At 40.6% G+C, this 121,896-nt stretch overlaps 1 protein-coding gene across 1 annotated transcript; it reads left to right on the forward strand.

The window, feature by feature from the left end:
* Positions 1–20,747: 20,747 nt before the first annotated feature.
* On the forward strand, positions 20,748–120,619 carry LOC126354622 (abasic site processing protein HMCES-like). The gene is made up of 9 exons (XM_050004386.1): positions 20,748–20,903; positions 21,065–21,299; positions 29,579–29,773; positions 40,221–40,334; positions 46,840–46,947; positions 53,497–53,642; positions 59,096–59,623; positions 106,797–106,853; positions 120,116–120,619. Exons 1-9 carry the CDS (start codon positions 20,884–20,886, stop codon positions 120,177–120,179), a joined length of 1,467 nt encoding a protein of 488 aa, XP_049860343.1. The 5' UTR covers positions 20,748–20,883; the 3' UTR covers positions 120,180–120,619.
* Positions 120,620–121,896: the final 1,277 nt, after the last annotated feature.

Here is a 121,896-nt window from a genome sequence, read left to right on the forward strand (position 1 = left end):
AGTGAGTGACATATTCATGTACCTGAAGCTATTTGTGATATTCAAGGGCATTATTTACTGATCCTTACAATCCCATTCTATCAGTAACGGATTTAAAGCACTTTTTAAATAGATTTGCCACACTATGCCGAACGGTTACTAATGTGTCATCTACCCATAGTGCTATTTGCTCCTGATCCTTTCTGGTTCCACCAGTCTCTTCTTTCACTACATCCCATATTGTTTTTATTTTGTTCCCTGACATTGCTGTCTTCTTCTCATAGTGTATTTGTTTAGATGTCTGAATTACTTTTTTAAATATTACTGCATTCCTTGTATTTAGCTAAATCACCCAGAATTGCTAGCTATTCTTGGTCGACAGATACATTTTCCTTTTTGTCTTACAGGAAATCTTTATTCCTTGTGTGATCCATGGTTTTATTATAGACTTCTGTTTAATTTGAGTAATGTTTAGAGGAAAACAGTTTTCAAACATTGTACTGACATTGCTCATGAATGTGTTATATTTTTCATTCGTGTCATGAGCACTATAAACATCTTTCCAGTTCATATCTTTGAGCCCGCATCTCGTGGTCGTGCGGTAGTGTTCTCGCTTCCCACGCCTGGGTTCCCGGGTTCGATTCCTGGTGGGGTCATGGATTTTCTCTGCCTCGTGATGGCTGGGTGTTGTGTGATGTCCTTAGGTTAGTTAGGTTTAAGTAGTTCTAAGTTCTAGAGGACTAATGACCTAAGATGTTAAGTCCCATAGTGCTCAGAGTCATTTGAACCAATCATATCTTTGAGCAGTTTTCTAAAACACTCAATTTTTGGTTGATTGAATACTCTCCTGTACTCAGATTTAGTAGTCTTGATAATCTGCTTAGAATTTACATCTAAAACAAGGAGCTGAATGTCATGATCTGACAGTCCATTTATTACAGGTTTTATGATATGATTTTGTTCCTTTGATTTGTCTATAAAAATTTTATCAGTGGCTGCCCTTGAGGATTTAGTGATCCTAGTTGGAAAGTTTACAGTGTGAGTCAGATTGAAAGACAACATTACTAACTGCAGTAAATGTTTACTGGAAGATTGAATTAGAAAATCTGTATTAAAGTCACCAGCAATCAAAATTTCTTTGTTTCTTACTGTTAAATAACCCAAAAGAGCTTCTAGATGATTTATGAATAGATTATAATTTCCTGCAGGTGCTCGGTAAATAGTTACTATTATACAGGATCTGTTATGGGACTCTACTTCTGTTGCACATGCTTCTAGATGCTGCTCTAAACAGAATTTATTAATGTCAGTGTTCTTGAATTTATGGCAGTTTTTAATAAATGTGGCAACTCCTCCTCCATTCATATATACTCTGCAGAAGTAGGAAGCTAGCTTAAATCCTGAAATGTCTAACATATCTATACCAGTGGTCACTTGATGTTCAGAGAGGCAGATTATGTCAATTTGCTTAGATGAATTCATTTCATCGATACAAATGAGTAGTTCATCAACTTTATTTCTGAGTCCCAGAATGTTCTGATGTAATAAAGATAACTGATACTGCATACTAATGGGATTATAGCTGCTTTGGTGAAGATGAACTGGCAGTTTCTGATTACTTTCTGTTAAACTTTGTTTAAATAGAGGCTGTATGCTAAAATCTGACTCCTGTTCATCTGTTTTCTCAAACTGAGTGTGTCTGCCAGTCTCTCTTAAAACGCGATTTCTATCCCCCTTCCCTGTCCTAAAAAAGGCATCCCTCTGACACCTATGACCACTGGTATTTTACCACTAGTGATAGTGTCCCCCCTTAAGTTTCCTGCAATCAAGCCAGACAGTTCACCCTTCCCTTTCCTATTGAGATGAAGGCCATGCCTAGTGTAGTCACACCTATCAATAGCATCCACAGGAATCAAACCAATATAGGACCCTATATCCGTCCTAAGCAGCCACTCCAACTCAAGTTCACCCTCCCTACAGAAGAATTCAAATGAGGCCGATCATGGCGTCTCAACACAGACACAAATCCCACACTTGTATGCTTCGTTGCTGATGCTATCTTCACCAGGTCACTCTCTATGGAATATTCAGAGTCTCTGTCAATGCTGTTTCCCGGACCACCCACTATAACCACGGCATCTTCCTTCGTGAAATCCTTGCATAAAGAACATATATCCTCTGTTACCTGACCCAGATCTGCACTTGGCTTGAAAAAGTTTGTGACCTGGTACTCTGGACCTAGATTTTCCTGCAGTAGTTGGCCAACGCCTCTACCATGGGAACTACCTAACAGAACTTTCTTTCTCTTTACAAATTTCCCTACCTTTTTCAAGTCCTTGAAAGCTTGTTGTGCCCTTTCTACAGCTTCAGCTACATGAGGCTCATCCGATTCTGACTGAGGCAACAGGTCAAATCTATTTTCAAGATTTATCACAAAGCTGTCTGATGCTCTCCTTTGTCTGTTCCCCCTATTATAGAAATCGTATAAACTGATTTAAGTACTGACTAATACGTAAACAAAGGACCCTAGAAACTATTTAGGCAGATATAAATAAGTTGAAAGAGTAATGAATAAAAAACACTGGTGATTACATGTAAGTTTAAGTCACTGTTTACTTACGATGCGCGTGCGTGAAATTAAGCCTAAAGTCTGTGCTATAGGCGCGAGAAGGAAAATAACTTCACTAACACTTCCACTAATGTAACAACATTTATAATATATTTATACCAACTGGAAACGTTTACCTATGAGTTTAATTCACTGCTTACTTACGATTCGCGCGCGTGAAATTAGGCCTAGAATTCGTGCTACAGGCGCGAGAAGAAAAATACGCTTCTTACACCGTTTAATCTTATTTTATACTTCACTCACACTTCCACTAATTTAACAACACTTATATTATATTTATAACACCTGTAGACGTTTAAAAATAGCTCAATAACAACGCTTTTTGTAATTATTTAGTGCAGCAAATACTCGAAGAATCCGCGTCGGCGCAGTGCTTGAAGTTCCGGTACTTTACCAATGCAGCTTCGACAGTTTACAAATACAATACCGATTGCTGCTTGGCCCCCGTATGTCCTGACTTTGTCCCGCACCCTTTGAGGCTGCTGCTCTTTCTGTACTTGCCCGCCACAACCCCTGCTGCCCGTGAAGCTGCTTGCTGCGTGTAGTGGACTTCTGACCTATCCAGCGGAACCCGAAACCCCACCACCCTATGGCGCAAGTCGAGGAATCTGCAGCCCACACGGTCGCAGAACCGTCTCAGTATCTGATTCAGACCCTCCACTCGGCTCTGTACCAAAGGTCCGCAGTCAGTTCTGTCGACGATCCTGCAGATGGTAAGCTCTGCTTTCAACCTTTAATTCTCAGCATCCTATTGGTTGGTGAAATCGATGGAATATCGCTTAGACAAAAGTTGCTAATAAAAAAACACATCCCGCCACTTGATTCCAGATGCTGCTGCTGGCGGGAGCCACTGCTGGACGCAAGCCTGCACAAGCCATCACTCTCACACCGCTGCAGGTGAATTTTGGGTCAACTTTCGTGCATACAGTTAGAATTCTTCGAGTGTTATACTGACATCACAGAACTCGAAGGCGCCCTCACGCTGGTCGCATATGCAATGACGCATAGTTGTGGTACAGTCCAGCACTGAGAGAGATGTTCCAATGCTTCGCAGAATAGCACAGGGTGCATTGTTCCTTGTGCAACATGAGAGATGCGTCTAACCATGCTTAAATGCTCCGCGTGACTGCACGATGCTGTGAAGTGTGTGTGTAGCTACAAATCCTCGCAAGCACATCTAACAAGGTTCTCAATCTTATGCTGATGTCACATGACTATGTAAAAATAAGAATCGAGTAGACCTTGCGGAAACTGTATAGTGTCCCAGAAATAGTTTACGCTCGCTTTCTTGATATCTCAGCTTGTACGCACGGAAATTCTTGCCCTGAACAGAACCTGTTTACGAAAAATAAGCAGAATAACGTCGAATGCAGTCATCCTTGCTAACCTAAGGTGGTACCCCGTCCATCATGTGTTACCCTTCCTGCTTTCAACACACACAAACTCTCCCTCCACTATGTAGAGGCTCCTACATCACAGCACAAAAGATGTGAATGAATCGAGCATTATAATTGGCTCTTATCGAATTTACCTGCAGAATTATTGATGCCGCTGGTATCTTTCTTTCGGCAGAAGAGACTTTCAACGGTTATTTTACACTGATCCCCATATTGCACTGGCAATTCAATCTTTCAAACTACCATACATATCGTCAAATACGGAAAGACTCCTACTCGATTACACTGCTCTTCCACCAAGGACAAGAGCGTGAATATTAGTGCGCGAAACCAATCTCCAACTCAGCAATATATCACTGTTTACCGTATCGATGTAGTAAACATACAATTTGTATCCTGCGCCAAATAGAATCATCCCTTCTACAGCATTCGTACATATACCACGAAGACGGCACTACTGTATATATACTTCTCTCAGCTCTAGATATTTTCCCGCGGCCGATGATCACAGGTCATCCACCCCCAATGTGCGATCAGAGCACCCTCAGCGGGCAGAAGTCACTCTCAGAACTGTTCTACAAATTCGGGATCGTTTCCCCTCGGCACAAACGCGTTAATGTTTCTGCTCCAAACCTGCTTCCTTGCTTGTTCTCTTTTCTTCACACATCTCCAGACTTGGGGGTTACAAGAACACACGCATTTTCGCATGGTTCGCCATAATATTATACCATTTTCGTGGTACTTCTCGATATTAAGCACTAGGCAGCATCCTGCCGATCGCTCACGCAACATAATTCCGAAGATATAGACTGGTAATCATTTCTATACAAACTCAAAACTTTAGCTAGGTGGAGCATGCTCTAGACCGCTGAGTAACTAGATACAAACAGATGAAAAATGATATTTCCACCTGTGAATACCGATCTCGGTAATGTGACAGATTTGAAACCATCCCTATAATTTACAATGTCAACTAAGGTGTTTTTCATGTCTAGAGACCCGGCAAACTTGTCTTCCACATGTTAGATGCACACCCCACAATAGATCTTCTGTCAACTAAATAAAGGCGCGAAATGTGCAGAAGCAGTCAACCGAACAATTTACATTGGATGGAACAACGGTCCAGTGCAAACGCACCTCCGTACACAATCTTCTCAAATTTCCACTTGATCACGAAAGCCGCCTGCCCAACACATACTAAGTATTAGTTAGCTATTCGATTGTCTAGAGGATGGCAAAGTTAACTCAGATACATTCCTACACTCCAACAGGTCTCTGCATTCGGACAGCTACTGCTATTAACGGGAAATGTGAATCATTCCCGCACAGATCACCACCACTGCAGGCCGAGCACACACAGGTAGAATCAATCATCCTAAGAAATTGGTGACATATATATTTTATCCCTGTACTTACAACTAAATGTTACAATTGCGGTCTCAATTGAACAGCATTCAACAATGAACGAAGTATTGGAAATATACCCTGCTAAAGGCTGTGGCTCTGGAAATGGAAATAACTGTACCTTTCTTATGACTGGACATAGTCATTTCCTTTACACATGTTGGAACACAAACATATACATTATAAGCTTGATGCTCAAATGTGAACATATCATGCTCCTCCCACTACTACTAAGTGTAATACTTGACCAATAAATGATTCCACACGATGCAAAATAATACTGACCGAAAATCAACGATAGGTGGACATGTCGCTTAGGTTTTTCTTGTGAGTGCTACTACTGTGTCTTAGAAAAAGAGATGTAATTGGCCAGATGTCACAAAAAACCAGATCGCAACAACTACTATATGTTACTGTCACAAGCGGTCGTGGTTCTAGAGGTGCACACAAGTATCCATGTTAACAGCTATATCCACTTTAAAAATCGAGGTATGGCATTACCTTTGAATGAGTGTATTATCAGACCATCACATAGTCCGTGATGCAACCACATGAGAAAATTATCTCATTTTGAAAGTGATTTGGCTAAGCAATGTGGTATGTAAGTGGTATTTACATAGGCTAAGGACCTGTCAATCAAATGAGAACAATAGGTTAAGCACCTGTCAATCAAAGGAGAACAATAGGTTTGCCCTTGAGTGCATATCTGCCCCTGATGTAGGCAGCCTACACTAACTGAATGCACCAGTATCCCTTTCCTGAGGGGGGAGGGGAATGGGAGTGGGTGGGGGTGGGGACAGTAGGTTCAGTGCAGTGACATGGAATACCACTTAACAGAACAATAGGCTAAGGACCTGTCAATCAAAGGAGATCAATAGGTTTGCCCTTGAGTTCATACCTGCCCCTGATGTAGGCAACCCACACAAACAAAATGCACCAGAATGAAGGTAGCCCCACTACCGTCAGTCTCTTTCTCTACAGTTTTTTCCCTCTACAGCTCTAGTAACATGGAAGTGTTTCCCTGATGTTTTAACATATGTCCTATCATCCAGTCCCTTCTCTCTGTCAGTATTTTCCACATACCTTTCTTCTCCAATTCAGTGCAGAACCTCGTCATTCCTTACCTTATCAGTCCACCTAATTTTCAACGTTCGCCTGTAGCACCACATCTCAAATGCTTCAATTCTCTTCTGTTCCTGTTTTCCCACAGTCCATGTTTCACTACCATACAACACTGTGCTCCAGACGTACATTCTCAGAAAATTCTTCCTTAAATTAAGGCCTATGTTTGAAACTAGTAGACTTCTCTTGGACAGAGAATGCCTTTTTCGTCAGTGCTAATCAGCTTTTGATTTATTCCTTGCTCCGTCTGTCTCTGCTTAAGTAGCAGAATTCCTTAACTTCATCTACTTTGTGATCATCAATCCTGATATCAAATTTCTCGCCGTTCTGATTTCTGCAACTTCTCATTACTTCTGCCTTTCTTCCATTTACTCTCAGTTCATATTCAATATTCATTAGATTGTTCATTCCATTCAGCAGGTCATGTACTTCTTCTTCACTTTGATTTACGACAGCAATGTCATCAATGAATCGTGTTATTGATATCCTTTCACCTCGACTTTTAATTCCCCTCCTGAGGCTTTCTTTTATTTCCATCATTGCTTCCTTGATGTACAGATTGAACAGTAGAGGCGAAAGGCTACATTCCTGTCTTACACCCTTTATAATACGAGCACTTCGTTCTTGGTCGCCCACTCTTATTATTCCCTCTTGGCTATTGTACATATTGTACGTATTATATATTACCCACCTCTCCCTACAGCTTACCTCTATTTTTCTCAGAATTTCGAACATCTTGCACCATTTTACACTCTTGAACACTTTTTTCCTGGTTGACAAATCCTATGAATGTGCCCTTTTTTTCTTTAGTCTTGCTTCAGAATTACCTCTCTCATATCTTTACCTTTTCTTCAGCCATACTGATCGTTAACTAACACATCCTCAATTTTCTTTTCCACTCTTCTGTATATTATTCTTGGCATAAACTTGGATGCATGAGCTGTTGAGTTATTGTGCAATAATTCTCAAACTTGTCAGCTGTTGCAGTCTTCGGAATTAAGTGGGTTATATTTTTCCGAAAGTCGCCAGACTCATACATTCTACACACCAACGTGAATAATCATTTTGTTGCCACTTCCCCAATGATTTTTGAAATCTGGTGGAATGATATCTATCCCTTAATTCCTACAAAGCTCTCTTAAATTTTGATTCTAATACTGGATCCCATGTCTCTTCTAAATCGACTCTTGTTTCTTCTTCTATCACATCAGACAAATCTTCCCCTCACAGAGGCTTTCAGTGTATTCTTTCCACCTATCCGCTCTATCCTCTGCATTTAACAGCAGAATTCCCATTGCACTCTTATTGTTACCACTCTTGCTTTTAATGTCAATGTAGCTTGTTTTGACTTTCCTGCATGCTGAGTCATTTCTTCTGACAATCATTTCTTTTTCCATTTCTTCACACTTTTCGTGCAGCCATTTCGTCTTACCTTCCCTGCATTTTCTATTTATTTCATTCCTCAGCTGCTTGTATTTCTATATTGCTGAATTTCCTTAAGCGTTTTTGTATATCCTTCTTTTATTGATCAGCTGAAGTATTTCTTCTGTTACTCACAGTTTCTTTACAACTACCTTCTTTGTACCTATGTTTTCCTTTTCAACTTCTGTGACTGCTCTTTTTAGAGATGTCCATTCCTCTTCAACTGTACTGCCTAATGAGCTATTCCTCTTCGCTGTATCTACATCCTTACAGAACTTCGAGCATGTCCCTTCATTCCTTAATACTTCCATATTCCAATTCTTTGAATATTGATTCTTCCTGACTAATCTCTTTAACTTCAACCCACTAAATTGTGATCTGAATCTATATCTGCTCCTGGATAAGCCTTACAATCAAGTATCTGATTTCGGAATCTCTCCCTGACCATGAAATAATCGAACTGATATCTTTCCATATCACCCGGATTTTTCCAAGTATACCTCCTCCTCTTGTGATTCCTGAACAGAGTATTCTATTACTAGTTGAAATTTACTGCAGAACTCAATTAGTCTTTCTCCTCTCTCATTCCTTGTCCCAAGCCCATATTCTCCGGTAACTTTTTCTTCTACTGCTACCCCTAAAACCGCATTCCAGTCCCCCATGAATGATTTCCCCCATGATTTTCATATTCCTTTATGTACTGAAACACCCTTTCAGTATCCTCATATACTTTCTCTCTTCGTATTCAGCCGGCGATGTCAGCATGTATATCTGAACTATTGTTGTTGGGGTTGGTTTGCTATCTATTCTGATAGGAAATGAACTGTTCACAGTAACACTCTCTCTCCCCCACCATCCTATTCATAACGAATCCTACTTCCCTTATCCCATTTTCTGCTGCTGTTAGTATTACCCTTACTCATCTGGCAAAGTAATTCTTGTCTTCTTTCTATTTCGCTTCACTGACCCCTACTACATCTAGATTGAGCCTTTGCATTCCCCTTTTCATGTTTTCTATCTTCCCTACCACATTCAGTCTCCTGATGACAGTCCAAACCCCAACTCGTAAAATGTTATCCTTTCGTTGGTTATTCCATCTTTTTCTTATCCCTCCCAGAGAACCAAATGGAGGACTATTCTTGGATCTTTTACCAATGGAGAGATCATCATGACACTTTTTTAATTACAGGCCACATGTGACACGCGTTTTGCGTCTTTTTAATACAATGGTTTCCATTGCCTTCTGCATCTTCATGCCGTTGATCATTGGTGGTTCTTCCACCTTTAGGGGCAGTTTCCCACACCAAGGACAAGAGAGTGCCCTGAACCTCTGTCCGCTCTTCTGCCGTCTTTGACAAGGCCATTGGCAGAACAAGGGTGACTTCTTATGCCAGAAGTCTTCAGCCGCCAATGCTGATTGTTAATCAAAATTTAAGCTGTGGTGTGTGTTGAACCCGATTACCAGTCAAAGACAGTACCCTAGACCAGGATGCTCTTTTCATCACTACTCATGATAAAAAATAAATCCCCCTTTTTTTTTAACATAAATGACATTTTTCTCAGAGAAGTCTCAGTTTGTTTACTTCAAGCAAGTATTTGGCAAAGCACATGTTGGGCTGCTATAGCCAGGAATCAGTATGTGTGGAAATCCTTACCAAGGCGAACAAGTTCTTGAACAAGTAACACTCACAACCAAGTGCACTGACCTTTTGCAGTATACATAGTTCCTGTGACCCATAGTGAAGGTGACACACATCCTCTCATAGTACCTTCCCAGAACGACTTGTACTGTATGTGGCAGTGTATCGAGTTGTAGCTCCTATAATTCCAGTCTCAATTATTTTGATTTATATATCGAGGAGAACCCTGCGAGAAGGTTGTTCTCAAAAACTGAACAACTTGTTAATTGTGGTGATGAAATTTATTGCATGAACATATTCTCCATGACCTAATTTAGGAGAATGATACATTATACGAGAAATCAGTAGAATGTAATATTTTTGGGCTGTCATTAGACAGAAAATTGGAACTTGTATGTAGCGTCCATTCTCATCTAACGGGGATGTTCCGCAGTGCAGCACACAACACATGCAACTTGAAATACCAGGTACCATGACACATACCCACTTTTTCCACAGTTTGAGTGGGTATGATGCTCACTTCCTTGTTGAGCACTTAGGTGGTTACCACTTGCGAAAAAATAAGGTCAGTGTACTGTCTCAGAGTATGAAAAAATAATCTTCATGATCCAAGGGAATCATGCTGAGAATTGTGCTCCACTTCCTAAAGTTGCTTTGTTTTATGCATGCTTCGCTTCAGAAACTTAGTGAATAAGTGCTTGCTGAAAGAGAACATGCACATCATACGACATGTATCTGTAAAGTTTCAGCTCGTAATGGGATCTTCCCATTACTTTATTGAGCATAAAACGTTCCATAATTCTACAACAGACTGATGTAAACGACGTAGGTCTATAATTGTGTACATCTGTCCTGCGGCCCTTCTTGGTAATGGGAATGCCTCCGCTTTTTATTCCAGATGCTAGGTACCCTTCCACCAACCTACAACAAATTGCTGCTAGAAGAGGATCAAGTTCTTCCGCATAATTTTTGTAGAATCTTACAGGTGACTGGCCAACGGCCGTGCCGCAATGGTAACACCGGTTCCCGTCAGATTACCGAAGTTAGGCGCTATCGTGCTGGGCTAGCACTTGGATGGGTGACCGGTCTGCCAAGTGCTGTTGGCAAGCTGGGTGCACTCAGCCCTTGTGAGGCAAACTGAGGGGCTACTTGATTGAGAAGTAGCGGCTCCAGTCTCAGAAACTGACATACGGGCAGGGGAGCGATGTGCTGACCACATGCCCCTCTATATCATCATCCGGTGACGCCTGTAGGATGAGGATGACAAAGTGGCCAGTCGGTACCATTGGGCCTCCATGGCCTGTTCGGGCTGAGTTTATAGTGACTCTGGTTCTGAACCCTTTCCACTACTAAGTAATGTATTTGTTTCTCTATTCCGTGATCGGTTATCTCAATATCTGCCATTTCGAGGTTTGTACTATGATTGACAGGAGAATCAGTGTTATGATCTTCCTTATCAAAACAACTTCAGAAGACTGAATTCAGTATTTCGGCCTTCTCTCATACCTTCCGTTTCGGCGCCAGTACGGTCTGTGAGTGCATGAATAGATGACTTCAAACCACTTACTGATTTTATGTGAGACCAGAACGTAATAGGGTTTTTACTCAGATGAAATAACAAAATTTTACTTTCAACGTCACTGGATGATTCTTTCATTGCTCTCCTTACGCTCACTTTCGCTTCGTTCAGCTTTTGTGTGTCAGCTAGGTATTGACTTCTCTTGAATCTTAGATGAAACTCTCTTTGTTTCTGGAGCAGTTTTCTAACACGGCTATGAAACCAGCGTGGGTCATTCACATCCTTTAAGGGGGTAGGATGGCAAAAATTTAAAAAAATTGATTTTCCAAAAATATGCTTATTTTGTGGCGCACATCTTCCTAAATAATTTAATGTATAAAACATATATATTTGAGGAGTTATAAGGTATGTAATTTGGTCTTAAACGTATGAAGGTGCAGTGCCATGCCCCTCTGCACAGCATTCTTCTGTCCTACCTAAGTGTATTTCGCTCTGTAGAATTCGAATGTAATGTTTGTGCCAAAGATAGTCATATGTGAAACAAAGGACTATCGATATCAATACTTTCTCTGCTGCTATCGACATACATTGTTTTGATCGCTGGTATTGTTTGTTCTATGTTTTGAAAGGCGTGCAGTGAGGTGCTGTGATCCTCGACACAATTTTCATTTTGCTGTGTTGTTTTGTTATGGTTTGTGGCATATTATGGCACAGGCTGCCCAGAATTCGTTACTTCAACCGTAAACAACGTCACCACGGCAATAGATACACAGTAAAGGATGTTACAGCAAATTTTACACCAGTGGCTCGAGACTGCAACCTCTCAGAGACAGTAAACAATTCACCACCGAGTGCTTCTAAAAGGAAACTTTGTTTTGGTGTTAATGAAAACTGAGGCTGTGAATCCGAAGGTTCATGCAATATTATCGTTGATGTTAACATATTGTCACAATTAATATTGGGCAATGTTATGTGCAAGCATTGCTTTGGTGTTCACTGTGTTTCTTTGGTGGAAGATAAAGAGTACCATGAAAGGCCTTTCTATGAACTTATCTGTGATATGCAGCAAATGCAACGTTGGTGCGTCTTGCATGACATCTAAAATCGTAAGCAAACCTAATGATTTGAATTTGAGGGTAGCATATGGCCTGCATTGTATTCGTAGAGGACAGCAGACAGCAAGAGCACTTTGTGCAGTGATGAATCTTCCTCCCCCTACAGCAAAGTTTGAGAGGTATTATGGCTTACTGATTGAGGCTGTAAAAGAAGTTGCAGAATCTTCAATGAAAAGTGCTGCAGAAGAATCTATTGTCGAAAAAGATGGTGACAGGGACGTAGTGGCTTCTTTTGATGGTACCTGGCAAAAAAGAGGGCACACTTCATTGAATGAAGTTGCAACAGCAACATCTGTTGACAGTGGTAAGGTACAAGATGTTGAAGTGCTGCGTAAATTTTGTCATAGTTCTGTGAAAGGGACTGCAGATCATGTATGTAATATGAACTATAATGGTCAAGTAGAGGTATGGAAGTGCAGGGAGTTGTAAGCTTGTTTACCAGATCTGTTGCCTCCTGTGGCTGCATTATGTGAAGTACCTTAGTGATGGTGACAGTAAACCTTTCCTTGAGATTCAAAAGTGTGCACCATATGGAGCTAAGACTATTGTCCAGAAGTTAGAATGTGTGGGACATGTACAGAAAAGACTTAGCGCTAGAATTAGAAAGCTGAGACAAGATTTGTCAGGAAAAAAATTATCTGGTGGGAAGGGAATAAAAGGGAGAGGGCGACTGACAGATGCAAAAATTGACAAACTACATACATTTTATGGTTTGGCAATAAGAAGGAACACAGGGGACTTGAAAAATATGAAGCAAGTAGTTTGGGTCCTATACTTCCATAAAATTTCCACAGACAATAACCCTATCCACAACTTATGCCCAAGAGGAAGTGAATCATGTGTGGCTACCAAAGGTCAATTGCTGGTGGTGAAGCATATCATCATAGGAATTCTCTTCCAACTGCTGTAATGGAAGCCACCAAACCTATACTCAGGGATCTTGCAAATGAAAACTTACTGATTAAGTGCCTTCATATCGGTACCCAAAATCCAAATGAAAGGTTTAACCAGTGTGTGTGGGAAAGATGGCCAAAAACCGTTTTTGTGGGAAGAAATGCACTTGCTATTGGTGTTTATGATGCAGTTTCATGTTTTAATGACAGTGTGCAAAGCAGGAAATATCTATTAGAGAAAATGGGAATTAAGCCCGGAGTGAACTGTATCAAAGCTTTGTATGCGATCTGCAAAGAGCGTGTAGTGAAAGCAGATAAACCATTTTTGGAGGTCATAAAATCAAGAAGAGTGCATCATAGGAATGTGAAGACGAAGGAAACTGATATTTAAAACGAAAAAGAACCTGCTTATGGTGCTGGACAGTTCTAAAACTATGCCAATTACAAGCAGAATCTTCAACAGCCATTTTCAGCAAAACACAATTTTCTGTACTTAGGTACATGTAGCATCCAAAATAAATATCCTGTTACTATCACACTTGGTATTCTTATTAAACACAAACTCCTTAATGCAAAACTCTAGAATTTTCCAAATATATTAAAAATTGTGGTAAAAATTGGGATAATTAACTATAAAATTTGAGTTTTTTCTTAACTTGAAGTTTAAAATGTAATAACTCAGTCATTTTTTCATAAATTAAATAAATTCTAGAGTTTCATACTCCTTTAAGTATGATTTGTATGCTGTGGAAAATTCATTGAAGAATCTCTCTTACTTGTGAAGAAAAGTGTACCTAAAGCAATTAATGCAGCCAATGGTAACAGAAGAAATGGTTGCATTTGACATACAATACAAATTGCTTTTGTTATGTTTTTCAACGTCCACTGCTATCAGTGTGAATCCTGAATACTTCATGGTCATGCTGACAAATTTTTATGAATTTATTTGTAAAAGTATAGACAGTGGAAATAAAAATGTCCTGTGGTGCCTCTCCTGCTATAAGTCGGCCCATTTGACGTCCTACCCCCCTTAAGACCTTGCCTGGAATATATTTGTGTAAGATTTATTGAACGATTCTTTTCAATTTTTTTCCATTTGTGCTCCGAATCTTCGTCCTCTTCACTGAACATTTGATGCTGACTACTTAGATACTCCACATTTTGTATCCCGTCACTTTAGAAAAACAAAAAATGTCTTCTTACTTTTCTTAAGCTTCTTGTAATACTTTTGTTGTAGATGCTATCACGACCTTTTGATCACTGATACCTTTCATTATGTTAACTGATTCGGTAAGTTCAGATCTAGGACGTTGCCTTGACCAGTTGGAGTTCTAAATTCCTGCTCAAAGTAATTTTCGGACAAGATATTCAGAAACCCTGTCTCTGGTACCATACCTGGAAAGTTGAAGTAAACCCCCCTCCAATTACAACAGCATGATCAGGAAAATTATTACCATACTCTGTAAGTTCTCTCTGAGGCGCTCTATCACTAAAGCTTTTGGTCTTGGTAGTCTATAAAAGCATCAGATTATCATTTTTGATCGACTTTTGATGCTTAACTTCAGAAAATTAATTCACATGTGGGATCCGTGATAACTTTGCTAGATATTATTGAGTTGTTTACTGTAATATTGGCGACTAACCTATCCTTACGATAAATATTCCAATCTAAACTTAGGATTTCTTTGCTATTCATTTGCACTATTTCAGCCAGAGCCTGAGACTGTCTGAGCACTACAACCTTCAATAGGAAATGTTAATTTTGCGACCTTACCTTGAATACTCCTGCAGTTTACTAATATCGCATTACTCTTTTCTATTTACAATGTGTGAGGACCAGCATTTTCTGAGAACATTGTGCCTGATGTAAATTCGATTTTGGCAGGCAATTCATCTCTGAGATGTGCAGTATGTGGGGAAGGAAAGGGTGTGTGCTTTTGAAGCTACTGAATGTTGGTTGGAATGCGAGGGAGGATCTGCCTCAGTCTCGACAACATTGGTGCTGGTGTTACATTCTGATCATTTGCTGTGATAGAAATGATGCCTTACAACGACATTCATTTTCGTCTGTCATATTTGTTTAAGTGAATATGAAATCTGAAATGTAGTTAAATTAAGGCCACAGGCAATTTCAAACAATAAGTAGGTAACTGTGTAATGGCTACTGCAGAATGACCAAGTATAGAATGGCAGTGGTATCACTGGTCACCCTCCGCCACACACCGTCAGGTGGCTTGCGGAGTATGGATGTAGATGTAGATGTAGAAACCTTCCGAATTCTATAAATGAGTTCTGAGCAGTATTATGGGGCTACATCACTATTTGCAGTCAGATGCACCTAGTGCACTCAGTAGCTGCCGTCAGAGCCACGGACGAGATCCCCCAACAAACATATTGAGTGCACACTGGCATTCTTTCTTGGCCTGCACGCTATTTTCCTGAGGGTCTCCATCACCCACCTTGCGTTGGACCTCCCAATGAACAACATACCCACCCTCTGCATTTGTCCGGACTGGGCAGGAAAATCAACTGCTGGCCCAACAGCTGCTTTTGTTGCATATTTCACAATATATTACTGCTTTGAAATTTAATTAACATACTGAATTTTTCTTTGGGTTTGCGAGGAAGTCTCCACCCAAGTAACAAATAAAGACAGAATTCTGGACATACAACAAAAAAACACTTAGGAGTCAGTTAATGAAAAAAATTTATTGCCATCTGATAGTCACTGTCGAAAATGGGCATCCTTGCTAAATGACTTGGTAAAACTCTTGTCTACATCTACATGACTACTCTGCAATTCACATTTAAGTGCTTGGCAGAGGGTTCATCGAACCACAATCATACTATCTCTCTACTATTCCACTCCCGAACAGCGAGCGGGAAAAACGAACACCTAAACCTTTCTGTTCGAGCTCTGATTTCTCTTATTTTATTTTGATGATCATTCCTACCTATGTAGGTTGGGCTCAACAAAATATTTTCGCATTCGGAAGAGAAAGTTGGTGACTGAAATTTCGTAAAAAGGTCTCGCCGCGACGAAAAACGTCTATGCTGTAATGACTTCCATCCCAACTCGTGTATCATATCTGCCACACTCTCGCCCCTATAACGCGATAATACAAAACGAGCTGCCCTTTTTTGCACCCTTTCGATGTCCTCCGTCAATCCCACCTGGTAAGGATCCCACACCGCGCAGCAATATTCTAACAGAGGACGAACGAGTGTAGTGTAAGCTGTCTCTTTAGTGGACTTGTTGCATCTTCTAAGTGTCCTGCCAATGAAACGCAACCTTTGGTTCGCCTTCCCGAGAATATTATCTATGTGGTCCTTCCAACTGAAGTTGTTCGTAATTTTAACACCCAGGTACTTAGTTGAATTGACAGCCTTGATAATTGTACTATTTATCGAGTAATCGAATTCCAACGGATTTCTTTTGGAACTCATGTGGATCATCTCACACTTTTCGTTATTTAGCGTCAACTGCCACCTGACACACCATACAGCAATCTTTTCTAAATCGCTTTACAACTGATACTGGTCTTCGAATGACCTTACTTGACGGTAAATTACAGCATCATCTGCGAACAGTCTAAGAGAACTGCTCAGATTGTCACCCAGGTCATTTATATAGATCAGCAACGGTAGAGGTCCCAGGACGCTCCCCTGGGGAACACCTGATATCACTTCAGTTTTACTCGATGATTTGCCGTCTATTACTACGAACTGCGACCTTCCTGACAGGAAATCACGAATCCAGTCGCACAACTGAGATGATACCCCATAGTTCCGCAGCTTGTTTAGAAGTCGCTTGTGAGGAACGGTGTCAAAAGCTTTCCGGAAATCTAGAAATACGGAGTCAACTTGAGATCCCCTGTCGATAGCGGCCATTACTTCGTACGAATAAAGAGCTAGCTGCGTGTATTGTGTAACATCTGTTATTAAACCCAATACATGCTTCAACAAAGTGACTGAGGTAGTATCCAAATTTACTAGTGATTTTAAATGTGAAGATGTAGTTAGAATCTTTGCCTGAATGGATGATAGACATAACTAAAACAACTCTTTCCATGATTTAAAAAAAGTGATCTCAAAACTTGATCACACAAACATATTGGTACGTATCATTCCTTACTGTTATGTCATACCATAAGTGAACGAAACAGTGTGTAAGTTTAATAGATATTTAATGAAAATATCATCAATGTTTACTAATGTTAATATAACTGATGTCAATGTATCCTTGGAAAGAACTGACTATATTAATCATTAGCGACACCTCAGCAAAATAAGGAAGTTTGGACTTTGCTAAAACATTGAAACAAAAATAGCAAACATATGGAAACAGAATCAAATAAGAAACACCTACAACTAGCTCTATCAGGAAAGTAGCTTTTTGAACTGCAGAAGCCATTCGATACCAAGGTAACAAATATGAATGGAAGAAATACATGTACACTAGTAAGTCTAGAGATAATTGCTTACTTCCTGGATGCATGGTAAAGCCTTCTTAAAAATCTGTAGGTGTTATTGGCATAATTTCAGTACAATCTGCAGAAACATCAGTGCTATACGATATTTCATCCAAAGGCCCTCAAGAGGTTGATAGTATTTCTGCTGCTGCATGCACAAGTGAAAAGCTGCACCATTGCTTTGAACGAGAGCAAGATGAGATCTAGAGACAAGCAGTGATTTTGGCTGGCATGTTCACGACCTCAGTGACATCATCTATTGGACAAATCTCAATTTACGACATAGGTCACGATATAAGCAACCTATCTCTAAGTGAAACAGTGAAATGTTGTGTGAATATGCAAAAGGACCAACATCATGATAATGAAGGTAGCTCGAACAATTTTATTACATTTCACCAAAATATCAAAGGTCTCAGACATAAAATAGTAAAAGAAATTTTTCTTTCTGTTAATGCAGGATCTTATTAATGATGTGGGTCTTATTAGTCATGCACATGTTTTATGTCTTACTGAGAACCGCTGACAGTTGGAATTGAGGAGCTGCAGCTTGATCAGTATGATTTAGCGACTCACTGTTGTAGAACAAGTAGAGAGAAAAGTGGTTCTATAATTTATATTGATAACACGTTTATTTATAAACCTTTAGATTTAAACAAATATTATGAGGCTCAACATTTTGGAACTACTGCAAACCACATGTCAGTTACAGTCTTTACAATTTGCAGAACTGGCATGGGAGTTTTGTATTTTTATGAAGAACTCAGAATCTCTTTCGGCTAAACTTTTCCAAAACCAGAAATCTTATAGTTATTGGGGACTTTAACCCTAAATTCTTTAATAATAGCAGCTGTAGGGCTGGCCTTGAACCTTTAAGGAATTCCTATAATTTGTTCACTATGGCAAACTTCCACACTAGAGTTACAGAAATCTGTAAAAGTCTTATATGCAATACTTCGTTGACAAATCAGGACCGAATCAAACATACACAATTGAAAGCAGAAGATGATACTTAACGATACTGACGCCCATCTTGTTTAATGTGACTGGGACACATTACACTGTGGAGTGCCACAAGGATCGATTTTGGTACCTGCTCTGTTGCTTTTATTCATCAGTGATCTCCCACTTTGTATGAACACTGAGAGCAAAGTTACTGTTGACGCTGATGACACTTCTATTTTGCTTGAAAATCTAACAATCAGTAAACTAGAATATAAATGTAATACTTTACTTATAGACATCTTGCGCTGGTTCAAGTCTAATGGATTGACTCTGAATACTGAAATAATTGAAGAATACAATTTAATGCATCTTGACAAGAAAATGAAGTAATTACTTGAACTGCAATGACCAGACATATAAAGTATTGTGAATATGCCTAGTTCCTGGGCATTCTAACTGATGGAAAGTTAAACTGATACGGGGATATCCTAGACCTTCGAAGAAGACTGTGTGTGTCAACTTATGCCCTATGTGTAATTATATGAATTTTATAAAATCTGCTTATTTTGGATATTTTCCCTGTATCATTCATGTGGTATAATTTTTTGGAGGTAATCAGTATTTAGCCAAAAACATCTTTATTGTACAAAAGACAGCACTTAGGTTCATGAGTGGCGTTGATCCACGATATTCTTGCAGAAACCTATTTCTTAAGCTCCAAATATCAATGACCATATCTCAGTAATTATTTTCTTTGATGTTTTTTCTCTAATAACAATTCTCTTTTTGCATCTAATAGTGCATGCCATGACCACAACACAAAGTTTAAAAATGTTTTAAATGGGGATCTAACATATGTAAGTCTTGCACAAAAGGGAGTTCATTATTCTGCCACAAAAGTTTACAATTCTCTTTCATCGGATATTAAAGTCTGCATTCATGTCCTCATTACATATAAATCTAAATTAAGAAAATCCTTTATGGATGAGGCATTTTGCTCTGTTGCTGAGTACTGGTACATGAAGATTAATCAATGGTTGTTTTAGTAAAATTATATTGCATTTGTTTTTATGTTTTGAGACTGTCAATTTCTAATTTGGTAGCCATTATTCGTCTTCCTGGTTTACGATGGCCAGTGTACAAATATTCTTCTTTGCTGTATGTTAAGTTATTAGCAATAATTTACATTTTTGTTATTTTACATTTATTTATTGTAACACTAAAATGATGTTAAACTGACTCATTTCGCATCCCTGTTATTCATCACAATACAGATCTATGCAAGTTGATACATATAAATAAATAAGCAAAAAATAAAGTTGTAACAAGTCTGCTGAACTTATCTCATTTTCTTTTACAGCAAACGGTCGTATTAAATTGATCTCTCTGTTCAGCATTTCTTCTGGTCAGCTACTCACTGTTTTCGCAAGTCATTCTGTACTTTATTTTAGCAACAGCACTTCGCCTTACGTTTTCACATAACACACACCCTTAAAATTATGCTCACACCAAAAACACGTGCGATATTATATTCTCCTCGCTGTAAAACTGATCACACACACTGAATCCTGCTCGCAGTGTTACGGTGCCTTGCGGCTTGATGTACTACATCAAGTGAACTGAGCCTCTGTGAGTTTATTAGGGCAGCTGCGGACTACACACGTCCAAACAACCCAACCCAACCCTATCGTCCTTACAGACGCACAATATAAGAAGTAAACAGGAGAGTAAAGGTTTCTGGAATTGGTTTGGTAAACTAAACAATACAGTACAAATTAAAATTGTTCATTCTGAAAACTTTTCATCCACAATAGACTACTTTTCGAAGAGAAGTTAATAGTGCCTGTAAATGGCAAAGATTTAGACATACGTAATTTTCATATTGAAGACACATATTTATTTTCATGTTATATTATTCCCATTCTGTCTTCCAGATTATATGGATCTTTGCAACGTGACTTACGTATATTATTGTTCAAAAGGATGATAATATTTTATGATGATAATATTTTAAATTTAATTAAATCTGGGTAACTGTCGCCCAGGTGACAGCTTGCTCCTTAAAAAGTTTATAGTGAACGTACTGTGTGAATCATATAAAAACCAGTCAGCTAACATATGTACACTACCTAGAATCTTACTGTAATATTTGTTTTACAGCTTACCGAGAAACGAAAAATTAAGTTCCTTAAAGGTCAATTCTAGTTTATGGCGTTGGCAGCGCTTCACTGTACGAGGCAAAGATAATATGAAGAAAGCGGTAATTTTCGCAGTTGAAAGTTGATTTGTTGACATCGAAAATATTGTGTTATGTGAAAATTTGTACACTGGTCATATACGTCAGAAATGTGTGGAAGAACGGCTTGGTATATGATGTTTTTAATTAATAATTTACTTAAATACCTGCGTTGTGAGTGTTTGTGCAGTGAACTGTGTCTTGTTTTTTTATTACTTACTGCAACGAATTGCTGTTAAACGTAACTAGTGATGTAATTGAATCTTATTCGTGAAAAACATTTGATTTCAGTACACTTGACCCAGAATGTATATGCAAGGCAACTACTTATCGCAGGAAGGACTCGAACACTTATTGTCTTCCAGAGTGGAAACACATGGATGACAAGTACCATGTCTACAGACCATCAACAAACATTGCACCAACGGAAGTGTTACCTGCTATTATATCAGGACATCAGCTGGGCAAAACATCCGATAGAATAATTGTCCCAATGATCTGGGGAATGATACCACCATGGCACAAGGTAAATTAGGTCGAAAGTAATGCGTAACTTAGGATTTATTATCGGTCGCGGTATTCTCTCTAAAGTAAACGTTGCAGAATGAAAGAAATCATTGGTGTTCGTAGGACACAATAATGAATGTATTATGTTTCCTACTATAGCGGCCATGGTAAGGACCAGATAGAGCTGTTTAACAATTTCCTTCTTACGTTATGTCAGTGTAAGAAAAAGTCCGAACAGGTCTTGAAGGCCCTAAAAGTCAGTTTAACTAAAGTGCTAATTTTATAATGAAAATTCTGTAAATACACTGGCAAATCAGATTTGTCATTAGAACATTTCTGATTGGAAATGTATGAAGAAGTAGTAGTTGTCATCAACTACACACTGATACACATATAAATATAATATTTTAACAAGAATTGTCTTGTCAGCATATCATTTCTTGCAAATTTTAAACACCTTTTGTTTACAAACCAGCAGCTGACATCAAAGTATCATTGGTCACAGGCAATCCTGCACTATATCGCAGGTTAGTTTATGGTTGGTATCAATAGGATCGGTTGACACAATTTTATCTGTTTATGTATTTCTTCAGGGATCATCGTACAATGATGTTTGATTTGCTTTCCTTTGCAGGGAATTTAGAAGTATATGGTACTAGTTAACAGAAAAAAAATCGAAATTTTATGGGTTGGCATTTTTGAAAAAACTTTTTTTCCATAAATTATAAAAAAATTTCAGAACATTATAGTGAAAGAACTTTGACAGATAAGGCCAAATGGAGGATTTCTTTGTAATCGTAAAGCAGTTACCTTTCAAATTAAAAAAAGAATGTAGAACTGTTCCCAATTTTGCATCTTCAGAATGGTATGTGCGGTGTCATCTTAGGAGGGCTGTATCTCGGAGCAGAATTTTTCCTTAGAGAAAGTGAAAAATGTGTTCCTTACTTAGTATTTCATTTTAGTATATGCTAAATTCAGTAACATCCGAGACAATGAAGGTAAAAAAATTTTCTAGTCTGCCTGAATTGATATGAACAATGCAAACTGACTTTTCCATTAGTTCTACTATACATGTTACCAAATGATTTTCCCTGTGCATTGAGAGGCCAAATGAAAAGAAGTAATTGGTGATGTCAATGATAAGAAAGGTCAACAATCCAACAAGGATCGTGTGTCCCTTTTTCCACTTACCTATAGGAATATTTCAGTCTCTTCTTGCAAATTTCAAAACCTCTTGAAGACTTTTTGATGATTCAGCTGCCTTACTTCAGAATAATAAGAAATATCAGAAAATTTAGCTTTAACTTCAGCCTAGGATTACTTAAATGTATGTTGTCTCAATGTGAGTGCTCGAATGTAGTTCATTGTACCGACGACAACCTCTGTGATGTCACTTACTGTAATCAACTTAGCTCATAATGCCTTTGATGTATCAGCCAATGAATGCAGCTGTCAGTGAGGCCAAGGCAGGTTCCAGTTTCTCTCTTATCAAGGTAATAATACCACTTTGCTCTCCTCAAACTGATAGTGTACCATCCATTGTGGTGCTTACCAGCCATTTCCCTTCCATCACAAAGAAACCAGTTACTATATCCACAGCACCAACAATATCCCCACCTGTAGTAGAGTCGATGTCTACTCCACGCGTGAAACTCACCAGGATGGGATAAAGTGCATGAGTGGAATCTAGTATAATGGGATATGCCGTGAACTTGGATGCCCCTTGTGTCAACTGATGCTATACATCTGCAGCCATATCAGCAATGTGGTGTTTCACTGTATGACAAAGATGTGTGACTTGCTCAATCTTAAACACTTACACTGCACAAAAATCTACACTGCCTCTACTATATGTTTTTTAATGTTCACTTTCAATACAACCAGCACTGCTTGCAGATTTGGAAGCTATTTTGTAGCTCACTTATCGCGATGGGATAATACACTCCTGGAAATTGAAATAAGAACACCGTGAATTCATTGTCCCAGGAAGGGGAAACTTTATTGACACATTCCCGGGGTCAGATACATCACATGATCACACTGACAGAACCACAGGCACATAGACACAGGCAACAGAGCATACACAATGTCGGCACTAGCACAGTGTGTATCCACCTTTCGCAGCAATGCAGGCTGCTATTCTCCCATGGAGACGATCGTAGAGATGCTGGATGTAGTCCTGTGGAACGGCTTGCCATGCCATTTCCACCTGGCACCTCAGTTGGACCAGCGTTCGTGCTGGACGTGCAGACCGCGTGAGACGACGCTTCATCCAGTCCCAAACATGCTCAATGGGGGACAGATCCGGAGATCTTGCTGGCCAGGGTAGTTGACTTACATCTTCTAGAGCATGTTGGGTGGCACGGGATACATGCGGACGTGCATTGTCCTATTGGAACAGCAAGTTCCCTTGCCGGTCTAGGAATGGTAGAACAATGGGTTCGATGACGGTTTGGATGTACCGTGCACTATTCAGTGTCGCCTCGACGATCACCAGAGGTGTACGGCCAGTGTAGGAGATCGCTCCCCACACCATGATACCGGGTGTTGGCCCTGTGTGCCTCGGTCGTATGCAGTCCTGATTGTGGCGCTAACCTGAATGGCGCCAAACACGCAAACGACCATCATTGGCACCAAGGCAGAAGCGACTCTCATCGCTGAAGACGACACGTCTCTATTCGTCCCTCCATTCACGCCCGTCGCGACACCACTGGAGGTGGGATGCACGATGTTGGGGCGTGAGCGGAAGACAGCCTAACGGTGTGCGGGACAGTAGCCCAGCTTCATGGAGATGGTTGCGAATGGTCCTCGCCGATACCCCAGGAGCAACAGTGTCCCTAATTTGCTGGGAAGTGGCGGTGCGGTCCCCTACGGCACTGCGTAGGATCCTACGGTCTTGGCGTGCATCCGTGCGTCACTGCGGTCCGGTCCCAGGTCGACGGGCACGTGCACATTCCGCTGACCACTGGCGACAACATTGATGTACTGTGGAGACCTCACGCCCCACGTGTTGAGCAATTCGGCGGTACGTCCACCCGGCCTCCCGCATGCCCACTATACGCCCTCGCTCAAAGTCCGTCAACTGCACATACGGTTCACGTCCACGCTGTCGAGGCATGCTACCAGTGTTAAAGACTGCGATGGAGCTCCGTATGCCACGGCAAACTGGCTGACACTGACGGCGGCGGTGCACAAATGCTGCGCAGCTAGCGCCATTCGACGGCCAACACCGCGGTTCCTGGTGTGTCCGCTGTGCCGTGCGTGTGATCATTGCTTGTACAGCCCTCTCGCAGTGTCCGGAGCAAGTATGGTTGGTCTGACACACCGGTGTCAATGTGTTCTTTTTTCCATTTCCAGGAGTGTAGCTTCAAATTGAAACACATCTGTGATTATCTTTCATTTGTATCAATAGGTTTTTTTCTGTCACTACATTTATTTGCTTATGTATTTACATACATTTTTCTTTAAAGATTCATAAACATTTTGATGATTCTGTGCTTACTCTAAAACTCTTTTTCCTTCCTAATGACCACCTTCAGCCAATCTCTTGTTCTTCAGGTGTCAAATGTATCCAGTCGCCTTAGTCGCTGGCATTGTAATCACATTCCTATGAGATAAGTGGGAATATTCAGCACTTTGCATCACCTTCAAACAGAGCTAAAAGTTATAGTAATTCCCAATTTGTTCCTCCCAGTGGGTCTGAGGGTTAGAATAGGCCCGAGGTATTCCAGCCTGTCGTAAGAGGCGACTAAAAGGAGTATCACACTTTGCAGCCCTATGAGTTCAGGTCCCATTCTGTGGTTTGACCTGCTACTTTCAAAATTCTACAGAAGTGTGAGATAGGGGGAAGTACATCTTACATGGTGCGCGAGTGCTTTTATATTCAATCTCTTGTCATGGCTTTGCATCTCCACCTGTAAATCAACTATTGGGCGAGGACACTTGCCGGGGTATGTCATCTTCCATTGTGATGTGACTGCGACAGGAACGGTCATGGGGTTGCCGCTAATGAAAATGCAGTGGGACCGAACGGGAGTGGCCCGCAAACAAACAAGACGGATGAACAGGAATGGAAGGACAAGCATGATGACAGACAACCGAACAATACATCAAGAACAAAGTATTAAGCAATGGGGTCTCAAGAGAACCTCACAAAATCAAAACGTCTACTCGTAAATGGGAAGTAAGCACACGCAACGTAAACACGATGTGTGTCAGCGAGATATTGACCGACTCAATGGGAATACCGGACTGCCTTGCTGAGTGAGAGGCAGCAGCCTGAATACGCGACAGGATGTGTTGCTATTGGCCGCTGGGACCACTTGTTTGTAGTAGTGATCACTTCCCCCATCTTCCTGTCACTGCCCCGGTTTCAGGCCCACACATGGTAACATCAGTGTTGTGGTTGAGCAGGTAACTACAACAATTGTTTCTGCAGCGGATAACGCAGTCCCTCATTCTTTAGTGTGGCCCCAGCGAAAGACAGTCCCTTGGTGGTCGCTGGAAGACACTGAGGCAATCAAGGAGTGTCAGCGAGCTCTACAGCGGCATAAGCGGCACCCTTGCCTGGAGCCTTTAAACGGCTGCTTGCCATCGGGAGAGGTATGTATCGACCATTGGATGTCATACGTCACCTTCCCAATTCTTGGCAAAAATCAAATGAGGTTTTGAGTACCAGACCCCTACAGGTGTTCCCGGTGTTAACATAAATGGCGTGTTATCTACTGACACAAACACGATTGCTGAGCACTATGCTCACGCCTCTGCATTGGAGAATTACTCCCCAGCCTTTCGCACTCTCAAATGGCAGATGGAAGCGAAAGTCCTCTTGTTCACTACATGCTACGGTGAACCCTATAACGCCCCATTAACAGAGTGGGAGCTCATCAGTGCCATTGCACATTGCCCCGACACAGCTCCTGGGCCCAATTGGATCCACAGTCAGATGATGAAACATCTCTCGTCTGACTACAAGCGACATCTCCTCGTGATCTTCAACCGGATCTGGTGCAATGACATCTTTCCTTCCCACTGGTGGGAGAGCATCATCATACCAGTTTTCAAACTCGGCAAAAACCTGCTTGCTGTGGATAGTGTCAGCCCATCAGCCTCACCAATGTTCTTTGTAAGCTGCTGGAATGTATGCTGTCTCGGCAGTTGGGTTGGGTCCTGGAGGGACGTGGCCTATTGGCTCTGTGCTGGCGTGGCTTCTGTCTGGGTTGCTTTACCACTGATAATCTTGCAGCCCTTGAGTCTGCCATCGTAACAGCCTTATCCAGATTCCAAAGCCTTGTTGCCATCTTTTTTGATGTACGAGAAGCGTATGACACCACCTGGCGACATCATAACCTTGCAGCATTATAGGAGTGGGGTATCTGAGGCCCGCTCCTGCTTTTTATCCAGAATTTCTGTCGCTTTGTACTTTCCATGCCAAAGTTGGTGCCTCCCAAAATGCCCCCCCCCCCCCCCCATATCCAGGAGAATGGTCTCGTGCAAGGCTCTGTATTGAGTGTGTAGCTCTATTTTTAGTGGCCATTAAAGGTCTAGCAGCAGCTCTAGGACCGTCCGTCTCACCCTCTCTGTATGCAGACGACTTCTGCATTTTGTACTGGCCCATCAGTACTGGTGTTGCTTAGCGACACCTACATTGAGCCATCCACAAGGCACAGTCATGGACTCTAGCACACGGCTTTCAGTTTTTGGCCACAAGGTTGTGTGTTGCACACTTCTGTTGGCATCGTACCATTCATCTGGAACCAGAACTTTACCTTACTGATGATCCCCTCATGGTGGTGGATACATATCGATTTTTAGGACTGCTTTTCGACGCCCAATTGACTTGGCTTCCTCACCTTCGTCAGCTTAAGCGGAAGTGCTGGCAGCACTTCAATGCCCTCCACTGCCTGAGCAACACTAACTGGGGTGCAGATAGCTCTATGCTGCTGCAGCAATACAGAGCACTTGTTCAATCTCACCTTGACTATGGGAGTCTGGTTTATGGTTCAGCGGCACCCTCAGCGGTGCACAACTACTCGCCAGGTATGTTGCACACGTTTGTAGTTCTCCTCCTCATCCAAATTACAGTCTCCTTTTCGCACCCAAGGCAGTTCATCACCCGCATCGGCGGTCCAGGTCAGGGCTTTCCAGTTGCAGTTCACATCTGATTCCTTATATCTGAACTGGAGTCATTGCCTTTACCACCTATACTCAAGGTCCAATCATGTACACCTAGGCCGCTGCTTCGCCTGGACCTTTCACATGGCCCAAAGGGCTCTGTTCACCCTGCGGCTCTCTGCAGTCACTTCATCTCGATTCTTGACATGTCCGTGGCCATGAAGTGATTTACATCAACAGCTCAATGGCTGAAGGTAGTGTCGGCTTCGTGTATGTCCATGGAGGACATATTCCTTGCCCGATGGTGGTAGTGTTTTTCTGGGCGCTGATGACCACACTGTTTAGCGCCCGTAAACCACACACACGCGCACACACACACACACACACACACACACACACACACACACACATGCGGTAGTGTTTTCACTACAGAGCTGGTGGCTATTTCTCGTGCTCTTGAGCACATCCATCCATTCATTCCCTGGGGAGTCGTTTCTTCGGTGTACTGACTCCTTGAGCAGCCTACAAGCTATCGACCAGTGCTACCCTCGTCATCCTTTGGCAGCGACCATCCAGGAGTCCATCTATGTCCTGGAATGGTCGGGTCATTCAGTGGTATTTATGTGGACCCCAGGACACGTCGGAATCCCAAGCAACGAACTTGCTGACAGGCTGGCCAAAGAGGGTACACAGAAACCGCTTGTGGAGATCGGCATTCCAATAACTGGCCTGTGTTCGTTTTTACGTCACCAGGTTTTTCATCTTTGGGAGACGGAATGTCATAGTCTCAGTATGCGCAACAAACTGCATGCCATTAAGGAGACTATGAATGTGTGGCAGTCCTCCATGTGGGCCTCTCACTGGGATTCTGTGGTCCACATTGGCCACACTTGGGCGACCCACGGCTACCTCCTGCACCGTGAAGACCTGCCTCAGTGTCGATGCAGTGCCCGGTTGACAGTGGCCCATGTTCTGGTGCACTGTCCCACTTTGACTACCCTGCAATGAAATCTTCGGTTACCGGACTCGTTGCTACTAATTTTAGCTGGCAACACCTCATCGGCTGATGGAGTTTTAAGTTCTATTTGTGAGGGTGGTTTTTATCATTTGATCTAAATTTTAGCGCGTGTCCTTTGTCCCTGTGTGTCCTCCACCCTAGTGCTTTTAGGGAAAAAAGATATTTTTAGAAATGCTACTTTTAAAATCTGACTTGCAAAAGCTTGCAAAATGAAATGGTTTTCTTTCTTCGTGTTTGAAGTAAAGCACTTGTAATTAAAAACTCAAACTCCTGTAACAGATTTGCATACTCTCATTTACTTAAAGAACTTTTTGACAAAATCAGGGAAGCTCATTTATGGCTATTGGATTTAGCTTGTAGCTGGATGTGTGAAAAGTAAACAGTAACATTGTCAAATGGAAATTGTAACATGCTTGTAATGCAGATGGTATCCCTTACCTTCCTCTGACTTTTGAACTGACCCACGTGGCTAGTTATATGGGGATCACAAGTTCTATGTGAAGTCCAAACCACAGTGCAACCTGTCATTTTTCTTGTAAATAAATCATTCCAACCATTACCAACTCCAGAACCTTCCCAGCTTCGATTCCTGGCAAGGCTTGGGATTTTTTATGCCTGGGGATTGGGTGTTTGTGTTGTCATCATCATTTGTGACAGTAGCTTGATTGGATTGTGTAAAAATTCCGCATTTGTACAGACGCTGATGGCTGTGCCATTGAGTGCCCCACAAACCAATCAGCAGCAGCAGCATCCAGAACCTTCATATGTATTATTTAACTGATCTAGTTGTATTATTGTTGCCTATGGAATAGTTTTGAGAATGTGGTACTGACAGGTTGAGGCTGTAAGGATGGTTCATGAGTCGTGGTTGGATAGCTCAGTGAAAATGGCATTTACCTGAGAAAGGCAAATGCTTTAGTCCCAGTCTGATCATTGTTTTAATCTACCAGGAAGAGTCTAATAGTGGGGTAGTTTGTGAGTTCTTCTGCCATCAGCATTTATGCAGGAATGATTTTACGGTACTTAAGTTAATAAAACTGTTAAGTAGTTTCAGTATTGCCTCTCTAGTTGTCCATGGAAATGTGTAGTCCATTCCTACAGAGACAAATGAATTTTTTTTTTCCTAATGAATTAATTCACTTTGGTCTGTCTGTTTTTTTTTTCAGGGTGACTACAGAACACATGGTCTGACAACTCATAACATCCGTGATGATAATCTCTTCCTCTCAAAATTGTACCTCCCAGTCTTTAAACAGAGTAATCGTTGTGTAGTTCTTTGTGATGGTTTTTATGAATGGAAGAAAGAAGAGGGAGGCCGTGGTAAACAGCCATATTTTATCTACATGCCACAGTCACTCGGGGTTTGTATCTCACTTATAGTAGTTGCTAATGAATGGTTGATGTGTGAATCAGAATATTTTAAAGTTTGTGAAAATGATTTCATGTAAATGTAATTTTGAAGCAACAAGAGCTGCATTGAAAAACAGGGGCTGAATAGAGATTTTTCCAGTTTTTTAAAATTTGCATATAATGCCTTAAATGAAGTGGAAATTAGAATTTTAGTATAATAATTTGAAAAGCAGGAATTTCGTCTGCAAACTTTTGCAGTGTTCCAAATGTAGATTTGTGCATCTATTGATATGAAGGTAAACATGATAAATGAAATATGAAAATATAAATTGCGAAAATCAGCTTCTTGTAAAGATATAAATGGATTTCTGTGCAGAACTGGAGTGACACAGGGGTTTCATAGGTGATTACTAAGTGGTTTTTCTGGTACTGCATCACACATTTCCAGGTGTAAAGCACAGTCATACTTATAAGGTGCGGCATCTTGAAGACTTCTGAACAAAATTAGTCAATTATTGACACCGAAATGTTTCCCGGCACCATTGAGAAGTATTACACAAGGTGGCTGATACTGAACATATGTGATGTTTCTTTGCCAGAGACATTCTGTTGTGTTCTGCCCACTTGTATAATATAGGGTGCTTAGGTAAACTGCTTTTTTGGATTGCTAGACAACAATTCAAGCAAATTGTATTAATGGTGTTTACTACAGTAAGATAAATTACAATACTTAACTTTGCATATTCACAGGTGTGTCGCAAGCAAATGGTAACATGCAAATAATCAGTGTCCTTCAGGATATACAATTCCAATGCAAGCAAAACAACACAGCTCATAAGTCACTGCTGTAGCATTTGGAGGATGGCTCGTCTTCAACTCAGGCAGCAGCTAGGCAACACAGTGCTTATATTCTCTTCGGGTAGAGAACGCTCCTGTCTTTGTGTCGTCCAGTAGAGGGATCCGTCAGCGTACTATTGGCTGACAGTCTCACAGTCCTCTCTGCTCTTGTGTTCTTGATCATTGTGCCAGCACTTGACGCTAAGCTGGAGTACACACAGTGGTAGATACCTTTGTAAAGCTATACAGGGTGTACAACAGTTCACCATACTGTGAATCGGGCTGCTCGGTGTGGCTAGTGGCAGTGCCTCCTATTGCTGAACAAGCACCGTATGGAGATAATCATTGTTCAGCTGTGGAAGTGTTAATGGTGCATTTCTTTGGTTTATAGTGTTCCATACTTCTACATTCAGATTCAGACTCTCTATGTCTTCATGTGAAGAAAGAAAAATGCTACAGGCCAGGCATGTGCCATAGAAAATTGTCTGCTGTTAACATGATGCCACTGCCGTTACCATGGCACTGTTGTATCAGTCCCTTGCATGGTTGTAACGTGTCTCAGTGACATAGTAGATCAACGTACTCTAAGACCTACTCTCAAGGGTAAGCTGTGATTCATCTGCGAACAGGACACTGCCCAACTTTTTGTAGATCTTGTCATGGTGATTTGAGCCATGCTGTGCCTGTTTGAGATAAATGCATCTGCTGGATGGCCGAGTGCACAGAGCAACCTCATGAAGACCACAAGATTTTTAACTAGGACAGATACTGTGCTGGTTATAGGGTTTCGGGCTGGCAAGGTTATGGTGCTGCCAATGCATTGTTGTACTTGCTTGATCTCCCAATTGAATGTTTAGCCCCTCTTAACTTCTGTGCATTTATGGAACAATACTCCAGTGGCATTCAACTTCCATATCAGCTCATGTTGCTTATATCCTTGCAGAACTTGCACTCCTGGAAGACAGGATATCGTGGTGACATGGCTGAGCCACAGCCTAGGGGATGTTTCCAGAATGAGTGCTAGTCCTGCAAAGTTCACAGAAAAGCTTCTGTGAAGTTTGGAAGGTAGAAGAAGAGATACTGGCAGAATTGAAGCTGTGTGGGTGGGTCGTGAACTGTGAGTGGGTAGCTCAGATGGTAGAGCACTTGCCAGCGAAAGGCAAAGGTTCAGAGTTCAAGTCTCGTCCCGGCACACAGTTTAAATCTTCCAGGAAGTTTCAGTTCTATTATTCATACATTTTCATTATATATTGTGTCACTGAGTGCTTTGAAACAGCTGTTTGAAATCTTGACAGACAACTAATTTACTCGTCTGCCACAAAAACTTAAATTTGCAAGATCATTTCACAGTGAATGGCTCCAGAAACCATTTAATCTACATGAGGCAAATACAATGTGTTGTTAAATATCTTGTGCATGCTGTAGGATATATTCATAAGAACATTTGCATTATATATATATTATAATAGCTATACCAGAACAAATTTATGTTCTCACTACCTCTGATGCAGAATATTTATAAGAAAGATGAATGGTTTGTAAATGGGGTTATTATCGAGTTGGATGTTGGAGCTTATAAATGGATGATTGTCAAGAAAAAATATGTGACAGAGTAAGTTTGTTGGAAGTATTGTTAGTGTATACATGAGGATGTATATTTTTAGTAACTTTTTTCTTCAAAATTATGTATGATCAGTGTATGGTTATGTAAAGGGTAAATTGTTTGTTAATTATACAAGCCATGCCCTCTGTATATATGTGGAAATAACTTTGTAAACATTGTCTGCACATATCTAAAAATGGGTTGACGTCAGTGCACCAGGTGCAGATTGGGAAAGTCATGCTGTGAAAACTGGTGCCAGAGACAAAGGTTTGACACATCATTCTGAATGTCTTGTCCAAAAATTAATTTTAGCAAACAACCAAGTCATGAAGGTAATGTCTTAGATCAAGCAACAAACAGATCTGAACTTGTCAAATCAATTAATACACAGGAAGATGTCAGCGATCCTAAGGCTGTGATAGCAGCTATGGCTATGAGTTTTAAAAGGAATGTTACGAAAGTTAGGAACATACTTTTGCATAGCTGGAGTGACAGGAAACAAATTACAGAGTATCTGAGTACTCAGCAACAAATATTCAGTGAGGGCAAAGATGTGGAGCACAAATGGAAAAAATTCGAAAACACCATTCAATATCCCTTAAAGTATATTCCAAACAAGTTCTTAAAGCATGGGAAAGACCCACTGTAGTTTTCTAACTGGGTTAGAAAACTGCTCCATAAACAAAATGAGCTTCATCTCAGATTCAAGAGAAGTCAAAGCCTAGCTGTCAAACAAAAGCTGAAAGGTAGCGAAACTGAGCATAAGGGGAGCAATGAGAGAAGTGTTCAAAGACTTTGAAAGTAAAATTTTGTCAACCGATCTGAGTAAGAATCGTAAGAGGTTTTTGTCGTACATAAAATCAGTAAACGGTTTGAAATCATCTGTTCATTCATTCAGGACACATATTGGCCCTAAACGGAGGATAACAGAGAGAGGGCTGAAATAATGAATTCAGTCTTCTGAAATTGTTTCACTACAGAAAATCTTAATACAGCCCCTCTTTTCAACCATCATACGAATGTCGAAATGGCAGGTATTGAGATAATTGATCACAGAAAGAAAGCAACTACAGTAACTTGGTGCTGGGAAGTAGATGAGAACTAGATGAGATATCTACAAGATTCTACAAAGATTATTTGTAAGAATTTGCTACCTTGCTAGCAGCAGTTTTACCAGAAATTGATGGAATAGTGAATGGTACCTAGCGATTGGAAACAAGTCTGTTTCAAGAAGGGCTGTAGGACAGATGCACACAATTACAGACCTATATTGTTGATGTCAATCTGTTGTAAATTATGGAACATGTTTTATGCTCAAGAATTATGTTGTTTCTGGAGAATGAAAAGCTCCTCTACAAAAGTCAACATGGAATCTGCAAATGGAGATCTTGCAAAACTCGGCTCGCTATATTTCTCCATGTGATCTATAGTGCTGTAGACAACGACATTCAGGTTGATGCCGTATTCCTTGACTTCAGGAAGGCATTAGACACCATCCCACAATGCAGTTTAGTGAAAAAAATATGAACTTATTGACTCAAGAATTTCTTGCAGGTAGAACTCAACACCTCACTCTTAATGGATCAAAATTGAAAGATGTAAAGGTAATTTCCAGAGTAACCCAAGGATGTGTGATAAGACCATTACTGTTTACAATGTATATAAATGATATAGTAGAAAGTCTCGGATGCTTTATCAGACTGCTTGCAGATGATGTCATTATTTGTAACATGGTAGCAATGCTGAAAGACATTATCCATTTGCAGAATGACTGTTTGACCCTAAACGTAAAGAAATGTAACATATCTACAACTACATCTACATGATTACTCAGCAATTCACATTTAAGTGCTTGGCAGAGGGTTCATCGAACCACAGTCATACTATCTCTCTACTATTCCACTCCGAACAGCGCGCGGGAAAAATGAACACCTAAACCTTTCTGTTCGAGCTCTGATTTCTCTTATTTTATTTCGATGATCATTCCTACCTATGTAGGTTGGGCTCAACAAAATATTTTCGCATTCGGAAGAGAAAGTTGGTGACTAAAATTTCGTAAATAGATCTCACCGCGACGAAAAATGTCTTTGCTTTAATGACTTCCATCCCAACTCACATATCATATCTGCCACACTCTCTCACCCAATTACGTGATAATACAAAACGAGCTGCCCCTTTTTCACCCTTTCGATGTCCTCCGTCAGTCCCACCTGGTAAGGATCCCACACCGCGCAGCAATATTCTAACAGAGGACGAACGAGTGTAGTGTAAGCTGTCTCTTTAGTGGACTTGTTGCATCTTCTTAGTGTCCTGCCAATGAAACGCAATTTTTGGCTCGCCTTCCCCACAATATTACCTATGTGGTCTTTCCAACTGAAGTTGTTCGTAATTTTAACACCCAGGTACTTAGTGGAATTGACAGCCTTGAGAATTGTATTATTTATCGAGTAATCAAATTCCAATGATTTCTTTTGGAACTCATGTGGATCACCTCTGACATTTCATTATTTAGTGTCAACTGCCACCTGCCACACCATACAGCAATCTTTTCTAAATCGCTTTGCAACTGATACTGGTCTGTGCATAGGTAGGAAAATAAAGCATCCAGAACAATCCGTCCACATAAAACAAACAATAGCAAAAGCAGGTGCCAGACTGAGGTTCATAGGTAGGTAACATAGCTCATCCATGAAGGAAGTGGCTTATAAGGCACTTGTCCAACGGTTCTTGAGTATAGTCTATCAATATGGGATCTTACCAGGTATCTGAATTCATTTTTTTCGTTGCAACTGGCATGCAGTGTCTACAGTAACATGTATCTAATTGACGTCAATTTAAAATTGTAACAAGATTAGGTGCACTGCTGTGCTACACCCACAAACTCTGGTTTCAAAATCAGTTTAGTTTACCCTACAATACAAATACCAACACACACAAAAAAACTTTTGGAAACCAGTAAATGTGTTGTACACAGCTCACACAGAATCTCGTTGTGCATAGGCATCAACAGGAAGCTAGATCAATGTGTAGGGTGCCGCGTCACAGACTATGAGAATGCGCCTTGGGTACTGCCACCATTGTCGATTGACATGCTGCAACTGTGATCCATGAGTGCTGATTGAAGTCCTCCGTAATCATGGTTGAAATCTTCAGATTTGTGGACTAACTACTCTCTTCGCCTTTGTAATTTTAGTCAAAGGATTTAATAACGATTCATCAACTGCCCATACTTCTTCAGAATCCATGATTTGCAGTGTTAGCAATTGATTTGGCACTGCACTGTAGTGTAGTAGGAGCTGTTTACTTACATTACCGTTGACAACAGATATCAACACCCACAAAGTTACATATTTTGTGTTAATCAATTCTGTTTAAAATTTCAAATTTGTGTTTACTATTCTTGTTGTTCTTCATACATTTTATTTACTCCCAGCCATATTTTTTCTGTGGTCCTGGATCTTTACGATGATATTGGATGGCTAAGTAAAGTATGATCAGGAGCTACGACTTCCGGTTATTTAATCTTGCTCACCTTGCTCTTTCAGCACATTCACTAACCTCTTCTGATTGAATTTCTGTTCTCAATGTGCTGCATTTACTGCTAGAGGTTAAGAGTACAAATACAACACCCAACTCTCAAAATAAATACGAGTCTTCTCACCAAGGACATCTCATATGTTGTACTCTTGTTAATAGTAATTAAGTGTTACAAAGTTGTTACATCCTGTGGAACGTCGCAAAAACATTGATCAGACAAAGACCAAAAACGTTCTGTCCTAAATAACAGATTTAAATTTAATGTATGTACATCACAAGTTCTTGCCCCTGTGACGACATAAGCATTATCATCGCCACTCTTCCTCTATGGTGTACACCATATCTTCAAGGTAGGCACCGATGATGCAGAATAAACCGCCTGACCAGCAGGTACTTTGAATGTGATATGATGTCCATCTTCATCCCGGCTTGAAGATAAGCTGCATCCATCTATTTCATGATACATATGCATAAATAAAACATACATGCATGTTGTAGATTATCTTCTACATTACAAAAATAAACTTTTTACCGTGGAAATCATCATTTGTTGGTTCAAAAAATACTTGTGCAACCCATCACTTCATAAAAGTGATATGTTAAACTATGTGCACTAGCATAGCATACAATTTTACCTTCAGTAAACGTAGTTCCAAACTTTTTTCACTTTCAATTTATTGTTATTTTCATAGCCATGTGTTGTGCAGTCTGGGAGTAAAGTTTGTCTATGAGATGGTAAAATGAAATTATCTTCTTTTCTTGTCATACAATTAGCCTATTGAAAATGGTTTTCTGTAAATAAGTCTGGAATGCTATGGATAAACTATTCATAAATGTAAATACATGGAATTGTTAAAATTTTTAGATCCCTGAATAAAGGTCAGGGTGAATCTCAAGGCTTGTATTGCAAATTTATTAATACTAAATTTTTGAAGTAGTAATATCCTATTTACGCTACTTGCATTCCCCAAAAGGATTTTTCCACGTCTTACAATGGATTCGAAACAGCTGTGTACACAACTTTTTTAGTGTCAGTGTCAGTTGTGTAGGACAATATTGTCATTGTGAATGCAAGACTATTTTGCTAGGTTGCCAAGTAGCTCATGTGATACCACGATAATTTTTTTCTAGAAATACCAGGAATTTGGCAGAGTCTGCTTCCCTAAGTTCCTGATTTTTATGGGTTATCTAGAAATTACTTAAATTGGATTGCTTGGTATTAAATTGTTAATTTGTTTTTTTCATGTTCAATTTTAATCCACTATTCCAAACTATTTAGGGTGTCAGTGACTCTTTGGGGAATAAGTTGTGCAGTCTTACTTTCAGTGAGTACAGATTTGTTGCCAGCAAATAAAACTGAGTTTTATGTTATATTTAGAGGTAGATTGTTTGCGTACAGTGAGGTTAGAAAAGTTATGGGATAGCGATATGCACATACACAGATGGCGGTAGTATTGTATATAAAAGGGCAGTGGATTGGCAGAACTGTCATTCGTACACAGGTGTGTCATGTGAAAAGGTTCCCTACAAGATTATGGCTGCATGATGGGAATTAACATACTTTGAATGCTGAATATTAGTTGGAGCTATACACATGAGATGTCCTTTTTCAGAAATTGTTAGACTTCAATAGTCTGAGATCCTCTGTGTCAAGAGTGAGTGGATGTGTTGAGAATACTGAATTTCAGACATTACCTCTCACCACAGATGACGCAGTGGCCAGTGGCCTTCACTTAACGACCATGAGCACTGGCATTTGTCTAGCATTGTCAGTGCTAACAGACAAGCGACACATATGAAATAACCACAGAAAACAATGTGGCATGCATGATGAACATATCTGTTAGGACAGTGTGGTGAAATTTGGCATTAATGGGCTATCTCAGCAGACAACAGATATGAGTGCCTTTGCTAACATCATGACATCACGTGCGATGCATCTCCTGGGCTCGTGATCATATTGGTCGGACCATAGTCTACTGGAAACCTTGGCCGGGTCGGATGAGTCCCGATTTCAATTGGTAAGATTTGATGATAGGGTTAGAGTGTGATACAGACCTCAAGAAACCATGGACCCAAGTTGTCAACAAGACACTGTGCAAGGTGATGGTGGCTCCATAATGATGTGGGCTGCATTTACATGGAGTAGACTGGGTCCTCTGGTCCGACTGAAATGATTGTTGACTGGAAATGGTTTTGTTCAGCTGCCTGGAGACCATTTGTAGCCGTTCGACACTGGAATTTCTGTGCGCCATGTCACCAGGTCACCATTGTTTGCGATGCCCCTTGTCGGAACATTCTGGACAATTCAGGCAAATGATTTGGCCATGGAGATTGTCCGGCACGAATCCCATTGATCATTTACAGGACATAATCGAGAGGTCAGTTTGTGCACAAGATCCTGCACTATCAACACTTTCACAATTATGGATGGCTATAGAGGCAACATGGCTCAATATTTCCTCAGGGGACTTCCAACAACTTGTTGAGTCCATGTGAAACTTTGGATCTTGATTATAAAAACTTTTTCGGATGCATTCGAAAGCATTGGGAGGAGACTTCCCAGGTGGATGTGCAGCAAGCCATTAACCCTCCTTCATGCAGCAGGACACAGTGTTTTACCACACGGGTGTCTTCAACCTGGTTTTTCAGTGGGATGATTGCCTCCAAGATCAAAGCAATTTTGTCTGATTGGCATACCGATTCTGGACTGTACAGCCTTCAAACAGAAATGTTTTAATTGCCCCTTGTAAGATAAGTTTCATTTTACAGTACATGCTCGTTCCTCTTCTTTTTGAAAGAATATTGTGACAACCAGGCAGTAACGATACGTTTCACTATACTCTGTAATGGGACTTCTAGAGTTCGTGTGTAAAGACAAAACACCGGTCTTGTAACTGAGTCAACTACTTAAAATCACTGTGTGGCCCAGACTACAGACACGCTGGGTTCTTCCCTTTCCCCTTCTTTTACCAAGCAAAGCAGTGCAGCGGTAAGACACAGGACTTGTGCAGGAGGGAGCAGCACAAATCCCAGTTCAACCATCCAGACTTAGTCTATCATTGGTTTCCCCAAATTGTATAAGACAAATTCTGTAATGGTCCCTTTGGAAAGGGCACAACCAAATTGTTTCCTTAACCTTCCCGAAACTGAAATTGTGCTCCTTCTTTAAAAACCTTACAATCAATGGAATGTTAAAACACTTATCTTGCACTCTTCTTTTTCTCATTTTTTCCCCATGACCTTTAACTTCCAACATTAGGTTTCTCTAATGCATGGAGACTCCTGAGGATATTGGGAGGAAGTGTACCAGTACACAGAAAACATCCAGAAGTAACACCTGAGCAGTTCGCTACCCACATCATTATTGCATCAGGTATCTCTCCAATGAGAAACTTACCAGACATACTAAATGGCAACTTTGTGAAAGAGAGACCAGACATACTAAATGGCAACTTTTGTGAAAGAGAGACCAGACATACTAAACGGCAACTTTGTGAAAGAGAGACGCCATCTCCCTCATCAGAATGTGCTTGTCACTTAACAGTTTCAGACGTTGACACCTGACTGAAGCACCTCAAACATATTACGGCACAGGGATTTGATGGTATACACTCAGAACTCCTGAGCCATATGGAAGGATGTGCTAAGTAGTGGATAGCAGAATTATTCATCAACATCCTGTTGACCGGTCAGCTTCCATTGTAGTTCAAGAAGGCAAAGAAAATCTCTGTTTTGAAACATGGCAAACCCAGCAACAAGGTAGAAATTTTGATGACCAATGTTAAATGTGAAAGCTTAGCTTTTCTTGTACCTGTACTGTACATATATTAATTTAATCCATTAACTTTTTTCTATTTGTGTGACCACACTACTAAACAGTGTTGCTGCTATGCACTGACTACATCATGTGCCCTAGGCTCTGAATCTCTGCCATTATTGGTTGGTGAGATCACGTAACTTTAGCTATGATTGACTGACAAAAGTGCATCTCAATCTTGATTTTTAGTGCTTTGGAAGTTACCATACTGTATTTATTGGTATACCTGTTTATACTTTCGTAATGCGAAAATATGCAGTGCATGTGCTGGGAAGTTCTATGCCAGTGTATGAAACCTTCACCATTCAAAGGATTGATAAGTTTTACATCTCGAAGGGAAAGTATATTGTCACTTAACACAGAAAAAAAAAATACTTTCATCAGTGTTACAGTAACTCGCTCGCTCTTTACCTATCTATCTACATGTTTATCATCTGTAGAAAGTAACTGTAATGCAAATATTCATTTGCCACCCTTGAGGTTCTATTATTTACTGTCAGTAGCTCCAGGTAGGTTTGAGACTTGATTATCTTTTTTGATATTGTATGTTTAATTAAATTTATAATTTTAAAATTACAGCTAATGGAACAGAATGTGTTGTTCATATTTATTTATGATAGTGGCTCTGTGGTTTTATAATACATCTCTCTATTTAATGCAGATTGATATATATGACAGAAAAACATGGAATCTTGAGTGGACTGCAGAAGGAGGCTGGAAAGGACCAAGGCTTTTGGCCCTAGCAGGACTTTACAATATCTGGGTGTCTCCTGAGGTAATAAGTGTTATGAATAATTGCCTAATTTTGGATTCTAAAATTCAGTGTCATTATCATTTAGTACCTTCACCTAAACAGTGCTAAATCTAGGCTGGAATAATGACTATTATTATTATTATTATTATTATTATTATTATGAAAAAAATTACTTCTCACCATATAGTGGAGATGTTGAGTGACACAGGTACAACAAAAAGACAGCTAAGCAAATAAGTGTATGTTGATCGATTCAGAAGATGGGCTTCTAATCGAAAGCTTACTTGCTTAGCAGTCTTTCTGTTGTGGCTGTCACTGCTGTACAGTGAGTAGCACTCTGTCCTTTTCATAATGTTGTCAGGACCCTACCTTAGATTTTTCAGCGTATTTTAAGCCTCTTGTCTGTACCATTAGAGAAGATCCATGACTGTCAAGTGGACTTTCTGCAGCTGCTTCACTTGCCCTACCTTGACCAACTGTGTAATGTGATGTTTATTTTTCTATGCAACACCTCAGTGTTTCCACAGTTATCGGTGACTTCAGCTTTCACGCAGTACTGATGGTAGTGTTTTGCACTTCATACTTGAAACCTGGCAGTAGTGCTGCCAGCTGTCTAGGATCTTCTTTCTCCACACAAAATACTGGTTGTTTTGTTGTCTGAAATGTATTAACTGCAAAAGAATTATAGTAATGGCAGAATAAATATATTTCCATGCTAGTATTTCACTCTTCTTTTGTTACAAAATGGGAAATAACAAGCCCTTCTTAAATACGAGGTACTTTACAAAATTTTGTTATGCGTTACTTAAGCCTAACCACTAAAATTTAACAGACAGACTTACTGTATTGTGACCTTTCTGATAGCATAGTGACAGTTTCTTATCTCAGTAACCACACCAAATCTGAAATATATCAGTTTTGTTTAATGCACAGGCTGTGGCAAGTCTATCCATTCTTTGTGACTGTTCACTGCATACAAGATACGCATTGTTGGGGACAGGAAAAAATCATTTTATTTAATGGCCAAATTTGGTGTGATTTTCTGTCAAATTCAGTGTTATTATTTGCTAGATTCGTGTCATTTTTCCAAAATTCTTTGTAACTTTTGCCACATTCATTGTTTTTTCCAATTTTTTGCCACATTCAGTGTAACTTCATGTGCTGCATTCCTTGTAATGTTTTGGCCAAGTTTGGTGGGTTTTACTAAGTTCGGTGTTTTTTTTTTTTTTTTTTTTCCCCCTAATTGGGCATTGTTTTATTGACAAATTCGGTCTTAGTTTTGGCCAAATTTGGTGTTATTTTTGACCAAGTCTGAGGTTCTTTGCTAATTTAATTGTTGTATTTTGCTACAATCAGTGATCCCCCCCCCCCCCCCCCCCCCCCCCCCATGAACCATGGACATTGCCGTTGGTGGGGAGGCTTGCGTGCCTCAGCGATAACAGATGGCCGTACCGTAGGTGCAACCACAACGGAGGGGTATGTGTTGAGAGGCCAGACAAACGTGTGGTTCCTGAAGAGGGGCAGCAGCCTTTTCAGTAGTTGCAGGGGCAACAGTGTGGATGACTGACTGATCTGGCCTTGCAACATTAACCGAAACGGCCTTGCTGTGCTGGTACTGCGAACGGCTGAAAGCAAGGGGAAACTACAGGCGTAATTTTTCCCGAAGACATGCAGCTTTACTGTATGATTAAATGATGATGGCGTCCTCTTGGGTAAAATATTCCGGAGGTAAAGTAGTCCCCCATTCGGATATCCGGGCGGGGACTACTCAAGAGGATGTCGTTATCAGGAGAAAGAAAACTGGCGTTCTACGGATCGGAGCGTGAAATGGCAGATCCCTTAATCGGGCAGGTAGGTTAGAAAATTTAAAACGGGAAATGGATAGGTTAAAGTTAGATATAGTGGGAATTACTGAAGTTCGATGGCAAGAGGAACAAGACTCCTGGTCAGGTGACTACAGGGTTATAAACACAAAATCAAATAGGGGTAATGCAGGAGTAGGTTTAATAATGAATAGGAATGCAGGTAAGCTACGACAAACAGCATAGTGAAAGCATTATTGTGGCCAAGATAGATACGAAGCCCACACCTTCTACAGTATTACAAGTTTATATGCCAACTAGCTCTGCAGATGACGAAGAAATTGAAGAAATGTACAATGAAATAAAAGAAATTATTCAGATAGTGAAGGGAGACGAAAATTTAATAGTAATGGGTGACTGGAATTCGAGTGTAGGAAAAGAAAGAGAAGGAAACATAGTAGGTGAATATGGGTTGGGGCTAAGAAATGAAAGAGGAAGCCGCCTAGTAGAATTTTGCACAGAGCACAACTTAATCATAACTAACACTTGGTTTAAGAATCATGAAAGAAGGTTGTATACATGGAAGAACCCTGGAGATACTAAAAGGTATCAGATAGATTATATAATGGTAAGACAGAGATTTAGGAACCAGGTTTTAAGTTGTAAGACATTTCCAGGGGCAGATGTGGACTCGGACCACAATCTATTGGTTATGACCTGTAGATTAAAACTGAAAAGGTGGAAATTTAAGGAGATGGGACCTGGATAAACTGAAAGAACCAGAGTTTGTACAGAGTTTCAGGGAGAGCATAAGGGAGCAAATGACAGCAATGGGGGAAAGAAATACAGTAGAAGAATGGGTAGCTTTGAGGGATGAAGTAGTGAAGGCAGCAGAGGATCAAGTAGGTAAAAAGACGAGGGCTAGTAGAAATCCTTGGGTAACAGAAGAATTATTGAATTTAATTGATGAAAGGAGAAAATATAAAAATGCAGTAAAAGAAGCAGGCAAAAAGGAATACAAATGTCTCAAAAATGAGATCGACAGGAATTGCAAAATGGCTAAGCAGGGATGGCTAGAGGACAAATGTAAGGTTGTAGAAGCTTATCTCACTAGGGGTAAGATAGATACTGCCTACAGGAAAATTAAAGAGACATTTGGAGAGAAGAGAACCACGTGTATGAATATCAAGAGCTCAGATGGAAAACCAGTTCTAAGCAAAGAAGGGAAGGCAGAAAGGTGGAAGGAGTATATAGAGGGTATATACAAGGGCGATGTATATGAGGACAATATTACGGAAATGGAAGAGGATGTAATGAAGACGAAATGGGAGATACGATACTGCGTGAAGAGTTTGACAGAGCACTGAAAGACCTGAGTCGAAACAAGGCCCCCGGAGTAGGCAACATTCAATTAGAACTACTGACGGCCTTGGGAGAGCCAGTCATGACAAAACTCTACCAGCTGCTGAGCAAGATGTATGAGACAGGCGAAATACCCTCAGACTTCAAGAAGAATATAATAATTCCAATCCCAAAGAAAGCAGGTGCTGACAGATGTGAAAATTACCGAACTATCAGTTTAATAAGTCACAGCTGCAAAGTACTAACGCGAATTCTTTACAGACGAATCAAAAAACTGGTAAATGCGGACCTCTGGGAGGATCAGTTTGGTTTCCTTAGAAGTGTTGGAACACGTGAGGCAATACTGACCTTACGACTTACGTTAGAAGAAAGATTAAGAAAAGGCAAACCTACGTTTCTAGCATTTGTAGACTTAGAGAAAGCTTTTGACAATGTTGACTGGAATACTCTCTTTCAAATTCTGAAGGTGGCAGGGGTAAAATACAGGGAGCAAAAGGCTATTTACAATTTGTACAGAAACCAGATGGCAGTTATAAGAGTCGAGGGACATGAAAGGGAAGCAGCGGTCGGGGAGGGGGTGAGACACGGTTGTAGCATCTCCCCGATGTTATTCAATCTGTATATTGAGCAAGCAGTAAAGGAAACAAAAGAAAAATTTGGAGTAGGTATTAAAATTCATGGAGAAGAAGTAAAAACTTAGAGGTTCGCCGATGACATTGTAATTCTGTCAGAGACGGCAAAGGACTTGGAAGAGCAGTTGAACGGAATGGACAGTATCTTGAAAGGAGGATATAAGATAAACATCAACAAAAGCAAAACGAGGATAATGGAATGTAGTAAAATTAAATTGGGTGATGCTGAGGGAATTAGATTAGTAAATGAGACACTTAAACTAGTGAAGGAGTTTTGCTATTTAAGAAGTAAAATAACTGATGATGGTCGAAGTAGAGAGGATATAATATGTAGACTGGCAATGGCAAGGAAAGTGTTTCTGAAGAAGAGAAATTCGTTAACATCGAGTATAGATTTAAGTGTCAGGAAGTCATTTCTGAAAGTATTTGTTTGGAGTGTACCCGTGTATGGAAGTGAAACATGGACGATAACTAGTTTGGACAGGAAGAGAATAGAAGCTTTCGAAATGTGGTGCTACAGAAGAATACTGAAGATAAGGTGGATAGATCACGTAACTAATGAGGAGGTATTGAATAGGATGGGTAGAAGAGAAGTTTGTGGCACAACTTGACTAGAAGAAGGGATCGGTTGGTAGGACATGTTTTGAGGCATCAAGGGATCACAAATTTAGCATTGGAGGGCAGTGTGGAGGGTAAAAATCGTACAGGGAGACAGAGAGATGAGTACACTAAGCAGATTCAGAAGGATGTAGGTTGCAGTAGGTACTGGGAGATGAAGAAGCTTGCACAGGATAGAGTAGCATGGAGAGCTGCATCAAACCAGTCTCGGGACTGAAGACAACAACAACAACAACAATCAAAGTTTGTCAAGTGGAAAATGAAGTGTTATTTTTAAGATTACACACGAACCCAAACCTTGAAGATTGAAGACAAAATGCAATTTTAACATTTGTAAACTGCCTTCCTCAGATTTATGACATTTTTATATAGCAAAATTACACATTTGTGAAATCTTAAAAAAGTGCCAATTTTGTGTTATTTCGTTAAAAACCAATAATTTATTGTTAGCGTTATCGTGAAATTTTCCTGTCCCTACGCTTTGGTATTCTCAATAAAACCATCTAGAGACTGAAGTGTCAAAATTACATACACTCCTGGAAATTGAAATAAGAACACCGTGAATTCATTGTCCCACGAAGGGGAAACTTTATTGACACATTCCTGGGGTCAGATACATCACATGATCACACTGACAGAACCACAGGCACATAGACAGAGGCAACAGAGCATGCACAATGTCGGCACTAGTACAGTGTATATCCACCTTTTGCAGCAATGCAGGCTGCTATTCTCCCATGGAGACGATCGTAGAGATGCTGTATGTAGTCCTGTGGAACGGCTTGCCATGCCATTTCCACCTGGCGCCTCAGTTGGACCAGCGTTCGTGCTGGACGTGCAGACTGCGTGAGACGACGCTTCATCCAGTCCCAAATATGCTCAATGGGGGACAGATCCGGAGATTTTGCTGGCCAGGGTAGTTGACTTACACCTTCTAGAGCACGTTGGGTGGCACGGGATACATGCGGACGTGCATTGTCCTGTTGGAACAGCAAGATCCCTTGCCGGTCTAGGAATGGTAGAACGATGGGTTCGATGACGGTTTGGATGTACCGTGCACTATTCAGTGTCCCCTCGACGATCACCAGAGGTGTACGGCCAGTGTAGGAGATCGCTCCCCACACCATGATGCCGGGTGTTGGCCCTGTGTGCCTCGGTCGTATGCAGTCCTGATTGTGGCGCTCACATGCCCGGCGCCAAACACGCATACTACCATCATTGGCACCAAGGCAGAAGCGACTCTCATCGCTGAAGACGACACGTCTCCATATTCCCTCCATTCACGCCTGTCGCGACACCACTGGAGGCGGGCTGCACGATGTTGGGGCGTGAGCGGAAGATGGCCTAACGGTGTGCGGGACCGTAGCCCAGCTTCATGGAGATGGTTGCGAATGGTCCTCGTCGATACCCCAGGAGCAACAGTGTCCCTAATTTGCTGGGAAGTGGCGGTGCGGTCCCCTACGGCACTGCGTAGGATCCTACGGTCTTGGCGTGCATCCGTGCGTCGCTGCGGTCCGGTCCCAGGTCGTCGGGCACGTGCACCTTCCGCCGACCACTGGCGACAACATCAATGTACTGTGGAGACCTCACGCCCCACGTGTTGAGCAATTCGGTGGTATGTCCACCCGGCCTCCTGCATGCCCACTATACGCCCTCGCTCAAAGTCCGTCAACTGCACATACGGTTCACGTCCACACTGTTGCGGCATGCTACCAGTGTTAAAGACTGCGATGGAGCTCCGTATGCCACGGCAAACTGGCTGACACGGATGGCGGCGATGCACAAATGCTGCGCAGCTAGCGCCATTCGACGGCCAACACCGCGGTTCCTGGTGTGTCCCCTGTGCCGTGCGTGTGATCATTGCTTGTACAGCCCTCTCGCAGTGTCCTGAGCAAGTATGGTGGGTCTGACACACTGGTGTCAATGTGTTCTTTTTTCCATTTCCAGGAGTGTATTATCTACTTGTTGGTGAAAACCTTTTTCTGTAAACAGGAATATAATTGAGTAGTATTGGCTGGTGTTGAAATTTGCAAATGTTATTGTCACTCCATATTTCTAGGAGTTATGTTCTAAATTTTAAACTGCATTAAAAATCGAGTTTCAATCCTACAGGGTGATAAAGTATACAGTTGTTCTGTCTTCACGACCACACCAAATGATGATTTCAAATACATCCATCACAGGATCCCAGTTGTTTTGGAGAACGATGAAGCCATTGAGGTAAGCAGAAAGTATTTCCTTCTCTCCATAAATACTAACTGAAAGGGTTTCTTTACTCAGGTTTGAGCTTTCAATTATAAATTTTTGTGTGAGAAACTGTGTTTTTTGTCACACCTTATATTTTGTAACCATGACTAAATTGTAGTTGCTGAGGTGTTACTTTGATGGTGTAACAGGTGCTCTTTAGATTATTGATAGTGTCAGAACTTGAAGGCAACTTAACCACTTGTGTTTTAGTGGAAAAACTCATTGGCACCATGACCCATGCATACATGGGGCCTTCGCGATTGCCTCCCTCTTCTTATTCGTGCATTTTTAATGGATTGACAGTTCAGGGTACGTGTGGGTTCTGTCCTGTCCGACACCTTTCGCAACGAGGATGGGGTGCCACAGGGCTCAGTTTTGAGTGTCGCTCTCTTCTCCATAGCGATCAATCCAATAATTGATTGCCTCCCAGCTGATGTATCAGGCTCCCCTTTCGTGGACGATTTTACCATCTATTGCAGCGCGCAGTGTACATGTTTCCTGGAGCGCTGTCTTCAGTGTTGTCTTGACCGTCTTTACTCCTGGAGTGTCACCAATGGCTTCTGTTTTTCTTCCTAGAAGACGGTCTGTATTAACTTCTGGCACTACATAGTTTCTCCCACCGTTCTTACATCTCGGTCCCATTGCTCTCCCATTCATGGAGACAACAAAACTTTCAGGTCTTACGTTCTCTAAATGTCCTCCATGTTCTCAGCGGTACGTCGTGGGGAACGGATCGAACCGTGCTGCTTCGCCTATATCAGTCGATCGTCTGCTCAAAGCTGGATTATGGGAGCTTTGTATACTCCTCTACACGGCCATCCATCTTACGCCGCCTCAACTCTATACAACATCGGAAGTTACGTTTTGCGATCGGAGCGTTCTATACTAGTCCCGTCAAGAGTCTTCATGCTGAAGCCGGGGAATTGCCACTAACCTACTGGCACGATATACTGCTTTGTCAGTATGCCTGTCGTCTATTGTCAGTGCCCGACCACCCGTCTTATTGTACCTATTTTGATAACTGTCTCTACCGTCAATACAGGTTGTATGTCTCTGCCCTGCTACCCCCTGGAGTTCGCTTTCGTCACCTCCCTCAGCACCTTCATTTTTCACTCCCTGCAACTTTTTGAGTGGGCGAGAGCCAAACGCCACCTTGGCTACAGGCTCAGGTTCGCGTTCACCTTGACCTCAGCTCGCTCCCGAAGGAGGTTACCCCAGCTTCGGTATACCGCTCCTGGTTTGTCGAACTTTGCTCGAATTTCCTTAATACAATCTTCATTTATACAGATGGCTCTTAAGACCAATTACGGTGTCAGGTGTTCTTTTATTGTCGGGGCGCACAGTTTCAAATACCGGCTACATGGCCATTGTTCGGTCTTCACAGCTGAGCTATTTGCCCTCTACCAGGCTGTTCTTTACATCTGCCGCCACCGAAATTCTGCTTATGTCATCTGCTCTGATTCCCTGAGCGCCATCCAGAGCCTCAGTGATCCGTATCCGGTTCACCCTTTCTTGCACCGGATCCAACACTCTCTTCAGCAGCTGGCGGACGAGAGTTCTCCGGTTACCTTTATGTGGGTTCCTGGCCATGTCGGTATCCCTGGGAACGAAACTGCGGATGCCGCAGCCAAGGCTGCGGTCCTCCAGCCTCGGACAGCTTCTTGTTGTGTGCCTTCATCTGATTTTAGCAGGGTCATTTGTCAGCGCATTTTATTGTTGTGGCATGCCGATTGGTCTACACTTACTGACAACAAGCTTCGGGCTTTGAAACCTCTCCCCACGGCTTGGACGACCTCTTCACACCCTTCTCGGTGGGATGAGGTCGTTTTGGCCCTGTTACGAATTGGACACTGCCGGTTCAGCCACCGCCATCTGCTGATGGCTGCGCCGGTGCCGTTCTGCCCATATGGGCAATTGCTGACGGTACGCCACATTTTAACGTCCTGTCCAAATTTTAATACACTGCACGTTGATCTTGGCCTGCCATGTACTCTGGATGCCATTTTAGCAGATGACACTGGAGCAGCTGCTCGCATTCTTCGTTTTATCCACTTGACAAACATGTCTAAGCACATTTGATTATGCTGTTTTCTTTTAATCCCTTGCCTGTTAATGTGCCTTTTATAGTGTTGTCCCTTTTAGTTGCTGTTGTAACCTTGTGCCTCGCAGTGCGTTCATAACTTAGCCTGGGCGCAAATGACCACTGTAGTTGTGCACCCTAAAACCACAAAAAAACCATTATCAAATTGTAGTTGCTTAAGTGTCAAATAAAATTTTGGCCCTAATGTGACAAAGTTATCTATCAGATGCTGCATAATCATTATGGTGCCAAGCTAGAAGATAATGAAAAAGGTCGAAATTCTAAATGTTGTCTTCAGAAACTGCACATCAAAGCACATTCATATAAGCAAGCACCCATCATGCGCACAGGGCTGGTCAGAGGTGCTGGTGGTAGTGGCCTCGTGTGCTTGCGTGTGTGAATGAATGTGTGTGTGTTTTGTTTGCTGAAGAATGATTTGACCAAAAGATACAATGTGTAAGATACTTTTGATTGTACCTGTATGCAGCTCAGTGGGTCATCTTTAAGGTGAGTAGCAATCTTTCTTTTCCATGTTAATGAGACATTAAACTCTTAACTGTCTTTCTTCTCTCTCTCTCTCTCTCTCTCTCTCTCTCTCTCTCTCTCTCTCTCTCTCTCTCTCTCTCTCTCTCTCTCCCCCCCCCCCTCCCTCTCTCTCTCTCTCTCTCTCTCTCTCTCTCTCTTCCCCCCCCCTCTCCCTCCCCCCCCCTATCTTCCTCCCATGTAGCATCATACAAAATTTTAATAGCGAGAAAAAACATGGAATATGTTGTCGGGGAATGTGATGTTTCTGCATAACACTGTAGTGATACTCATCTTTCTTCATAGCATAGAAAGAACATTGTCAGGTTACCTCTCCTTACCATCCACATGAAGTAGTAGTTATCATTTGTGTAGATGCAATAAAGAACACCAAGGAGAGAATAAATATTCTCCCAATCCGAAACCTCTGTCCTATCCAAAGGCCTCACCTTCAGCCCCACTCCCAGGTTCAACCAAACTGCCCTTGTCAAAGATTTACTGTCCTACACTTGTAGTCTCTGCTGGAAATATCACTTTGCCACGAAGAAAAATAATCCTGATCCCACTCCTAATGATCCAACTCACCAAGACACTATCCAAATTGAACCCTGACTGCAACAGGAATTTCTCACTTCCAGCGTTGCCTTTCAATCTTTCTTGAAAAACCTTAATCCTACTCCCAACATCACCACAGCCGAAGCCCAGGCTATCCGTGATCTGAAAGCTGACCGATCCATCATCATTCTTCTGGCTGATAAAGGTTCCACGACCGTGGTACTTGATCGTCGGGAGTATGTGGCTGAGGGACTGCGTCAGCTTTCAGACAACTCTACATACAAAGTTTGCCAAGGTAATCCCATTCCTGATGTCCAGGCGGAGCTTCAAGGAATCCTCAGAACCTTAGGCCCCCTACAAAACCTTTCACCTGACTCCATCAAACTCCTGACCCCACCGACACCTCACACTCCTACCTTCTACCTACTTCCTAAAATTCACAAACCCAAACATCCTGGCCGCCCCATTGTAGCTGGTTACCAAGCCCCCACAGGACATATCTCTGCCTACGTGGATCAACACCTTCAACCCATTACATGCAGTCTCCCATCCTTCATCAAAGACACCAATCACTTTCTCGAACGCCTGGAATCTGTACCCAGTCTGTTACCCCCGGAAACCATCCTTGTAACCATTGATGCCACTTCCCTATACACGAATATCCCGCACGTCCAGGGTCTCGCTGCAATGGAGCACTTCCTTTCACGCCGATCACCTGCCACCCTACCTAAAACCTCTTTCCTCGTCACCTTAGCCAGCTTCATCCTGACCCACAACTTCTTCACTTTTGAAGGCCAGACATACCAACAATTAAAGGGAACAGCCATGGGTACCAGGATGGCCCCCTCATATGCCAACCTATTTATGGGTCGCTTAGAGGAAGCCTTCTTGGTTACCCAAGCCTGCCAACCCAAAGTTTGGTACAGATTTATTGATGACATCTTCATGATCTGGACTCACAGTGAAGAACAACTCCAGAATTTCCTCTCCAACCTCAACTCCTTTGGTTCCATCAGATTCACCTGGTCCTAATCCAAATCCCATGCCACTTTCCTAGACGTTGACCTCCATCTGTCCAATGGCCAGCTTCACACATCCGTCCACATCAAACCCACCAACAAGCAACAGTACCTCCATTATGACAGCTGCCACCCATTCCATATCAAACGGTCCCTTCCCTACAGCCTAGGCCTTCGTGGCAAACGAATCTGCTCCAGTCCTGAATCCCTCGACCATTACACCAACAACCTGAAAACAGCTTTCGCATCCCGCAACTACCCTCCCGACCTGGTACAGAAGCAGATAACCAGAGCCACTTCCTCATCCCCTCAAACCCAGAACCTCACACAGAACCACCCCAAAAGTGCCCCACTTGTGACGGAATACTTCCCGGGACTGGATCAGACCTTGAATGTGGCTCTCCAGCAGGGATACGACTTCCTAAAATCCTGCCCCGAAATGAGATCCATCCTTCATGAAATCCTCCCCACTTCACCAAGTGTGTCTGTCCGCCGTCCACCTAACCTTCGTAACCTCTTGGTTCATCCCTATGAAATCCCCAAACCACCTTCCCTACCCTCTGGCTCCTACCCTTGCAATCGCCCCCCGGTGTAAAACCTGTCCTATGCACCCTCCCACCACACCTACTCCAGTCCTGTAACCCGGAAGGTGTACACGATCAAAGGGAGAGCCACGTGTGAAAGCACCCATGTGATTTACCAACTGACCTGCCTGCACTGTGACGCTTTCTATGTGGGAATGACCAGCAACAAACTGTCCATTCGCATGAATGGACACAGGCAGACAGTGTTTGTTGGTAATGAGGATCACCCTGTGGCTAAACATGCCTTGGTGCACGGCCAGCACATCTTGGCACAGTGTTACACCGTCCGAGTTATCTGGATACTTCCCACCAACACCAACCTATCCGAACTACGGAGATGGGAACTCGCTCTTCAGTATATCCTCTCTTCTCGATATCCGCCAGGCCTCAACCTCCGCTAATTTCAAGTTGCCGCCGCTCATACCTCACCTGTCTTTCAACAACTTCTTTGCCTCTGTACTTCCGCCTCGACTGACATCTCTGCCCTTACTCTTTGCCTTTAAATATGTCTGCTTGTGTATGTGCGGATGGATATGTGTGTGTGTGTGTGTGTGTGCGTGTGTGCGTGTGTGTGTGTGTGTGTGTGTGTGTGTGTGTGTGTGTGCGCGCGCGCGCACACCTGTCCCTTTTTTCCCCCTAAGGGAAGTCTTTCCGCTTCCGGGATTGGAATGACTCCTTACCCTCTCCCTTAAAACCCACATCCTTTCGTCTTTCCCTCTCCTTCCTGAAGAAGCAACCATCGGTTGCGAAAGCTAGTAATTCTGTGTGTGTGTTTGTGTGTTTTGTTCATGTGTCTGTCTGCCGGCGCTTTCCCACTTGGTAAGTCTTGGAATCTTTGTTTTTAATATATTTTTCCCATGTGGAAGTTTCTTTCTATTTTATTTACCATATACTTATGTTTAGTGGTCATGACAGCAGCCTATGTCTATGCTGATCCAAAGAATTGGAAAACTCTCACTGGTTGCAATGGTGTATCGACAGTCAGGAAGATACTTTGAAAAAATTTTCTAAGTTTGGTGGGTGTCTTTCTTTCCATTCTCAGACTAAACACACAAAAAAAAAATCATGAACCATGTCTGTTGTGTATATGAGACCTTTTGGTGCTGTGACACCCCATCTCAAAAATGCAAATTATAAAAATGTGGCTAATTTTCTGTCAGCAGTTAGTAACTTTTCCTAAAATTTAAAGTTTCTTATAGCCAAAACTCTTGCTGTGGCTATACCAGTTTCAACTTGATAGTCATTTTCAATAGCGTGTGGAATAAGTTTCATCTTAACACATCACAATATGTGTAGTGTCACTATACACTCAAGACTCCTAGATCTTGGGTTAGATGGACTGTGACAATATAAATAGCAGTTATTCCCAACTTTAATCTTAGACATTGGCCCCAGATGGTCAGGTTTGAATTAGTCATCAATACAGTCCATTGGGGAAAATAAATTTCAAAGCTAAACATACTATCAGGTGGATTTCTGAGAACCGCAGAAATATCCCAATTAATTACAATGCTTTTTTTTCCTCTCTCTCTCTCTCTCTCTCTCTCTCTCTCCAAAACTTGTCAATTCTTCCTACCCACTATTACAGAATGTGTTTGCGACTAGTTATGATTGAGTTCTGTCTGTTTGTGTATATCAGTATTCATTATCTGCTATGATTTGTTTTGTGTTTCTTTACTAACCCTTGTTTAAATATTTTTTGTAGTGTATCTGTTGATCATAATTTTGTGAAAAATTTACCATAAATTTTATATTTACACAGATGTGGCTCGATGTAGCGGGAAAGGCGCCAATTGATGCTGTGGCATTGTTGAAAGCCCCAAAGTTGCTTGCTTATCATCCTGTATCAAATATTGTGAATAATTCACGTAATAAAGATGACGAGTGCATGAAGCCTATTGATCCTAAGTAAGTGCAGTCATGTGTTTGTTTGTGAACTTCAATAATTTAATAAGGCTTGGAAGTCAGTCTTGACAGTGAGAGTTGCTGTCTGTACAAACTTTGTTCTCTTAAATTATGTAGCATCTGAGGCTTATCGGATTTTACTTTCAAAATTATTTACTTTCATTGTCATATCACACCAAGAGTTGACTGAAACTGAATTCTCCTCACTTAGGCATAACTTCCCCTTACACAGCTTAGTTGGTAAACTTCTACTTATAAGTGGAATAATTCATGCATGAAAGTGAAGTTACTATCCATACACATTTTTTTCTGCCTTCAGTGGTACATAGAGTGGGGAAATTACAGTTACTTTATAGATAACATTACAGTCGCATAAACCTCTGTGTGCATCAGAGGAATTTAATATTAAACTTCTGCTTATCTGTTATGGCAGTCTTCTTTATTTCTTAGAAAGAGTACATTGCAATAGTGCATCTTAAAACTTGTCAAACTGTTAATGTATGCATTTGGAACTCTGTCAACATGTCTTTATTTTTGTACAGGACTGATTCTGAATGTTAATATTATGCACTTATTAACACTAAAAAATCAGCAGCCATTGGAGAGCTCTATTTATTATTTTTAATTATTTTTACTGTACTTGAATTATTATTGGACAGAGGCTTAAATAATTATTACATAGATAGATGTTGAATGTAAATAAATAATGAGAAGATATCATAAAATAGAGCATTATAGTAGTTACTTACTGTATCAAATTCATCTGTTCATTTGTTTTTCATTTTTTAATTAAGCTGTACTTTTTGTGGTATCACGTGAGTTCCTAGAGAGTTGATCAGGTCCCATTTGCACTTTTAATCATCAGTGGAACAGCTTGTCAGATAACTGTAAACTCAAAAGCCAACCAGTCATTAGCAAAAAAGGACTCTTGAGTCTAATGGGGTACCTCTTACATTCTATATCGATTAAACTGTAGAGCTGGCTCCACGTGGAGCACTCCACGTTATTAAAACAGGTCATTTCACTTCAAATTAAGAATGCTGTCCAATGAACACATTCATAGCTTGATTTACCCACCTCCTGTTGTGTCCAGAAAGACAACCCAGTGAGGTGATGAAATGTTAAAAGACTGGATATTGTTCATGAGGATTGAACACTTGAATGAACCCCCATCCAGCCATCCAGGATTAGATTTTCCAGTTTAACTGTACCACTGAAAATGTACCCTAGGATGGTTCCTGTGAACAGACTGTGGCTAATTATTTCCTCTTCTGTGTCTGACTGACAAATGGCTTAGGCTAATGATCATGCCATTGATAGAAAACTGGACTGTACACTCCCTTCTTTGAAAAGAGAGGGTACAGGGTGTTTCAAAAAGAACTTTACAGCTTTGAAAATTCATATAAATTAATTCATAGTACCTACAGAGGTGACTGTTGTGTCAATTTTTAGGGAAATACATAAAGTTTTGTATCATGTAGTTTGCTATTGCCGAATCGCAACATAAGGAGCGCTAGTGGCAGTTGCGTTAAAGGTGGCTGCCTTCACTGGACCTGAGCACGCTTGCTGTGTGTTTTGGTTTGAAGAATCAAAGCCAGCAACAACAGTTTAGCGTAATTTCTGTTCCAAGTACGCTAAAGATTCTCCTACAATGTATGAGTGGCATAAATGTTTTGTAGAAACAGGGTGCTCAGTAAGACATGATAAATCATTGGGTCATCAAAGCTCATCTGACGACGTCATTGAGCGAGTGAGACGTTTTGCCAACAGCCCCACTAAATCGATCATCCATTGTGCATCTCACATACTGCAAATCTTATATACAAGTGTTTGGTATGTGTTGAGAAACTGTTTGCATTTGAAACCGTACAGAAGACACTGATAAAATTGCTCGCAAGAACTTTTGTGCAGATATGTTGAATAAATTACATGAGGATGAACATTTCTTGGACAAAATCAGCTTTTCACTTAAGTGGCAAGGTTAACACAAATAACTGTAGGATCAAACATTGCAACATGTTCATGATAGCCCTAAACTGAACGTTTTTGCTGCATTGAGTAAGAACAAAGTGTACAGCCCCCCCCCCCCTCCCCCCCGCGAGACAACCGTTAACAGGATAGTGTACCTGGATATGTTACAACAATTTTTGATACCACAGATCGATGTGGATGACCAAGAACGAAATGTTTACTCAATGCAAGATGGTGCACCACCCCACTACCTGGCTGACGTCCGGTATTTTCTCATTGACCGCTCTTCAGGTCAATGGCTTGGCCATGATGTGCCAGTTGCATGGCCTCTTTGTTCCCCAGACTTGACGCCACTCGACGTTTGCTTTCTTTTTTTTTGGGGGGGGGGGATTTATCAAGGATATCATGTTTGAACCTCCTATGCCGGCTTCTCTATCTGAACTCACAGCAAGAATTTATGCCACCACTGAGCAATTTACATCTGTAATGCTACAGCAAACTTGGGAAGAAATTGTCTTCCAATGGGATGTGTGCATGATAACCAATGGAAGCCACATACTACATCTTTAGTTTAAGGTTTAAAAAATCTCTGTGTGTTTCCCTACAAAGTAACTCTAAATCCATCTCTTATATCTTCATTCAAAAATTTTATGTGAATTTTTAAAGTTTTAAAGTTCTTTTCGAAACACCTTGTACTGTGTTTATAGCCAGCAGACACTTTTGGGTTGGATAATTCTAGTCAGTTACCCACAGTAGTTGGTACACACCCCACTGCACTATTGTTCTCTGCTGAAGTCTTTGTACTTAATAGAAATAGCTCATCTGTATAATTGGTACCCTAAATGCAAAACGGATAGTGATTTTAAGTTCATTGGAATGTCCTGGATAGCATAAAATGGTAATTTAATGAATAAAAGAAAAACACAAGGGGACCACTTAAACATGCACGGTGTGACGCAGTGACAGGAGCCGAGTTTTTAAATGAAATTTCAGATTCCTTAATAATAAAAGCAGGAGTTAACAATGTGATGCCTTTGTGCAAAGGGTTTGTAGGCCCAACAAAGATGAACTCGTGGGGAAGTGTTCAGGGGAGGAGTCATATTTATCAGAGACATACACACCTCCTTGCCTCTTCTTCTCCATCTTGCAAGCAGTTACTGTTACAGTGCTTGTGCCTTATAAGCTAGTGACTGTCATCTTGTAAAGCCCTAGGCCAGGAGGTTCTCAACAGCCTTATCAGACACCCACTTCCTCCAAATTCCTAGACCATTCATGGACCTCTGCCACTGCACGCCACTGTGATAGAAATGACAGCCTAATACTGAAAAAAGAGCTATGCATTTTGAACATGAATCAGTGCATGCTCTAAACCACTGGTACAGGATAGTTTTCCACCATTTGTTTCCCACTGTTTTGTTTCCCTTCTTTGACACTGCCTTTTGTAGAGTATCCAACAATTATCACTCTAGTGACAACATCCCAGTCTTAGTGCATTCAGTAGATTGTGCAATGCTAAATGGATAGTAGGCACAGTATCCAGGTGGTTGGATCATATTACAGATATGATCCATTACATCACTTGTGTATGTATTTGAAATCCTTGAGGACGGCTACAGAGGCCACTGGCTCTAATATAAAAATTTTCTCTTTCTTCCATTCTTTTTTGCTTTCTTGTCTGCTGAGCTGGCTGCTGTTGAAATACTTGAACATATAATTGGATTGAATGATAAGTGAAGGTGGTTGAAATTACGCAGGCAATGCAAATAATAATACTTATGTTTATTTGTAACTCAAACAAATACACAAGTGAGCAACTCTTCAGTCTGTGTGCACTCAACACCATAACTACCATATGAGAGAAAGTAATCTACTTTCTTTCATTTGTAACAAGTGAAAGTGGCCTGACGACAGAGATTCATTTTGCTCAAGTGAGTCTCTAATTGATGGCAAAGAAGGTAAACAAGAAAAATCTACAATAACACCACATTGAAACAATGAATTACGTTACGTTCCAGCTGGGACAGGTGGGATATTGCACTGTATAATGGTGGAAGAAGGCATAGTTTGCTACAATTGGAAGAAAATGAATTACACTTTATGGATTTGAATCAGTCCAACTGCAGAGAACCTCTTAGCATTTTGAGTAGTTCGGCCAGATGCCACAAACTTATTAAGGAGACCAAGAAGAGATTATTCCATAAATCCTTCTATCTCTCAGATAATTCCCCTATGCCTTTAATTCTATGGGGGACCGTCACGATTTCAGCCGGTGTAAAAGGTGTTCTGGTAAAATGGTTACTGAGATGATATTCTCTAAATGAGCAGAGATACTGGACTCTCATTCAGGACAGTGACTCAAACTCCCCTACCAGCCTTCAAAATTTAGTTTTCTCGAGATTTTGTGAATGTCTTAAGGCAAATGTCAGGATCGTTTCTGTGGAAAGGACATGACCTGTTTCCTTCCTCATCCATCTCCCACAAACACATCTCATCAGTCGTCAATATATGAATATACTACTCCCTCAGTAATTGAAGGGCACATAAAAAAGATTTAGGACATTCTAGCTTTTGGGTCAATGGGTTTTCAGAGCTGTAGAGTATGTGACATCGCCCCACTCCCCCTCCGTGCCCCTGAAACACACACACACACACACACACACACACACACACACACACACACACACCAGAACAACTACATTGTCCTGGTTGTCTACATAGTTTGACTGTGGTGAGGGTTTGTGTCAGGTGTAGTTGGTGAGAGGAAAAAGGATATGGGGGATGAGGAGGAGGGTTAGGGAAGGATGGCTGATGGGAGGTGAAGGCAGCAGATGTCCAAGATAGGACTGTGGCACCTGTGAGCTCTTCCTGGTTACAGACAGAGAGTTTTGTGCTGACAATGTGACAACATAGAGTTGTGACGACATAGAGTACGAGATTAAGATGAACAGGGAAACTGAGGAACAGGATGTGCATGCTGGATGACGAGTGGGCAGGGGTGGAGGTTGATGTGGGGCTTCTGGATATTAAGGAAAGTAGAATAAGTAGAATTACGGGTTAGTAATACCTCCAGTGTAGGGGGCAGAGGATAGCTCAATCACTGCATAAGTGCTGTCCAGCAGTGTCCACACTATATACTGTATAAGTGACTTTTTGGTGCAGAAGGGATGGCAGATATCAGAATGCAGATGTTGTTCATGACAATCCATTACGCAAACCAAATGTTTCATTTATAGAGAAAATAATGGATGTGCGTTTTGCAGAGCTGATAATCTAGTGTACTTGAATATATAATCATTATGGGGAAAAGCCTGTTACTAAGTATTCTTAAGCATTCACTTTCTGTATATGAACTACCCAGGACAGGTAAGCAAGTAATGAATCCATCATTAAGTTTTCATTTATTGACTTGTAATCCACAACATTTTAAATTTGGTGGTGTCTGTGTTCTATTTTATATTATACAGTGTGGGTTATGTATGTTTCAGTCGCCCTAAACTAGGTGCGAGTGCTGCCTTAATGGAATCTTGGTTAAAGCAGAAGTATGGTTCCTTGAAAAGACCCGAGGAAAATGCTATGGTCACAGAAGTGAATGAGGATGCCAAGCGAGTCAAAGTAGCAGAACAGCAGCAGCAGCAGCAACAGCAGGAGCAACGACGCCCACAACTTCAGGTTCAGCAGCAACAAGACGTCGTTATGCGAGAACAGGAAGAGGAGGAGGAAATGGAAGATGAAGAAGAGGAGGATGAGGATGATGACATAGAAGAAGATGAAGATGAAGTTGCTGAAGAGGAGGAAGATGAAGATGAGGAAGCAGTTGATGATGAAGAAAATGATGACGATGATGATGACGAAGATGATGATGAAGTAATGGATGATGAAGAAGATGACGATGACGATGATGATGAGGAAGATGATGAGATAGAAGAAGAGGAAGAAGAAAACTCAGTTAAAATGGAGCCGGAATCAGATGTTGCTGCCAGTAGTGGTGATGAAGAAAGGGCAGATGTTGCTGGGTAAGGTTTTTAACATAGTTTTAATTTGTCTGCTGTGTGGCACATAGCAGCACTCAAGAGAATACAGTATTCACACTAGCTTTCAAGCTCTTGCTGTTTCTCTAGCAAGAGTACACACATTCTCACACAGGACCACACAGGCACCCATATGCTCAAACGAGCATGCATGGCAAGATTGACAGTTATCAATTATTGAGGGCAATTGCATGGGTAGATGGAAGTGGGAAGGACGCAGGGAAGGATTCACGAGGACAGGAGGCATAGCAGGATGGTGTGAGAGGCCACAAATAAATCTGTTCAATATCAAAATCAATTTGTTCAATATCAAGTGCACCAAGCATCAACAGCAGCTTCACTTTGACAGCTGTCACCCTTTCTGTTTCAATAAGTATCTTCCGTACAGCCTTAGCACCCATGAACGTCACATCTGCAGTGGAAAACAGGAGCTGTCAAAATATATCGATAACCTTACCACAGCCTTTATTGACAACCAGTGTCCTATACAGCTTACCCACAAACTGAGCTCCCATGCCACCTCCTTCTCTAACACCAGTCAAGTTATTAACCAACCACTCATCCGGGGTTGCCCCAAGTTCTCTAAATCAGGGAATTTCATATGTCTCAGGGAAAGTTGAAAAAACACTGGAAAAATCTGGTTTTTGTCTCCGTAAATGAAATGGTTTGTGTACTGAAATGTCGTGCATAGTTGCTGGCTGGCCGCAACCTAGTACATGCACCACTTCCCTGCTCCCTCATTCTTACTGCTTCTCCCCTTTCTACCACTGCCCTCAGCTTGCAGTCAGTGCTGCCACCACTTCTTGCTGCTAGCCTAGCAGCTGCTGACGAGGGACAGGGAGGTGTGGGGAGAGTTTTTAATCTGATTCTCAGAGACTGTTGATGCAGTGGCAGAAGACAGTAGTGTGCACGAGTTGTCTGAGTGATAGTGTGAATGTGTGTGTGCTCTCATTTTTTGACAAAGGCTGTGGCTAAATATTTTTCAGAGCATGATTGTCTTTTCTATGTCCCTGTCTGTGACTCGGCAATCATCTTTACAGTGCTTTGCTACCTATCCTCATTAGTATTGATTCTCAGAGTATTTGCGCAAGTCATCTGTAGCATGGATTGATCACTGCAGTCTGACTTCATCAACATGGTGTCTGTGACACACGAATAGCTACCCTCAGGAGTGGACTTCCATGGCTAGCCAAAATCACAGGCCATCGTTCCCCACTAAAGTGCAGGCTCTCCCTGGATCTAGCCTCACTGATCTGTCTGCAGACCAGGTCTCCTTGTGGGTGGTGTAATGTGGTGTACTTTCATGGTTTATCTATTGACCCAGGACTGCAGTGCTCCTCAGCAGTCCAGAGGCCACAGGCAATGGATTTCAGAAATTGAAACTTTGTCACTGCAAGTGTAAGCGACGTTCAAAAAGAAACGAACCAGGGGCATAATTACAGAAACCAGTACCTGTATGTTAGAAGTATTGAACCTGGCTGTTGAGACACTTGTCCCACTATGACAGAAGGCGGTGAATGGCTGTCTCATAAAATTCTCAGGGCTGTGATGATAACCAGTTCCGCACAGCTGGATGTCATCATCCAAAATGAATTGTTTGCCCCTCAGAGCCTTTTTAAGGGAACCAAGATGGCCCCCTTCTGGTTCACTTCCTGTAGCATGGGACAACAGTGAATGCCCAGCATTACTCTCAAACCTTGACTACCCTTCACCAGACAATCAAATCAAAACTACCAGGCAATCTCACCTGTGGCTTCATTCTGCTCCACAGTTGCGGCACTCCTGCCGAAATTTAAATAGGAGATTCTCGGCCCCCTCCATACAGTCCGGACGTCTCTCCCTGTGACTATTCCATTTTGGGTCCCTTAAAAAGGCTTTGAGGGGCAAATGATTTACCACAGACGACGACGTCCATCTGTACATGCAGAACTGGTTAACATCGCAACACCTGGAATTTTATAAGACAGCCATTCACCGCCTTGTGTCACAATGGGACAAGTGTCTCAACAGCCAGCTCAATACTTCTAACGTACAGGTACTGGTTTCTGTAATTATGCTTCTGGCTCATTTCTTTTTGAACACCCCTTATACATAGTACAGTGCAGCATTTTATAGACATTTTATTTATTGTACTACATTGTGGCACTTCAGAAGTAGTTTATACGTTAGAAAGTATGGACAATAAAGAGAAGAAAATTGTGGCAGTCACTGGCAGTTTGTACACTATGTGCTCATGCATGTCTTGAAAGAAAAACCATACAGTTCCTGTAAAATAATAGACATACCACAGTGGGTAATAACTGACAATAACAAACCTGGTAGAACCAACATTTTATTGGCAGTCACCTGTAGTGTTGGTTTACACAACTCTTCCCTGTCATACACTTCTTTCAAAAGGCTTTTTTTTTAGGTTTTTTGAAACCAGTGAAGGTATTTTAAATTTTTCACCAAATATGTTTCATTTTATTGAAATAAAACAACATCAGTGCTCTTAATGAAACATATATACCACTTGGCTTGCTTTCTCCAACTAAAAACAGTATTACAAAAGATGTTGGTGTTAGTACTTAAGATTTTTGCTCACACATTTAGAAATACAGAAATCCTTGAAGTTTTCTGTTAACTTATGTCTTTATGTACCCTTGATATATCAAAATTTGTCAGGGTAAAATGCTAAAACTTGTCTAGAAATCGGATAAATGTCAGGGAATTTCGCTTGGGGAAACTTGTGGGAGCCCTGTGACCAGCACTCCTCTGATCATCCATTATCACCCAGACCTTGAAAAACTCAACCACTTCCTCAACCAGTGCTTTGACTGCCACTAGTTGTGCCTTGAGAGGGGGGGGGGGGGGGGGGTACCCTACTCAAAATCCTACAGGTTCCAATTAAGTTCTCACTTCACAATTGATCTGTTGTAATAAGAATCACCTTTTTAAATCTTGACCATTGCCATTTGTATTTTCTTGAAGTTGTGGACCTGCTGGTTACTTCCACTCAGTAAAGCACACACAGTTGTGTGTTCGCTGCCTACTAATTACCTGAAATACATTTTCTACTTTCACGAGCATCTTTCATTGGCCTAAGATGATAATGGTGGCACATGTTATACCAGATACTCATGTCACACTTCAGGTTCCTCCACTTAGGCTAAAGATTTTGTGAAGCTCAACTAATGTAAGTAATTACAATCATTTTCCAATCTGCAGGTTTCATCAAAAGGTCGTTCTTCAACTTAAACTCTCATAAGAAAAAACGTCGTTTTACAACACACTATCTCCAATAAGCTTGAAACACCAAGTAATTATGGACAGTGGAAAGGAAATGCATTATAAAATTGCATTTTATTGTCTTCTAAATGTTTATTAAGCTCAAACAATACACAGGTAAATGCAAGTGTTATGTTTTAGATTCTTCAAAATAGCCACCCTTTGCTTTAATCACTGACTTGTGTATTCTCAGCATCTAATGGGTAAATTTTGCCTTGAAACTAGTCTCTGTTATTGCTTCAGGACTTTAAAGTATGTCCCACATGAATCACATTTTTCAGATCCTCATTCCAACTCGTGCCATGGTAGTTCAATTGGGTTACAATCAGAGGACTGGGGAGGTCATTCCAAGTTTTTCAAAGTTTTCTGAACCTCTGCAGACTTCACACAATTCTGACACAAGCTAGATGTGCATTTCAGGACATTGTCTTGTTGTAAAACAAGCCCTTTTCCAATCTGACACAAATCAGATGTATTCGCATGTCACTAGAGGATGGCATGGTAATCCTTTTGGTTCATTTTTCCATCTACTTTCACCAAAGCTCCAACTTTATTCCCTCCAAATAATCCCCATACCATCACAGAACCTCTTCCATGCTTTAATGGAATAATCCAGTGAAGATTCAAGCATTAATGGGGTAAGTGGTGTACAGGTTGATGGTATTTATTCCAAATGTTCAAACTTGTCTTTATCAGTGAATATGACTCTCTTCCAAACCCCTACTGTCCGCTCTTAGTGTGTCGTAGCCCACTGAACCCTTTTCTTCATGTTGACAGGGCACAACAATGATTTTGTTGCTGCTACATAATCCTGGAGGCTGTTTTCTGCTAGGCACCATCTCACTATTGGCTCACTGGTGTATTTGTGTTTAGTTCAGCAGCCAGCTCACGGACAGTCATCATAGGAGCCCGTATCTCAATGCCAGTGCATGGTATTGATAACTCCTGCTCATGGAAATCTTCAATTTCTTTGACATTTGACAGACTGTATAGCTTCTTTATCCATGAATCATATGGAATCTGCCACTCTAGGGCCGTTTTCAATTCCTTTTGCAGTGTGTCCAACCCTCATACAAATTGAACTAGAACTGGACAGAACTACAAACTGTGTACTTCTGCAACACATTTGTGCCATTTGCTGGCACCACATGGTGTGATTAGTTGAACTGCTCAGCCAGGTAGTCAGTTTGAGTAGTACTAGTATGTACATATATGTACAGTAATTATCTTTACAATACAGTAAATTCATTATTTGTGAGTGCTATTCTGTATTCTAACCAATAACTTGTGTAGATCACCCTCATCTTGCTCTGTTGTAATATGCAGTATGTTTCCTAACTTATGGAGGGTATTATATATATATTAAAAACAAAGATTCCAAGACTTACCAAGTGGGAAAGCGCCGGCAGACAGGCACATGAACAAAACACACAAACACACACACAGAATTACAAGCTTTCGCAACTGGCAGTTGCTTCGTCAGGAAAGAGGGAAGGAGAGGGAAAAATGAAAGGATGTGGGTTTTAAGGGAGAGGGTAAGGAGTCATTCCAATCCCGGGAGCGGAAAGACTTCCCTTAGGGGAAAAAAAGGACAGGTGTACACTCGCACACACACACACACACACACACACACACACACACACACACACACACACACACACACACACACACACACACATCCGCACATACACAGACCTCTGCCGGCGCTTTCCCTATATATATATATATATATATTAAAAACAAAGATTCCAAGACTTACCAAGTGGGAAAGCGCCGGCAGACAGGCACATGAACAAAACACACAAACACACACACAGAATTACAAGCTTTCGCTACTGGCAGTTGCTTCGTCAGGAAAGAGGGAAGGAGAGGGAAAAAGGAAAGGATGTGGGTTTTAAGGGAGAGGGTAGGGAGTCATTCCAATCCCGGGAGCGGAAAGACTTCCCTTAGGGGAAAAAAAGGACAGGTGTACACTATATATCAAATGGGTGAGTGTGACTCTTTGCCTTTAAATATGTCTATTGGTGTCTGTGTATGTGCGGATGGATATGTGTGTGTGTGTGTGTGTGTGTGTGTGTGTGTGTGTGTGTGTGTGTGTGTGTGTGCGCGAGTGTACACCTGTCCTTTTTTTCCCCTAAGGGAAGTCTTTCCGCTCCCGGGATTGGAATGACTCCTTACCCTCTCCCTTAAAACCCACATCCTTTCATTTTTCCCTCTCCTTCCCTCTTTCCTGACGAAGCAACTGCCAGTTGCGAAAGCTCGTAATTCTGTGTGTGTGTTTGTGTGTTTTGTTCATGTGCCTGTCTGCCGGCGCTTTCCCGCTTGGTAAGTCTTGGAATCTTTGTTTTTAATGTATATATATATATATATATATATATTGCGGATGGATTGTGTGTGTGTGTGTGTGTGTGCGTGCGTGTGTGTGCGTGCGTGCGTGTGTGTGCGCGCGCGCGAGTGTACACCTGTCCTTTTTTTTCCCCTAAGGGAAGTCTTTCCGCTCCCGGGATTGGAATGACTCCTTACCCTCCCCTTAAAACCCACATCCTTTCGTCTTTCCCTCTCCTTCCTGAAGAAGCAACCATCGGTTGCGAAAGCTAGTAATTCTGTGTGTGTGTTTGTGTGTTTTGTTCATGTGCCTGTCTGCCGGCGCTTTCCCGCTTGGTAAGTCTTGGAATATTTGTTTTTAATAAATGGGTGAGTGTGTTTCTCAGTTGAGTCATTTTCACTCACTAACATTTCAGTTCATCAGGGTTAAGTCTTATAGCTTGTCTTTCCATTTTATATAAGTATTTAGCACACATTCTCAATTCATTAAGGTACAGAGAGTCTTGTTTCTAATTTCCTTCTTAACATGCCTAGTTCAACATGCTAATAGATATTTATTTCATCCAGGGTTTGTTGTATATGTAAAAACAATCTATTATCGCATCAGGCTGAACCATGATTTCATTTGCTTTGCCCCAAGGTAATTAGCTTTGTGCTCTCTTTAAAACATGCTATTTAATGTTACTAGTTTCTCGAATTTATTTAGGTAGAAACAGGAATAAGTTTTATTTTACCTTAAGGAGTAAACTAACCAACATTGTCATCTTCGTGACACAGGTGTCCCTTTCCTTACCACTATACAAAAAAAAAAAAAATAATAATAAAAGATAAAAACTAATAGAACAGTACAGGTAATTTCTTACATGGGCGCACCTAACCAAGGCTTTGGTTACCCTTTCCTTTGGGTTCACCTACCCTTTCACCCTCCCACAATCATTATAAGGCATAGGCTGTTCATCCACAGATGCACCTGACCACAGATAACACCATCCTGTTTCTGCAGTCCACCTATCCTTCACTCTTGAAAACCTACATAAAATTATGTCCACCCATCTTAAGTCTTTGAGATGGTATGCACAACTTAGTATCCTTATTCTTATAACTCTTCCTCCAGAAGCTTTTGCTGTAGCATAATGACTTTACCCAACTATCACAAATTTGTTTCCTGACTCCTTCTTTGTTGTACATTCTTTATTCACTTCACCACACCATATCACATACATTATTAACGTATTTCATCCTAGCCCTTTGCGTTCATACGCTTATCATTGAGAATTTGTTCAGTCAGAACCTATGAGATGTTATTGGATTATGATATTTGGTTGTATTAAAATAATATTAACAGAGCTATAAACCACTTACTTTTTAAAATCGGGTGGAAATAAAGTGGTCGCTCTCTTCGATTTTCTAAGTTTCTTTTCAGTTATCAGGATCAATATCATGTGTATATATATGAAAACTTGGCTTCCTAAATCCCGTAAAGAACATTTCTTAATGCTGTTTCTTTGATGAAAATGGACATTTTGAGCCTGTGGTTGTGTACAATATATAGGTTGACTTTTACATAAAAGATAACAACCAGCCACTTTTTACAATGCTATTTATTTATTTAAACAGCGGTATTACTGGTTTCGAACAGACAGGTTCACTTTCAGGTGACTAGTCTACATTTTATGTTAGTTTCCACCTTTTGTTTCCCAAATTGATGAAATTTCTTGGGGCTGGTGGTGCTCTGTAGCCAAAACAAGATAAGAGACAATGTATTTTTAAGTGCAATTGTGCTTCACAACACTTTTATGTGATGTAAGCAAATTATTAAAGGAAGATGTTTTGGTTACTTATAATGAATAGCCTATGCCATTATGTTCCAGTGCAGACTGCTTATGATCTTGCATCATACAGTCTTCACTGGTGCAAGATCAAAAGCAGTCTGCATTTGTTAGTTAGCTATTCATTTCCTTCTTAATTCCTTTTAATAATCATAAAGTACAAAACCTTTACTTAATTGCTCTTTAGCCCTTTCACTGTAGCAAAAAATATGTGAGAAGTAATTGCTTTTTTTCTTATGTCTATATAAACCTTTCATAGACTAGCAAACTTCCCTGTAGCTAATGGGAGTTCTTTTAGAGTGATTTCTAACGTCATTTGTTAAGACAGCTGATAAGCAAACGTGCAGAATTGCCAATGCCATCAATCGTTGCATCATCCCAATATTCGGTGCATTTTGTATTTGCATTCTTATGTACTTGCTGCCATATTAATTTGTCCTATTGAGGTAGGCATGGGCTTAGTGTCTATCTAGGCTACAGTAATGTGTTCACTATGCTGCTCATAGTTGTATACCACATTCCTGTTTTCTTATTCATTATTAAACCCACTCTTGTATTACCCCTATTTGACTGTTTTTATAACCGTATATTCACCTGACCAAAAGTTTTGTTCCTCCTGCCACCAAACTTCAATAATTCCCACTTCAACCTATTCATTTCCCTTTTTAAATTTTCTAACCTACCTTCCCAGTTAAAGGATCTAAGGTTCCACACTCCAGTCCATAGAATGCCAGTTTAGTTTCTCCAGATGACTACATCCTCATGAGTAGTCCCTAATGGAGATCCAAATGGGAGACTATTTTACCTCTGGAAATTTTTGCCAAAGAGGATGCCATCATCGTTTTTGCCATACAGTAGAGCTGCTGCCCTCAGAAGAAATTATGGCTATAGTTTCTCCTTCCTTTCAGCTGTTCACAGTACCAGCACAGCTAGCTGTTTTGGTTGATGTTATAAGTTCATACCAGTCAGTCATCCAGACTGTTGCACCTGCAACTACTGAAAAGGCTGCTGCCAGTCTTCAGGAAATACCTGAGGAATTATTATTTGCCACATTTTTATCATGTGTACATAAATAGTTAAAGAAGACAAAAGTTGTATTTTAATGGGGGCTGGAATTTGGTAGTAGGTGAAGGAAGAGAAGGAAAAGTAGTAGTATGGACTGGGCCAGAGGAACGAAAGAGGAAGATGCCTGGTAGAATTTTTATGGGGTGGGGTTGTTGTAGTAGTAGTAGTAGTAGTAGTAGTAGTAGTAGTAGTAGTAGTAGTAGTAGTAGTCTTCAGTCCAGAGACTGGTTTAATGCAGCTCTCCATGCTACTCTACCCTGTTCAATCTTCTTCATCTCAGAGTAACTACTGCAACCTATATGTTTCTGAATCTGTTTAGTGTATTCATGCCTTGGTCCTCCTCTACGATTTTTACCCTCTGCGCTTCCGTCCAATATCTAATTGATGATCCCTTGATGCCTCAGAATGTGTCCTACCAACTGATCCCTTCTAGTTAAGTTGTGCCACAAATTCCTCTTCTCCCCAATTTTATTAAGTACCCTCTCCTTTACCCATCTAATCTTCAGCATTATTCTGTAGCACCACATTTCGAAAGCTTCTGTTCTCTTCTTGTCTAAAGTATTTATCGTACATGTTTCACTTCCACACATGTCTACACTCCTTACAAGTACTTTCAGAAAAGACTTCCTTACACTTGAATCTTAACTCAATGTCAACAAATTTCTCTTCGTCAGAAAAACTTTCCTTGCCATTGCCAGTCTACATTTCATATCCTCTCTACGTCGACCATCATCATTACTTTGCTGCCCAAATAGCAAAACTCATATACTATTTAAGAGTCTCATTTCCTAATCTAGTTCCCTCAGCATCATCTTATATTATTTGACTAAATTCCATTATCCTCGTTTTGCTTAGGTTGATGTCTATCTCATATCTGCCCTTCAAGACACTATCCATTCCGTCCAGCTGCTCTTCCAGGTCCTTTGCTGCCTCTGACAGAATTACAATTTCATTGGCAAACCTCGAAGTTGGTTAAAGAGTAATAAAAGAAGGTTATATACATGGAAGAGGCCTGGAGACACCAGAAGGGTTTCAGATTGATCATGTAAAGGTTAGACACAGAGATTTAGGAACCAGATTTTAAATTGTAAGACATTTCAAGGGGCAGATGTGGACTCTGATCACAGTTCATTATTTAAAAACTGTAGTATAAAAATGAAGAAATTGCAGAGGGAGCATTCGGCGACAGGTGACTAGAACAGGGGAAAGGCATGCAGTAGAAGACGGAGGGGTAGCTTTAAGAGATGAACTAGTGAAGGCAGCAGAGGATTAAACAAGTAAAATGACAAGGCATAGTAGAAATCCTTGGCTAACATGAGATATTGAATGTAATTGATGAAAGGAAAAAATTAAAAAATGCAAGGAATGAAGGAGGCAAAAGGGAATACACAAGTTTAAAAAATGAGATTAACAGGAAATGCAAAATGGCTAAGCCGGAATTACTGGAGGACAAGTGTAAAGTTTTAGAAGCAGTGTCACTAGGAGAAAGAGAGATACCACCTATAGGAAAAATAGTGTGTTCTTAGGGGAAAGAGAAGCAGCTACATGAATATCAAGTGCTCACATGCAAAACCTGTCTTAAGTGAAGAAGGGAAAACTGAAAGGTGGAAGGCATATGTAGAGGGTCTGCACAAAGTACACAAACTTGAAGGGGAGATATGATACTGTGAGAAGAATTTGACAGAACTCTGAAGTATCTAAGTCAAAACAAACCCCAGGTGTAGATGACATTCTGTCAGAATTACTGATAGCCTTGAGAGAGCCAGCCATGACAAAACTCTTCCATCTGGTGTGCAAGATATATGAGACAGGTGAAGTACATTCAGACTTACAGAAGAATGTAGGCCTAGTAATTCCAACTCCAAAGAAACAGTTGCCAACAGATGTGAGAACTACTGAACTATCAGTTCAGTAAGTCATGGTTGCAAAATGCTAACACAAATTCATTACAAAAGAATACAAAAGCTGATATAGGCTGACCTCGGTGAAGATCAGTTTGGATTCTAGAGAAATGTAGGAACACATGAAGCCATGAAGCAGTACTGACCCTACGACTTAGCGTAGAAGATAGGTTAAGGAAAGACAAACCTATGTTAATAGCATTTGTAGACTTAGAGAAAGCTTTTGGCAATGTTAACTGGAATTGTCCCTTTGAAATTCTGTAGGAAGTGGGGGTAAAATACAGGGGGTAAAGGGCTATTTGCGACTTGTACAGAAACCAGACGGCAGTTACAAGAATCGAAGAGCATGAAAAGGCAGCAGTATTTGAGAGGGAATAAGGCAGGGTTGTAGCCCATCCCTGTCATTCTTCGGTTTGTACATTGAACATGCTGTAAAGAAAACCAAATAAGAATTAGGAGTAGATCTTAAAGTTGAGGGAGAAGAAATAAAAACTTTAAAGTTTGCCGATGACATTGTGATTCTGTCAGAGACAGCGAAAGACTTGGAAGAGCAGCTGAACGGAATGGACAGTGTTTTGAAAGGAGGATTAAGATATAAGATGAACACCAGCAGCAGCAAAACAAGGATAATGGAATGTAGTCGATTTAAATCAGATGATGCTAAGGCAATTAGATTAAGAATTGAGACACTTTGGCCGAAGTAGCGGAGATATAAGATGTAGACTGGCAATGACAAGAAAAGTATTTCTGAAGAAGAGAAATTTGTTAACATCAAATACACATTTACACATTAGAGTGTCTTCTCTGAAGGTATTTGTCTAGAGTGTAGCCATGTAAGGAAGTGAAACATGGACAATAAATAATTTCGACAGATAGAGAATAGAAGCTTTTGATATGAGGTGCTACAGAAGAATGTTGAAGATTAGATCCATCAATCATGTGACTAATGAGGAGGTACTGAGTAGAATTGGGAAGACAAAATATTTGTGCTACAACATGATCAAAAGAAGGGATCAGCTGATAGGAGAAACCAAGGAATCACCAGTTTAGTATTGGTGAGGAGTGTGGGAACTAAAAATTGTAGAAGGCGACCAAGAGATGAACACAGTAGGCAGACTGAGAAAAATGTAGAGCAGCTATTCGGAGATCAAGAGGCTTGCACAGAATAGAGTAGCTGCATCAAACCAGTCGTTGAAACACGAGAACAAAAAACAACAATGTACTTGTAAGCACTTTTCTTTTATTCATGGTCTCCTCCCTCTCTTTGATGTGTTGTAACCGTTGTTGAGACGTTTTCTGATGTTTACCATGTCATAGGCTGCACTCCAGCTGAGCAAAGGCAACACCAGTGACACGGCCTTCCTCGAAGCTGTCCTCGATATGCTGGGTAAGATTTAATACCTGCTCTGTGCAAGACTGCCTGGGTCAGAAGCCAACTCATTCTCTAATGAACTTATCTTCTGTGAGTGGGGTGAGATAGGCTAAAATAATTCATTCAGGTACATTTAATGGATGGCAAAGTTAGTTGAAAATTTTTCAGGTTGTCTGGTGGTTTTCCAAATTTGATCAGAGCGACAACATGAGCTTGTCTCCAGAGCTTTCGTATGTTGAATCTTTCCAGACAGTTGCTGAACATTTGGCAGAGCCAGTCAGTACCTCTTTTTCCAAGGAGTTTTAGCTCTTATACATGTACATTGTGTACCCCAGCAGCTTTGCCATCTTTCAGAACTTGGATACCACTAATGATTTCTTCTGTTGTGATGAGGCAACTGATGCTGTCAATTTCTGATTTTATATCATGTGTTACCTTACCAGTAGTCTTTTTGCTACACTTCCCATTAAGTAGAAGTTGATGGGTGATTTCCTTTTCAGTGAAATTGCTAAATTGTACAGGTTTTTGAGGGTTGTTGGATAATTTCTTTATTTAGACCTTGCCTTTTCATATTGTTTGTGAGTAAAGTCGAGGTCTGCCATCAACTTGCACCACTCAGCTCTGCGAGTAGAACCTACTCTCTGCATTAGTGTCTCACCTAACTCCCTCATTACATTGCAGAAAGGTCTGCCTCAAAGCTGTGACAATAATCGGCATATAGCTGCTTGTCGTCATCTTGTAATCCTGGTGTGTAGCTGGTTCTGCAACCACTTGGGATACTCTGACACAGAGATTTAAGCAAGAGCCCTTTGAATGCATCATAGTCATTTAAATTGGTACCTGTGTTCACACTTTTTCAACTTTTTTGGTGAAGACATTCTGCTTGGCATTTTTAAAATTGAATCTGCATCTGAAGTGTTCTGCTTGAGGTTGTAAAAAGTTTTGAGTGACGCACATGACTGGTTTGCATTGTGTGGAAGATATTGCTTGGAGAACCATATTATGTTATTTGACTGATGGTGCAGATCACAAAAAGGAGAAAAGAGTTGTAACTCTTCTTTCATCGCCTGCTGTAGAATGTAGATATTTTAAGCTAATTCTCATTTATTGTTCCGTCTTAGTTACACACTTGTTCAGTTCAAGTACATGTTTGTCACTCTGAATCATCTTCATAGCTAAATAATTGCATCACAACTCTCCTTGTCTACACAGAACAACTTGTCAGAGTACAGTGATATGTTGTTCTGAGTAGACAGGATGGGCTGCTTATGCAATTATTAGATGTGAAGATGATACAGGGTGATCGAAACATGTAACTGAATTAAAAAAGTGTGCAATTGAGACAAAACAATAAATGAGAATTATATTACATATCTGTTCATATACAGTTGCTGAATTCTCTAAAGAGGATTATGTTGACTATAGAGGCAATAGAATGTCTTCGGTTGCTGTGGGACATGGATTAGACTGAGTTGCTGTACTCTGCCAACAGTTCAACTTAAAGTCCATCATTGTTACCTGCACTGTATCCCCAATCAATATGGTGGCTGTTGAAATTGCTGATAATGACTCTGTTTTTGTGGTTGAGTGATTTCCTGGGGATCAGAAAACAAACTTGGCAACAAGAGAAGTTACAGTGCACTTGTTGAGTTCCACAGTTAGGTTTTTGATGTCGTCACACATGTTACACAAGCGGATTTTATCACTAGGCTTGGTTTGCAGAATATTATACTTCTGTACTTTGAGTGGAGCCCCACTATAACTAGTCTCATGTGATCAGTTCTGGGTCAACAGTTGTTCATACCATGTTGGGTTTCTTGTATGCATACAGTATCAGTCGTATATTTGACATAGGTCAGATAATAAAACTGATTTAGTTATTGAAAATCCCTTGATGATCATGATTGTTCTTGAGGGTGGCCTTGACTAGGAACTGTTCTGTGACTCCTTGGCTGTCGTAGTGAGAGGTCAGTGGCACTGTTACTAGGGGACACTGGGTGGTCTTTCTCATGGCAAGAACACCGCATGTGGAGACACCTCTCTTGTCCACCTGTAACATGTATGTATAGCTTAATAATTAATTCATATATTAATTCAAAGTTATATTCCGTTGCCAATACTGCCGGAAGTAGAGGCTGAACTTGCAGGCTCAAAAACAGCATGCTAGAATCTTCCATTTCGTCGCAGGAATGTTTCTTCATACTTACACACTGAGAAATTACTCAAGCATGAAAACAATTCCGTTTGTCGACTGGGTTGCTATGGTCAACTGGTTTTCTTTGTTGCAAATGTGCTTATGTGGTTTTCATTAGATGATGAAATAACTTTTTCTTGGGTATCACACTTACATTAGAAGACATTACAGGTTTGTTTGCTTGTACCTTCTTTGTTGTTTATTTCAGTTGCTATAGGCAACATCATATATTTTTCCATTACTTTGTAAAATTTCTTCTTATTTTCTGTTGAAGCTCTCTTTATATAACACCTCCTATCCATGTTCTTAACTCAGGGTGCCAAAAGACGTGTTTTTTAAGTTGTGGAAAATACTGATGCTGTGTGCAGTTGTTATGACAGAGTTTGAATTCATCAACTAACTACAGAGTGTTATGAAACTGTCTTTTGAAAGAACTCTTCTGTATCTTGGTGCTCAAATGAAACCACTACAGATTTCAATGAAAAGATCTCAAATTAATTCCAGCAACATACATGGCTGGAAAAAAAAAAAAATTAGTACCCTTGGAAAGATGAGGTCCATTTTGATCCACCTGGGGAAAGTAGATGTACTGGTAATGGTTTCAACAGCATCCACCTACAGATAACATAGTGGCACAGCTACCAGAGCACCATGTGTGCCTACTCTTTAGTAGGGAATGCTCATAGCCAGAAGGCTTGGTGTGATGCAGATGTGTGAAGCAAGTAGGCATCCATACCAAATAGCTGCACTTGTATTTCCTACAGCCAAATGAGCTAGTTTGGAATGGATCGAATTATGGCCTTCCACATGGCAGGATGGTCTTTCAAGGAGAATTGCCACACAATTTGGACATGCTGTATCAATGTTGGTATAAGTGGTCATGTGAACATTTTCTCACCCGTATACAAGGTTCTGGATGCTGAGAATTCTTCCAGGTTATATGGTCGTGGTCCATGAAACTCTTCTATCCCGGACGTTTTGTCCAAGGCTACATTGGACATCTTCGGAGGTGCTCCTGATTGTGCTGAGTCTTGCCGACTGATGAGTTGGACGTCGAAGAGCGGCCTAAATTCCATGTAAAGTGGGCGTGGTCTGGCTTTCACATGGTAGAAGAGATAAACCTTGTCAAAAATAAAATGTAACTATCGATCATACTACATCAAAGATAAAAAATTCTCATCGTTTCTGTAGTGCCGCTGTACATATATCTCTGAGTTTCATGGATTCTTCTTTTCTGTTAAAACTATCCCCATGTTTATATATTTGGATGATTTCTTTATATATCCGTGGATAATAGTTCGTCATAGTACATAAAACTTCAGTTTCCAAAAATTTCACAATGTGATCACCTGACTGAAGAGCATGTTCTGCCATGGCTGACTTATCTGTTTTCCCTAGTTGGCAAACACTTCTATGGTCCTTCAACCGTGTATTCACACTTCTCTTTGTAGTCCCAATGTAGACCTTACCACACGAACACTGAATCTTGTATACACCACTTGTAGACTGAGGTAGACATTTATCCTTAACGGAACAAAGTGCTTGGCCTATTTTCTTACTTGGTCTGAAAATCAGTCGAATGTTACTTTTCCTTAAAATCTTGGTGATTTGATCCATTACTTTTTTTGTGAAGGGTAGAGAAACCGTGTTCTTCCATCACTGTGTTCTGTCGTTGTCCTTAGGCCTCCTGTTATTTGATCGCAAAATTTTTGAGAAGAATGGGTGCCCTAGTAAGGAAATAAATAAGAGTTTTGCGATCAAATAACAGGAGACCTAAGGACAACGATAGAACACAGCGATGGAAGAACACGGTTTCTCTACCCTTCATCAAAAAAGTAACGGATCAAATCGTCAAGATTTTAAGGAAACATAACATTCAACCGATTTTCAGATCAAGTAAGAAAATACGCCAAGCACTTTGTTCCGTTAAGAATAAACGCCCCCTCTCGGTTTGCAAATGGTGTGTACAACATTCCGTATTCGTGTGGTAAGGTCTACATTGGAACTACAAAGAGAAGTGTGAATACACAGTTGAAGGACCATAAAAGTGTTCGCCGACTAGAGAAAACAGACAAGTCAGCCATGGCAGAACATGCTCTTCAGTCATGTGACCACATATTGAAATTTTTGGAAACTGAAGTTTTGTGTACTCTGACGAACTGTTATCCACGGATATATAGAGAAGCCAATGAAATATATAAACATGGGGATAGTTTTAACAGAAAAGAAGAAGCTATGAAACTCAGAGATATATGTGTAGTGGCGCTGCAGAATCGATGAGAATTTTTTATCTTTGATGTAGTATGATCGATAGTTACATTTTATTTTTGACAAGGTTTATCACTACTATCATGTGAAATCCAGACCACACCCACTTTCAATGGTATTTAGGCTGCTCTTCAACGTCTGACTCGTCTGGCGGCAAGACTCAGCACAACCAGGAGCAGCTTCGAAGATGACCAACGTAGCCTTGGACTAAACACCAGGGATAGATGAGTTCCATGGACCATGGCCATACAACCCGGAAGAATTCTCAGCAGCTGAAACATCTGGCCGTGAAAGCCTTTGTTGTAAGCACACACACATGCCAGGGTTGTCGTATTGTATGGAAAGCAGTGGCATATCGTACAGCTACCACAGTACGGATAAGAGGGCTTGTGGCCTCAGATGTGTCAACAGAAACTGCTGGCAAAACAGGTGTGGACAACGGGCAAGCACACTTTTATCCTGTCTTCCATTCACATCACAGCATCAACATGCATGGCTTGACTGATGCTGACAGAGGATCAGTTGGAAGAAGGAATGGTGTGCCATGGTCTTCAGCGATGAAAGCAGATTCTGGCTGCATGAAAGTTGTGGTCATGTGCGTGTAAGCCTTTGACCTGGTGAGTGCTGTCTTGTAGAGTGCATTAGTCTGACACATGACATACCCCAGGCCTTGTGGTCTGGGGTGCCATAAGTTACAGCTATCTTGTTTTCATTTGGTGTTTCTGCAGAGAACGCTAACCAGTACCTACAGAATGTTGTCAGACCCATTCTTTTGCCATTCTTGCACCAGGAAGATGATGCATTGTTCCAACAGGATAATGTTTGTGCACACACTGCCTGTGAGACTCAATATGCCTTTTCCTTGGGCAGCAGACTCTCTGGACTTGTCTCCAATTGAGCATGTGTGGGATATGATGGGACAAGAAGTGACTCCTCTGACTTGTTACTTCAGCAGGTCAGGAAGGTGTGGAATAATGTATCCCAGGACAGTATTCACCAGCTGCACAGCATGTGTCACTTAAATCAGAACAAATGAAACTTTTTTAAAAAGTAAATTTATTAATACAGAGAAAAATGAAAATGCTTTATATATAAGTAGTAATATCTTTCAAGAGTAACATTAATCGATGTAACACCCTTCAACCGCAATTACCGCCTGCAGTCTTGTCCTGAAACAATCACACGCACTCTTGAAAACAGCGCTGTCGACATGAATGCTGCTTCGATAGCAGTGCATAGAAATGTGACGTTAGGGTGCCTTTTCTTACAGGTAACTCTTTCGACTACACTCCAAACATAGTAGTCAAGGGGGTTGAAATCCGGCAGTTCGGGGGCCATAACTCCTTTGCCCAGAACATGCCAGCATTATCCGAGAGCCAGTTTCAGATTAAACGGCTCCTATGAGGTCCTCCTCTGCCATCTAAAGCATTGTTCGCTCAATGATGTTCAATAGTGATGCCAATTTCCTCAGCGATTGCCCAGGTCCTCAGATATCAGTGCCTGAGCCTTTCGATGACTGCCACAGTTTGTGACTCACGCTTCATCCAATGAGGTTTACTTGATGGGTTAGCAGAATCTTCCCCAGACTTCTCCAAAGTGTTATACTTTGTCACAGTATCATAAACAGTTGATCTCAGGTACCCGAAGAATCTAACTGCATCAGTGGGCAAATGTCCAGTACAAATGCATTCGATAAGTGCAGCTCTTCAGTTGTACTCTGTACTTACCCAGAGAATCTCAGCCATTTTGAGGTTTTGACTGTTTACTTGATGCCTATGGCTTTCAAGGACACCAATCGCGACGTCCAATAGAACTGCGATAAGGCTGGAAATTCAATTTGAAATTTGTCTGGATTTAAACACTGCACCCTTTACAATAGACTAGATGCCAGTCAGTGCCTGCCCTGCCATCCGTGGAGGCTACACTACATACTAATATGTTTCATCACGAGTCAGTATCTGGTGTCTCGGAACTGCTTGTGCTATTGATCTGTAAATGTAGTCATTTGATGTAGTCCATATGCACTGTTGCATAATAAATCTTGGGTGATTTGAAGACTTCTAAAAGGGTGTAATAATAATTTTTTTTCCAGCAGTGTGTATAGTGAATCTTATGACACTGCCTCAAAGAACACATTGAGTCAAATTACATATTCGATTTTAAATATTTCAGTTGTTTTCTCAGGCATTGACATTCTAGGCAGTACCCCTTTCTCTCTGCCATCCATAACACCACCAGCCATCATGCCAAAGCGTAAGCAGTCTCTTCACAGGAGGTGGAGACACTCGTCATCGCGCCTTGCCAGTGTCCTGTGTCCATGCTTAGTTGATCATTTCTACACCTATCTACATAAACCATGCACAATTGTGTGTTTGTTACCTACAAACTATCTAAAATACATTGTCTACTTTCACGAGCACCTTTCATGGCCTAAGAGGGTAATAGAACACATTATTTCATGTTATACTTCAGTACCCACATCACCCAAAGTGTGTGTTACGCCACCTGCCCAACCCATGGAATAGCCTTGCCCATCCCTACTCTGAACCTGCTCCCAATCCTGGTTGACCCCTGAGCAAGACCTGTCCCATACACCAACCCACCATCTTCTACTGCAGTCCAGTCACATGCATTTTCTATCCTATAAAATGCAAGGCCACTTGTGAAAGTAGTAATGTTATATATTAGCTATGCTGCAGTTGCTGTGGGCATTCCGTGTATGACAACCAACTGTCATTTCACTTGAATGGCCACCACGAGATTGTGGCAAACTGCAAACTTGACTGAGTGGCCGAAAATGCTGTGCACAACAACACACATCATTTCAACAACCACTTCACTACAAGAGCCATTTGGATACTCCCTTCCAGCACTAGCTTTTTCGGATTAAACAGGTGGAAATTGTCTCTACAGCATATCCTGTCCTCTCCCAACCCTCGTGGTCTAAACCTCCTCTAATCACGTTCCCACCTCCTTGCCACAATTCCGCCTCCCCCCCACTCCCCCGTGCGGCCATATATTCTCTCTCTCTCTCTCTCTCTCTCTCTCTCTCTCTCTCTCTCTCTCTTTCTCTTTCTCTTCCCTCCCCCCCCCCCTCTATCCAACCCTAGTCTGCTTTCCTCCCTCCCCCCCCCCCCCCCCCATCTTTCTCCTTTCCTTATATGTTCCACCCTCTGACCTCCTTTCATCTTGTGCAGCAGCTGATTTGTCTGTCAAAAGACCTATCTCACTGTCGCCTCCTCGCCACATAGTTGTTCCCTACTACCTGCCCACCGGTATCTACCCAACCAACTGCCCTCACAAATCTATAATCGACAGTCAGTCTCGCTGCAACTGCCAGTACAAGTATTTGGATGTCTATGCGGTTGTGTATGAGAATGTGTGTACTTTTGCTAAAGAAAGAATAAGAGCTCTAAAGCTAGTTTAAGTAATGTATTCTGTTGAGTGTCTTTGTGCACCACACGTCAGTTAGCTGTGTGTGAGTGGTTTCATTTCTTTTGTTTTATATATTGTTCCAGCCAGAAATTTCCATTGTTGTAAGTTAAGACCCAACATTCAGATATTTTCCATGAAGCCACATTTCTTGTAGTGCTAAGCTGACAGATATGTTAACATTACACTCCATCCTATGATTTTTATCTGGTCCTCATCTGTTTAAAAACTTTTGCGTAGCTCATTAAAAAAAGTATACTGAAAGTTGATTTCCAGAAAATATGCTGCTCAAAGTCTTACTAGTTGTAAACGTCATATAGTTTTTGGCACATACATTACAGCCAGTAATAGTGTATGTACCCAGATTTATTTTTTATTTGCTCCACCATAAATTATAACTGCGATCATGTTGTTGAAGCTTAATTTTGCTCATTAAATATGTAAGGCATAGAGCAACAGACAGGAGCATAGAAAAGACTGGTAGGTAGCAATTGAGTTTAATAACAGAGATATTCTTGGTACTGGTAACAAACAATGCCACTCCTACCCTTCCCCCTGCCACTGGCCCTCTTCAGCTGATTAAAGACAGCAATGCTTTTGGCTCGAGTGAGTGGAAGGTGGTGGGCTCATAGAGAAACTAACATTGTTTAGAGCCCTAGCTTGCTTAGGTTTTGCTGTTTTGATTCAATTTATTTACATTGAAGAGGTATGGACTGGTGAGAGAACAATAATAAAGTAGGGCTTAGGAAATATCGTATGGATGTTGAAATTTGTATTTGCATATGGGGCAAGCAGCTGCTGCCTATCCAGGAGTGTGTAGGTGACAAGATTGGAGCCCACTTAGAAAATAATACGGGATGCAGAACAGTACAGGTGAACTGGGATGCTGTAGAGAAATACCGATATCACGTATAAGTTTGTGTGCCCGCAAGAGTATGAAGTGAAATTAGTTGGAAATAGGTTGCAGTGGAGACAGGGCTATGTGCTGAGGCTGGGGGGCTGTAGGAAAGATGGACGTGTTTAAGTCCGCTCTCGCCTGCACAGTTCAGAAAATCAGTTTCAAGAGGAAGGATTCCGATGATCTAGGTTGTTAAGTAGTTGTTAAAATTAACTAGATAATGCTAAGTAACATGCTTTGCCGTACGTTGCTCTTGATTCCTAGCCTGAGCTTTATGCAGTTTTTTACGTGAGTAAACGTCAACAACGATAAAACATGGGTAATGGATGTAGTCGAATTAAATTGGGCAAACCTAAGGGAAACACAGTAGGAGATGACACACTAAAAGTAGTAGACAAGTTTTGCTATTTGGGCAGCAAAATAAATTATGATTGATGAAGAAGAAAAGAATGTAAAATGCAGACTGTTTGTAGTTAGTAATCTGAAAAAGAGAAATTTGTTAACGTGTAATAAATTAAAGTGTTAGGAAGTCTTTCCTAAAGGTATTTATGTATAGTCATGTGTGGAATTGAAACATAGACGATAAGCAGTTCATATAAGAAGAGAATAGAAGCTTTTGAAATGTGATGATACAGAAGAATGGTGAAGATTGGATGAGTAGGTTTTGTAAGTAAGGAGAAAGTATTTAATAGAACTGGGGGAAAAGAAATTTGTGGCACAACTTGACTAAAAGGGGTTTAGTTAATAGGCCACATTCTGAGACATCAAGGAGTCATTAATTTAGTATTGGAGGACTACAGTAAGCAGGTTCAGATGAATGTTGGTTGCACTAGTTATTCAGAGATGAAGTGGCTTATGCAGGATAGACTAGCTTGGAGAATTACATATTAGTCTGCAGACTGAAGACCACAACAACAACACTGAGAACACTTTGATAACCTTGTCTAAACATCCAGTGTAGGCCATATATCCATATCACTTACTTTCTGTGTTATTGACTAGTTTCTTATCATTTCATTATGAAGCACTTTTAAAAGAACATACGAACATAGGAGAGTGTAGAGAATGCGAAAACATAATAGTGATAGTCTGATCTTTGTTCATTCGATATCATGTTGCCTCATAACAGACACAAAAATGCTGCTGGGCTCAAACCATACTCAAAATTTGCACTCCTGTGGCAACTCCCTGGTGGGCAGCATGGCCTATTGTAGTTTGAGCAGGGACAAATCGAGGCCTGTCTTTAGCACCAGGTAGCATGCTTGCGAGCGACATCACCTGATGTTGCAGTTGATTTGCAAACTCCCTGACTCTAAAACAGTTCCAAATGCCCCATTAGATGACACCACTACATAGGAGACTTCTCCCAGCTGCAACATTAACTTGTTATCCAAGCCACTAGGGTACACCGTTTTGCCATCCACAATATTACCAGAATTGATATTTTAACAGCAGTCACAATAATTTTGTTTCATTTGCAAATTTATTTTGAGTTTAAAACTCAGAAGAAATTCTCTCTCTCTCTCTCTCTCTCTCTCTCTCTCTCTCTCTCTCTCTCACTCTCTCTTTTCCAGCATAACTTCATTTTATATTTTTGTTAGTCGTACATAGAGGTTGGATTTATTGTTCACATTGAGACAGTTGGGAAAGTTGCGATTGATATGTTCTGGACTCTTAGAACTAGCTCGGCACATAACTTCCAAGTTTTGCAACGTTGTTGTTGTCTTCAGTCCTGAGACTGGTTTGATGCAGCTCTCCATGCTACTCTATCCTGTGCAAGCTGCTTCATCTCCCAGTACCTACTGCAACCTACATCCTTCTGAATCTGCTTAGTGTACTCATCTCTCGGTCTCCCTCTACGATTTTTACCCTCCACGCTGCCCTCCAATGCTAAATTTGTGATCCCTTGGTGCCTCAAAACATGTCCTACCAACCGATCCCTTCTTCTAGTCAAGTTGTGCCACAAACTTCTCTTCTCCCCAATCCTATTCAATACCTCCTCATTAGTTACGTGATCTATCCACCTTATCTTCAGTATTCTTCTGTAGCACCACATTTCGAAAGCTTCTATTCTCTTCTTGTCCAAACTAGTTATCGTCCATGTTTCACTTCCATACATGGCTACACTCCAAACAAATACTTTCAGAAACGACTTCCTGATACAGAAATCTATATTCGATGTTAACAAATTTCTCTTCTTCAGAAACGCTTTCCTTGCCATTGCCAGTCTACATTTTATATCCTCTCTACTTCGACCATCATCAGTTATTTTACTTCCTAAATAGCAAAACTCCTTTACTACTTTAAGTGTCTCATTTCCTAATCTAATTCCCTCAGCATCACCCGATTTAATTTGACTACATTCCTTTATCCTCGTTTTGCTTTTGTTAATGTTCATATTATATCCTCCTTTCAAGACACTGTCCATTCCGTTCAACTGCACTTCCAAGTCCTTTGCCGTCTGTGACAGAATTACAATGTCATCGGCGAACCTCAAAGTTTTTACTTCGTCTCCATGAATTTTAATACCTACTCCAAATTTTTCTTTTGTTTCCTTTACTGCTTGCTCAATATACAGATTGAATAACATCGGGGAGAGGCTACAACCCTGTCTCACTCCTTTCCCAACCACTGCTTCCCTTTCATGCCCCTCGACTCTTATTACTGCCATCTGGTTTCTGTACAAATTATAAATAGCCTTTCGCTCCCTGTATTTTACCCCTGCCACCTTTAGAATTTGAAAAAGAGTATTCCAATCAACATTGTCAAAAGCTTTCTCTAAGTCTACAAATGCTAGAAACGTAGGTTTGCCTTTTCTTAATCTTTCTTCTAAGATACGTCGTAAGGTCAGTATTGCCTCATGTGTTCCAACATTTCGACGGAATCCAAACTGATCCTCCCCGAGGTCTGCATCTACCAGTTTTTCCATTCGTCTGTAAAGAATTCGCGTTAGTATTTTGCAGCCGTGGCTTATTAAACTGATAGTTCGGTAATTTTCACATCTGTCAGCACCTGCTTTCTTTGGGATTGGAATTATTATATTCTTCTTGAAGTCTGAGGGTATTTCGCCTGTCTCATACATATTGCTCACCAGCTGGTAGAGTTTTGTCATGACTGGCTCTCCCAAGGCCGTCAGTAGTTCTAATGGAATGTTGTCTACTCCGGGGGCCTTGTTTCGACTCAGGTCTTTCAGTGCTCTGTCAAACTCTTCACGCAGTATCGTATCTCCCATTTCGTCTTCATCTACATCCTCTTCTATTTCCATAATATTGTCCTCAAGTACATCGCCCTTGTATAAACCTTCTATATACTCCTTCCACCTTTCTGCCTTCCCTTCTTTGCTTAGAACTGGGCTGCCACCTGAGCTCTTGATATTCATACACGTGGTTCTCTTCTCTCCAAAGGTCTCTTTAATTTTCCTGTAGGCAGTATCTATCTTACCCCTAGTGAGATAAGCTTCTACAACCTTACATTTGTCCTATAGCCATCCCTGCTTAGCCATTTTGCATGTCCCGTTGATCTCATTTTTGAGACGTTTGTATTCCTTTTTGCCTGCTTCATTTACTGCATTTTTATATTTTCTCCTTTCATCAATTAAATTCAATATTTCTTCTGTTACCCAAGGATTTCTAGCAGCCCTCGTCTTTGTACCTACTTTATCCTCTGCTGCCTTCACTACTACATCCCTCAGAGCTACCCATTCTTCTTCTACTGTATTTCTTTCCCCTATTCCTGTCAATTGTTCCCTTATGCTCTCTCTGAAACTCTGTACAACCTCTGGTTCTTTCAGTTTATCCAGGTCCCATCTCCTTAATTTCCCACATTTTTGCAGTTTCTTCAGTTTTAATCTACAGGTCATAACCAATAGATTGTGGTCAGAGTCCACATCTGCCCCTGGAAATGTCTTACAACTTAAAACCTGGTTCCTAAATCTCTGTCTTACCATTATATAATCTATCTGATACCTTTTAGTATCTCCAGGGTTCTTCCACGTATACAACCTTCTTTCATGATTCTTAAACCAAGTGTTAGCTTTGCAATATGAGTGAAAATTAATAGTATAAATAATTTACAAGGTACGAACTTTTCCCACATTTTTAATGAGGAGAAGCTTGCTATAAAGGGACATGAACGACCCTAAACCAGTTATAAATATTGTACAAAATATTAATACTACAAATTGACATTGTAGGAGAGCATTTAAAATGAAAATTTATAGAAAAGTGATTGTCATGTGGCTGTAAAGTTAAAAATGCATCATTCTGCTGCCCTTGCCTGTTATTTGGAAGGGAAAACTCGTGGACAAAAGTGGGAGCTGCAGACATAAGTCACCTTAGTACCAAAGTGGAGAAGGATGAGTCTTCAGCTGTTCACATACAAAATTAAAAAACAGTTTTAATCTGCCAGGAAGTTTCATATCAGCGCACACTCCGCTGCAGAGTGAAAATCTCATTCTGGCCACATACAAAATTGTTTGGGACTGCCACTTTTTAGGACCATCAAAGTAGTTGAACAGTAGGATATTGTATGTAGATGGAAAATTGGGGAGTATAAAGAAGTAGTTAGAGACATAACAGGTATGTGTCAAATATTTCAATAAATTGTATTCATTTCGATGGTTCTTTTGAATGGACTTTAAGGGATCATAACAAAGCTGAATAGTCGTTAAACCCTGCTGTTTTCAGAGGTTTGATTAATTTTAGCACCGAGTTGTCTGCAGTACTAAAAGATCATTGTATATGGCAACTGTGTTCAGAGGAAAGTCTAGAAATTAAAAATGAGCTTTTGCAAATTATATTGGAGGATGCCAAGGAGAAATTTCAAAGCAAGTAAGGGAATCACAATTTTTAGCTGTGATAGCAGATGAAACTAGTGATACGTCAAATGTATTTCAAATGGCTGTTGCATACTGGAGGTTCCTATCTTCTTCCAAACATAATACACAGACATTAGGCCTGTATTACAGTATCATATTTCTTGGATAAAGAAATATGATCAAATATTCATCCAATTCCTTGGACAAAGAACTTTGCTGTCATGCTGAAAAGGGGTATTACTCAGTTATAGTATTTTTTGTGACATTTCAAGATGGCAGTCAACAACAACTTGCCATTCTGCACCGCAGTTGCTTGTATGGCAGTTGCATTGTATGTGCATTTGGATGAATTGTGGTGGAAAAAAATGAAACATACTTGGGCGAGATAATAGAAGCATTCAGCAAATTTTTTTAAGGGAGCTGCAAATGTAGGGGGACATAAAGTCTTACGTAAATTACTTAAAAGTTAAATGGAGGACATCAAGTCTTTTTATAAACTACTTACAAATTAATGAGAGTGCATTTCTGTATTTGCTCATACAACAGGAAAGAACACTCGCTTGAGAAATGCTCTTTGTGCAGACTATATGTGCAGAAGACAGGCTCACCATGACACTGTGATTTTTTGATACAGGAGAGAGCTACTCTAGTTTACAATATAGCACTCGCATACCAAAGTGTACAGTAACCAAAATAATTCCAGAAATGTGTGAAGAGATTTATAAAGTACTGAAGGGGTATATCTGAAGGTAAATAAATATTTAGTAACCTATATGGGCAATAAGAACTATTTTTATTTTTGATTAATAGAATTGGCTTTCCAACAAATACAAAATTAATAAGAAATACAAAACAAGTGAAGTGCTTTTTAATTTGTGGCATCCAGAGTTCAAAAATAGATGCAATGGAATGGATAGCTAGAAATATTTTTTTTATTTTAGATTGTGACCACATCCTCTATTCCAGCTTGCTGAAAAGCTGCCTGGATGTTTCCAGATGTGTAGGTGGATGGCCATAGCTGTGAGTGTGCATATGAAGTCACCTACAGCATATTCCATGTGTCTCTCAACACATGATTAACAGTGAGCAGTCTGCCACTTGCTCACCCTCCACCCCAGACGAAGTGAGGTTATTAAAAAGAGCTGAAGAAACACACAAACTTTGAAGTCATGTTTACAAACACTTAAATGTCAGATAGCTGTAGTGTTGCCAGCACTGCAAGTGGTTACATTTCACATTACAGTGAACAGAAGACAAACGACTTTTATGATCATATCTATGGAGAGGCTCTAGATACGTTAATATTTCTTTGACAAAAGGTGAGATTTGACAAAGTTCCCTGTTACACTGTCAAATTTCTTTGACATATCAACTTTGACAAAGAAATATGATAGTCTAATACCGACCTTAGCTGTGAGTTTGCTACAGTAATGAGACAAGAAGAAATTAAATGAGACTCCCTAAAAATCCCAGTGTTACAAAGGTGGATTCAGTACCACCAGTACAAACGTGGATCATGTACCACCAATACAAAGATGTTGTGCAGTGCACCATTCTACCTACAATTGTTTTTTATTTCTTTGTTGCTTTTTTACTCTTAATTGAATCTTTATAGCATTTTACAAGGAACAAATTACTGCTTACACAATAAACTCAACTTACAATGAAAATTTCAAATTCTATATTTACCGTATTTACTCGAATCTAAGCCGCGCTTTTTTTTCCGGTTTTTGTAATCCAAAAAACCGCCTGCAGCTTAGAATCAAGTGCAAAGTAAGCCGAAGTTCTGTAAAATGTTTGTAAGTGCCGCCACAACTAACTTCTGCCGTTGAATGTATGTAGCGCTAGACAGGCATGCTTTGCAGGCACAAAGATAAATACTGGTGCCAAAACCTCTGTGTCAGTAAATAAATTTAATAAAAAGGTGGAAGATGAGCTTTTTTTCTCCGTCCCAAGTTTCGACCACCGCATTATCATACATTATCCAACGAAGTAAATACAAATTCCTTGTTGTTCATCTTTGAATGTAGCAGCCTTTCAATGTACTACGAAAATCCGACTGGCAAGACTGTTTGGGATGTTTGTCAATATGGCCAACTCTACGTTCTGAGTTTTTTTCTACCTGTGACAAGATGCTTGCTAATAGGAACTTTTATGAATTGTGAATCACATGCGGTATTCTCTTCACCATAAGAATAATACGAATATAAACATTTTGCCATGTATTCTTTCATGTTTGCTGCTATCTCATTGAAATCCTGTCTGCCTAATAAACTGTGAAACTACAGTGAGACAATAGCAAATGCGGAAGAATATACATATCATGCTATGTTTATATTCGTATTATTTTTACGCCGAATAGTGACACAGTCAGAAATGAAGCACAACAACTGACTGTATTTTTAAATCCAGGATGACTCTAATTTCTGTGCAGAATGTAATGTACTATAGAGGCTCTGCAAATATTTTCAAACGGAGAAAAATTTTCTCTGAACTCTCCTTCACATCTTGTATCACACGCAGTCTATTATTTGTTTATTGTTGATCATTATCAAAGAAAGCAGCAGTGTAAGTAACAACAAATAGCAGTCTCTTGCCATTGTTTCGCTAATGAGATGATTCCTCTCTTTCTTTCTTTCTTCCTTCTTCTTCTTCTTCTTCTTCTCTTTTTTTAAAAGCAGCGGTAGCACGCACAAAAGGCACAAAAGCAAGCCATGGCGTGAGCGGCGACAGGTCATAAATACTCTTATCAGATTGCAACAAACAATGCATGACACAGTACAATAATGCATTTTCAGCTTAGAGTGACGTACACACTTATAACAAAGAGAATGGCACTTATCAGATTAAAGAAAACTAAGCAATCAGTTCAAACCAGACGAAGCACGTGAAAAAGGAAGCGTACCCGTATAAATACGGACGGAGCACCCTGACGCATAGCAATGGCTAGCTGGTAAAGCTTAACTGCTAAGCTTATGACTCAAACCAAATTACTGTAGCTGTATCGTCATTCATTCGACCTAAATTGTGTCTCAAGTTAAAATGGGCCAACTTTGTTTCGATTTGGAGGTGCGGCCTAAAACTTTTCTCTCCCCTTGAATTTCGAGTCTCATTTTTCAGGTACGGCTTACATTCGAGTGCGGCTTAGATTCGAGTAAATATGGTATGCCTTAGTTAATCCTTCACAAAGTCCTTGGATTTAGTTGGCAGGTGCTTCAGTGATGCAGTTGGGACAAAGAAAAGTTGCTAGCTTGGAGAGACAGATGTGCTGACTGCCATTTGTGCATTGGTTTTTGGTCTTTCTGTCCTTGTAGCCACATAGCACACACCTTGGACTCATCTTCATGTTTTTTGGCGAAGGAGGAGTCGTGGCGCTTGGCTGCTGGAACTAAGAGCGAAGTCCTTGAGGCACGGCTGCATCAGTTTTGGAAGTAACCTGTATGCCTCCTTGCGCTTGTAAAACTGATCTTGAAGGAAGATGAGGGTTTTCATGAATTGTGGATGTTTCAGAGTTGCCCCAGGCAAGTTGCAGAAGTTGACCACTTGCACATTGATTTCAGCCACACTGAGTAGCAAGAAGGTGATTCTGAGCAGCTATCTTCTGCAGGTTAGGCTCATGTCGAAAGTTCCCCACAATTAGTCAACAGCATCGACACTGCCTTTGAGCTTATTGTAGAAGGTAATCACCTCACCTCAGGCTTCTTGCTGTCCTCAGTCAATCGCCAATATGATCATGGCAGTCTTAATTTTTTGAAAATGGGGCACTAAGGTGTTCTGATTACAGAACTAGAAAGTGCTGCTGCAGACTGGGAGGCCAGTAGTCCCAGTGAATTCCTTAAAGTGTGCCTTTTTGTTTTTCTAGATTGTCCCTATGAGAGTCGTCTTGCATTTGGGTAGGAGCTTAACGATCAGTGGGATCCTGGTGTGCCAGTTGTCTGTCATTGGATTTCTTCCCGCACCGGAAATCTTTGTTATGAGCTGTTCAACTCCATCAGAGCTGGGAAGCTGCTCTTCTGGAAAGCACCATCAGGTTGCTGTGCTTTCCCACTAACACTTCCATGCTGGAGGTGTAGAACAGCTTGTAGTCCTGCATGGTGAGCCTCTCAATGCTGTACTTGGCCAGCTTTGACAGGATATATTGAATAGAAGAGCACAGGCCATGGAAACTCTCCTGTTTCTGGTAATTCATGATGTTGTCATCAAGGATGTGACTGTTCTGGAAGTTCTTGCTGGACAGGTTGAGGGCTTAGTGGATTAGAGTGAGCTTATCTTGGGCATCCCAAATCTGTCAAGTACTGAAATTGTCAGTCCTGAGGCAAAGCAGGAGGAACCTGAATCAAGTGATGGTAATTGTCAGGGGGAAGCTCTCAAGACCAGTCCCATCATTGGCCCAGAAGCTTTTCATGTTCCTTCTTCCTGCTTAGAACCTTCCATTTAGACAGAGAAGCCGGAGGAGGGACATGACTTCAGATTTGTCTGCCTTTCCGTGCAAGCTTCCAGTCTTGGCCATGTAGTTTACAGTATACTTTTTGCTCTTCTTTTCAATACAGTTGACAGTGGTCTGGACAACCTTGAGAGTAATGAAAAGATTTATGGTTTCCTTAGTAGTCTTTGCATTTCTTGTTGGTCCAGGAGCCTTTTTGATGGTGCTCAACAGTCTGGTTTCGAAGTTCTGTGAGCCTAAAGCTTTCTTCATCCACTGGGTGAACCCATCCTTTCTGAGGTAGAAGTCTCCACATCTGTTTTATCGTCACTGGCATCCTCACTTGAGTCAGTGTCATATACTGTTTCATTTGATGCTATCCTCCAATGTCCATTTATTTTATACTGTTTGTTTATACATGTCCTAATTATTCTTCTTTCTATTTTTAGTATTCTGTCAATTTCTGCTGTATTAGTTGTTTTGAAGATAGTTTTAGCTGCATACATTATTTCTGGTTGTGTAACTGTTGTATAGTGTTTTAATTTTGCACCTATAGATAGGCTTTTTTTGTTGTATGTAGTTTTGGTAATGTAATTTGTGTAGTTTATTTTTTTTATTCTATTCTGCCATGATGGCTTCTCATTTAGATTGTATGTTATTATTTCACCTAAATATATAAATTTATCGACAATTTTGATTTCCTGTTCTCCTATTGTAATTTTGTTTGCAAGTGGTGAATCAGCATAATCTCCATTTTTTCAAATGATATTCTAAGGCCTACTTTCTCTGCTATTTCTTGTCGTGATTTCACTTGTTGCCTGGCTTCTTGAATGGTGTTGGCTAGGAGAGCAAGATCATCAGTGAATCCCAAGCAGTTTAAGCTAAGACCATCTTTTGCACTTCCAATTCTTGAACAGTAATGGTGATAGGCTGTCACCTTGTCTTAAGCCTATTTTTGTGAGGAATGGTTCCGAAATTTCTCCTCTAAACCTTACTTTTGATTTGGTGTTGGTTAGAGTGAGTTGTGGTATTTTAATTAGGCTTGGATGGAGACCTAGATTTCTTAAAAATTTTAATACTGAAGGTCTGTGGAGACAGTCGTATGCCTTCTTAAAATCTACGAATGTTATAGCCAGAGGTTTGTTCCGTTCTTTGTAGTATGCCATAATCAATTTTAAACTAATTGTCTGCTCTGCACAGCTTCTCCATGGTCTGAGACCCTGATATTCCCCTAACTCCTGTTCTAATTGCTCCTTGATTCTTTTATATAGGATCTTGGATAGAATCTTGTACGTGCAATCTAGGAGAGAGAGATTCCTCTGTAGTTGTCTGGGTTGCTCTTCCTTTTTGCATAGTGGGTGGATGATAGCTGTGGTCCAATGTTTGGGGAATTGTTCTGTTACCCAAATTTTTGTTAGAGCCATGTGTATGGAAGTCTTGACTGTGTCACTTGCATATTTCCACATTTCAACAAAAACCTGATCTTCTCCACATGCCTTATATATTTTTTTGTTCTTTAAGAATTTTGTCTACTTCTTGGAAAGTTGGAGGGCCTAGTTTGTTAGGTTTGGTTTTTATTGGGGTATTTACGTTGATTTGTAAGGGTTCTTTGGGTTCCCCGCAATTCAGAAGTTTGTTAAATGCTTTTGCCATGATTTCTGCATTTTCCTTGTTACTGTGTGTCATTCTTCCATCTTCGTCTTTCAGTATTAGTGTAGGGGCCTCATATTGTTGTAGTTGTTTCCCAAAGATTTTATAGTAGTTCCTTGAGTTGGTTTTACGATAATTACCTTCTATAGAGTTTATAATATCTTTATGGAATCCTCTCTTGATTCTTCTAATACTTTGTGTGAATTTTTTCTTTCATTTTTTAGGTTGATGGCATTATCTTCAGTTTTATGTGTTTGAAACTTTAACAATGCTTGGTGTCTATCTTCATGAAATTTGTCACATTCTGATGTCCACCATGCATGTTTCCTTCGGGGGTTCAAGGGAACTAGATTCATTGCTTCTTTTTTAAGATTAGGCACTAGTTGTTCTAGATCATCTGTTAATTTGATGGTTTGTGTTATTCATTGGTATTTATTATTTTTAATTAGCTGATGTGGGTCAAACCTCCTTTTTATTTTATTAGCTTTTTCCAGTCCTCTTCTTTAATGGAGTGAATTTGATTTTAATTTTAACTATATAATGGTCTGAGCCTGTGTCTACTCCTCTCAGTACTTTAACATTGTGGATCTCCTTATGAAAATTTTTGTCCATACAGACACGGTCTAGCTGCCACTCCCCCTTCCTCCAGTCTGGATGTTTCCATGTTTTAAGTTTACTTGGCTTCCTCTTAAATTATGTTGCTTTAGATATATGGTTGTGTTCTCTGCAGAGTTCTACAAGTCTTTGACCATTTTTGTTTGTAAATTTATGTGGACTCCATTTTACAATTATATCTTATATTTCATTTATTTCCCAACTGAGCATTGAAATCTCCCAATAAGAGTTTTACATTCTTTTTATTTACTCTGTTCACAGTTTGTATTAGAAGGTCCCAAAATTTATCTACCTCTTCCTTTGTTTTTATATCTAAAAACAAAGATGAAGTGACTTGCCAAACAAAAGCGCTGGCAGGTCGATAGACACACACCCTCACCGCAGAGGGCGTGTTTGGTCCGCGAGAGCTCAAGTCTGCCAGTAAACTGGAGAGGACTTCCCTATCCGCCACCTGGGATGCGCCACGTAGGATTATCACCTCTCCTCCTACTATGACAGCATAGTGTGTATACTGGGAGTGATTACAATACTGCTGTCATCTGCAAAAAGAACTAATTCTGCTTGTTGTAGATTAGATGGTAGATCATTTACATATATGAGAAACAGTACTGGATGTAAGATTGAGCCTTGGGGAACCCCGTAAGTGATTTCTCCCCAGTCAGAACTATGTCCCTGTATTCTGAAACTTCCTGACGGATTAAAACTGTGTGCCGCACCAAGACTCAAACTCGGGACCCCCAGGCTGTGGCTAAGCCATGTCTTCGCAATATCCTTTCTTCCAGGAGTGCTAGTTATGCAAGGTTCTCAGGAGAGCTTCTGTGAAGTTTGGAAGGTAGGAGACGAGGTACTGGCAGAAGTAAAGCTGCGAGGATGGGGCGTGAGTCGTGCTTGGGTAGCTTAGATGGTAGAACACTTGCCCGTGAAAAGCAAAGGTCCCTAGTTCAAGTCTCGGCCCAGCATACAGTTTTAATCTGCCAGGAAGTTGCATATCAGCGCACACTCCGCGGCAAAGTGAAAATCTCATTCTGGAAACACCCCTGTATTCTGTTGGTTGAATTACTACTAAGTACAACTTTCTGCATTATTTTGGATAGATATGGCCTGATCCATTGGTTGGCTATAGCACCAATCCCATAAAACTTCACTTTATCTAGGAGTACTCAATAATGTTAATGTCTGGGGAGTTTGGTGGCAAGTGGAAGTGTTTAGACTCAGAAGAGGTATTTCTGGAGCCATTCTGTAGCTAATCTGGTCATGTGGGGTGTCGCATTGCCCTGCTGGAGTTGCCCAAGTCCGTCGAAATGCACAATGGGCAATCTAGATGTATCAGGTGTTCTGTATCACTTTAACTACACATGCTCCTCACCACAACAGAGCCTCCACCAGCTTGAATATTCCACTGCTGACATGCAGGGTCCATGGATTCATGAGGTTGTCTCCATACCTGTACACACCCATCTGGGTAATTGCCATGGATAGCAATTCAGAACCACAGTGATACCCTGGGCTCCATCTAGCTGTTGTAAATGAAAGTAAAACCCTTAAGGTCTATTGAACCAAACTTTCTAATGAAGGGTTAATTGAACATGCCTAGGATGGGGAAGGGTATCCATTATAGCTCTTCTTCTTCTTTTCATGCATTCTTCTGAAACAACCACTGCCGACTGCGATCCTTGATGAGATGGTGACAATGTTTGCCTTGACCTTTTTCTATTAGGTGGAATTTTCAACCTCAGTCCATAAACCCAGTTTGTGACTGCAAGAAATACAGTGAGTGCATGAAATACACATTGGAAGATAACGGTATGAGTGAAACTACAATTTGTCCGGTCCTTGGTCATAAAAAATGCTTTCCAGTTGTAGCTTTAAATATTATTGGTTGTAATACTTCAGTAAAGTTACGTCACTAGTCGAAGGACTCTAGTTAGCTACAGTGTGGATACACATACATACTCAGACCATAAAACTGTTTCAGCATCTGAAATAAATAATATCCAGATCCAAGAAGAAATTTATTTAATTAGTGGCAATGAATCTGCTGACTCCTCAATCAAGAAATGTAAGTTGCACAAGACTGAGTGGAAAATGGACGCATCCAGTATAATTTCAAGGCGAAAGATTGTTTTAGTCTCTCAGGTAATTTTGTGCCTTCATCGTTGTTTCTTCCAGAAAAGTTCCCCTTGTACTGTTCTAGGTTTCCTGAAGTTCTCAGATATGGTGAAACTCCTTCATGAACCATGTTCTATTGTCGTGAAGTATTTTCTATCCACCTATCATATGAAATTGGATCAGTGTCTTGTGCTGTTAGTCTTTGAAAGTTCATTATTACCAACAACCTAGGACAGACATTTAGTGAGTGCTCTAAACTGTTGAAGCTAATTTTCACAATTCCCATGACATCGGTTGAAGCAGAAAGTTGCTTTTCAACTTTGAAAAGAATAAAATCATTCTTATGAAAGCCAAGAAAGATTGTCAGCCTTGTGGTGCTTTCCATTGAAGGAGATCTCATGATGGAAATTTTAGATTCGGTCAGTGTGTGACTGACAAGTTTACATTGGAAAATGTCTAGAGGGCAAATATTCATTACAAGTAAGGTAAGAATAAGTGTATATATGATGTATATTTTGCATCTTATTTCCAGTTTCTTAAATGATTTTATTTCAGTTCTACTAGGAATGTAACTTATTATGTAATGATGATAGTTTTTCTAGATAGTCACAAAATTGTAGCGTGTTCTTTGCCACAGGTATTTTTCTGTCATAGATATATCTCTAACTTCCCACAGGATAGTAAATTGGATTTAAAAATTAAATTTTGTGATCTTCATACACCATGAATTCTATGGTGTTTTTTTATTATTATTATTTTAAATTATAAATATATAATAACGAATGTTGGGAAGGCAGATGCAAAGATAAAGAATTTTCTCCATTGTAAGCGTGTGCTATAAAAATTTTGTTGCAGCACCAAACTTCATATACTACCAGCTGTCACGACAGCAACAGTATGCACCATGTCACATGAGACATGGCATTCAAATTAAATTATTAATCCACATATGATGCCACACATGAGTAACCATATACTCTATCAAATACAAACAAAAGAGCAGTAAATTATGTAGGAGCTCCCAATACAGTGTTACTTGAGGATGAAGATTCCATCTTTCCATTCCAGGATCGTATTGCGCAATGTGCAAACCATACCTAATCCACCAATAACAACAACATTTTTGTATATGGTATTTGCATCTTCTTTTTAACCCCTGTAACCTGTAATGCCACACCTGCATGTGTTTCCATATTTCATAGCATAATCACAGTTAAGTTTGTATAAATGCATGCATGCAGCTTTACTGTATGGTTAAACGATGATGGTGTCCTCTTGAGTAAAATATTATGGAGGTAAAATAGTCCCCCATTCGGATCTCCGGCCGGGGACTACTCAAGAGAACATCATTATCAGGAGAAAGAAAACTGGTGTGACTTCTGAAATTTTCCCGGCGTATTTGTTCTTCTAATAATTTCCGGGTATGCAGCCGGATCCCGTCGACATTCTGCCACGATATTTTGGCCCAGAGACGTCTGGCCATCATCAGGTGAGTACACAACCACTGAAGAGCCCAGGTGCAGTCGCGGTATTTATACCGATTCTCGCGCACGTGTTGACATGCGCGGCATAGCCGAGTTGTACGTGCTGCCCTCGGTGGTGAAAGTAAAAGATCATCTAGTCATTGAGTATCGAATGACGCTGTCTATTCCGCTGTGAATGTATAATTTTAATAACAGGATTCCAAGTTTTATCCAGTTGAAAGCCGTTGTCACGATTTATAAGATTATCGGCAAGACGTATTTCCACTGATTCCTTGATTACGGAATCCCAAAATCCGGAAACCGGAGCTAAAATTTTTGTTCCATTGTATTCCATTGAATGTCCCATTGAAATACAGTGCTCTGCTACTGCCGATTTTGACGGTTGCCGCAGACGGGTGTATCTTTCATGTTCTGTACATCGTTCATGGACAGTTCTTGTCGTCTGGCCAATATATGCAGAGCCACATTCACAGGGAATTTTGTAGACGCCTGCTTTCTTCACGAGAATCGGTATAAATACCGCGACTGCACCTGGGCTCTTCAGTAGTTGTGTACTCACCTGATGATGGCCGGACGTCTCTGGGCCGAAATATCGTGGCAGAATGTCGACGGGATCGGGCTGCATACCCGAAAATTATTAGAAGAAGAAAACTGGTGTTCTACAGATCGAAGCGTGGAATGTCAGATCCTTTAATCGCACAGGTAGGTTAGAAAATTCAAAAAGGGAAATGGATAGGTTAAAATTAGATATAGTGGGAATTAGTGAAGTTCGGTGGCAGGAGGAACAAAACTTTTGGTCAGGCGAATACAGGGTTACAAATACAAAATCAAATAGGGGTAATACAGGAGTAGGTTTAATAATGAATTTAAAAAAATAGGGGTGCGGGTAAGATACTACAAACAGCGCAGGGAACACAATATTGTGGCCAAGATAGACACGAACCCACACCTACTACAGTAGTAAAAGTTTATATGCCAACTAGCTCTGCAGATGATGAAGAAATTGAAGAAATGTATGATGAAATAAAAGAAATTATTCAGATAGTAAAGGGAGACTAAAATTTAATAGTCATGGGTGACTGGAATTCGAGAGTAGGAAAAGAGAGAAGGAAACATAGTGGGTGAATATGGTTTGGGGGAGGGAAATGAAAGAGGAAGCCGTCTGGTAGAATTTTGCACAGAGCATAACTTAATCATAGCTAACACTTGGTTCAAGAATCATAAAAGAAGGTTGTATACATGGAAGAATCCTGGACATACTAAAAGGTATCAGATAGATTATATAATGGTAAGACAGAGATTCAGGAATCAAGTTTTAAACTGTAGGAAATTTCCAGGGGCAAATGTGGACTCTGACCACAATCTATTGGTTATGACCTGCAGATTGAAACTGCAAAAAGGTGGGAATTTAAGGAGATGGGACCTGGATAAACTGAAAGAACCAGAGGTTGTACAGAGTTTCAGGGAGAGCATAAGGGAACAATTGACAGGAATGGGGGAAAGAAATACAGTAGAAGAAGAATGGGTGGAAGGAGTATATAGAGGGTCTATACAAGGGCGATGTACTTCAGGACAATATTATGGAAATGGAAGAGGATGTAGATGAAAATGAAATGGGAGATATGATAAATGACAGAACACTGAAAGACCTGAGTCAAAACAAGGCCCCGGAAACAGACAACATTGCATTAGAACTACTGACGCGCTTGGGAGAGCCATTTCTGACAAAACTCTACCATCTGGTGAGCAAGATGTATGAGACAGGCGAAATTCCCTCAGACTTCAAGAAAAAGCAGGTGTTGACAGATGTGAAAATTACCGAACAATCAGTTTAATAAGTCACAGATGCAAAATACTAACGCAAATTCTTTACAGACGAATGGAAAAACTGATAGAAGCCGACCTCGGGGAAGATCAGTACTTATCTTAGAATTAAGGAAGGGCAAACCTACGTTTCTAGCATTTGTAGACTTAGAGAAAGCTTTTGACAATGTTGACTGGAATACTCTTTTTCAAATTCTGAAGGTGGCAGGGGTAAAATACAGGGAGCAAAAGGCTACTTACAATTTGTACAGAAACCAGATGGCAGTCATAAGTGTCGAGGGACATGAAAGGGAAGCAGTGGTTGGGAATGGAGTGAGACAGGGTTGTAGCCTATCCCCGATGTTATTCAATCTGTATATTGAGCAAGCAGTAAAGGGAACAAAAGAAAAATTTGTAGTAGGTATTAAAATCCATGGAGAAGAAATAAAAACTTTGAGGTTCGCTGATGAAATTGTAATTCTGTCGGAGACAGGAAAGGACTTTGAAGAGCAGTTGAACGGAATGGACAGCATCTTGAAAGGAGAATGTAAGATGTACATCAACAAAATCAAAACGAGGATAATGGAATGTAGTCGAATTAAGTCGGGTGATGCTGAGGGAATTAGATTAGGAAATGACACTTAAACTAGTAAAGGAGCTTTGCTATTTGGGAAGAAAAATAACTGATGATGTCGAAGTAGAGAGAACATAAAATGTAGACTGGTAATGGCAAGGAAAGTATTTCTGAATAAGAGAAATTTGTTAACATCAAGTATAGATTTAAGTGTCACAGTCGTTTCTGAAAGTATTTGTGTGGAGTGTAGCCATGTAAGGAAGTGAAATGTGGACGATAAATAGTTTGGACAAAAAGATAATAGAAGCTTTTGAAATGTGGCGCTACAGAAGAATGCCAAAGATTATATGTGTAGATCACATAACTAATTAGGAGGTATTGAATAGGATTTGGGAGAAGAGAAGTTAGTGGTACAACTTGACTAGAAGAAGGGATTGGTTGGTAGGACATGGTCTGAGGCATCAAGGGATCACCAATTTAGTATTGGAGGGCAGCGTGGAGGGTAAAAATCATAGAGGGAGAGCAAGAGATGAATACACTAAGCAGATTCAGAAGGATGTAGGTTGCAGTAGGTACTGGGAGATGAAGAAGCTTGCACAGGATAGAGTAGCATGGAGAGCTGTGTCAAACCAGTCTCATGACCGAGGACCACAACAGCAACAACAAATTTTTATTAGTTACATTTTAGCTAGAATTTTTTTCAGATAACAATATACACTTAATAATCAAGTTGAATTTGCATTTGCACTTGTTAGTGTTCATTTTGTTCTCAATAACTTTGCTCAGTTAGCTGATGCAGTTTTCTATCACCAATATATATACAGCATCTCTCTCTTAAGAATCATGAGGCACATTTCCTCTGGTACTTCAGCAGATATTTCTAATTTTATTTTTGTGTTTTGTAGTTGGAGTCAACCCACTCAAGTAGTGCTCATCATGTCTTTCAAGTGATGACCAGTGTCATCGGAAAGTGTCGGCTTGTTTCCCATTACAAACAATATGATTTTTAAAGTGGAATTTTTCATACCCATTCAATAGAGTGGTCCCAGGTTGTCTAGTCTGATATTTGTGTTGTTGATATGTATTGACAGGAACAGTAAATCACAAAGAATAACCAGTACTGCAATTTAAAAATAATTTTTGTTGTAATGGGAAGCAAATTGATGCTTTCTGTTGTCACTGGGCGTTGCATGAAACACATGTTGAGCAGTAATTGGGCTGATTCCACCTATGCAACGCAAAAAGTAAATTGCAAATAATTGCTGAAGTAACAATATTTGCATATGTATTCACTACATGAGATTGTAAACCATCAATGCAGAAAATGTTATTTATTCATCCTGTAATAGACAGTTAATATTTGAGAATATTTTTATGATACTGTTATTCATCACTTATACCTGAAAGTCTCTTCCCCACCTGTATCTGTAACACTCTTTGTAAACCTTTGGAACATATATTATTATATATTCAGTTGTAGTTCCCCTTATAAATGTACTTAGTTAAGTAAATGAGACTTGTAAGTGTGTGTAACACGAACAAATGACATTCAGATTATTAGGACTGCACTGATATGTCTCTGTGCCAATGTTATGTACATTAAAATGTAGACAAGCAGTTTGGTAATTTCCAATCCCTCCCTATTCCCATCTCACCCATGCCTACACTAATATGTTGCATATTTTGTAATACTGAAGCACTTTGTCTTTCTTGGGCCTGTTCAGAATTAAAAGGTTGCTTCATAGGAATGTATATAGATCACAGCTTTCTACCTTTCTATATAATGTATTTTAGAATATTATATTTAACTACCATTAATCAACACACCAGCAAAGTATATAATATGTATAGGCATACATTATTGATAGACTTGTGTACCGAGCTAGGTAGCGCAGTGGTTAGGACACTGGACTCGCATTCGGGAGGACGACGGTTCAATCCCGTCTCTGGCCATCCTGATTTAGGTTTTCCGTGATTTCCCTAAATCGTTTCAGGCCAATGCCGGGATGGTTCCTTTGAAAGGGCACGGCCGATTTCCTTCCCAATCCTTCCCTAACCCGAGCTTGCGCTCTGTCTCTAATGACCTCGTTGTCGACGGGACGTTAAACACTAACCACCATCACCACCATATACTTGTGTATTGTCTTTGAGTGTATCTCTGGCAGAAGTTAGATCAGTTGATTGCAATTTCAGTCTGTATGTTGATGTTAGTGGTAGATTAATTGTGGTTCACACAACATGATGTGGTCCTGGAGTGAAAAGACAATCTTTGTTCTCAAGTAATACTGTATAAGGGTTTTTAGATAATTTACTGCTCTTTCATTTGTATTCGATTGAGAGCATAATTTTACTAATGTGTGTCTGCACATTGACAATTTGATTTGTATGCTACATCTCAAGTAACACATTGAATACTGTTGATGTATATGTATGCTAACTTATGGCAACTTTAAAACTCTGTCATTACGTTTTCGAGTCCACCAGACAACAAGCTACGTATTGCTCTTTCATGATGGTATCTTATTTTATAAGTGCTTGATAATGCCATGATAGTTGAAATTGATCAATAGTACAACAAATAAATAACATAAACATACAGCCTGCAACAAACAGTGTTTTCTTTTACACAGAATGCTTTTTATTGGTTAGAGAAAATTTGTAGATGTTGCTGAATTGTATGAATGCCTCTCCCTCTATTAGGATAGAAAAAGGTAGTAATAGTACTGGAATTGGAGGCAGTAATTGGCTATGTGGGACAGATTTTGAACTTGGATCTTCTGAAGAATTGTTTCCTGTGGGCCATAGGTATGAAAGCAACGGGATAATAGTGAAAGATAAATTGAAGTAAGTGTTGGAGATTTCACTGGTTTTATTGAGGTGAAGGCACTGCAATGCGACATTTAGATGAACTTGTAAAACTGCTTCCAACTGCCTGACTCATAGATATTATCCCTGTGTAATAACCATATACAAGATCGATCCCATACATCTGTAAGCTACCATCCATTCCAGTTCTGTGATCAGCCTTTCCCACCATATCATTGGAAGGACCACCATGTTTTCCACTAACTTTGCTGCATCCATTGTGCAGCATTTTCTGTGGTTATGTCCACCAACCAACTAAACAAATGAATGGCCACAGTTGTGTCCACCAACTAACTTAGCGAATGAATGGCACATATAAATTGTGAACTACACCTATATGACTACAGTACTCCGCAGTTCACAATGAAGTGCCTGGCAGAGGATTTGTTGAACCACCTTCAAGCTATTTTCTATCGTTCTACTCTTGAAAAAGATGCGGGAAAAACACACACACAAGTCTTTCCATGCAAGCTCTCATTCCCCCTTTTTTATTACAGTGATAATTTATCCCCCTGTTCGTGGATGCCAGGAAAATGTTTCCCCATTCTGAGGAGTAATTTAGTGACTGAAATTGCGTGAAAAGATCCTACCACAATGGAAAAGCTTTTCTTTCAACAATTACCAACCCAACTAATGTTATACAGAAACTTGTGGACTATGTTGAGAAACAGTCTCACATATTTGTGTTACTTTGAAGTGCAGTGCAGAATTCAATAACAGTTACTTGGTCTGGTATAATAATGTTTAATTTACCTTCTGTAATGCCCTCATACAAACAAATATTAAAATTGTGCAAACTGACTTAAAAGTACAACAATCTGAATATTTAAAGCTGCAGCTGCACTGGCGTTTTTTCTGCTTCACTTCGCACAGGCATAAATGCATTTGACACTTTCACAGCATAAGTAAGGCATTCATTTTCTGTGTAAGGATTTTGTACAAAATGGATACCAAGTGTCAAAGTTTAGTAGTGTCCTTGTTGGAAACTGCTACTTGACAACAGGAGCCAAGTATGATACATCTGTTTACTTTCTATTTGTGTATTTAATTGTGTTTGTTGAGTTTCTAACTGCAATTAAAATCAATAAAAAAAGGCATATTGAAGAGAGCAGTACATGCTTATTCTGGAGGTACAGTTCCAGAGACTATCTCAACAAAAATATGAGGGCAAATAGCTAGACAATTCTTTTCAGTTGACTTAGTAAATACAATCTTTGAAATGGAAGTGCATAAAACTAACAGTAAATTTAACTGTTAATTTATGTTGGGATATATATTAAACATCAGAGTTATTATAATGGGATGTTATTTTATTACTTTTGCACACCTCAAAATATTGTTCAGAAACAGTTTCCCTACAGAAGGTGTGTACGAAAATGAGAGTTCTTAGTAAATATTTATTAATCATAGCAGTACTTTCAGATTGCAAAACTAATACAAAAATGTAACTTGTTTCACATTGTGGTAGTATGATTGTGGTTCGATGAACCCTCTGCCAAGCACTTAAATGTGAATTGCAGAGTAGTCATGTAGATGCTTGGAATTGTCTGGAAATCTTAAAAATTCTGGCATTTTGTAGACAACTGAATGTAAAAGGAACAATGGAAAAAATAGTCACTCTCTCTCATTTCCTTGTTGAAAATGCGCTGAGTGGGCTAGTGGTGGTTTTTGATGCGTCGAGAGGTGGGCACAAGGACGATGTATGAGTTTGGTAAAGGAAAAATATGGTTGTGAGTTGAGAAAGATCATACAGTTGTGGAATATGTACATTGTTTGTAGGTGAAGTGGCTGATATACAGGAGAGCAGATGGCAGGATAGGAGAGTACTAAGAAAATAGTATAGTGATGCAGAAGAAAACTGCTATGGGACGTCTGAATCTAGTATAAGGACATGAGGATGAAATGGGTTGGGAACAAGAGTAAGGGCTGAGACAAGTGAAGTATTGGGTCTGATAAAGCTCAAGATAAATGGGCAGTGGGTGCTCACAGGAATTAACGATACACTGGAGGAGCAGTTTCCCTTTACACCATTCAGTAAAGATAGTGTTAGGATGCAGATTCATATGGCACAATTTGTGAAGCAGCCATAAAGTCCACATTATTCTTAGCAACATGCTCAATTGAGAAACCCAGTTGGGTTTTTGGGTTTTGTTAGAGAATTCAAACCAAGAACAGCTGCCAACTTGGTCCAGATTGCATACTAATTTGGCTCCTTTCAGAGAATTTTGATACAATAGTCCCTACTTACCAATCACATGCAACCATTCACTTGACGAAAAATCTGTACCTAAATACTGGAAAGCTTCACAGGTATCGTCAATACTTGAGAAATGAAATAAGAGAAATCTGCTGAATTACAGACTCATGTCGCTAATGTGTATGTGCAGTAGGAGTTTGGAACATATACTGTGTTCGAACATTATCGATTATCTCACAGAAAATGATTTATTAACAAACAGCACAGATTTTACAAATATCAATATGTGAAACAAAACAAGTCTCTATTTACAAGAACTAATGAATGCTATCGGTAGGGGATCTCAAATTGATTTTCTGTATTTTAGATTTCCAGGAAGTTTCTGACATCATTCCTCACAAGCCACTTTTAATTAAATTTTGTGCCTCTAGTGTACTGTCCCAGTTGCACGACCAGTTTCATGATTTCTTGTGAGGAAAGTCATGTAGTGATTGAGTGATATCTGGGGTTCTCCAAAGACTTGTTATACACCCTCTGCTGTTCTTAATCTATATAAACAATGTAGGAGACTACCTGAGCAGCCCTCTTAAATTGTTTGCAGATGATGCTGTCATCTAGCATCTTGTGAAGTCATAAGACTAATTGCAAAATGATTGACACATTATCTGTATGGTGCGAAAAGTGGCACTTGACTCTAAATAATAAAAAGTATGAACTCGTCCATTTGAGTGCAGAAAACAGTCTGCTGAATTCTGGTTACACAATAAATCTCACAGCCTGTAGTAGAGGCTGTGAATTCAACTCAATACTTACAGACTGCAATTACAAATAACTTAAACTGGAATGATCACATAAATAATGTTGTGTGGAAAGCTAAACAAAGACTGCATTTTGTAGGTCGAACACTTAGAAGACCCAAAAGGTCTACAAAAGACTGCTTACACCATGCATGTCCATCCTCTTCTGGAGTACTGCTGCGTGGTGTGGGATCCACATCAGATAGAATTAACTGAGAATATAGAAAAAGTGCAAAGAAGTAATGCACATTTTGTATTATCATGAAACAGGGGAGAGAGTTAGGGATGTGTCCAATTTTCAATGTAGTCCACAAGTTTCTGTATACATCTACCAGTCGTTCAATTCATCAACTATGCAAAATCAGCTCCTTGGTCATAGAACCCTTTGAGAACTGCTTTGTGAATGTTCTCATCATTCAAAAATGTGAGATTGTTGCAAAGCAGTTCCTCAATTTCTTGCATATTGTTGCCTGCGTTTACTTCCTTCCCAATTAGCATCACCTGTGCCTATGTTGCCTTTTTCAAATTATTGGCACCATTCATTATGTGTGGATGCAACATTGCATTTGGTCCATATACTGCAAGAATTCCATTGTGAATGTGTGTGGAATTTAGATACTGTGTCAACAATAATTGTACTGTCCCACTTGAGTATGTTTCTAGTTGCTGCACAATTTTTCTCTTTCACTGTGATGCACCTATTATCCATACTGGAGCAAAGCTATTTGTGAAGGAAATGCCAAACACACAACTGTCTTCTAATAATGTGCCACTATTATTGTGCAGTGATCTTAGCATGAGTCAACATGTGTAACTTTTTAAAGTCCTATCATGGTATCTAGGACGAATGCTAGAGGATAGCACTGATTATTTGATTATAACTCACATCCATCTAAACATAAAAATTCTTTATCATTGGAAATGTACAATAAATATTCCCATTAAATTTCATTTTTCTGTGACCAGTATTTAAGGCCGGGTGTAGATTCACAAAAAAGTTTTTACAACCCCTTTCACAACGGATTTCCTTCAAATTTTATGTATTAGGACCATATGATAAGGTGGCACATAGTGGTTTTCCTTTTATATACCAGTATATAGATTTATAATGTAATTAGATATCTGTAAAATCTAATCACCAAGTGATGGCAGGAGAACACTCACGTAAAAAGGTATTGAAATTTGCAAGCTTTCAAAGCCAGTGGCTGCTGCTTCTGGCAGAATGGTTGAAGGGGAAGAAGAGGGGTGAAGTAAAAGGACTGGTGAGATTTAGAAAATGGGGAGAGTTCGACAAAAAGTCTCTAAGAATCCTGGATCGAGGAAGACTTAGCTGATATTATGAGGAGGATAGACTGATTGTTGGGGGACTGTAGGAGATATTAGAAAACCCAAAAGCTTAAAAGTGGAAGATGTGGTAACACTCAAGACAGAAATTACTGACTAAACATTGTGAACAAGGGAATAAGAGTGGGATGATGAGTGCATTGTATGTGTTAGAGGTGGGGTGCTGGAGAAAAATAGACAGGTAAGAAAATAAGAGATACAGTGAAGAAAAGAATAGTTATGAAAAAGAATACTTGAGACAGAAGAAATAGATGTAAATTAAGGCGAGAACCAAGGACATGTAATTCCAGTTCCCACCTTCGTAGTTCCTGAGGCACTGGTTTCTGGGGAAAGAAACCAGATGGCCTGCATAGTGAAACAGGTACTGGGATCACGACTGTTATGTTGTAGAGCATCTCTGCAACAGAATATTGTGTGTTGCCAGTATACTCCCTCTGCCTATGTCCATTCATCTCAGCTGATAACTTGTTGGTAGTCATGCCAGTGTAAAAGGCCGAACAGTGTTTTCTAGCAGGTTGCTCTCCATTTGATTATATATGTTATGCCAGTTACAAAGATGGTATAGGTGGTGATAGGAGGGTGTAGAGAGCAAATGTTACAGCAGGGACGGTCACAGGAAGCATAGAGTCTTTGAACAATATTGTGGAAATTGGAAGGGCAATGAAAAGCTATTCTAGGTGTAGTGGACAGAATAGATCTCATTTTAGGGCAAGATTTTAGGAAGACTTGGATGTATTAATCAGCTACTTCAGCAAGACTATGACTTCCTAAAATCATGACCTGGAATGGGTTTTAATCTGTCCACCATGTTTCCCACCAAACCAAGGACAGTTTTACATTGCCCTCCCAGTTTCCGTAATATCCTTGTCGTTTCTGTAATATCCTTGTCAGCTCTTATGCTCCTTTAACACGCTTTCCCTACCCTATGGCCTCCCTGTGACTGTGAAAACATATATGATCAAAGGGAGAGCCACCTGTGACATGACACACGTCATTCACCAGCTGTTATGTAAACACTGTTCGGCCTTTCACATTGGCATGACTACCACCAAGTTATCAGTAAGGGTGAACGGGCATAGGCAGAGAGTGAATACTGGCAACACACAATATTCTGTTGCATATCATACTGTACAGCATTCAAGTTGTGATCTCAGTGCCTGTTTCACCATGGCAGCCAGCAGTTTCTCAGAACTCCACAGGTGGTAACTGGCATTACATCATGTCCTTGGCTCTAGCCGTAATGTATGTCTATTTCTTCAGTCTCAGCATTTCATCTCCATAACTATTTCGTTCTTCACTCCCATTTAGATTTCTATATCTTTTCTCACACCTCTATTTCTCCCCAGCTCCCCACCTCTACCACATGCAATGCATTTAGCTTTCCACTCTTATTAACCGGTGTACAATGTTTAATCAGTAATTTCTGTCTTGCCTATTACTGTACCTTGCACTTTTAAACTCTCAGATTTTCACATCTGATCTGGTGTAGTTCCCAACCATCAGTCTAGCCTTCTCATCCTGTCTGCTTAGTCTCCCCTAACCCAGGGTTCTTGGTAACTTTTCCAAACTGTCCCCATTTCCTAAAGCTCGCCAATTCTTTTCCTTCAGTCCTCTTCTTCCCTTTCAACCCTTTTGCCAGGAGGAGGAGGAGCCGCCGGCTCTGAAAGCTTGCAAAGTCCATTATCTTTTTATGTGTGTGTTCTCTTGGCGCCACTTCATCAGTAGATTTTTTTATCTATTCAGTTACATTATATATTTTCAAGAACTGATTGTTGTTAGTACACAGATTTATTGTCATTGAATAGTACTTTGGAAAAAATTATCATCTTTTCTCATTTGTTGTTAATAAATACAAAACAATTTAATTTCTATTAACACCAATCATAATTTTTTCTGAAGTTCTGAAATTGCTGTTATGTTTTATTTGCAGGTCAGGAACACTGACAACCTCTGCAGAGTTGTGTACTGTCACATCTGTACTTGAAACGTAAGCATTTAGTGTAATATTTCAATACTTTAGCTTCTGTAACTATAATTCAACTTTTTAGGACAGTAAATAATCATTACATAAATATATTGTATCTTGTTAAGATAAGTACAAGGAAGGTTTCTACAGACTGGCTGTCAATGCTTGAAGAGGAATTTTGACATTTTGTATTATATTCAGTTGTTTAAAGTCTACCAGTTTATTATTACATAAGATGAGTAGAAAAAATTAGGAGTTAAAATTTCAGAGTGTACTTATAGGGGCTACTGTGACTATACAACTAGACACCAAAACATTGAAAACCAAACAATAATTTACAATTTCAGTGACAGTTCTGTAAGTTATATGCCCCTGACGCCCATACCACTGTTACATACCATGCTGGATTAGTGTCTATAGCAGCATTAAGCTCATAATGAATCTTCATAAGAACAGTTTCAAACTGACATTAGCATTAGTAAATATTAAATGCTCCTCAATAAAAAAGTGTGTTTAAATATATCTATTTTTTTAAAGTTAAGTGTAAAAAGAATAAACTATTTTTGTGCGGACAGAGGAATTGGAGCATGTGTTGAATCCTGCCATCTTCATTTGTCATTGAAGTGTAATTTTATAACAGAATTATGCACAGTACTACCTTTGTTGTCAGTTTCACCTTGTCAGTAACTGTGTAAAACATTCTCAGTCTTCTCCCATGTCAAATTAGGGTAAAAACTAGGGGTCAAAAGCATTGCCACCGATCTTTTTCAGGAAGAGCTAGTTGTCGTGGCTCTGCTGAGAGAAAGCTTTATAAAACAATTAGCCTGTGATCGTTGAATTGGTTGTGAATTCATGCTACCAGAAATTGTGTCAATATCTGTGATGCAGGGTCACTTGTGGTGCCACCTCATTTGCAACAGGTTGCCAACTTTTTCTGCTGTCATAATTTCAGGAGCTTGCTCCTATGTACCACTAAAAGTATAGCTGTCGTTCCAGTTAAAGGTGTGTTGAATATTCTGATCTGCATGACGTCTTTGATGATGGAGACCCTGTAGGTTGATGCATAGGACAAGAGTTTGTTCATCACACACAATTTTATATTAGTCAAGAGTCTGCACTCAGACTAATAAATTGACAGATACAGTGGCATACACCCTAACAAGGTTACCATAAATTCCATGCCAAGACCCTCCTGAACATGGAATCTCTGTTTTTCTTGGGCAGTCAGAAATTGGTCTCAAGTCTTATATGCAGAAAATATGCAGATTGTTTATCATATTTGAACGCATTAGTGCTTCTGTCTCTAGCAGAGTGCTGTCTTAATGTCTCCATCACCACAACAATTTTTTTAGAACGCATGCTTCAGTTGTTTAATCCGTCACTTGAAGTGGTCCTTGTTGGGTGTTTCAATGTATGTAAAAATCACTCTCCTCGGGAATAGGCAATGGAAGCTCTGATTGCTAAGCCAGATAATGGTACACAGAATTGCCAAAGTGTCATCTGATTTCCATAAAATTATTTCATGATAAGAGCTATACTCTTTAACAGTTGTGTACACACTGAACGTGACACCAACACTATGCCTCAAAGTGACAATCCTTTAAGGTAATGCAGATATCTATGAAATCCAAATATTGTCATTGGTAAGACTATTTTACTACACTTAACAGTCTAAATAAATGCATCTGACTTAACACAATAAGGTACTTTTATTTTACCTGATGATTACATCTTTTGTCCAGCAGCAATTTGACCTAGTTCGGACCTTTTAATATTGCATGGCTCCCAAATGTGGAATTTATAATAAACATATTTCAGTCATCTGCAAGTAAATCAAAAGTCACACAAACTGCTTATTGACTGTAACACAATTAGCAAAAGAAATAAATTCAAAAAGGACTCAAAAGTTAGCCAAAAATAATATGGATGATAAAAGTGCCAATATAAACCTCACAGCATCTCCACAGGTGGTCCCCAAGGTCCAAGTAAAGGAGCGCAGTGCGTAATAGAAGTGCAGCCAAAGTAGATGGACATTCAGTACCAATTAGACCAATATTTGTGCTAGGTCATAGAGTGCTTAATAAATGTCATTACTGATGTGGAACGAATTTTTTACATAATTGATTACTAAACAAGCACACACAAAACTTTAAAAACGAAATACCTGTTACAATAAATTGATTAAATTTTTATAAAACACCAAATCAAATATTTGCATGAAAACAGTTCCTTAATATCAATCTGTACTATTGTTACATGCCTAAGAAGCATCTTTGTATTAAGATAACTTCCTGAAATGTGGCTGTATCAGCATGTCAGCCGATGATCCTTGAATTTCATTTTTTGCCTAATTACAGCCAGGTGTCCATGAAGCGACACTAGAACATGAAGGAAAATACTTTCTGATTCTACACCCACATGAGCCTTCTATAAAAGATGAACCTTGTTTCTGTAAGATAAAAAATTAACTATTTCAAAATTAGTGTAAAATGCTGTTGCAATTCTATTGTAAAATTTCAAAACATGGGAGAGATTCAGACAGAGACAGGCTAACAGCTGTGTCCAACATCTTGGACACAGAGATGGCTACTAATAAAACAGTTAATTACAACTCTCTAAATAAGTAATACTTGATTAATAACAACAAAACTTATCTTTACTCACCAGGCTCGGCTGTAGCTATGAAACTCCACATGTGGGCATAAGGCTCGGAACACACTATATGAGCACGATTAATGAGTGGCGAATTGATGAAAGTCCAGAATGGCCATACTGTGGCATCACTACAGTCAATAGAAAACACAAGTTCATAGACACCTGTTGACGTAGTTCTAACAGCGTTGGTGCATAGGCACAGCTCACAGAAGTCTCTTTACTCCCTGAAAGCTGACATGAACTGTATCACGGCGAGTAGGCTGCATGACGGCATTGCTCTGTTCTGCCTAGTTCCTGGAAGTGGGCAGGATCTGACCTCGAACAGAACTGGCCTCCAGCGATGCAATTTCGGGACAAAGGCACAGCAGTGGCACCTCGGAACTGCTTCTTCCTAGCATCTAATTGGCATTTTGTGATAGTGCTTTTTTGCGCAGTAACTTTGCAGTGGTAGATACTTCTTGCACCGCTCTCAATACTCGATGACACTGCATGCATCCTCCCCAAACCAAACATCCATCCTGGAGTTGGGTATGGAGATGGACAGGGACATGATGGCAGGGAGAGAGGGAGGGGGGGGGGGGTCACTGACGCAATTGAGGAACTAGGTGCTGAAACTTTAAGTCAGAGTTGAGCACCCATCCACAGCCCAGTATCCACCTTGCAGACAGCAGGAAATACCTACTAGGGAACCAACCACAGGGTGCACTTTAGCGGTCATAGTCACAGAGGCAGACTGTGAAACGGGTGGGCTGCTGGAGACGACGTCTGCCCCCCATCCACCTGCCCACCCACCCACCATGGCATCCAGGCAGGCCCGACCCTTTTGCCGGCTGTGTCACAGGTCGCCAGCAAAACTACAATACTGCCGGTAGAGCCAGGCTGACGTCCATGGATGTCTCCCGCTGTGGAGACAACCATGCTGCTGGAGATGATGTGGGAACAGGACAACACCTCAGACATTACACCTCATTTCCATCTCCGACCCCTGCTGAACAAGCAAAAGTACATTGGTCGCTGATGCCAAAGCTGTGACTCAGAAGTAGGAGCATAAGGTCTCTGTGGCATAAGTAACAAGTGGAGCAGAGTCCTGTGACATCAACCATGGAGAAGCTCCTCTGGCGATTTTCCGTCTTTGGGCAGGGATCAGTAAGACAACAGAAAAAAATTTCAAAACCTGGTCTCATGTGTGAGTGGCTCACAACTTGTCCGTATGTAATTTGAAGGTCCTTATATATTATTCAGCTTCACCATTCGACTGTGGGTGAAAGGTCGTTGTAGGACAAACTGAGTACCATTGTCTGCACAAAACTGTTCAAACTCCTGAGATATGAACTGCCACCCATTGTGAGACTATCACCTCAAGTAAGACTTACATGCAGAAGATCAGTGTAAGAGCTGATACTGCACTGTGTGATGTGTTATACTTCATTGGAACAATGAAGGGAAACATGTGGTATGCATTGACAACCACTAGGCAGTGTATGTTCCAGTATGACATAGCGTCTACAGCTCGTGGTCTAGGGGCTTGCATTGCTACCTTGGGGTCCCGGCTACGATTCCTGGCTGGGCTGGGGATTTTCTCTACTTGGGGACTGGGTGTTTTTGTTTACCCTCATCATTTGTGACAGTGGCTAGATTGAACTGTGAAAAAATTGGGACTTTGTACAGGTGCTGATGATTATGCAGTTGAGCACCCCACCAACGATACACCATCACCAGTATGGCCCCGCAAAATCTTATGTGCATAAGTTGCCGAAGTTACATCAGGACGTGGCCACTCTAAAGTACCACTGTGGAGGAGCAGATTCAGACTCGGCACACATTTCACACTCTGAAGTCATGGCCTTTGCGCACCCTTGATGCAACAACCAAAGAATTTTCTGATAGAGAGACTGAGGGACCAAGATAAGTGTGTTGCTACTTTCCATGTGTGCCAGGACAAAGCCCATCTGTACAGAGATGGCACACTGATGAGCAAAGTAGCAATGAACAACTGCTTGGCGGATCTCCTACATACTTTGCAGCCACCCACGGCAAACAAACTCGAGCACCATCTGCATTGCCAGGTCCAATTCAGTCTTCTGTGCCACATAATGCAAAGTGACCAGAAAAACTTCCAAAAGCCAGATTTTTTTCAGAATCAGTGTGAGGACAGAAGCCCTCAGAGGAATCAAATGCAGTGTCAGAATGTGGCAGCACTGCACCAACGCCATAAGGTGAGGCAACTACTGCAAAAATGACAGGCTTGCTGGGCTCGAAGTGGACCAAACACCAATCACTTAGTAGTGCATCTTTCAGCTGCTGGAAAGCAGTCTGACACTCAGCTGAACATACAAACGGAAAGCCCTTGCAGCACATTTGATTTAGAAACACTGCAATCTGAGTGGCATTTAGGGTAAAATGGACGTGATAGATTAGTGTCGTCATTACAGCTTTTAATTCAGACATGTTGGTTCTTGCAGGCAAGTCATAAGTGGCCACTAAGTACAACTGTGATGGGTGGAGGATGTGCACATTAATCATATGGCCAAGATACTCGATTTCAGTGAAAAAGAAGGAACACTTGAAATGGTTGCACATCAGTCCTGCATTGGACAAAACGTGAAACAATACCTCTAAATTTTGTAAGTGTTCTGCTGGCATACGACCAGAGACAATTGTATCATCTATATAGTCAGAACAAGAAGGCACTTTCAACATCAGTTGCTTGAGGTATCCTTAGAGAATAGCTGAGGCAGAAGTGCTACCAAATGGCAAACATCAAAGCTGGAGTAATCCCATGTGTGACAAAAATCTTCTTTGACTCTTCATGTAAAGGCAGTTGCAGGTAGGCGTCCTGGAGACGAACTTTTGAAAAGAAATGACCCTGACCCAATTTGTCCACCAAATCTTCTGGGTGGGGCTACAGGAAAGAGTCAACAGTAGTTTGGGGCTGACAGTTGATTTAAAATCTGCACAGAATCTCAACCTGCTTGACAGTTTAGTAAGGACCACCAGGGTTGACACTGGTCTGGTGATGTCACTGTCCTGCAACTCTGTGCAGCCTGGTCCCTTAATGCATAATGACAGTAAGAGCATGAAAAAGCTTGGGCTGCGCATTGTCTTTCACTGTTGCATGGGCCTTGAACCCTTGAGCCTTGCCTAAACTACTGTGGAACAGACAACTGTTCTGGTAAGATAATGCATTAGTATTGGCCAGAAACCCAGATGAATTAATTTATAACAACTGACAATCTGAAAAGGTCAGAGCTATCCATGCCGAAACTGTTAGTAGGCTGTGAAAACACAACACTTGAAATAACACTATTTTAATAGTGCCATGGAATGTGGCTGCAAACTGCAGTTGTCCATTGTATGCTGACAATGAGTTGTGTGGTTCCTGAAGCTGTAGGCTACCTAACCGTTCATACATAGCACAGTTGAGCAGTGAAACTTCCATAGTGGGCACTACGTGGATTTCTGCCACTTCTTATCCAATCCTTTCTCGAAGACCGGCACTTTAGATACCAAACTGGTGGTTCCTTATCTGACTGCTATGTCCAAGAGAATGGGGTCACCCAAGGCAGTGTACTCAGTGTCACTTTCTTTTCCATTCCTGTCAATGGCATTTCTTCCACAGTCGGAAACACTGTCAAATGCTCTTTGTGTGTGGATGACTTTGCCATCTTCTACGCTTCGTCCGACCGTACAGTGATAAGGCAGCTACAGCTGGCCTTCAGGAGGCTGGAAACCTGGGCCAAGACAAATGATTTTCAGTTCTCACCAGAGAAGATTACATGTGTCAGTTTTAACCATGCTTGTTGAAGTTTTAAACAACCAGTACCCACAGTGGGAGACAATATTTTATGTTTTATGGAAAGAAATTAACTTCGTTTCTGTACCTGAAAGACAGTGGACAGGTCTCACCTCTTGCAGTTTTATAGGGAATTTGTTTGATCACATTTACATTAAGGCAGTGTGGTTAATGAATCAGCCCATATTTCTTACCTCGAGATGTTAAGTGCTGTCTACCACGAGGGATTTGGATATCGACTGGACCAGCCCAGTTCAGAGTATGTGTGCAGAGGATGGTGAACTACCATTCTGGGTTCAGAAGGTATTCTTTTGGCTCAACAGACACTGAAAAATCTCAGCATCACCTGTCATTGGCATTTAGTACAGTGATCCAACCCAATTTCGAACAGCTGTTCAGGAATCGGTCCCATGCGACGATTTAGGATATATGCTGCTGTCTGTCTCAAGGATCTTGAGCCATCAGACCTCTGAATACACAGCCAGGGATGCAACGCATTGCCACCTATATGTCTTTAGAAGCCCAAAGTTATTTTAAGCGTGATGCGGTACAAGAAAACTTGTACTCCAGATTACGTTTTTACAGCTTTGTTTTCTTCCATTTTAAGTACACACCACAATTTCATAGTTGTTTATACAGTTGGATCCCAGCAAGAGAATGTCCTCAGTTGTTCCGCTGTTTTCCTTGATAGGGTTCTCGAAGTGTGTTTTCTGGAACAATTTAAAAATTACTGTGTGGAGTTATATGGCATTATGGTGGCACTGGAGCAGATTCACAGATGCTACCATACAAGGTTTCTTATCTGTTCTGAATCACTTAGTCCACTAAAAATACTTCACCAAATGTATCCAGTAGACCAGTTGATTCATCCCATCCATGATTCCTTAGAGCAGCTCCAACTGTGTGGTAAATAAATGATCTTTTGCTGGGTACCAGGCCACGTCGGGATATGGGGAAATGACATGGTCGACAAAGCGGCCAAGGAAGCATGTTATGAAGTGTTGACCACCAATGTCCCATTGCATTGCATGCCATCATCTCTTCTTCTGACACACACACTGTGTGTCAGTGGGAGACTGAATGGTTGTAGGTGGCAGAAACAAACTGCAGTTACTCAAATTGACCACACAGGCAAGGCAGTCTTCCATGTCAGTCTCACCCCTGGAAGAAGGTTCTGCTTACCAGGCCATGCATTGGACTTACTCTTTAACACATAGATTCTTGCTCTGGTGGCAGGATCCACCACTCTGTGAGGTATGTGGTTTGCCATTTTTGGCTCAGCTTATTTTGGAAACACGTTTCTTATATACTAATATCAGGGCAGCACTCAGTGCCTCAATGGAGATCTATCCACCATCCTCGCTGGTAATGTTCCAATGTTACAAGAGTGGTGATATTTTGTGAACTGTCAAGCTTCATCCCTAAATTGGTGGGGAAGGGAGACAGACTTTTAAGGCATTGTAAACTGCTTCACATGAGGGGCAGCCTTTATCCCCACACTTGAGATTGGTGTGCTGACTTTTCGTCAGAGTGCTAATGACCATGATGCTGAAAGCCCCTCACCTAAAATTATCGTCGTCGTCATAATCGGTGGACCGTAAGGCAGCAGACATAACATGCACATGAGAATCACTGTCTGACATGGAATGTTGAAGCTGCTCTTCACCATGTATACTTAAACATGCCAACTGTATTGTGTGGCCTTGTTTGTCACATGTGAAACACATCGTTCTTGCAGCACAGGCACTGCGCCCTATCACATGTTTGAAAGCGATGTGAGCTGTACTTCTGTGATTGTGCAGGCTGTGCCGCAGCCTGATGGTATGACTCGTATTTTTCCTGTTTTTGTAATCCAAAAAACCGCCTGCGGCTTAGAATCGAGTGCAAAGCAAGCGGAAGTTCTGAAAAATGTTGGTAGGTGCCGCCCCTTCCTCTTCTCCGCTCTGAGTTTCGACCACTGCATTTTCGTACATTATCCAACGAAGTAAATAAATACTCCGTATTGTTCAACTTCAGATGTAGCAGAAATTCAATGTACTACGAAAATCCGACTGGGGCAAGACTGTTCGGGATGTTTGTCAATATGGCCAACTCTACGTTCATGAATTTTTTCCTACCTGTGAGAAGAGATGGTTACTAATAGGAACCTGATGAAATGTGAATCACATGCAGTATTCCCTTCACCATAAGAATAATACGAATATAAACATTTTGCCATGTATTCTTTCGTGTTTGCTGCTATCTCATTTAAATCCTGTCTGCCTAATAAACTACGAAACTAGAGTGAGACAACAGCAAATGCGGAAGAATATACATATCGTGTCATGTTTATATTTGTTTTATTCTTTTGCCTAGTAGTGATACAGTCAGAAATGAAGCACGGCAACTGACTAGATTTTTAAATCTAAGATTACTCTAATTTCTCTGTAGAATTTGATGTACTAAAGAAGCGGCCGCAAAGATTTTCGACCTAAATTGTGTCTCATATTACAGTGGACTAACTTTGTTTCAATTTTGAGGTGTGGCCTAAAACTTTTCTCTCCTTTTGAATTTCGAGTCTCAAATTTCAGGTGCGGCTTAGATTCGGGTGTTTTTTTTTTTTTCTCTCCCGGGTCTCATTTTTCAGGTGTGGCTTAGATTCGAGTGCGGCTTAGATGCGAGTAAATACTGTATTGTGCAAATGACCTAGACATCGGCCAAAATCTGACCTGGGGGGAGGAGGATGTTGTTGGCCCCTGAACTGTCTTTACTTTTGACAGCAGATATTGCAGGTGCTTAAAAATCATGCGTGCTCAGTTCTATCGACAATGTCCTGTGACTCCGTAATTGGCAATATTATACTAAGGTCAGGTTTTGGATGCTTCAGTATGGCAGCACAAATATGGGACTCACATGTTCTGAGTAATTGTGTTTCTCATCCTAGTGTCACTGTAACTTGACCCTCACGAACACTGAAAGTGAACTGTCTAGTAATGCCACAAAGTTTCATTACCAATTTTTTGTAGGAGTGTCCTGGCTGCTGTTTTAATCTGAATAACTTACAAGAAGCAGCTGCTACATGCACTTGTGATTTAAGATGATTTGGCAATTTGTCAACTAACATGTCATTAGGGGCCTCAAGAGGTTCATGATCTCAAAACAGTTTTACTGCTAACCAGAATACATCTTAGCCTTGGGTGGAGAGAAACTGGTAAATATGCTGTTTACCCTAAGTTCTGTAGATGTTGAAATGTACTGTCAACTGCACAATATAATCAGACCAGTCTTCACTTTGCCCCCGAAACACTCTGAATGTTGGCACTTTAACCATTTGTTGAGTTCCAGTTGAACAGGCTGGGGTGGGACTTGTGTTGCTTCCGCAATTCCTTGCAGTGCTTGTAATAATTGTTCAAGCCTTTGTCCATGCAGTTGTGTAGCTTGCATTGAAGATACACCCAAAAGAGACACTGTGAACACTCAATATATCAACACACACAAACAGAAATATAGCACTGCTGTAAGAGAGCATTAGTTACACAATATGTCCCAGTGAGCTAACCATGAGCAGCATCCTTGGCATCACTTTACTTGTTTGATGTCTTGGACACTGAGGTAAGGTAGCTATTAATAATACATTGAATTAGAAGTACTCTGAATAAGTATTACTTTGTTGAGTATAACAAAACATATCTTTGTTCGCCGGGCTCAGCTGTAACTATGAAACTGCATAAGTGGACTTGCAGTTCAGAACACACCAAATGAGCCCCAATTACTGAGAGACGAATTAATACAAGTTCGGAATGGCCTTATTGTGGTATCACTACAGCCACTAGAAAACACAAGTTCATAGACACTTGTTGACACAGTTCTGAAAGCATTGGCAAGTAGACACAGTTCACAGGAAACGGAGGTCTCTTCACTCTTCAATGGTTGACATGGGCTGTGTCACAGTGAGTAGACAGCACAACAGTGTTACTCCAACAGAAACTTCCTGGAAGTGGGCAGGATCCAACCTTGAACAGAAGGGACTCCTGGCCTCTAATGGCGCTACTTCAGGGCAGAGGCACGGGATGTGCAGCTTCTTTCTAGCATCTCGGTGGTTGCTCGTGATATTGCTTTGCTGTACAGTGTACAGTATCTCGATGGTGCTTGATACTACGTGCTCCGCTCTTGATGCTTGATGACACAGGATGAACAAAAAATTGATTCTGCTTCATACAGTGCCATGAGATGCAGTAGGTCAATAAATTGGATACCCCACAATCTGACAAAAAAAGTTTTGCTGAGTTGCACTGCACTGCACTGCACTGCACTGCCGCCTGGACTGAACTGAGGAAACAGAGGGGAAAAACAGCACTAGTGCCATCTCAAGGCCAAGCAGACCTGCCAACTGCACGGGAGCCAAACATGGAGAATTGATGAATCAGACATCACAAACTAGAATAGTGTATGTCACTGTGTACAGATTCTAGGACACATTAAAACTAGGTAGTTCCTTTTCAGACACACTGTGTATAAGGGGCATGAACAGCAGCAGATGTCACAAGATCACTGTGGAGGGCACAGAGATGCCACATATTCATTTGAGACAGTGTTATAAGCACCTGATAAAGTTGGGAAGGGTCGCCATTTGGCCAGCTGGTTGAATTGTGCAGAATCCAGATTAATGGGGCATTTGAGTGTGACAGTGGCCCATTGTTGGACCGGGTGAGAATGAGAAGGCAGTCATACTTGTTAAGGTACTGATAGAACATATCTGACCTCAAGAACAAGGCATGTGATGTGTTCTGACTCACTCAGTATGCCAAATGTATTCAGTAGACCAGTTGGTTCAGCTCATCCATTAATCCTTACAGGAGCTTTACGAATAGATGATCACCTTTTGATGGTATCTGGACATGTTGGGGGACATGGAAACCACCTAGCAATGAGGCAGAAGTATATTTGGGTGGTATTGTAAGTCATCGTCTCATTATCCGATAGAAGATTGTGCACCAGTGAGAAACAATGGTTGGAGGTGACGGAAAATAAACTGCAGTCACTCAGACAACCAGACAGGCTAGGTAGACTTCATGCCAACTTCACTTATGGAAGGAAATGCTGATAACCAGACTGTGCAAAGGACATAGTCCTTTAAAACAGGTTTTCATCCTCCGGCAGGAGGATCCACCGTTCTGTGAAGTTTGAGGGGTGCCACTTTCAGTTCAGAATATTTTCACTACTTGTGTCTTTACTAACATGAAGGCAACCGTCGGCTTGATTGCAAATCTGCCCACACGGGCTATGAAATTTTGTGAATTGTCATTTAGACTTCATCACTCAAGTGCTGGGGAGGGGAGATGGACTTTAAACTACTCCACACATTAGGCAGCCTTCGTCTCCCCCTCCGACCCCTCCCCTTATGGGAAAGGTGTGCATCAAAAATAATTGTCATTGTCATGTGCCATTTCTCAACAGGACAATGCTTCTCTACACATGGCACTTGTGTCTTATATTATTGGCCAAATATTTTAAGAATGTGTTATTTGTAAATCAAGTGTTGAAAATAAAATAGATGTTTAATTGACATTGTTTGCTCAGGTTTGCCTCTGCTTATAAAAATTATGAATGTACTAAACAAGTGCTCAGTATTAATGTTACCACTACATGTCACATAGACATGTCAAGTTTGCCGTTACATTTCTGTTACTGCAAACACAGCAATATCTTCTCTCAACAGCACATTAAATAGTGTGATTTGACAACAGATACATGTACAGCATGACCAGTAATAGATTTCAGGATTTCTTGTTCAAATGCTTGTCAGTTTCTGTGGGATACACAGAGTGAAAATACAAAGAACATTAAATATTTCTGGAGCACTAATTTTTTGCTACCATTTTCAGGAATGATACCACGAGAGAGAGAGTGTAAAAATAATGGCTTATCTTATGGAAGGAATTATTCTGGCTATGTGAATGAATTCTAATGAAGTAATTTAATCTTATACTAATCTGGTAATTTCTGCTTTCTTACACTTTTGCTGCAAGAAATAAGTAAATATGCCCAGAGTTCTCTATCCAGATTGTATAAGATCACTGTTGTGCAGTTAGTGTTTTGAGTAAACCATTCTTTTATTTCATATTGTTCGCTACTATGTAGTTTTGTCTTAGTAGCCATTCTCAAATGTAAATTATAATTCTTTAAACAAATAACATACTTGCTACATCGCACAATTGTAGATGTTTTTGCAATGAAAACATAGGTTGAATGATTTTGAATGTTGTTGTGTGTCAGGTCTTCACAAAGTCCACTCTCCATCTTTTGCTTCGTCTCTCTTATGACCTTGTCCTGAGAGGAACAAACTTACTAGTGCTACAGGCCATCAGTGCATGCCATTTGAAAATTTGAAACCCATGATGAGAGTGTAAAGCATTTGATTCCCTTCTTCTTTCTCATCTTCTCTCTCTCTCTCTCTCTCTCTCTCTCTCTCTCTCTCTCTCTCTCTCTCTCTCTCTCTCTGTTGTTTTTTCCCCCCTGCTCTAATACTCTGATGCAGTTTACAGTTTAGCTATAATTTCCATTCACTGGTGTCTGCTCTAGTACTGGTTGTGACCCTACTGATAATGAGAACATGGCCAACATTTTCCTTATCCGCCTGGGCATTGAGTTAACAGCCATAGTGTTGATACACTTTAAACTCATTAACTTGCACTCTCCAATTTATTCTTTGCGTTATCTTAGCCCAAACATACATCTTGAAGCCTTGTTTTGCCTGGACAATCAATAGTTAATATTGGTAAGTGTAGACACATTTATTTCTGAATAATTAATGTGTATCTTTGTTTCCATTATTATGTAAATGAAATTTTTCCAGGGAAGACTTGCCATCCCCAAGTGACATGTGCACTGATGAATCGGATGTGCTGGACACACAGTAAGGATTGTGCACCACCCCTTTTGCATTTCATGTAAATATGTTTACTGTTGTTCCATCTGTTAATGTACTTATAGATCATAAATTTTTACTATTCAGTTAAATTGTGTTTTTTACAATTATTTATTTCTATTTTACAAATGTATAGTAAACACTGTGTAGATAATCATTCCACCATTTGAAACTGAATAATATGTGGCAAAGTGTATACAGTGATTCAGCAAAGTTCCTGACATGTGTAATGTAATAAAAATTTGTGTTTCATTGTCTTTCATATGTAATTTGTGTTTCCATTAATTAAAATGTACTAAGAAAAAAGTTTGTGTGTCTGTATAGTATGCTACTAGTAAAACAATCATCTGCACCAACAACTGTCCTGAGAAGAGAGCATTTGTGTTAGTAAAAGAAATTTGAAATGTGGGGCCATCAAGTGTTTGGAAGTCATCTTCTGTTTACTTTTGTAATTCATTTCTTTGTTTTGTTGTAATATTCCATTCCTCTCTTCACCCTCTGATTACTATTTATTTGTAGCCATTTGTGTGCTTCAGTTGCTGTTGTGTTGTACACAGAAATGGCAACTGACAAGGTGTTTCCCACAGAAATGGCTACTGCCAATCTGTAGATTACCAGTAACTTTACCATCCAATTGCTTAAAGTGGAGGACCAAAGAACACTGATTATAGTAGCTGTTTCAATACACTCTCCCCCCCCCCCCCCCCCCCCAAACACCAGCTCCTCTGAAATTTTTGTGTGGGTGAGAACTGCCCCTTCAGCATAACTTCTGTTTTTGTAATCCCAAAGGCCTCAATCTCCACTGTAGTTCCCTGCTCACTTCTTTTGCTCTTACCTTCTCTTTCCTCTCCAGTCATTTTCCACACGGTTCCTTCCTTGTTCAGATCTGATACACTTACTCCGTCCTGCCCTCTTCCCTTACGTGTTTGTTTTACAATTGTTGCCTTTCCATTCATCATTATGTTATTAGTGTTTTATAGGCTCCTACTGCACTCCCCCCCCTCCCCCCAATGATTCCTCTGATTACCCCCCCTCCCCCCAAAACCATCCCAGTTCCCACACAACATGTTTCTCCCTCCCCTCCTAAAGTTATGTTTGAGTGCCTGCAAGTCCACAGTCCAGTTACATAAATGTGACCACTGTCTGTGTTTGACAGTGACGTACGACCTTTGTTCAGCGTCGCTGTACAATAACCACTTACAGACAGCAGGTGGGAGCACTAGGAGTGGATGATATATAAATGTCAGGGATGCAGAAAATAGTGCAGTCATTGTCATAATGTGGAAACGGAGTGATTTATCGAATGTCCAAATGGGGATGATCATTGGTTTTTGGGCTAAGGATGGAAGCATTTCCGAAACAGCCAAGTTTTTAAACTGTTCAATGGTTAAAACATACCTCATATGGTAAAATGGCACTATCCAAAACTGGCACCAAAGCAATTTTGGTGCTCCATGAGCCATAGACAAAGGGTGAATGACAACTATGGAGGTGTGTGTGGGCAAATAGATGTGTAACTGTTGAGCAACCGACCAGGCAGACGAATGAAGAGTCTACCAGCAGTGTCTACTCAATGACCATTCATCGAGCCTTATGCATGGGCCTCCACAGTAGGCACCTTGTTCACACACTAATGCAGGCCACTGTTCATCGGCAAAAAAGGCTGGAATCTGCAAGCCCATATCGCTACTGAGTAGCAACAGGTGACC

Source organism: Schistocerca gregaria, chromosome 3, assembly GCF_023897955.1.
Source record: "Schistocerca gregaria isolate iqSchGreg1 chromosome 3, iqSchGreg1.2, whole genome shotgun sequence".
Taxonomy (NCBI): domain Eukaryota; kingdom Metazoa; phylum Arthropoda; class Insecta; order Orthoptera; family Acrididae; genus Schistocerca; species Schistocerca gregaria.

Coding starts and splice junctions, on each gene's coding strand:
- LOC126354622 (XM_050004386.1), top strand. CDS start 20,884: ATGTGTGGAAGAACGGCTTG. Junction 40,335..46,839: donor ATATCTGGGTGTCTCCTGAG/GTAATAAGTGTT, acceptor TCAATCCTACAG/GGTGATAAAGTATACAGTTG. Junction 46,948..53,496: donor AGAACGATGAAGCCATTGAG/GTAAGCAGAAAG, acceptor ATATTTACACAG/ATGTGGCTCGATGTAGCGGG.